Genomic DNA, 101,051 nt, shown 5'->3' on the forward strand with positions numbered 1-101,051 from the left:
AAGTATCATCAATCTTTAAAAAACGAAAAAGCTGCAGAACTCGAAATTTACTAAATGTAGATCCTGGCTTAATAACCAAATGAATATGCGTTTGAAGTCATACATCCTTCAGGTTTAGCTAAACCACCAATATACCAGTACACGAATTTGCTTTGTGAACGACTCTATAAACTTGTACTGCTTGTCATACACTGCAGTTCATATTTGCTTGATGCGACTTTTAAGGCAAGTAAGAACGTTTTTGCGATGGCAAAATGTATTATCAGGGCACGGTTTATTGCAAATCTTGCTCTTCAAATATCTTTTGACAGATTACGTTTACTTTTCGCAACTTTTATGATGTACTGCAGCGTCAGATTGTTTTTCAACACATAAAGAAATCACATAATATGCATCTCTTTGTTTGTTGTGCGTTCGCGAACTTCACATAACCTTTGCTTTGCTTGCAGATGCTACAGGCTCCATAGTAAATAGTAACAAGTAAATTCTGTTTTGACAAGTGGCAATGCCCGGTAAAGGTTTCACTAAGGAAGTTATCAGCAGCGGAACACTTGTAAACACAACCGCATCTCGTTCATTACGTGATACATGACGTCACAACAAGCTCTTGCGTCATCAACAACACTATCATCGAAATCATGGACAAAGTTAATTGTGCCCCGTGCGTTGTTTTGTGGCATTGTTTCCGGCCAAAAAAAGGCTGTGGAATTGTAATTGTCTCATATTGATTACAATAACTTTTGCCTTGCAGGACACTACATACAGTGTTTTTTTGCTTTAATGATAATCATGTTGTTTATACAGTGTTGTTTTTTTTGCTTTAATGGTAATCATGTTGTTTTATACCACATAGTGTCAAAGTCCCAGCGTCGGTGCCACCACGACAAACGAAATCGTCTGATTCCTTATCTGATATGGCGCCCATTCCCGAGTTAGACGATACTTCATCGAATCCTGATGAACTCAATCATTCCCTTCCGCTCACCGACCAAGCTTTCTCCAGTGCAGTAAGTGCCTTAAACACCTGACATGTGTGCTGTAACGCGTGTATTACAACTATGTGGATAGTACAATACCATGTGTACAAATAGCCTGCAAAGCTTGACCTAAATTTCTGTTTGACAACTCAAAGATTAACGGCAAAGCAGAGGGTTTTAACCTTTACCAACACTCTGTACCACTGCATTTTTTCGCCCAAACCCATAATTTGCTTTTTTCGACCCTTTTGTTACTTATTTTAAACTTAAGAAGTTATCTTAATACAGCGTTACGAACCCCGGCTTAAGAACCACTTTTCATCGGAAACTGAACATCAAGTGTTTAAATGCAGTATAGAAATCGGTTTGCAAACTTTTGTGGAAAAGACAAAATGTATGCAAAACGCACCTAAAGAGGCCTTTGTTGGTGCACAACGGGTGAAACCGCTTTATGCTTGTCTATCCATGCGTGTAATGAGCGCTAGCATCTGTAATGTATGTTATCTGGCTAGTTGCTGACTGCAATAGTTCCGAATTCTGATTTGTTCCAGCAGTGTAAAAAAACACATTTTGTTCCCATACAATACTAAGAGCTTTGTAAAGAAGGGCGCGTTTTTGTCCCGTCGTGTTAGATTATAAGATTTGCGGGCTGGTTGGGTAGCTTAAGTGACTGTAGAAAGTTCGCCGAATGTTACAAACGATTTTTGACCCTTCGTATGTCGCAACCGGGCATGCGAATTCAGTTGTTATTCGCGCGGCTAAAATGTTGTATTGTACCTCGTAAGGCGAATCAATGCATTTGCTGCAGTATTTGAATTCTATCAAGTGTTACGTAAAATGTAAAAAAAAATTGACAATTCATTTATACACCTTTTTTCATTTCACACTATGTTACACAATTTAACTTAACTGTTAAGTTGGCTAAACGTCCTAAACTGATATGTTGTAAATTCGGTTGTAATGGTGCATAATCGTATTCCATTACTAATGCCACAGAACATTACATGTCTTTGAAACGTGAATATAGTTAAGAATATAGTTAATCAATATTTGATTAATTTCCGTGTAAGGAACGCCGGTTTCAAATGTAATCTTCATCTACATGACTGGATGTTAAGTTAGAACAGAACATAATTATGTATTCTGTTGACTTAGCAAGAGAAAATATTTCACTAATGATGATTTCTGTTTGTCTGGAAACAGCGTGCTTTGAAATTATCCGCTCTCTGTTTACGTAATACAGAGAAACGTGAAAGTTTTGTTTGTCCACAAAATGCTTGCCTGGAGTTATCTGCACCTGACCTGAAAGATTTAAGCGTTTTTCGCAAACTCATGGTTATAAATTCGCATTTCATGCGCATTAGCAAAACTTGAGGCCAAGATTAAGTCATACTACCACATCATTTAACCATCATAATTAGGCTGTGAAATTTGCACGTGTATTAGTGTCGATTTTGTTTGATTGGCATTTCTCTTTTATGCATGAATTGCGCAGTCATTACATGTCAATTTGATGTTTTTCGTTTCGATTCCAATTTACTTGGAAATACGTTAGCTTTGGTTATTTGTCCTGCTTGCAGATTGATTTTTCACAAAAGTTTGTCTTTAATGAGAGCCAAAGACTTGTTGTAGGGCGCAAAAAATGCTTTTACATTTTATGTTTTTATCAGGATTTAAAATGTCTAATTCATGTAGTTTGACTTATTTTTTTCTGGGATTGCTGCACTTTTATTGTTTTGCCTTTAATATTTTATCAAAGTTTGGCTTTTGGTAATTTAATACTAAGCCACTAAATCGAAACACACGTGCCTTGCGGCATACGCTTTGCTCTTTTGCTGATCTATTTGTGTATTTCCTAATGTGGGCACAATGTCAAATAAAGTAAGCCCACGGCCGAACCGAACCAATTGGGAAGTTTTTTTATGTGATGATGCGTTTGTCTTCCCATAACTCGTAAATTGGTGGGGTTACTTATTTGGCTTCCGAAATCTATAAACCGATTTTGTGTTTTAGGTTTTGAAACGGACCAGTAACGTTTTAACTGATTGTTTTGTTAAATACGCGATGAAACTAAGCGTTATTCTAATTTATTTCCCACGTATCAACATTTGCGTTTTGTTTAAAAGCAGTTTGCTAACTTGTGAAGACTTTACTGCAAAACCGTAAATTGAACGCTGATAATGGAGGTTGCTAGCACTTAGTTAGTTGCAACACATAATCTCAATGTTGTGTTTTCATTCATAAGTTCTTGTATTTCCATATATTTCCATGTACATCGTACGATTGCACATCCACCGTCTGTTTAAAGTTGGGGTCCGCAAATACTTTTTGCTCCACACAAAAGTGTCCCAACGCCTCCCGACCTAACTAAACTATGACTTATGAAACCAACATTGGCAAAACATTGTGCAAAACAAAACTGCACTTGGTTTGTGTTTTTAAGTTCAAAAAGTTTTAAAAACTTGATTGTGTAATTTGGAATTTTCCACTATTTGGAATTTTCTTAATCATTTGGAATTTTCCCAATTTTCTACAGTCTACATTCTGGTTTAAGGGTTATATCTAACACTCGTGAAGACCTAAACAAAGCGCAAGACACTTTGATTCTAAACCAGTGGTTCCCAACCTTTCGTGGACCATGGCCCCCTTCAAGTTACCATGTAGGACCTGTGGCCCCCTTAAATTGTAGATAGCAATCTCACGTTGGAATGCGGTATTAATTTTGGCCTTAAACAGGTCTAATAGAGTAAATGAGAGGATAAACCTCACTATAAACAAAGAGTATGTGAAATAGTCGATTAAATTCGGGAATAAAGTTAAAGTGAAAAAGACTTTTAGTGGGTGTTTCTTGTGAATCTACGCCCGTGTCCCCCCCGAAACACAGCTCGTGGCCCCCCTGGGGGGCCATGGGCCCTGGTTGGGAACCACTGTTCTAAACAAACAGTTGTCACAGCACGTCTGATGATGTAAAAACTGTTTTGCAAGGGAACTATATATTGAACTTTGCCCGCTTTTTTTGCACTAACATGACAAACGTCGTACTAACTACTGTGCGAAATGCCAGTTGGTGACTTCAACGCAATAACATGATATGCTGCTAAAGGAATAATGTCACATAAATAGTAAATTTGGAAACAACGCGTGATTTAAGATTTACGGTCCATTGGTTGATGCTTGGGTGGAACGTTAATTGACCAACTCGATTTAGACAAAGTTTTTCATGAATTCTGTTCGGGTTGAACAATAGGGGTGTATAAATTGATGTTACATCGTTCCGAAACTTAGGGGATGCATTTTAATGTAGAAATGGCCGTTACTGCTGCAATTGGTTGCCTCAAAAATGTTGGTCGTGCTGATCTTTCACCAAGCATACGAATTAACTTGCGTGATTAGATTCGTGCCGGAATACACAATAAATAGATTGATGAAACGCGTGTTGCCATGTATCTTACGTCATGTCCCGTTATAGTTAAGTGAGATTACGACTGTTTGTGTTACTTGCCGGCTAATTCCCTCGTAAGCTTGAAATGTGATGAGAGTTGTAAACAACGTTACGCCTTACGGAGATATTTTGTTCTTTCTCTGCTTGCATTACTATCAATGTGATCTCGGTTTTTAAATACAAAGCCCAAAACATACAAAATGCAGTAATTTATAAAATACTGTGGTAAAATTGAGGTTGTTTGTTTTGTTTGGTATCTTGTTTCGTGATTTTTTTTATTATTCGCTTGTACTAAAAAAGCGTTTTAAAACTTAAAGTTTTTAAAATTATATTACCTTGATAGATTTACTTTTTAGTACGAAGTAACCTCCGCGTGTCTTAAACCAATGCTTTATTTCTAAAGTCACCTATGGAGCGCAACTCAAACCAATCAACGTTTATTGATTGAGTTTCTAGTAGTCGGCATTGGCCCACCCACAAGGCCTTGATAATGATTGCTTAGCGATTTTTGTCGACTAATTGTAATTCAATTCTCATTTATAGGTCAACAGTCCAACCTCTCCCGGACCTACCGTTCTATCAAACATTCCGTCAACACCTGATGGTGTGGACTCCTCTCAACAGCAGGTTGGACGCCGTAGAAGCATAATTAAGGTAAATTTGCCCTTTCAAAATCTGTATTTTCTTATGTATGTGAAAAGTATGGCTGACCGAGACATTTACACATGCACATTGAGGCTTTGGAATTTAAACACATACAAAAATTCTTCCGTTTGATGCAAAGTTTATGTTTGTGTCTTTTTGTGGGTAAAATTTGCGGTTATACCAACCAGCAATCGGAAATGTTCGAAAAAAGACGTACGAAATGTCCTTTTTGTTCAAATTCCCACTGTAGTGTTCAGGTAGATAAGAAAACAAATGACGGTGAACGTTGGTTGTATTGGACCAATACTTTCTCTTTTTTGATCCAACGGCTGTTGCTGTCGTCTTGTCCACTGCTGCAGACAACGAAATTTTCTTGTGTTTGTTCCATACGATGCCAAAAAAGGCTTTAGACTAACGCCTACCGTTAAACGAACCAAAAGATACAGAAACCAGTGCATTGTGTCACAAACAACGACATGTTTCCGTGTTCATTCACGATTCATCTCGACAAAAACTCTATCATGTGCATTTAGTTGCACCAACTTTGTACCGTTTTGTATTTACCGATGTTGAGCATCGTGAACTGCCACAACCAATTTCAAATGTCAAAACTATCCGGTGTTAACTTGCCTGTTCAGCTGATAAATGTCATTTTCCCCGCACTGATCAATCTCATGTCACATTTGCACGTGTGCTGATTGAAACTTCCACTTTGACTGACGGAAGAGTGTTCAACTACCTGATTATTGTTTGCTGCAGATACGTTTTGAAAACTTTGGTTCTGGTTGATCTTAGAAAGTGGTTTGATCGAACAAGTTACATTTGTTATTCCTGCCCGTTAGGTCTGCTTCAAAGCAATTGTAGCCAGAGATATTTTCCGGTTTACGGTATGTCTTTGGTTCGTTTTTGTACAGAAATAAGGCTTGTTTCCAAACATCACGAACAGCAAGATGTCTACATATGTAATGTGATTTCAATCCAAGATCCAACAATCATACAGATTTAATATGGTTTCAAAGAATTACATCACAAAGTAGATGCCAGATTTAGTTTAACGATGTGACTATTTTGGACAGTGATTCTCGGACTTATGTACTGCAAGAGATTTCCAAGTGTGTCGCGCTATATTCGTTTCATCTCGCATTTCATGTTTCAGAGCCTATTACAGAAGTGAAAATGTTGATGACAATGCTTAAATCTCATGGATTCTTAATGTATTTATGGTTATTATCAGAAACCCCAACAATGTAAGTCTTCATATGAGAGTAATGTGCCCCGCACTTTTACAACAATAAAAATTCTATTTGAATAAGTATTAGGTTTTCCACTAATGAAACCCATTCGAACAACAAGGTTACAAAACGGCTTAATACAAATGGGTTTCGATTCACTGTATTTTTAGCTTTCAATCAATAATTGAAGTCGTTTGAATTCAGCTTTTTGATTGATGTATAGTCTGTGACTTGCAGCTATTTCAATTCAAATTGCCTGTATGTGAGACTAAATAATTTTTATACTTCACTGTTATTATTCCGTACCGCTGTTTTGTTTAAAGCAAGTGGCTTGCAAGTACTTAAATTTGTCCGTTTTGGGGCGCTATCAGTTATATGTCGAAAATGTGCAAGCAACATGCCGAAAGGTACAGAGCGTTTGACCTGTATACGGTCATGACAAACATTATGGGGATTTGTGGTCTTTCTGGGTTCGAGCCTCGTGAAAAAAGAGTAAAAGTGAGGCAAGTGTATCTCAGCCAAGTTTTACTTAACTCTCCTCTTTTTGATATTCGCAAAACAAACGTAATTTGTGACTGATCAGTTGTATCAAGGCTCAATTTTTTGTTGCGGCGCCGCACCACCGTGCATGATCAATTAAAAATAAAATTACGAAAAACTAAACATTTCACTGCTTTGCCACAATGTTTATTATGGGTCCCCTTCCCTGAAGGGGACACATATTGTTTTTGTCCGTATTTTTTTTTCTTTTTTTCTTTTTTTCTTTTTTCTTTTTTTCTTTTTTCTTTTTTCTGTCTAACGCTGGTTTGTGAGACGCATTTGGTCAAGAAAGAGTGCTTCAAATTTATTCAAATTTGGACATATGTTAGATATTAATCCAAACTTGGTCCACCTGAAGTTTGACCCCAAATTACCCAGCGGTTCACCCACAGGCCCCCGAAACGTAAAATTTTTAACGCTGGTTTGTAACGCTTGTTTACTGAAGAAAGCGTGCTTCAAATTTATTGAAATTTGGACATATGTTAGATATTAATCCAAACTGGGTCCACCAGAAGTTTGATCCCAAATTACCCAGCGGTTCACCCACAGGCCCCCGAAACGTAAAATGTTTAATGCTAGTTTGTAACGCTCGTTTAGTAAAGAAAGAGTGCTTCAAATTTATTGAAATTTGGACATATGTTAGATATAAATCTGAACTTGGTCCACCTGAAGTTTGACCCCGAATGACCCAGCGACACACCCACAGGCCCCCGAAACGTAAATGTGTCTAACGCTCATTTGGTCAAGAAAGACACTGTAGGCAGAAGTCCCAAGAGAGTACGTTTACGAATAATAGGACAGAGCGGGAGGGCTCAGCTTGACGTTGGACAGACGTTTTACGAGACGTCGTTTCGGTGATTAGAAATCAGCTGTTTTGCACAGCAATGCTATGTCGTTTTATTAAGTTATCACTCACATTTTCAGTTTTGACAAAGGTTTCACACCTATGACGATTTAAACCTAATAAGCGTGCTTCGGTTTCGTATATGTCAAGCAAAACTTTCTTAAACAAACTAAATATGAAAAAATAAACTTGATTTTTTTGCAAGATAAAAGTTTTTTTAAAATGCTTAGTGTCAGGTTGGCCGCTGCATGACCACGGGTTACTTAAGGTCAATTAGTAGGTATTACTAACACAGTTCAGAACTTTCTTACGTCATAACGTAGCGTTTTTTTTTTTTTTTTTTGAATCAAATACTCAATGCATGTATATATTAGGTCAAACGGTGTTGTTGAACACCAAGGACGGCGTGTTATTGAAAACGGTGTCAAAAGGTCAAACAGTCGTTTGGTGTGTACACCCTAAAGGTTACTACAGGTCAATGGTACTCGTTTGCAAAGTTAAATGAAAAACTCGTTTTGCGAAACAAAGTTAAATGAAAAGTTATGTATACACTTGCAGCAAATCGCTTTTTAATTGTCTGTAACACAACTGTTACAGCTTTCTAGAAAAAAATTGTGTTTAAAACCCGACCTTGGACGACAATATCTGGGTCAAAGCAAGAGATTAAATTGAAAGTATTTGTTTCGTTCTTTTTTATTGTTGTTGTAATTATACGACAATAATAGTGCAAAAAAATACAAACAAAATTTTTTTATTGTTGGGTTAATGCTTTTTAAAAATTTGTCCTTAAGAATTAAAAAATCACCGCAACATTTGTTTACCATAAATCCGCAAAAACACGCATGTGGGGACCCATTAGTTTTTGTTTACAAAAACAATCATATGTGTAGATCAAATGATATGTATAGTAAATTGGTAAATATCGTATAGAATATATAAAATGGAAGTATATCAGAAAGCCACTCTTCTAGTTGATAAGTGAAGTGTTAAGAAGCCAAGTGCCATGTTGGTAGAGATTGTGACAGTGCCCGCGGTGTAAGATATGTTGAAAGTCCATGTTATGATGATCTATAAACATGCCTTCTGCCCCTATCCACATCGTCAACCACATCCAGACAGTAGGTTTATGTTGCATATGTTTAGGTGTTTTATTAGCTTTTCTCCTTTTCCCTTGAGTTCAAAGCATTGACTTTTACATTGTAGTAGCACTCCTCCTTTATTATCTAAACTCTTGCCGAATCCACTAAGTACTTTCTTAAACCATATCCTCAATGTTCTTGGAATGCTTCAATTCTTTGGTCGAAACGCTGATGCAGATTAATTGAACCCCAAGACCATAGGTTGGGAAGCACCAGTTTAGAAGTAAATTCGCCAAAATTTGCGTTAGAAAGCCCATGATAAAACACACAATTTATTTTTTTCCATGGATGCAACTTATGCATACATCAAAATATTTTTGACCTTTTTCGTATCGTTTGATTTTCATAACTTCATATTCTTCTTTGTTTGAACCGAGATCTTGAAGTTTTAAGCTTTTTTATCTGAAAACTTAAAAAATTGTACATGGAGGAGACATAAAAAAACACAAAAAAAACAGTAGAGGGTCACTTTTAAGCATTTGGTACTGCCCTATAAAGTCAGTGTTTTGTGTAGGCGGGTTTAGCTTTAATCGATATGCGCAATGTTTTATCTTGTCTCTTTTAGTCGTTGCCAGCAAGGCAGACGCCATTTGCAATTAATTGCATCGATTGCGTTTGCCAACCATCGCACTAACTGCATTAACATTGACTGGGTGGAAGTCACCTGGAATGCCTTAGAACGTGTATAGCTGACTTGTGTAACTGCTCTTCTTGCTTTATTAAAGTCATGGATCGCGTATGGGCCTGATTATGGATGCACGATGCTTAAAATAGTTGATAACTTGTGGTTTAAACCGATGGGTTTTGTGGTCCGTGGCAAGTAATAGATCTTATGATAGGTATTAATTAGTGGTGAAGTTAAATATAACGCGCTTTCGTATTAAAGCTCCCTAACTATGTTTAGTCTAGCTGTCTCTATATAATATATTACGTTCATTTTGACATACAAGTTTGGTTATATGATACACTATGTCAGCCAAATTTTACCCACAACTAGCAAACATTGAGCAATCCTTCTACACATGAAAGAACAACATCAATTTAGTCATCCTTTTGCCAAAACCTTCTTGCAGGGACCTATTTGTTTTTACATAGGGTCTCCACATTGCAGTTAATATTTGCATTCGTTTCCTGCTGACTGAAGAGGTTAGAATCGCTGATAAAACTGGTTTGCGAGATAAATTTAAAATAGCGTTTGCTGCAAAGTTACTGTGAATCCTAACGGATGTTACCAACAAGTTTCGTCGCTTTTATCAGCAACTTAGTTTAAATGAAACTTATGGGGTGTAATGCAACGTATGCTTTTTACCATTATACTATTGGGCTAATTAGTGTCTTTTGACCTGCTTCCATGTGTTGATAAGTTCTGTGTTTATATCTGTATAAAACGTAGTTCTTTTGTCCAGAACTTTTTATCCTTGCGGTTAAGGCTGTGTACTTCCCATTAGAAACCTCGAAGTTATCTTTACAACATCAAGTGGTCATCAACTAATCATCATACAATGCTTTTTGTTTTGTGGTGAACCTTATGCGTGTCTTTTGTACTTTGTTTCTTGGTAGGATGTCCAAGCACCACACTACGTAAATGACAAACGTATGTGTCTAAATAATGGTGTATAAAGTTGAAAGCAAAATCCACATCTGTTCAACGTATCGCAGTTGTCACTATGCGCTTTTCACTCCGCATAGATTTTTTCGGTAGGGAGCGCTACAGAGTCGGTACCATTTCGTACGTTTATGATATGGTCGCTCAAGCATCATCGCCAGTCTGTGGGCTGTCTTGCGCCGTTTACACAGCTTAGGACAAGTTGTTGTTATAATACTGGATTGTATACTCCAATCAGTCTTAGTATTAGATTGCTTGTTATTGTAATGAATGGTTCGAGAGTGTGTTAAGGCGTGAGAATCTGTTTCTTGATCAATAACGTTTTAGGTTTTTCGAAATTGCATTAGCATTACTTACAGCCAGTGTGTTAAATTTTAGTTTTGGCTTGAATTCGGATAATTGCTAGATATAAGTTCTGCACAAAAGTGGTAGTGGTATTTTAGTAAATAGGATATGTGAACGTCTTGACAATAGGGGATTTGAACGTATAATACAGTGGTTGTTTGCAGTACCCGCCGTGAGACGATTTCTAAAGTGTACTTTTTCAAAACGTAATTCTGTTTTTAGCTTATAGGACAGGTTTTCCGGGCAATGGTGGCAGTTCATGCTTTAGCATTAGCACCAATAAGATTTTGTTTATTGGTTAGTGCCAAAAAGGAAAGAAATAGTCTCGAAAGTGGTAAAAAGGTAAACATATTAAACAAAAAAGGACATATGTTTATTTATATCTCATTTTTTCAAACTTATATTTGGTGTTTTATGAGCAACTATTTCTGACAAATACCGTCAACTACTTGAAATTACATGTCTGTATGTTTCTGTGGCAAGTTTTATGTGGCTGCAACAGAAAAAAAACAAAGTAAAATGGTTTGCGGTGTTCCTTTCTCAACTGTTACAGCTTCCTGAACTTGCCGGTTGCAATATAATCACTTGTATAAACAGATTGGGATGGAGGCGTGCGACCAAAATTGTGCGTAATTTGATGCAAGAGCGTGCGTACAACGACAGGTCTGCATATCTTACATAACCACTTACGCCGTGGGCCTAACGTTGAACTTGTTAAAGGGGCTTGCGTACAGGAGGGCAATGCCAAGGCTACTTATTACCAATTTCATGGCTTCTACGACATCCGCGTGCTATTGTGGATTCTATTTCGAGTCGTAAAACCGCAGAGGTCGTATCTTTTGGCTTGTTTAGTTAAACACGCACGCCGTTGCATACAGCTGTGTTTGATGGCTGGTTTTGTATTATGTTGCGTTTTGCACATTTTTATCTGCATATGCTTGGAAAGTAGTGTTCAGTTTTTGATTGTCTATTGATTATGTTTACTGTATGTTGACATCGTTAACTTAAAAAAAACATTTTACCTTGAAGCGACGGAACCCGGTCTCATCAACAGAGTTCCAATCGCAACATTTTGTTACTTGTGATACTAAATAAATACGTTGTGCCAAGGTGTGAATAAGGAAACGCCGGTCGTATTTGTAGCCCATTAGCCGGTTTTGTTTATTGGTGCAGAGGCAAAACTGCCAGTAAACTCCAAAAGAGTAAATCCTTCCTTCCGTAGCCGTTTTGGCATTCATTGTTGTCGTTTTTAGTGTTATCATCTATTGTATTTTTTGTTTTCTATTCGTTTTTTAGGTTCGTGCAGTGCAAAAACACTTGCACGACCGGCATAGCTTTGTGAAGCAGGACTGCCAATCGCAAACTTTTTGCGTAGCCTCCCCTGCTGGCAGCCGCGACAAGCGTGATATGCGTCATTGCTCATACACACTGTGAGAAACGGCTGGGCAAATTGATGCGTGCGCGTATCCGGTCTCGAGCGTACTGAACTGCCACAAACTAGCTACACGAGTTGCTTTGTCGCACAAATGCTTGCCAAGGTAAGCGCCGACGTCGCCTGTACGTTCACCTATTTGACACAGGCGATAGATTTATGCCTAAGTGAATTTTTTTATCGATTCCACCAATGTTTGCGTTTAGCAAGACGCAGCGTCGGCGTTATAATGGAGATTAATTCGCATTGATTTCAACATTTTCAAGGCAGGGCTGTGCTATTTAAACAAACGGCTTATGTTTTTGTGGTGCTTTAATTCGTTTTATGGTCCTTGCTATTCGTAGTTTGTGCCTTGTGCCTTGTGTAATGTGATTGCTTTTTTAAATTTGATGACGTCCGTTTAGTTCTGTAACAAGGCAGAAGTGTAGTTGCGCCGGTGCTAATTGGTCGTGTTACGTAATGATAGGAGAAATACTCGCGTATTGCTGTTTAAGAAGTTGTTATTGTGTAAGGATTTGGTTTGCCTTTTCCTGTGTAAAGAATTGAAGGGTATGTTGCCAGTAGGAAGCGGATATGGTACAGCATTTCCATTGCGTCTAAAGTAAATACCGCTTCCTATTGCAATGCATTTTAACTAAGCTAGCGATTTTTCAGCAGGGTTGTAAAGTTATACCAGCACAGTAATTGAAAAAAAGTAAACACATACGTGACTTTGATTAGAGAACGCAATTCCAGCTTCGGATCATGCCCTAATTTCGTTTTTTCCGCACCTTGTTTTTACCTTGTGCAAACAAAATTCGTGGAGAAGAAAAAAAGGGGCTTTACTTATAGTGTGTGTGCAGCCACAATTTTGCCTAAGTGTTTAGTTTTGTACAGATGTTTGCCTATTGTCTGTTAATACCGGCTTTTACACGTTATGAGGTTAAGCCCAAGGTGGGTAAAAATGAAGTTTTTACCAGCGGTAAAGTTAAGTCCAAAGGTATACGGTGATTTCCGAAAAGACGGTATTTTCATTCAGAACAAATAGAAAACGGTTACGCGTGTATTGATCTTGCTGGTCGGAGACCTCGTTTCATGAATTGATTTGTTTTGCATTCATCTACTACTTTGTGCGGGCTTTTGGTGACGTAAATGTCTGGTCGCTTGTCGCGCGACAAATACTGTTCAATACACAAACTGCGCCAGCAAGCCGGGTGAACTCAATTACGTTACGTAACTGGCAATAAGTGGTAACAAGTATTCACTTTGGCAATCACTTTTAACTTCCCAAAAATATTTTTGATGATTTATTTCGCGTTTGACGGATTTTGATTGCAAAAAACGTTAGATCATAACTTTCTTATTAAGACCCTGTCTTTTGATTGATTCTTGTTGTTGAATTCTGTCCCAAAAGTGCTGTGACTGGTGGTTCGCGCGACGAAACTGCAAATTGTATTGTGATAACGGTGTAGCATTTCCAGTCCAGTGCTGCATTTCAAAATTCAAACGTTGGTTTAAATTAGAATGAAAAAGTGCTGGTTGTAAATTGGCACATGCCAATACCAATCCCAACACACTTTAATTAGTGTAATGATAAAGTTAGGGCTAAGTAAGGATAAAATTGATTTTTCCAAAATGAATAAAAAGTATGACCGGTTCGAAACAATAAGTGGCATCAGGGTGTTAAATGATAAAATACATATGTATATATATATATATATATCTTTGCCGTTTTCACACCAGTCTTGAATATGCTGCATCAACAAACAAAGAAAGAGCCTAAAATCAAAAGTGACAGAAAATCGACAAAAGGGCAAGATACTTTACAATTTGCGTTTTTTAGTTTCCTGTAATTGTTTGTTAAACTGTACATTTGACTCGCACGAACCTACAAAGAAATGACTTAAAATTTAAAACCAGTCTGTAATATGTGCAAATGTTGATTCATGGCCATCGCAGTTTCAAAGTATTTCAAGGCAAAACCATAGCGGTCAAAATGTATTTTTATCGGGTTAGACGCCCGATGTAGGTATAAATCACATGTTTGCGTTTCTTATTGTCAACATACGAACAAGAGCTTATTTTTACCCAAAGAAAAAAAATCACCTTGTTAACTTTCTGCACCATTGCTATTTATCTGGTAAGAAGCCTTTGGGTTGTGACTCGGTCTCAGTTTGCGTGAGCATCCAAAGAAAAAAAATCACCTTGTTAACTTTCTGCGTCATTGCTATTTATCTGGTAAGAAGCCATTGGGTTTGTTACTCTTTCTCAGTTTGCGTGAGCATTTGATTCGTGATAAAGCGGGTACGTTTGCTTCCTTCCGTTGATAGGCACGCACTGCTGTGCAAGTCACACAAATTGTTTGTTTATTAATTACCACTCTTGCAGGTCGAAGCGCTGCATGGGGGAACAGCCAGAACACGAGATTTTTTTAGTCAAGTGAATCATTTTTTTGTTTCGATGCAAGTATTGTTAATCGTATTTGACCTACTTTTAATGTCACTTATATTAAGAAATGTGTGATTTGCGTCAGGTTTTGCCGTTAAAAGCGCCTAGCTTCAGATTGTAGCGTTAAAAATCGGTGTTTTTGTAGATGTCTAACAACTGCATGGCCAGTTTTGGTTAAGTATTTACGTCTGTTTTGCCAAACGTTTTCATGTTAGCCTTTCAAAGCTGAAGAACTTTTTCTTTAAAAAACTTTACTTGACTTTAACTCGAACGAAGGCAAAACCGCCAGAGACCTGACATGTAGTGAATACATTTTATTGAAAAACAACGGCCGTTTTATCACAAAGGCAAGGTATTGAGTAAGCTTCAACGATGCGTTATAAAGGTACACCTGGATTTGGGTTTTCGTTGTAAATTTTTATTATGTATACATAGACTTGTAGGGTCTCCTTATACACCACATGTGGGCACACCCTAGATCAGTGATGCCCATGTTTGTTAGGTGCAGTGTGCTAGGGGAAGCTGCCTAGTGATTCATCGTTGTTATGTTTTGGCGCAGGCAGGCACCAGGAAGGGCCGTTTTGCGAAAAAGACAAACCTACTACAGTAGTTTGTATGTCAACCGTACAGGCGTAAAGTGAGTAGGCTTCATGTATTGCTTTAGCTTTTGCATTGCCTGAAGGTTAGACAGTGGCTTTCTAATAACTGTGTAACGTAAACAGATGAATATAAAGGTATAAACGAAGGGCCGTTAGTATTGTTGACGAGGCCGTCTCGGTCATATCAAAGCAACTGAATAGCAGTTACAGTAATATTATAATTTCTAGCCCAAACTATTGACTTTAAATTCTCAGCCGTATTTTATTGGTGTTGTACAATACCAGTAGCCATCGGCCAGTCAAATTTTTGGCTAGATTTTGAACAGTGAAATATAGCTTGTGCGTCTCTTTTAAGTATATGGCGACTGCTATTAACTTGCAATGCTATATTCATCTTTTTAAAGCATTTACAGTGAATTTGTGACAACAGTTTAACGATTTAATAGCCTCTACAAATGAAACGCTGATATCCCCTTACTGTTTAAAGCCTGTGGTACTGTTTATGATCTATAAATTGGCAAAAAGCCTGCTTTAATAGTGTTAAACTGCGTACAAGTGGTATAAAACGTGATACTCATGATGTGTATAACTGATTATGTTGCATTGCGCTTTACAAACCAATTATAATATCACTTCATATTACTACAGCCTGACGCAAATGCTTTAACTAGTTTGATACCAAAACTGTAAGTAAATTAACTTTTGTCCAACTTTCAGTAATTCCCGGTAGTGGTTTATGGACATTGCTTTCAGCACCCACGTTTAGTAACGTTCGTCCGCCGATGGTTTTTTAAAGCATTTTGGCCATTACTGTGGCACGACGACCAGCGAGCATAAGTATAGGCTGGGTTGGCAGTCATAAGACCATTGCTTTGCGTTTAATCAATTGCCCGTCGACGCATTGTATTTTGGGACAGACATGACCTTTGTGTTTTGGCTCGTCTTTTAATGTAGTGATGGATGGCTTTCGGCATGAATACGACGATAGTTTATTTAGTTGGGTGCTGTAACCCAGCTGTGCAGTTAACACTCGATAGCCTAATACATTTGTATCTATATCTTTCAGCAGTAAAGAAAGTACTTCTTGTAGATTATGCAATGAAAAACTGTCCACCAAGGTAGAATTTGCAGCAAGTTGGTTTAAGTTGGTATATCGCTTGGTGAAAGAAACATATGGATGCATTTGCCGCAGAGTACACAAAAGAATTATGAATGTCAGCCAGGTTCATTAGCCTATATTTTTAAACAGAAAACACATGAGGTGACATTTCTTATATGTATACAGGGTGCTAACACTTAGTGAATTTATGCAACAATGGTCAATATGAATGCAAAGTGAACAGCCTTGCATGAGTCACTTAAAAGATGACAAATATGCACAAACACTTTACCTCTATCTAATAGCGCGCAGTTTGTGGTAGCAACAATGCAAAGTAGCTTACACCATAAACAGGTGACACAGATACAATATCTCAATTGATTCGTTGCTGTTGCACTTACAAGACCCACATTTAAGCCACAGTGCTGAAAACTTGGTATTCAGGTCATTGGCACACAGTGAATCAGAAAGCTAAAACTAAACCTAGTTTTACATGCATTGCATTACTGCTGGTTTCCAGCATAGCTTAAGTCATAGAAAGACATTCAAAGCCGATTTCGCTGTTGCAGCTCTGGTGTTGCTATCTGGTTTAAAGGGTCAGTTGATAAGTATGAGCACCTAATGCGCGGGCTATCTCTTGGCTTTGCCGAATTGATTCTTAATTGCTTATGGCCTGTGGGGAGTAGAAGCCTTGACTGGAATCATTTGGCAAAACTAGGGAGAGATACGAGATAGAATGGATATGGTTACTGATTAGTTTGACAGCATTGAATCTTACCGTCTTATTAAATGAAGTATAGAGATAAAAGGTTCTGTACGTTTTAATATTACCACCAAAACAGCAAAAAGATCAAACGAGTGGTTTATTTAGTATTAAACATACAAAAACAGCCCCAGAAAATGTATTTATTAAGAGGTAAAAATTAAAAAAAACGTAGCAGTTGCAAATTCATTGTTACATTTTAATTACTTCAAATATTTCAAACAGCCACAATAGAAAATAAGGATTTATCAAACCAGAAAATTGTCAATTAGCGGGCTGGAATAGGCAGAGCACCGGGAAAATCGACTAATCGCTTTCAGTCAAAATGTACTATAGACTACTATCCATTTTATAGATGTAGGAAGAGCAACACGAAAGATTCCACGCTGTATGCAGTTAGTTGTTGACAGAGCGTAGTTGTCAGAACACAAAAAAAACATCACAGGATAACGGTATGAGCTTTAGTCTATATACCTTTAATCAATAAGCGCTTTTAATCACCCTTTTGGGCAAGATAGTATCAACCATAAAACAATGTATTTGGTGTCGAAATTTGCAGATTTTAGATGCCATAAACACAGTGTTTAAGTAATATTACTAAAGCAAGGTATGACTAAAGGCAAATACCTAATCTATTTAAATGATACAAGCCCTACTTTCAGTTATGTACGACCTTGTTTTACTACCACAGTTGTCTTGATCAATTTTAATGCGCGATCGATTGATTGACACCGAATTGTTTCTCTTGATCTGTACATGTTTTTACCATCATCGACAGTATGGTGTTCCTGCAGTCTTGAATGAGAAGCGCGAATTCGTTCAAACCATCGATCGGAAGCGCTGAGGAAAACTACTTAGATGCAGAATCAGTGTGACCGAGCAAAAATGAAGCTGTTCTCACGTTAAGGCTTTTAGTTTTGTAGCAGTAAAACAATATTGAAACTATCGCATCGATTTTTCATCGTGAAATGATTTCACAAAATTTACGTTTGGCGATAGTTGCCGAAACGATTTTACACTAAAGCGATGATGCGTGTTGATATATACTGCGAAAGCTATTTGATCAAATCGTTCATTGAGTTCAGTTTTCATGCGAGAAAGCCTAGTACGATGTGAGCTCTTGAATGTAACCGTCAGGTAAAACAGACTTTGCAACTATATTTAAAATTTAAACCAGTTTTCTATTTAATGCTGAATGGTGCTGTAACATGGTGCATTGCGCCTTCATAACGATGGCAACATAAAAGCTTAGTGTAGCCTACGGGTTTTTGCACAGACAAACTAGTGGTAGCCTATCTTACGTGTATGATTTCATTGCACTAAATAAAGCAGCCGTTTGAAGTAGGACTCCAAGGTGCTGTTGTTGCTCAAAAATCACTTGACAATCTTAAATTTGGCTTGCAATCAATGCAATTGCAATGTAAGTCTATCTCCTTTGTAGGCTTTGAAGTACCCGCGTATAGAGCCCTTTGTAAGCGATATCAAAGAGCTTTGGTAGTTGTAATTACCTTTTTTTCAAAGAATCTTATTACATTGCCTTGACAGATCGGTTGATATCAGTGCAATTTTCACTAAGGGCAACATCATTGCCAGAATCTATTCTTCGCCTTGTACTTTACATCACAAGGACTAATAAACCAATACAGTTTGCCCACAAACCCCAACTAAGATTTCCACCGTACTAATTGCTTGCCGACTAGTCTAAGAATCCTGCTGAGTGACATTTAATCCGCTCCGCAAAGCTCACCTGCTTGGATCCTGCGTTCTTTATTGATTCTTGCCGATCCATCGCTCTTAAATTATTTATGTCGGTTGTATAGCAGTAATTATGGACTAAGGTGCAAGCTTATCACAGGCGCTTCTGAACGCGAAATTGGTATCGTGACTTAACGTAAAAGCAGGTAAGATAAATGTAGGTTGTTAGTCAACTGTCCAGTCAGCGTGATAATCATATTGCTTTTTAATTGAAATTTTCAGAACATATTGGTTCGAAAGCCAAAGGTGTGCATTTAATGTTTTTCACATTACGAATTAAAAATTTATGGTTTTTAGAGATGACTAATAACCTAAGGTTTACTCTGCTGATGATATTTAGGTAGCCATCACTAATCTACAATATTCACGCACTCAGTTGCGAATAATTTGCAGAATGTAAAGGTTAAGCACATAGCTCTTTCCAACTGTGTTTTGCTGGAAGAGTAGGTTTGAATTTACGTTGTTGCCGTTTTTTCAAATGCTTGTTTAATAAAATCAGAATATTTGTTTTCTATGAACCTCTTTTCACTTAGCTTACTGTGAAATAAAATGATCTGTCGGATCCGTATGGATTACTCATCGGATCAAAGTGCAAGTTCGGATTAAGTTAAAGCCTATCAGCACTGTAAAAGATTTACACTGTGGTTTTCTTACTATACTATGGAGCTGGAGGAAATGCCTTCCCTAGAACGCCAACCATCCGAAGACTGTGAGAATGCTCTTGAAACGTTGGACTCGAATGCAATGGACAACAACTGTCGGTTAAACCGTAAACGTAAACCGCCCAATCTCAGCATACCCGCTTCGCAGGAGCAACATATCCAAAACGCCGAGGATATTAACATGAACGTTGAACATGCCGCGACAAATACTGAAACCCAACCGTTTGTTACTCTTAGAAAACAAGTCGTAAGCAGTCTGGGTGCTGGGGCTATGAATTCTCCTGTTGTAAGGAGGTCTTCCCGACTTGGACAAATATTGGAGATTCCGGATGTAGCAGCAGCTTTGGTCCACGACGAAGGGTATGAGATGCTGTTACAGACTCGAAGATGTAGCTTTGAACGTGCAGCATCACGTCGACAACAAACCCCAGCCGCTGTAGTTAACTCCCAAGGACAGTTTCTTTTTGACGAGTCAACGTCTCCAGATGCAGACTCCGAGTCTACTTCTGGAAGTGACACCTCTTCTTTACAATCCACTGTTGAAATCCAGTCCGACCAGTCTAAACGCCCCGACGCTACTAGACCTCGTTTGGAACCTAACAAAGTTGAACCAAGCAATGCCAAAGAAGTGTATGACCGTATAGCTGATAGTACTAGACCAGCAGAACTTTTTGGATCCCCTGTAGATAAAAAGCCACCATTACATGTGACTATACCCTCTTCGCCGCATCCTAAAAAACGAACGCCAACTGATTCGTTGGATGAGGACCCAACATCTGAAGAAGTAAACACGAGCGGCGGGAAAAGGACGCTGTTGTCCCGGCTGCGAAAATCAGGATTAAATCGAAGTCCAAGCAACGCTAGTTTACATGGGTGGGAGTCTTTAGCCCGCGCACTTGCTCGGGTTGGCGCAAACCCTGCAGCGTTTAGTGGCTTAGACATGGAGTCTTTTGACCTTAACCCTGATCTGACACCAATCTTAAAACGAAGATCGCATCACCAGTCAAATTGGAATTCCCTAGACAAGGTGATATTATGCCAAAGATTAAGTCAAAGTGCCTTCCGGTTTTCAATTCACAAAATTTGTATACATTCATTATTAACATTAACTATCTCCTTACTTTAGCATATGTCGCAGTTTTTGTCTAACATATTAGCAATATAGTTAGGTTGATTTATAACTTCTCATGTGGTTAAAATTCGGCCAGAAGTCAAAGCAATAAAATGTGACTGTGTTTTGATGCTTCTTTGGCACTAACATGACCCCAAGAAATGAAACTCCCTTGAGGTTGTAGTTCCAGAGATAAACAACTTCTCGTGTATCGGAAATTTCCCTTAACGACCTGTTTCTCAATTCACCCGGGAAAGTTTATCCAATAATTACATAACGCTTACGGCATTAACAATTCAATGGCCTTGACCTACTATTACAAGTGCTAATCCAGGAACTCAACGACAGTACAATTTTGTTCTATTTTCGGCACAGGTATACTTTGCTCTAAATTTTTGACAATTTTAAGATAATACTTCCAAGTTATGTATGTCTATATCTAGAAATAATAAATTAGGTTTTAGTTCAAGGTTCCCTCGCTCTTTTATTTTGTTGTTTCACCCATTTTCAATTTAGATCAATTTCTCTATTAAATTTAGCTCCATTTCACCCTCGTATTAAATCATCTGGTTTAAAGTCGTAGTAAACAAACAGTTCGTCCACAAGCAAATAAAAATACTTGTGTTTTGTCCGTATAAAAGCAGGCTTTCGGCTACACCAAAGTTAAAATGCTAATGTATCGTCTTGTTTGCAAATTCAATTTTATGCGTTGGGTTGTCTATAAGAAAACGCTGAGTTAATTATGATATGTTGTCTGGCATACATTATTCAGCAAGTCGTCTCCGGCGGTCACGCAGTTCACTAGCTAAAGTGATTTGCTGCGAATCAGATTTTAAACTTTTAAAGAAAAACTCCTGTCTGCGCATGGGATTGCATTCACGTTTGGCAAACATTTTTCTAACGACAATCTAAAAATATTGCAAACATTTGCCTATTCCTTAAAACTTTTAAAAATGTTTAATGTTTGTTCGATTTGATATCCCAAGTAGCCTAGACCAAAACTGCCTAAAATTGTTTATTTTCCTAAACTTATAAAGATTACTGAACAGTTTGTTCCGATGTCTTCAAGGTGAAACTGGGCAACGTTTTATCTGGAGTAATTTGACGGTTATTTTCATAACCCCATTCAGAAAGGACATTGTACACTTGCAGGAATACAAAATTGCTTGACCTCTAGCTGAATAAACGACATCACACGAAATTAAAATGCGTTGTATCACGCTAGCTCCGGTATCATAAACCCTTGGTGTTATTTTCATGAAGAGTAATGAGAGTTCATGCAAAATATATTGATCCGTTGAAGAAAATTCAGTGTGAAAAACCACTAAATCTGTCGCTATGTTTTATTTGTTTTATCAAAACAAATGCATTTCGCTATAAAAAGCATCATCAGTGTCTAAAAACAAAATAAAAAGCGGGATAAGAGCAAAAAATGCAAAAAACACACACCACCAGACCAACCGCAAAAAGCCTTTCCTCTGTCTTACAGGACTGCAAATGCAGACCGGCAGGTATGGCGTTGATAAAACACACGAAAAAAGGCGAGGAAAAGATAAGGGCGCAAAACGAAAAAACAAACACGATTGCAACAACAAAGCGATTGCAGTTTACGAACTACCGGAAGGACCATCGCTTGAACATTTATTGTGGCGCCGGTTAAAATTAGCCATTTGTTTTCACAAATATCAAGAGTTTTATCAACGCCATACCTGCCGGTCTGCATTTGCAGTCCTGTAAGACAGAGGAAAGGCTTTTTGCGGTTGGTCTGGTGGTGTGTGTTTTTTGCATTTTTTGCTCTTATCCCGCTTTTTATTTTGTTTTTAGACACTAATGATGCTTTTTATAGCGAAATGCATTTGTTTTGATAAAACAAATAAAACATAGCGACAGATTTAGTGGTTTTTCACACTGAATTTTCTTCATCTGATTTTAATGACCCTGAATCGTCGCGGTCGTTTTACTTGAAAGGAGATTTCAATAATAAGAAAAGAATTACTATATTGATCCGTTTGACAAATTTGTAGCAGCCAAGTGCCGTGCGCAAATGCTTCAATATGAAAGATTTGAGGTAGGCGTAGTGAACCGCAACAGAGTGTGCTTTTTTACCTCTATGACTTTTATGCTTCATATCACAAAATCAATACATTTATGTTTACAAGAAACATTAGCGTTTCACCCATATCAGGTGTCAGTAACACCATCTGTCATGAATCCTTTGATATTTCCGTCCAAAAAGACGTTTTTGTGACATTTCTTTGGGAAAAAACGCTTGAAGAAATTAAAGCTAGATTTTCTGGTAAAAATGTGTGTGATCCAAGTTCCAGCATTTCCAGCAAAAATAAAAATATTGTGTATAACTGTACACCAATTGGACGAAAACATTTGACATTTTTCTCAGCATTTACTTAAATCTTTTAGAACACCAGCTGTGTGAAATAAAGGTTTCGATTGTGGGAACATCTCTTGCACATAAACTCATCCCTCTCATAGCGACTTGATCGCACAGAATTTCCCAAGCATCAGGCCCAGCAGTAGTGGCCTCCAAGAAAGTTCCCTTGTATTTATAGCGAGGCCTCGTGCAGTGCTGAAGTCGATGGGTTCGTGACCCTGCGCCTGATTGTCGTATTTGCCACTGGGATCTCATTGCTTGCCACAAAACAGTCTTGACCCGGACGGTCCCAATTGCCGTCGTGGCGCGCGGGTCACAAACAGTCGGTGACATCAAACGCGTCATAGAGGCGCGCGAACTTGACGCCCCGTGGTTTCGCACAACCCGCTGTTGTCTAAATTAAAGCAAGTCTTGTGAACTTGCGTGGAGATGATAATGAACTTTTTGGGTCATTGTCAAAGTAGGCCTATATGTGTGTGGTAAAGAATGTGGAAGACACCGTAAATGTCCGTTTGGTAGTATTTTATTTGTGACTGCTTTACATGTCATTTAGTGGTGCTCGCCAGGGATACAAAAAACGCAAATGTTTGTTTGCTTCCGTTGTGCAAGTTGTGGGTTGAAACTATATTTATATTTATCGATATACGTTGAAATTTTCATTTCATAATTACACACTTGTCGCACAAAATTTTAAAGCCCTATTGGTTCATCCCTTCAGTGTGTTTATCTCCAGGAAAAACATGTTTTCTTTGCCTCATTACCTGGGAGTAGTTTTATATTCTTGTCAGATGTTTTGCAAAGAACTTTTCATTGCTTTCTCAGATATTAAAAAACAAGCATATGACTTTTTGATAACGATTTTATAACTCAACGGGGTTTCAGAAAGTAGTTTAAAACTTTCAACCATTTTTGCAGGAACCTGGAACCAAGCCGACCCTTCGCAAAAAAACTGTTTCCTTTAGTCGTCTTCCCAGCGAAGCATCTGTCAAAAACTCCGCTGATTGCATTACCCTCATGCAGACCGGACATCAGTTTGTAAAGATGAGATCAAATGCGAGGGTCTACAACCGTCTCTACTGGCTAGACGAAGTCAACAAGTAAGAATTTTTTTGTCAGTTTGATTTAACTTATATTCTCTACGTTTTTACTTTATGTGCGTTTAAAGTTTCTTCATTTACGATTGCTTCGCCCCATTGTACACACTTTTACGAGGTTTTTGCACCGTGTTTAACCTGTGTTTTTGCTTTGTTTAAGGCTAACTTAATTCAACCAAAAACACTTGTGTCTTTGAACTTGTGATTGTTTTTTTGCATATGTCTCTGAAATAGTTCCGTTTAAAGTTCCATATCGACGATATATTTAGTCAAAATGACTAGGATTTGAATCCTGACCGTCTCTCGGACTGTATTTTTCGATTTTTTTAACCGATTGGCAAAGTTCAAAGCTTTTAAACGTAATGTCATAAAGTAACTTCATTTGGGCAATCTAGAATGACCTAATGAACCCTTGCAGACGTTTTTATTTAGTTAAGCGTACGCAATGTGATTTGAAAACGCCTTCGTTAAACACCATAAAGTTACTTAAGAGTTTTGCACTCCAAGGTCGCAAATTGGGTTGTGATTTCAAAGCACGGTTACAACCCCAGCAATAGGTTTTGAAGTCATTTTAGGGCAGTGAAAAAACAAATGCCTTTGTGCAAATACATTTGAGCTGTTACAAATTTACTCGTTTCTTAAAATCCCTGATCAACAAAATCCATTGCATCTCATAAACTTTCAAGGAATGTACATTTCTTCAATACTTTTGCGACCAGTTACAACAAACGAACAGGATAACATAACTGCAGACGGTGCAGACTGTTTCAACCTTTATAAGGCCTCATCAGTGCAGCTGGTGACAATAAATAAGTCGTACAGGCTAGGCTTTGGTGCTTCAGTTTCTGAGCATATACAGGCTGGAAAGTCATGTCTTAAATTCACCTAACATATCAATATCAGGACAATGCTTTTGTAATATGATGTTCGATTTAAAAGCTGTAAAATTGAAAAGGCAAGACATTAGGTTGCTTTTTTATAAAACCATTACTCTCCATGTAGTTCAAATTTCAATTTAGTATCAGTACAACTTAAAAAAACAAAACACACAGTCGCGTTAAATCGTGGTGTCTTTCACCTCAATGCACAATTCAAATTCGAACGACTATTTTAAGACGTCCCACCGCAAATAGGGGACCGTATTGCTACAGCTGTGTATTGGCTGTATTGCATGACCAAATCGAGGTACTGCTGATTCATATACAAATTTGTTTTGTTTTTACTTTGTCGCGTCCAGTCTTGCTTTTGCCTTTCTTGAAAGTGTGTGTTTGAGACAAACACTAGGTATTTTCCTTTGCGCCTTTATTAGTTTACTTAACACATATTTATTTATTGGCTAAGAAATATCTTTAACAATATTGGCTAAGAATATCGTGATAAAAGTACAAAAAAAATGTGTTCATTTGTGGTACAACCTTGCCTCACAGGCTAACTGTGGCTTGCGTTGGGATAAACAAATACTATTCTGCCTGTTGTCGCCACGCTTGAAGTCCAACATTCATAACTCCATCTAAATGCCAATCAATGTTTTTATGTAATTTGTGAGTCAATTTTGTTTAATTCTTTTTTTCTGCCTACGATAGAGTTGAATCGGGCCCGAAAATGGGGCCGGAGTCCTGCATGAACCCGGCCCCAACATTTTTTTTGAAAAAGGCCCGAAATAGGCTGTAAAGTAAGTGAAGTTGGGCCACAAATAGGGCTGTGTGAAGTCAGACCCGCATGAAGCCAGTTGTTTAAAGCTTACATCCAAATCCGGCCAGGACACAAACTTGAACCCAAAGCCTGGGCCAGCTCACAACTGCGGCCTCCGCAATGCCACTAATTTTTTCTTCAAGTATCCTCGTACTAACCTTAGTTCTGTTAAATCTGGGTATCGTCCCGTCTGAAGAATGCCAAGCTGTAAATACAATGCTCGACAAAAAGCCTTCAAACTTTTGTTATATCAAATGAAGCATGAATAGCTACAAATTGAATGCACAAAAAAGCATTAAACTTATGTTTAGCTGCTTGAGATGGGAACCATCGAAAAAAGATTCCGGCAAGGCTCGTATAGATGTTTCAGCAATTCGCGAAGTTCGTCCTGGAAAGACTACTGAACTTTTCCTCTCATCCGACATTTCTACTCACTTCCCTGAAGAGTGTTCCTTCTCGATAATTTATGCTGATGGAAAAACCTTGGATCTAATTGCCAACTCGACTGACGAAGCTAGTGTCTGGGTCACAGGTAATATACGTTTTTTGTGGTAGATTTTTAAAATGTCTACATCAGCTTGGTAAAACAATCTGATATATTCTCCAGCGTAGCTTACGGTACACGGTTGTGAATTTTGAATTTGAAACAAAACTTTGATGCACTTAAAAGGGGATTAGAGACAATTGAATGTCAACAACTTCACAATACAAAGACCTAAAGTTTTAATTTTTAAACCCTCCATGTAGACCTAAAAAAATGTATTCAAAACTTAGGTTTTTACATAAATGGGTCACAATGCAGGGAGACGCGACCAGCAAACATGGCAAAAATGTCATTTTAAGCGTCTTAAGAATTACCACTTGACCAAACAAATTCAATGTTTTTATGGGCTTAATCACAGCGAATATCATTGTTTTCAAGTATGGACGGTTGTTATAAGCATTTGTAAATGGTTAAAATAAAGATGTCGCTTTTTACGACTATTTGCTGCTCAGACGACTTACGAACATATTCGGGTATAGTGCCCAAAATTCTGCTATTTAGTAACTGCCTATTGGAAGATCCCTGCTTTTGTTTGACGGATGATAGCGGTTTGATAAAGCACTTGAATGTATTGTCTTATCTGATTAAAATATAGTGGATAGGAAAGACCAAGGTTAAATTTAATCAATCTTTGGCGAAAAAGAATCGATATATTGTATTAACTGGTTAGGCCAAAGGCATATTATTTTTTGCATAATACATCTATGTGTGTTCTATTATTACAAATTAATTTGAAGGACATGTCGTCTCCGTCTTTTAGTTTTTGCGTCATGTACATGTTTTAATCACTTGGTTAGTTTATGTAGTTTACTATGCTAGTGAAAACTATTAGTGACATTGAGTCATTTTCGACCATGCAAAAAATAATGAGTTGAATACAGTTACCCCCTTAACCTATGAATGTATCACGTGACTGTGCATTACTTTTTTGGGGGGCATTGTTAATGATGAAAGTTTTTTTTAAACTTATTGCATACTGTATTATATTGCACATACTGTATTAGCTACTAATGCATTTAGTAAAACACGAGCTAATACAGTATGTGCAATATAATACAGTAATATAATAAATAAATTTAACGTCACATGAATAACCACAACAGTTTCGCCTTTCACCTATTACTTCTGCAAATAACTTTGCATTCTTTGTTTTGGCCATTCACAATGATCCTTTTTTAACCCTAAAATGCAAAAAATACCATTAATGTTGCGCCCTTAATCTTTTACTTTTGCAAGTAACTGTGCAGTACTTTTTGGCCAATGTTAATAATGAAAACTCTTTCAAATCCCAAAATATAGAATGCTTTGCACACATCGTATTTCCATGTGTCTCATACTGTATTCAACTTCACATGAACTAACATTACAACGGCCCAACTGAAACCATTTTGCATTAGGTCTTCGTTGTCTGATGTCCGGACAAGATATGGAGGGTCTTCGAATGCGAGGAGATGCCCGGGACACTTGGTTATGTGCAGTATTTGATCGTGCTGACATCAACAGTGATGGTTATCTCGACGAAGAAGAATCGCTAAAACTGTTAACGGTGTGTATAGAGATGTCAATGAGGATTTGATAAAGCGCACCGTTGCTGTAAAGTTGTTAATAAAAAAAAACTAATCCTAGTTTATTGGCTTCCAACGGTTTTCCACGGATTCTTTCTTAACAATTCGAAACCGACTGGATGGCCAATGTTTGGCCTTTTACTGACCCCGTCACGCAATTATCAGTTTTCCAATTTATTGTTGCAATTTACTTTCCTTCAATGCGTGGCAAATAAAGAATTGAATTGAAATTTAAATGGAAACATTTCCATTCCTCCCTCATAGACTACATACTAGATACTAAATCATGGAACAGTGGCTCCCAACCTTTTTCGACGAATTCCTCACTTAACAATTCAGAATATTTCCACCCCTTCCTAATATAGTGCATGCTAGAGTCATATAACCATATACAAAGATCATTTAAAATTGGGTATTTTAATAACTTCACAGGTCATTATTTCCAAAGCTTAAGTGTCTATTTACAAACCACAAAAAATTATTGTAAATTCCTCCCCGAGTGGAAACCACTGTTCTAACAACTATAGTTGTTGGTGTTGAAAAATATATTGAGTTTCGCCGAAAAGGCCCACATCTTGAATTAAATACGTTATTTCAACCTTTACCTAACCCTTACAAATCCGAAGTTTCATCGAAAACGCCACTACGCTCTACAACAGTGTTTCTTAACCTTTTTTGCGCTTGTACCCTTTGAGCTTTCATAAAATTTTCTCGTACCCCCTGTCTAAAATGGCCGACGAAAGTAAATAAAATTGTAGCAATAGTAATTAAACTCAGTGTATTATAACTTGGGTGTTGAATGCATGCATGAAAACAGTATTATTTTAAGTAGTACAAAAATAACCCGTTGTAGATACTGTATTTAACAAAGTAACTTGTTACGCATTCTTCACAAATATGCCTATATAGCATATAGTTTTACCCTGCATGTCGTACCCCCAGCTTTGATGCTTCGTACCCCCAAGGGGTACACGTACCCCTGGTTAAGAACCCCTGCTCTACAACTTCGTCTATTGTAGTGTTACTGCTTTATAAAGTACATGTATTTTTAACCTTTACTTAACCCTTAGACATACTTTCTCCAAACACAGTATCTGAAGTATAATGACTTTTGAGGTGGGCGGCAAACCGCTAAAACAGTTTCGTCAAACCGCAATAGCACAACTGCCTTGAATGGGATCAATACCATTGACATGAAAATACAAAACACTTGCCGCAAGTGATTCTCGCGGTGTTACACATGTGGTCGTTTTAAACACGCAATAGTAATACATTCAATTGTTTGCCGTCATTCAAAACTTTGTTTTTTGTCTCAAACTTTCACTGATCATCGCGAATTGAAAGTAACAAAATGGAAACAGCAAGTTAAGTCATCTTATGAACGTCGTGAGATGTTCACAAGCTCACGAAAATCCATCAGACCGCGGATTCATCATCATGATACAAATATTGTGAAAACAAGTCCTATTTTAGGTTGTGGTTTGAACTTAACTTTATGCAGACAGTTAAACGCGTACTTGAGTTCAGAAATCGTTCAAGGTTGAACCACGTATGTTCAGAATACAAATAACTCGTAAATCAGCTATTACAGTCACAAATAACTCGTAAATCAGCTAATACAGTCACAAATGACTCGTAAATCAGCTAATACAGTCACAAATAACTCGTAATTCAGCTAATACATTTTTAACACACTTGAATTAGTGTGTGTATTTTCTTGTTCAATGTATGAAGATATCGATTTCACCAACAAAAATGACATGTTCTGTCCTAATTCAATTTATCCAGGCAACTGTGAAATTGTTTTCGGTCTTCTGAATAATTGGCTGAAAGCAATGCCGCAGTTTCTGCACACATCTCTATTTTCAATACATATTGGATTTGTATGCAATAAACGTTTTTCAAGGAATAGAGTTACGGCGTATGTAAAAGCATTGTGTTGTTTAATTCAGAGTTTAAGTGATGGAATTCGCGAACTTCGCATCAAGCAAAAACTCCAAGAACACGTTCAAATGCGAGGGAGCACCGATCATTCCCGGCTCAGTAAAGACGAATTCGTCGAAATATTCAAGGTAAGCTACGGCCGCCAATCGAAGTAGAATGAAATACAATAGCTCCAGTATCAATTTTGCGGTTTTTAAGAGCATTGATCGCGTCCTTTTACCAACTTCACTGGTCCTTTTTGCTATTGAACTCATAAGCGTATGACTCCATTGTTCGCCTGTACGTTATTTCTCCGGATATTTCTTCCGAATAATTTCAATGCGGTTCAAAGGTCATAGCATTAATCAGGGTCTAATACCAGCAGTATCATATGCAAGACATGTCTTCTGACGCAAACGTACAAAAAGTGGATTGGGTTATCAAAACTGTTCTGACAATGGTCATGTATTGCTGAGTTTGTTCTAGCTTTTTTGAAGATCAGTTGAAAGAATGCTGCAAAGCAAAGGTCTATATAACCGGTTCTATTGGGCGAAATAGATATTGCTTTTGCAATCTACTGGTACTTTCAAACCAGTAATGTCCACGTTTAAATGTTAACATTTTACTGATTAATTTCAAAACAAACCAACAAACATACATTTCTTATTAGCTTATGAACTGCTGTCAATGGTATTTTCAACCATTACAGTGAATACTGAGCCATTCCTATACTTTATGCTGGTACTGTTTGGCGGCTGGGTTGTAGTGTGAAAGATGTTCCTGGAAATGCGATGCAACGCGTTGCACCAGGAAATGAACGTTGGCGCTGAACGACATGCGCTGTCGCTTGTATAGAACTCTGTGCTACATCAAACATCCGAATGCTCGCCTCCGCAAAAATGACCTCACATTTTCGCGCCCCCATCCCTCTGCAGAACAGTTGCCAGTCTAGCAAAATACAAGCCACAAACTTAAGTCACCCTAAGCCAATGTTTGTCAACCTTTGTGGGCTAAAGAGTGGTTCTAAATGGGCCACATTGTTTAGAGAAAGTCATATATAGAATCCGAATTTGTTGTTAACATTGTTTGATTTCGTGAGACACTGCTTGATTATGTTTTAAAGCATATTTCCCACTGAATGTTAAAATAAATCGCTACACTTTACAAAAATGCCTGTACGAGTCACAACAAGCTTAAGAAATAATGAAACTTTGCCATTTTGAAGAACAAAAAGTAAGCCATGAGAATCTAAAGCAACGTTTTTTATGCCGTGAAACAAAAAATGTTGAGAAACAGGGCGCTAAGCCAAGTGCTAACAGGAGGTTTTTCACTTAATTGTCAGCCGTTAAACCTTGAGCCTTTATCCAATTTCATTTTTCCATCAGGGAGGCTTTACCTAGATTAGGTACAATATTGCGTTGTATGACCCGAACTCAGCTCTCTATCTGCACTCTAGTATTGTTTTGATTCGCAAGACTGTCTGTTTAACAACAAGCCTTTGAAAAGTTTTGGGTGGGCTGACTTGGAACTGACAGTTTGTTCAAATCATTTTCCTGCTAATGTTAGTGGAGCGTTTACATGTTGCCAGTACAATCGTTTGGTCAAATTTACATTGTCGCAAATACTTGAAAAAACTGGAGCCCCCAAACTTTTTCGTTATTGTCGGTCGCAATATAGGGTTTTATTTTGCTAATGGACTTTAGCATAGAGCCCGAAAAGAAAGTCTAACGGCTGGCTTGAGACGATATAAAAACGATGTCAGTTTGAAAACGAGGTATCTTTTTAACTAAACCAAAGTCCCTTAGACCAGTTCAAGAATCCCTTTCAACGGGGTATCAGTGTACGGCCATCAGTGCATAGATTCTAACACACAAAGATAACATACTTGCGGAAATAGCAACGAAATTTAAACTACCAGGAACAAATCACCTTGTTTAATGCTTTGGCAAAAAAACTGCTTTTTTAAATTCTAAAAAAGGAGGGAGGTTGGCCCTTTGCCCGCTTGGCTATGCCAATAACCAGATTCATTATGTATCAAATTTCGTGGATATTATATTGTTTATTTTACCCTATGGGATTTTATGTTTACTTTCTGCGCAGGACGTCGCCACAAGACCCGAGATCTATTTCCTTCTAGCACGATTTGCGAGTCGGGACGATCGCCTTTCCGCCGACGACCTGCTGCAATTTCTTGAAGCTGAACAAGGTAAAGTTCGAGTTTTCCTAACCCAACCTTATTATGGTGGTTTGGTTTTTATACCGATTCTGGTCCACTTAAATTGTGGTAATGTTTTGCGTTGCTTTTTTTATTGACACCATTTGGGCAAAACATTTCTTCATTTGTTCTCCTTAGTATCTCTGTATTGGTAAATAAGGAGTTTTATGTAGGCTACCCTATAGATGTTTAGCGTAACTGTTGACCAAACATAGGACAAGTAAAAGTAAAAAAAACTGCAAAGTTTTTACGCTAATTTTCAGAGTTCTATTTTGTACAAAAGAATTCTTTAGACACCCACTATGACTATATAAAGAAACCTATTTCAGAGAAATCATAATACGCCAGGCCTATTGAATGCGTTATATTTCAGAAGAATGCATTAAAATTCAAACGCAAATCTGTAGGTATATTCTCATGTCAAATTTGAATCAATAATTTATTACTTCGTTAAACTAATGCACCCTTTGGATTCAACTTAAGCTCGTGTTCTCTAAATAGGATCTGTGCCATATAAGTGTCAAATTTGGCAAATTAAAACAAAAACTAAACCTGCATTTAATACTTCCCTTTGTTTAACATTAATTAGGTTCCTCCATTTGTAAAGCCAACCCGTAAAAACGTATTCCTACAACTAAAAAACTAACATACAGAACAAACAGGTGTGAATACGTTTAGATTGTAAAATCGGTTGAGACCAGAATTTTTAGTCTCGTGCATTTAAAAATATAAATAGGTATTACCGTTTAGGTACTTTTCTGACGGTTTTGGTTCGTGCGCATACGTATGTACGGGGATTAAATTATGTGATATCGGATACGATTTGGATAAAGATGGTTTGTCAGTTAAGAGCATTTCTGTTACGTGTGTTCGACTTGACCTTTCGAAAAGCAGGGATAGATAATGTCAAGGTTATCTAACTTACGTATGCAGTGTGTTTCCGATGCCGCTCGGCCACACGACATGTTTCTATTTTGGGCCTTCGCGCTAAAAAACTGTTGCCCGGCGACAGGTGGTGATCCTTAACCTGTGAGTAATTAAAAGGATTATTGGACATATTTTGGTACTTTTATTTTCATTTTTTAGTTTCATGACGTCATCTTTTTGTGACGTCAGTGTCGATCATTTTGGTTTTGGAAAATGTATGAATGAAATTGTTTCAGTACAGGATAGTGTTCTTTTAAAAGTGAATACAGCTGTTGTTAAGTTGTAACCACGTTTTTCTGCCGTTGGGAAATAGATTAGATGCAATACTGCGGTACATAACCCCAACTCTACTCTCTGTCTGTTTTTAACTTGTTTTAACGCGGGTTAGTGTTCTTTTCAGTGTGAATTCAGCTGTTGTTAAGTTGTAACCACATTTTTCTGGCTCCTGCCTTTGGAAACTACCCCTAATGTTTTTCTAAGCGGGGCTCTAACCACACAAGTCTATTGGCGGCGCAAATGCTTTTTCACGGTCTTTGCACCAAAGCTTAGCTATGGTTAAACTTTTCGACGAAATTTGACAACGGCTCTGCAGCAATTAACCGTTTTCCACCGTAAACTCCCCGCAGTTAGGCTGTAGTCTCCGGTAATGAACTGTGCCAGGCCCGCAGCTTTGGACTTAGTGCACTTAGTGTATTTTGTGTATACTTATAGTCAGGGTTGCCATACCGTCCTTATTTCTAAGATTTGTCCTTATTTTGAAGGGCTATGTCTTAGAAAAGTTCATTGTCCTTATTTCTAAGAAATGTCCTTATTTTTGACTGTAGTCCTTATTTTGTCTTATTTTGAACTTACCATACAAATCCCTGCTACAAGTAGAAGTGAACCTAGACCCGGCCTGTTGTGAGATGCACTTAGTATATTCGAAGAACTACGAGTTGCTGAAACAGATTGTTTACGGCCAAAATATTGCAAATATGATGTCATGGCTCGTATAAATGCACAGATTTGTTCAAAAACGTGTGTTTCGTTTCGCATTAAAATTTAATTTTTCGGTTGTCCTTATTTTTGGTTTCAAGTCGATGGCAACCCTGCTTATAGTTCTGGGAAAGCCAGTTTGCACGCAAATCCCTAAACTAGAATCACTTTGTTAAATGCTTCTTTGACAAAGGCCTCTTAAAATGTGGTCGTGTTTGTGTCAGTAGGAATACAGTTGGCAAACCCTGGTATAAAGTCTCAGTTTAAAAACCAAATACAAAATACTGTATCTTAATGTTGGGGTTATGACTAAACGTTGTCTAATATTTACAGTCTTCGTTAAAGGTGGTTTTGATACAGCATTCATCTATGGGTGTAGTTTTTTTTTGTCTTTTTAGCAATTATATGTTTTATGCTCGTTTGCAATCAGCACTTTTTGTTGCAAGTACTGGACCAAACTTTTGGTCGGGCTGTGTTCTGGCTTAGGTTTAAATAAAACGGGCTTGCTTTTGGGCAGTGTTTCTAAAACCTTACGGTCCCGCCAAAAACTCAAATAAAACGTTTTTTTCTGCACCTTTATCTCATACAAATTCTTTTATACAGGCATATCGGGTGTCACATACGAAACATGTGTGGAGTTGATCGAATCTTACGAACCTTCAGAATCGCTGAAAGGAGTTCCAGCACTGGGAATAGACGGTTTTACCAAATACCTCATGTCTGACGAATGTGGCCTTCTCGACCCCACGCATTTGCAGGTTGGTTAATTTTTGTCGGTTTACTTTTATGCGCGGCACATATAGGATGTTGTATGTGAGTAATATGTAAATTACGCCATTGTGTTTATGAAACAACAGGTACGGCTTGTGCTGATGTATATTGTATATTGTTGACTACATTTGGATATTTGTCTTAGTACTATCTTCAATGTAAATTTGCGTTTTCACGGGATTTTTTTAATTTAAAACTTTATTTTACAACAAGATTTAAAGAGTCGGATTTTGGAGCCTATTTTATGTTTTAAGTTTTTTTTTTTTATACCCAAGAAGTATTTTATTTACAAAACAATGCGGAAACTTTTGTCTCTAAAACAAGAATGGAAAAATATTTGAAATTTCGAAGACTTTAATGGCGAATATAACGGCCCAAATAGACGTAAAAAGCGACATGCGTTTTGTTTAATCGTTGCAACAGATGCTCATGCCATTATCAGTGATATGACCCTCGTATTGGGGGGTTTTGGCAGGGCACCCTATAAAGTTAAGTTCTACAAACTTGACAAAAATAGACAAACTGAAATAAAACCAATCAAATGTATAAGGGTGTAATGGGTAGCTCTTAAGATCCACCCGTCACGGCTAACACATTTCATATGAACCGTTCCACAGGTTTGTCAAGACATGACCCAACCCCTTTCTCATTATTTCATCGCCTCGTCGCATAACACTTACCTCATGGAAGATCAAGTCAGTGGGCCCAGCAGCGTCGGTGCCTACGTCAGAGCGTTGCTAAGGTACGGTACAAAAACAATAGACCTGAAGTTTTGCATTGAGTATGATTCAAATGAGATTTCACCACATTTACGACATGATGCTTGCATCATTTATTACACAATAAATTGACGTCAAATACGGTTCTGTGCATGAAAATTTGCATTGGAGTGCATGTAAATAGGCCTAGTGTCTCTTTATGTGTCTGTTCTTATGTTTTGCAGCATAAACAAAAATAGATTTCTCTGAGTCAGATTCAAAACAATCGATAGCGTATTTATTCAAATGTCACGTGGCGAAAATCTCTGCAAAATAAATAACTCGATGTTACCATAACGCGGAAAAATGTCTACAAATAAGTTTTGGTTTTGGAAAATAGGACCTGATACAATTTGCTTTGTTGACATAGCGAAAAGGGTGCTCTATTATAGGTCCTCATTTATGAAATGTAACGTGGACAAATCTATATCACAACGTGCGTGAAGGCACCCATTCGTTTCTGCTTGTCAAAACCATCACGTTTTTAAATGTCGTAAAATATATGCTCTTAATTATAAAATTAGACAAAAATGTACATATGTTGTAAGTATGACAAAATGCATATGTGAACAACCTTTCCACATTACATACAACTTGCGAATATTTATTGGAAACCACCTTCCTAGTTTTACGTTGTTTGGACAATGAATGACCTAAGATTCCTACAATCCTTCTTGGTTTTGTACGGTTTCTATGTCAAACCGCGTATACCTTGCTTCAAAACAGGAAAAAGTAATGAATCATTGTTTAATGTAGGTGCTGTCGTTGTGTGGAGTTGGATTGTTGGGACGGAGCTAATGGAGAACCGGTTGTGTCACACGGACATACTCCCACTAATAAGTAAGTCTGTTACATTCATATTCCGCTGCTCTGTAGTGGACTAACCAAGACATGGATGACAAAAGGCAAAAAGGGCAAATACCTCCCGTCTTCATGAAAAAAGACTCCCAAAAAATCATTTTTGTAAGCGGGACTATTCTGTTCGTTTTTAAACAAAATCTACAATTTCAAATACGAGAAACAATTGGGATTTGCACAGCAGTGGTTAACATCACTTTACAAGTAGTTGCGACGACTCTGAAAAACAGCCTTATGCTTATGTTGGATTTTTTTAAGGTTAACTGTACGATACTCGCCAGAAATCATGTTATAAATAACAAATCGAACGTTTAATAAAACCACTTAAAAACACTTAGGAACACTATACACGGACTTGAAAAGCAGTTCCCTGTTATCGTCTGTGACGTCACTTCACACATCTGGCTTTTCCCTTTTTCTCTTAGTGCTTTATATACCGTGTTCTACAGCTTCAGTGTTTTTTTTAAGGTGTTTTGGGGGACCGAAACGGTCCCCCAAATTTCTCCAGCGGTTTCCCAAAATTTGGACTTGCAACTACAACTACATTTTTTGGTATTTAAATGAAACAATTGCGGTCTCTTAAAACTACTTAGCGGTCACCCAAACCAAACCTTAAAAAAAAACCTGTACAGCTTGATTGAAAACATGCACTGATGATGACAACAGAGATTGTCGAAACGTCTGAACGATGTATTCTTTATACACCACCACCTTGGCAGTAATGTTTATGATTAAACCACTTAAAAACAGTTGTTGAAAAATGAAAATGTATTTTACCCAAAAATGTGTATTTTAATTTGGGAATATCTTTTGTGTAGAATCCCTTTCCGACAAGTCGTTGAAGCTATTAAGGACAGCGGTTTCCGAAACTCGGTCTACCCTGTAATACTCAGCTTGGAAAATCACTGCAGCGAGAAACAGCAAGTGTTAATGGCAAGTGACCTTACCACCATCCTCGGCGACCAGATCTACACTGAGGTATATATAAGTGTATGTAAAGATTGTGCTATTGTTCCTGCAGTTTTGCATCGCTTGCAATCTTGTGTCAAAAGTTCTTCCTTGTGTTGAAATCAGGTTGGCAAAATTTCCATGCACTTTGTTGTGTGTACGTGTTTTAGCCCGGCCAAATAGCTTGCCTTTACTTATGTGATGATTTTCAAGTTATTGCCGTCTTTGTTAGGCCATGCTAGAAGAGGAGATAAGTCATATAACATTAATGGACAATGTGTCGACCTGAAAACGCAGCAAAATATGGCTATCAAGACAAAAACGGCTGCCAATCCTTTATTCTAGAGCGCCAATAGACTAAAATAGCTCTAGTCGTCTATCGTGAACTAGTCGGTGCAGCCAGGAACAATTATTTAAATGCGTGAACTGCTTATACATGTTATAACCTATTGTGTTAACAAACCAGCTCCAAAAACTTTGAAATACTATTTTCTATTTTGACGTATCAGTTCCTTATTCAAATAGAACCGCTTATGTAATGATATTTTGATTTGTCTTAAATCGACTTCACTCAAACGTAATAGATTTGTAAGATCTTTCAGTTTGCATAATCTTTGCAGAAAAAGACGGAAGAGGCTTCGTTCCTTTCACATCTTCCATCACCGGAGGATCTGAAGAACCGGTTCCTCATCCGAAGTCGGAAGTTGCCTCCGGATTGTGACAAAGATGTCGGTTACGTCATTGAGGACGACGAAGGTCAAGAGGTCGAGGACAAGGTGCTATAGATTAACATTCTAATTTTTTGTTCTCAATTATATTGATTTCCTACGAAATGACCTGATTACTACAACAGCAAAATAGTGATAATAAAAAACTAATGCTTCTGACTCAAAATCAGTAAAGACGAAATTGTTAAAAATCGAGAAATATATTTCGCCTATACAAGCATCGTCAGTATATATAAAACTGCAAAAAACAGAGATTAAATAATGGATAACAGATGTAAAAGCAAAATAACTGCTTCTTTAATATCACTTACTAAAACAGTTTGACTCAGTGATCGTGGATATTAACATGCCTGCTATTATACAGACAGATCTTGTGCATACATTTATATGCACAACAAGATAGTGTGTCTATTTTTAATGGAAATGTACAAAGCAAAAAACAAAAAACAAACATATTTTTTGGTTTGTACTTAAGACTAGGTTGGTGGATTTATACCTTTAACCCTTCCCCATTTGTAATGTGTACTAAAAAAGACGATTTTGCATTAAAGACGCTCTTTTGAGGCTAATTTACAAATCAACTAGTAATATTCGACACCAACACAAAATCAGTTATACACGAACGGGTAGTACAAATTATATTTCACACGTCAAATGAAAACCCCATTTCCCTTGAGTCAGATAAGAACTGACTATATTATTGACCGGACAGTAATGCACATGGGATGATGGTCATCCTAGGTCCAGCTGTTTTTAATGGACAATATAATCGAATGGTCAATTGGATATATCCGTTCCGCATAATACTCGGTAAAACTGTTTTGGTGATGGATTGAATGCGCACGTACCTACTGCTGGCTTAGTGTGAGGGTTTGGTTTTGATTTTCCAAAACCAGTAACCATGTTTATCATGCAACACATAAAAAACAGTATGCTTCCAAACTATTATTTGTAAAACTTTGTGCCCCAGTTGTAAGTTGGCTCAGGCTTTTCCGAGTCCGATATGGGATGAAGCTTCAATAAAAAGGACTTGATTCGGGCCTGACTTTCAACTTAAACCTATTCTGTGCTGCCATTTTGCCATCTTTTGTGACTAATTTGGGCTTTGTTTGTAAAACAAAAGGTTCGGAACAGGTTGATGTCCAGGGTAAGTTATTACGTCAAACGTATGTGACGTAACAGTAAATATGAAATATTGTAAACCTCGGTTAAGCCGGATTCGATTAATCCAGGTCTTCGCCTAATTCGAAAAAAACCTTGAGGTCCAAATGATTTTTAATGCGGTAAGCCTTGAACTAATCGACATCATCGTTAATCTTCGCCTAATCGGAACATCTTTTTAGTCCAACGGTTCAGGATTAACCAAGGTTTACTGTAGTTCGCATTCTGAAGCAATCGGTTTATTGAACTTGCCGATTTTTCGCAGATACCGAGTTCGCCGTTGGCTCAAGCGAATGGCAGTGGAGGATCACCTGCGTCACTCGTCGCAGATCGAAAGGACAAGGGACTTCCCCTCGTACGTCAACTCTCCGACCTCGTGTCAATTTGTTCGTGTGTGAGCTTTCTAGAAAACTTCGACACGCATCAACGCGTTTACGGGTGAGTTGAATTTGAACAAAAACATACCACGACCGTTTCCTAAAATGTATCAACCGGACAAATGCCGTAGGTGCGTGCAAGTATTAAGGCCAACCTACAAACTGTGCTTTACAACTAAAAACTGTTACACGGAACTAACAGGGTTGTAACCTTTCGAAACCGTACAAATTTACAAATCGGATGAGACCAAAATTATTTTTATCATCTATAAAAAATAGACCTTAATACTACATAAGGTATAAGTGGTTTGTTACAACACTTGCATGTCTATATAGGTGAAGCTAGTTTGTCTTTTTTTGCAATTATATATGTTTTATGTTCGTTTAGAATCAGGTCTTTTTGTTGTGAGAAATGGTCTAGGCTCAATGCTTCCTTAACAGAAAACCAGAGTTTCAGTTTGGGCAGGGTTGGGCCTAAAAAACGAGCTTCATTCGGGCCCACTACACACTTCGCCACATTTTTGTATCATAATTTCAATATCTTTGAGTCCTACTTTGAGCTTTTTGAGGAAAACAAATGGGGTTTGGGCCGAATTCTAGGCTTGTACTTATAGCTTATTTTTTTATGCTGCATATATATAAAAAAACTTTCCTTTAGATTTGAACGGGCAAAATTAAATTATATTCTAGACACCCAATATGTAAGCTTACTATGAACTATAGGTATAAAATTAAGCCGTGATTAAAAAAAGGTCTTAACCATTTAAGACAAACCCTTATTTCTGGAGCATATCTTTACCAGTTAACGTCGTTATTGGTCCCTTTACATGCAAATAGCCTTATATCGAGTGATCACATACATTCAACTTTGAAAACCTCGCCAGCAATTTCATTAACTTTCAATCAGCCTGTACGCCGGGGAAATAAATTCCGCTGCCACGACAGGCGATAGGAGCGCTCACTAATTCTCCGTGCGTCAGTAGTGGTAGCGCTACAACAGCGGTTTATAGCTCTAATTGATTTTGTAGACAGGCACTGCTATTTCCATGTCTTGACTGTGGTGGCTTTTTCTTTACATGCCAATATATGGTAAAGGGATTTTACGTATGAGTTAACAGGCTTTTTAAACTGCAAAGTGAAAATTGGGATATAATCAAAGCATCTGAAGTTTTGTGCTTTGTTTATCATTACTAGAAATGTATTAGTTCCAATAAACAAGATATATATTGTGTTGCGTGCCATGTAAAGGAGCCGTATTGCTTTGTTTTTAAAGTTGGCTGTAGCCAAACTGCTACGAGGAACGGTAGTACACGGCACTTATGTTCAGGATAATAATAAAAACTGGGTTGTTTTTGAAAAACCGATTTACGTGTCAACGATATATGCTTGTAAACTATATTCCTATATTGTAATGCCGTTATAAAAAGCTTTACAGAAATGGATGATTGCAGATTGTATTGTAATTTGTGACTATCTTGCAGTTTATTGTTTTAATTGTTTCAAACTTGTGGCACACTGACAAACTGTGTCCTATCTCTACGCACTTTGCAGATACTAATCAAGTTGTTTAAAGAAACGTATTAAATTAAGTAATTTTGATTTTGGTGAAAAATAAGATAATTCGCTTAAATCGTTTAATTTTCTTTTTGTCATTGCGCATTATGGCACTACAAAAAAGTGTATTTCGCATCTTAAAATTATGAACCTAATAACATCTTTGGATCATCTAGTGACCAACTGTACAAGTCATTGTAGGGACGTATTCTGGCTTACTAAACATTACGCCGTCTTTGCACAGATGCTGTCATACGTGTTCGTTGAATGAACAAATCGCTGCACGAATGGTCGATCTTAATCCGGATCAGTTTGTGATGCACAACAAAAAGTGAGTTTACTTTGATGCCTAGTCTTTTGTTTCAATTGTTTGATTTCAGTAATAAAAGCTTTCCTAACAGTTTCGTGCCGTATAGTTGCACTACACACGTAATAGGCTTGTTTAAGTATAAAGTTACACTAATAGGTGTTGTAACGATGTAGCTCTTTGCATACCCTATATCTTAGTAAAATCGAGTAATTACTATGGAACAAATTCTGCATGTACGGTAAACCTCGGTTAATCCGGACCCGGCGAAGATCCAGAATAATCGAATCCGATTAACCGAGCTTTGCTGTACTTTGTTTGTTGAAATCATTTACTTAAACAATCTTAAAGTGTAAATTTACTTATTAGGGTTGTTAGAAAATGTCTAAACCCTTTTAATCCCTAGTCTTTTTTGCAAAAAAATCAAACAAAGAATGAAAGACAACTATTGACTGTTGTGTGTTTAACGTTAACCGAAGTTTTTACAGCTGTGTCAACACCCAAAACCCTTGTGTATTGTAGGTTCCTAACGCGAGTGTATCCAAGTGGTATGAGGTACGATTCCAGCAACTTTAATCCTCAAGATTACTGGAACTGCGGAGTGCAAATTGCAGCACTTAACTATCAGACTCCTGGTAAGCTGCCTTTTGCTAAAAAAACGCTTTGGTTTTCTTGGTTATTGGATTAACTCATGAGGTAGTGATTCCCAACCTGTGGATCGCGGACTTCTTTGTGCAGTAGCTCCAGGGGTCCGAGCAGACACAAAAAATAATCAGGTTTTAAAATAGCGATTTGAATAAATTTTACGTAGTTTTTATAATTTTACACAAGGGGCCCGGTGCTACAAAATTCCGTCCCGGTTGGGAACAACTGTCCTAGGGTGTAGGTGAGATAGCTGTAAGTGGTCCATAAAGACAGAACTTTAAGCAAGTTTCTAAACAGAGCTTGGGGTAAACTTTACGCAAGGGTCCGTAACCTAAAAAAATTCTGGTGCTACGATAAGTTGGGAGCCACTGATGTAAAAGAAAAATTTGGAAACTATACTGCTATTGCTGTATGTGCCTGTGGCCAACCCAATAGAATTACAGAGACTGGGCTGAAAACATACTTTGGTTGCACTGATATTCACTAAGAAAAGCATGTAGCTTGTTTGTAGGTCATTGAATAATTTAAATCAACCTGAGTTTAAACAAACCATGCAAAAGGTGCCAATTGGAACCAGGTTCGGTCTTGGAAGCATTTCTTCACTACAAAGTGTTAAATTGAAAAGTACAACGTCGGCCTTAACTAGTTTATGACTAATTTACTTGATGATATATTTGCATGTATGTAATAAAGAATGATTCCTTCTGAATGCCATAGTAGCCATATACTATGAGAATCTTACCGGCTGTCTATGCTTAATCACTTGGAACTATTAGTCTTTTTTAATGTAAGGTACCTGTGCGTATTAACGCCCACTTATAAGGTATTTCCTACAATTAAAAACTATGTGAATGAGCGAACAATATAATTTGAAATCGCATGAGACCAGAAACTATTTTCTCATACATAAGCAAATACAGTGGGACTTAAAACCTTTAGGTACCTTACATGAAAATGTATATGAAGTGAGACATACTGCCTTGAAGTCACATATGGTCTTTGCGTTTAGGTTTAATGATGGACATTAACGACGGGCGGTTTTCAATGAACGGAAGCTGTGGATATGTCTTGAAACCCAGCGTGATGCGTGAACCAGTAAGTGAAATATCACGAAAGTGAAAACTTATGTTAGTTCTTCAGCGAACCTTGTAAGTAACTTATCATTTGTGTCCTACTCTATATTATCAGTACTTCAATCTCGGTGAATTTAGATTTAATCACAGTAGCTCGACTACCACCACATGTTTCAAGAATTGCACTTTAATGAAAGTCTTGTTTTGGCAGATGGCATATTACAGTACTCAGCATAACGAAGCCATACCTGGTGTTGCATCGAAAACGCTGCATCTGCGAATTATCAGCGGACAAAACTTCCCAAAACCCCGCGGTGGAGGTAATTAAAACCTGGGTCAATTTTTGAGAATGGATAATAGTTTTACAAGAGACTGCATGTATGAAAATAATTGGGAAATGTATATTTTGCCTAAATGGCATCTCTAGTTACTGTAAAGGCACAGGGTGAAATTTCAATAAAGTAGGGGAAACACAAAAAAGCTGAAACAAGTGTTTTCTATATGTTTTCTTTTGCACTTCATAAAAAGTAATTTCCCAATAGCACAATGAAGACCTAAACACTAACCTTATGTTTGAAACGCAACGGTGGTTTAAATAAGAAAGCACATGCCCACCTCTTTGAAAGCCAGTTTTTAGTAACTGAAGTGACTTTCGATTTCTGCAGGCGCAAAAGGTCACGTGATCGACCCGTACGTGCTTATCGAGCTCTTCGGCGTTCCGACCGACTGCGCAGAGCACCGGACCAGAACGGCCCCGAACAACAGCGGAGAATCACCGGTTTTCGACGAGTCCTTCGAATTTCGTCTCACTTTGCCCTCGCTCGCCCTCGTGCGGTTTGTTGTTCTCGATGATGAATTTATCGGAGACGAATTCATCGGTAAGAGTAAAATCATGATGGCTACGATCTACACCGTTAATGATGTCTAGTTCAGAGCTGTGTGACTAACAAATAACCATTTCGTTACTTATAATAGAGATAAATTTTCTGGAAATCATAATATGTGGGAGACACCTAAAATACAAATTTGTTTCCTCTTTTTGATTTGTTTGAGTACAAAAAACTGCGATTGTTACCTGGTTTTACATGGATATGGTTCCTTATAAACAATCTCGTTGTACAGGTTTTCAAATCGCAAAATGAAGGCATCGCAGGAGCCCCTAATAAAACAATTTTAAAATACATCATAATGAGAAGAATAAAACTAAAGAAACGGCTGCTTTTTGAAACATACAAAAGCGCTGAAGCCAAAACTGACCACTATAAACATTCTCAAATATACTTAAACTATAACCATATTATAACGATGTTAAAATAACCAGGGACATTTTGACTGTTTAAACGTTTACTATTTTGTAAAGGTCAGTACACAATTCCATTCGATTGCATGCGACCCGGGTACCGCCATCTCCGACTTCGTTCAATATTCGACGAGCCCTTAGAAGACGCCACCTTATTTATCCACGTTGCAGTGACAGATTCCGAAGCCGTTGCCATTAGCAGCGGAGGCTCCGTTATGACGTCACAGACCAACGCGTCAGGGACGCTAAAGAAGCGAAGCAGTTATAAGAAACTCAAAAAGACGAGATCACGCAAGGACATAGATTACTTAACAATGCGAGACTGTGCTCTCCCGGTTTTAGACGAACTGTTTCGTAAGGCTGATGGCCCGCTTCGGCATGCCACTGCACTACGAGAATCCCAACGCTGGTCCTTATCGTATTTACGTGAAGCCTGTGGCGCGAGCCCAGTAGCATCGGTAAAGCAATGTATTCGCTGCCTTTCACATCGACTCAAGGCGGATTCAATGACTGCCGACGGCTCCAGCTCCCGACACAAGCGATCATGGTCGGCTTTGTCGGCCGATGTTGAGCCTCAAGCCCCCGGCGAGAGCGATGTAACCGACCCACGACGTCGCACTATATCGGGCGATGCCGCCGGTGCACGCTTGCGCCGTCAAGCGTCCGAAACCTCCCAGTCATCCAGCGATTCTTCGTTCGCTCATCCTCCTGTGGTATTATTACGCCAGGACCGTAGGTTGTTGCTTGAGCTTCATCCACCTTATAGCAATAGTGAATATTGGCGAAAAGCTAGTCTGGCTTTGGACGCATATGTCTCGGACACACTGGCTGTATTGGACAATGCGCCAGGGTGTTGCAAATCCTTGGATGGTTTCTGCCATTCGATGGAAGTCTTTTACGAGGTAAGAAACATACATTCGCAACTTTTTACAAATAATTAAAGATCAGGATAGCCACAAATGCTGCAAAATATTTATGTAGTGATTAGCAAATACATTGTTTTCGCTGACAATTGAAGTGTACCATGAAAAATTTGCTGGGACATTTTTAAAAGCTTCTAGACACTTTCGAATTTGATTTATATATATATAAGTTTCTTGTGATGCTTTCAAATTAGGCACAAGATATTTGATTTACTTTTAGGTGTCTTTTACTTAGTGACCCTATTAGGTTGTTGTAAACACACAAAGATTTTTTTAAAATAAACTACGTTTGACAAAGTGTTTTATCCTAATGTACAATTAAAATAAAATCTACCAGTTAAAATTGTAAACATTCTTCACTAGACCTATATTTATTTTACTCTTTTTCAATAGGACATTCCTAAGTTGCTGGGTGGTAATATTCCAAGTAATGACAGCGACCCTTCGAGTGGGGTAGTAAACGGCGGCAACGGTGCACCGGTGTCCAAAAAAACCGGAAAATCGGCAGCAAAAAAGAAGCTGTCCAATGTAGGCGATTCTGACCAAAAACGAACACAGGTTGTTGAGGAAAACCTGAGGTGGAACCACAGTGTTGTGAAAGGCCAAGCCGATCTTTTGCGCAGTTGTCAAGACGACGCTTCGCGTTCACTGAACGATATCTGGGAGGCGGGCATGCTCTGTTCCATGGCGTCTGAAAAACTTAAACCCTCACAAAGCGAGACCTCGAAGAACAGCAACGGCCTCGAAGTCGGCGAAGGGAATAATCGAAACGGAAACAACAACGCCACGAGCCCGGGAGCGCCGCAAGTGGCAAAGTACAACGGGGCGAAGAGCCTTTTCGGCGTTGCAAAGCACTCTATGCCTCCATTTGCACGCGTTCGATCTACATCGTCGCCAAAGTTCCGTAAACACGACCGCACACCCCCAGACGACGGCCCGTACCCCGTCACACCTTTGTGACGTCACTAAGCGGTCATGACGTCACCGGTTTGCGCAGGCGGTGCTTGTGGGGTTATGAGGGCATGTAGGTGCAATCACAGTTGGAACTTTCAGGGGCGCGACATAAGCTCAATGTGTGGTTCAATGCATTCAGATCGGCTGTGTCTTCGTGTTTTAACTGATAAAGCCATTGGATCTCAAGCCTAGGTGCATAAGAGTTTTAATTTTCAGACTTTGAAGTAATTGAATAGCGCTGGGTGTTTGGTTACGGTTTTTGTACTTCTTCTTCACTGATTAAAACTAATTCTAGAAAAGGCACGTAACTGTTTTGCAGACGAATAACAACATGATATTTCAATATCCAACCTAAAACGCACTTGTTAATATTGTTCTGTAATTTTTGTGCCAGTACGTCAGTCAGCAAGGTCTAATAATTTAATCATAAGCCATTAACACGAGCAGCATATAAAAATGTTTAATTGCACACCGTTCGTTTTTTTACGGTAAAACCTGACATATTCGCTCGATATTGTAAATATAATACCACCCATCCCTTTTGATGATTTTTTCCTGAATGTTCAACTCGAACTATTTATACGTGAATCAGCTTTTTTCATAAAAAAAATACTTAACAGCACTAGTTTAATTGCTTTGCGCTGGTTAAAAAGTGTTTCTTTATTGGCCAATTATGTTTTATTTCCCCTTATTTTTGCTTATGGGAACTTCAATGAGTTTTTTTACATTACATTATCGTTAACTGCCTGGTGGTTATTCGAAGGACCGACCGTGCGGCCAAATATCAAACATTTATGCGCACTTCGCAGTATACGATTGCTTTGCTTGTTTTTGTCGCCCTGTCGTCTGCACTTGTGTCAGTAAGTTACTGCTAAGGATGCGCTAGCCCGGTTTATACACGAAAAAGGCGCGTCTTAAGCATATTTTCGCTTTATTTACAGCTATACAGCGACCAAAAACCCATTAAAACTGATCAACTATTTCCTTTGACCTCGTTTTTGAGGTTTCTTTTGAATCGTTGTGTGCATTATCGTGATTGATCAGTAGTTTTTATTCTTGCGCTATTGTTGTTTTTCCCGATGCATTTTTTGTCACTTTTGCGCCGATATTTTCTTTTTCTTTCCATGTTCTCTCTATTTTTCGCAGTTCCTAATTAATCCAAGGTAAATATAAAACGAAGTCTATAGCGACTCCCAGTCGTTGCTTGTTGTGGTTGATTGTTTAATCGTCAGGCAAGTTGTGACGGATAGGCTAGTTCAGAGTTTGCTGCCAAATATATAGCTACCTATTTTACACTATTGTTGCCTTGGATGATTTGTTTAAGTCATTAGCCATGTTCGGGTGGAAGGCAATGCAACAAACGGAACGGCATTAAATCAGCATCTTTTAGACTAGACGGCATGTTTAGCTGGGAACAAATTGCTCATTAAGACAGCAACTTTCGTGCAAACAGCTGCCCTAACCGTTGTTTAAAGCCAGGTAATAAAGCAGTATTACAGAACAATTTACGACGATTAATGTACATTTAAACATAAAAACAAACAAAAACGGTTTGCTTGTGATGAAAACAAAGGTTTCGCAGATTAGGGAATTTTTATAAAAGCCCCAGTTTATGATTTCTATTGCCGCTGTAACGTGCGTTTTGTGCAAGAACAGTTGTAGCAAATAGGCTTTTTTTCGTGCTTTTAGCGCAATTGTACCACGAATTAATGTCGGCAGGTAACGAACTTCGGCGGCGCGTGTTGGCAGCTTTCAAAGATCTACACAAAGCTCGTCTTCAAGTCTTTCGTGGCGACGAACGAGCCCTCAAAGCCGGTCGAATTGAAATCAATCAGAACTTTCGTAAGAACAAACAAGTTACCGATCCAAAAGCTATCGAGGAACTTATCACCGTGGCTGTAGATTCGGCGTCAATTTTGCGTAAACACGTGATACAGTTAGAGGAAATCGGTGATAAAAAGTACAGGGCTAATATTACTAAAGACACATACAAGATAGACAACGTTCAATTTCAGGATGTCCCTGAGCCTGAGCTGTTAAAACACAAACGAAGAAAATCTAAAAGGTGCTCTGATTCTGACAGTGACAAAAAACCTTAAGAACTTACCAGGAATATTAACTGTCGTGTGATGAAGCAAAAAAGAAAATCTTTTAGTTCTGGACAAGGCCAACTTACTGGATTGCCAAGGCAACTGAAAGACAATGTTGCTGATGTGCATAATTTTGTGGCTAAATGGAACAAACTAAACTCAAAAGGCTTCACACAGTTAACCAATGTGTGTGACATAAAAATCTCACTGTTGTCAAACAATGAAACCAACAGCTTTGCTCCTCAGTATTCAAGCTCATTGGAAGAGGCTTGTGACCTTTTATGTGAAACTTACAAAGAATTGGAAAAAGTTTGCACCAAATTAACAAATGTATCTTTAAAGTTTGCCAAACTGACTAAACTTGATGGAGCTGAAAGACCATTTGTTTCTTGGGGTGCAACCGACTTTGCAAGTCGTTCTCAAGAAATTTGTGACATGCTGCAAAAGGAGCTTAAAGTCAAGAAATGCATTGTTGAAAATGTAGCACATGTTGACCACCATGTCAATGTTAAAGATGTGAATGAGTTTAACAAGCAATGCAGGGATTATTTAATGTTTTATTCTTCATGTTGGCTACATCAACCATATATCAATGAAGGCAAATTGGGCATGTTAATTCATGAAATGCTAATGGAATCTGGACATGCATAAATGAACAGTTTATTTCTGTATTGTGTTTCACTTCACCAAATATGTCTATTCACTTGAAATATTTGATTTTTGTATGTTTTAATTTGCAGATATATATAATGTTGTTAAGTCTTAATGTACAAACAGTCTGGTATGTGAAATGCCCGATTCCATTTAGTGCAATCGCATATGGGAAGTTGTTTAAGGAAAATGCTGAATCCGTTGTAACTGCAGGAGAGGATGGCATTGTTCGAATTTTCGCCGTACCAGAAAAGACATCACATTTAAAAACATTACAGGTAAGAGAAATAGTGCTTTGTTTTTTTTGAAGTTTTTTTAAGGTCTGGAACACTAATCACAGATCTGTTAAAAAAATGAATATAGTGGCCCAAATACATGTTGCAAGGGTTTCAGCAAATGCTAATGTCATCAGATTGTTATGTTTGTTTTATACTTTGAAGGGGTTATGCAGATAAATCTTGTTCAATTGAAACAAACATTTCATATTGGCTTTTTCCACTTACCTACATGGCAGATTGTAAACCCTAATCATATGTATTGTAACAAGACAAAAACTGGTTAATTGCATAAAAAAACTTTTAATGGTACTGTACTTTTAAAATCGAATTCTTTAACATCAAGACATAGGAATACAATGAATTTGCCATATTTATTTCTCTGTTTTTGCTAGCCCTAATGAGTTACTCTGAAAATGTAGTGCCTGTGGGTACAGAACAACTTACTGGGACTGTTGGACCAATATTGTACAGTATACATATACATATCCCAGTAGTATTAATAAAGTTACATGTATGTAAAGATGAAAAGATCTTTGGAAACAAAATGTGGCCCAGCACTTCATGTAGTTTTAAAAGATGTTACACGACTTTCCCCATGTGATATGCTTGTTGCTGACACAAGAGGCTCTGTTGTGCTTTTCTGTGATGGTCAAATTCTAAATCGTAAAGGGTCAGTCAGTGGAAAATCATCACAAATCACTGCAGTTGAAATTCAAGAAACATCAAGTAAGCTAGCCTACACTTTTAAGATTATACTTATATTTGGAAGAAGAACAAGGTCTTATTATATAGTATACACACATGCTGTGGTTAGATAGTATTTTGCTAAAAAATTAAAGGACACATTTTAATTGTAAGAAAATTTTAACCTCCCTATAACACAATGTGTGCCATATTTTATTTTTACTGTTTAACGTCAACAATGTTTGTGTTTATTTTAGTGGGACATGTAAATGTGATCATTGGTCGAGACGATGGTGAAATACTTTGCTTTAACACTTTTTCACAACTGTGGAGGATTCGACTTGATGACTGCATAAAAGAGGTGACATTTAGTGTTAGCTATGGTATCCTTAAATGGTGCAATATGTCCATTTACAATTTATTGCTTGGACCTATTGCCATTTTCTGGTTCTAGTCGTATTATTTCATTGGTGTTTTTGTTTTGACATGCTATACAGTACTTATCTCCAAACTGAAAAAAAACGGAAGCGCCCCATGTTTTTACCACTTTAAACACATTCAAAATAGCTTTTACCACTAAATTGACTAAAGTAGTTTTCTATTGTTTCTTTAGAAAGTACAAGGCTGTGTTTCTGTTACTTGTATTTTGACAACTTCAATCATCACACAGTCTTCATGTGGTGTAGGCAGTGACCATATCCTTGTGGCTGACACTCAAGGCTATGTTTATATCATTGTTGGCAACCAAGTAAAAAAAGTCCTTACTGCCCCTTCAGTTGTGAAAACAGTAAGTAGAAAATTGATACATCTTGACACAGTTTTACAGTTGTCATTTCTGATTTGTGTTTGGTAGATGGTTTCTGGACAGTTTCTTCAAACTGAAGACTCCTCGCCAAATCAACAGTCGTAAGTTTTATGTAAAAAATATGTTTTTTTTTATTGGTGTAAATATGCAACAATCACAAATGGAATAGTTAGTTTTCTTTAGTTGGCAAAATTTATGTGCTATCTGAGATTCTGATCACCCCAATAAACAAGTTTAGCCCACACTGAGCCAGTGCTAAGCCCAAGCAAAGTCTGTACCGAACCCGGGTAGCCTAAAGGAGATTAAATTTTAGTATTATTTTAAATACGAACCCTCACCCCAACCCCAATAGCCCTAATTGTGTGCATTTTTCAGTTCTTTTTTGGTATCAACAGTTGTTTGCAAATTGTTGCAATTATTTACTTTTTTCAAAGAAGTTTTGAAATACTACCTGGCAGCTGGGTATGCACTAATTTATGTGCATTGTGACTATGTAAAAAACATTGCATCCAAATAGACAAACCTGCTGCGTGAATGGAAAAAAAAAACTCTATTTTAAGGTTAACACAAATTGCTCTGGGCTGTGAAAATGGATCCATATGGTTGTGTGTGGATTTTTCAATTGACTTATCCTCGCCCTATGCTGAAATTGGTTACCCCATCAGTGAACTTCGTTCTGTACCAGCAAAGGGAAATTATACACAGGGCACAACATCTGCCGACTCAATTGTGGATTTGCTAATTTGTGCAGGACATTTTCCATCGTTACTTGTTTTACAGCATGGAAAGGTAAATTGATGTTTAATTGTCAGCAACACTTAAAACTGACAAAGCTATTGTTGGCTTGAACAAGTGCTAGCATTTAGGTATGCAATTTACAGTAAAAACCAGGCCAAGCTTCTATGCGAAGATTTTAATGTGAAAATGGTTTTAACCCAAACCTTAAAATGAATCCTTTTTAGATAATTGCACCTCAATTTGACCACCTGTATATGTTTCAAATTGATTTAATGTTGCCATAATTGTAAGCTAGCTTTTGCAAACTTTTTTGTCGCTGACTTGGTTTTGTCCTGGATAAGTATGTCAAGCAGTAGGGATGGGCTAAATCAGAACTCAAGTACAGTGCAGTGAAAGATGAAAAACCACCTACTTCTGGGGTCTGTACAGCTAAATACACTGCTGGTGACATAAGGGGGCTTCAAAAACTACAAAATTAGTGAGAAATTGGAAATGCTTGTGACGTCACAATGCAGCAAGCATCAACATGAGATGCTTGGTGCTCGACCAAACATAACCACTGCAGTTTTGGCCCATCCCTATTGACCAGAGTATAGTCATTTATGATGCAAGTAGCAAATTTATTATGTTTTTGTGACACCCAATATCCTTTATAAGCAAAAATCTCAGTCAAAAAATATTTGCCAGCTTGCTCAAGAGTAACTGTCACTTTTAGTTACATTGCTATTAATTTGATTTTTTACTCAGCACAAATTACATATTTTGCAGGTCATGCATACACACAACTTACCCAGTTGGCCAGTAACAATTTGTGGACTTGCAGATTACATGTCAAAGAAAGATGCTGTAAATAGTGATGCAAAAACGAAACTATTGGTTGGTTGTCGAGATTCATCACTGCATCTCATATCAATCACATGACAACACAATGCTGTACTGAAAGCTCTTTCATTATGTCACAGAACCATGGAAACAAAATCTGTGGTGCATCAGTTAGTATTGAAGACAATTGTCAAAGAACATCAAGGCAGTGGCCAATGGCCCTAAGCTTGTTTTAGGCCAGGGGTCACCAAACTTTTTTCACAGCGGGCAAGTTAAAATTATAAAAAACTGGCGAGGGCCCCATCGGTCACAAATCCTGACGAGCGCCGTTCCAAACGTTTTTGCAGGACCAACAAGAGCACAATCTGATTTAGTCGCATAGTGAAAATTATGGAATTACCTCTACTAGCAAAACTCTTATTTCATCACAATTAACAATTGAAAGGCGTTTGTTCACACACAATAACAAAGGCATCGACATTTATAGTACTATCTGTAGTGCAACAAACAGCCTTTGGATCATTTTATGCGACCTGTAAAACTAGTTAAATTAGTCCTACATGTTGTTGCATCAATACTTTTGCTGTAAATTATCTTTCAACAGTTAACTCAAGGTTTAGTTTTTCGCAGGATATGTATAAGATATATACTAAGACCAAATACTCTTGTGTGGGCCGGATGAAATGACGTCGAGGGCCGTAGTTTGGTAACCCCTGTTTTAGGCCATTAAAAACAGCAAACCTTACTTTTTTGAGTAGGTATATACAGGTTTTTTTTAAGGTTTGGTTGACCGCTAAGTAGTTTTAAGAGACCGCAAGTGTTTCATTTAAATACCAAAAAATAGCCATATTTGCTTATTTGGGAAACCGCTGGAGAAATTTGACGGTCCCCCAAAACACCTTAAAAAAACACTGGGTATATACATCAAGCATATGGACTTTAAGGAAGTGACATAAAAATTGATAGCTAACATTTTGATGTGATATATTTCTTTCATAATTTCCATTTTATCTACACATATATAATACAGCCTGTGGACTACCCAATGAGAACCACTGCATTAATTTTTTTGGTTATAGATGGGACAGTTTTAGCAATATCACAAAATTTGTAATCAACTTATCTAAAGTTATATAGAAGGCATATTTACCAGTAGCTTAGTTTCTTAGGATGTGGACATGTGTTGTGTTACTGCTGGGTTATATTTCAGCACATTAAATAATGCATGTGAGCCAATGTCCAGCTAAAGGATCAAGTTGTAATTTATCCAGTTACCGCTCTGCCTTTCTAAACCTCTTTTCCCAAAGTTGCACAATTAAACTGCTATAAAATTTTATAACAATGAAAATACGATCCAAAAGTGATGCTTTACTTTTAGGTTTAGCAGGTACATCATGCTGTAATCTTTGGTCTTTTGGGCGCTTATAGTAGAAAAGTTATCTTTGTCTCATTATGTGTCAGAATTGTTTTTCAAGATTGTGAGTAGACCTACATACGGTATTGCTGGACATGAAATTTATGTTCCTGACTAGTACTTACCAAAACTGGTACAGTGACATGTTCTATTATGTGAAAAAGAACCTGGAACGATTTACATTCATAACGAAACAGACACTACCTACAGATGAACGACATAGAAAAAACATCAGTTGCACCATATTTGAGCATTGCAACAAGCATAAAAGAATGGTTTTAGTCCGCAGTTAACAAGAAAAATAATACAGTTGTTCCTGCATTTAAAGTTTTGAAACACTTTTTTTACCTAAAATGATTTCAGTGTATAACAACAACAAAAAGCGTAAAACAAAAAACCCTGAAAATACCTAACTTGGTACAAAGGTAAGGAAGATATTTTGTTTTTGGTAAAACCTTATTTAAAGAACCATTGTGGATAAGCACAGAATAATGGTGTTCCATTTTTGTTGGGTATGGGGTATGCTTTGAAGTGCAGAGGCTTAGAGTGTAAATATTACTTTTTGACAAATGTTACATGCAGCAAAGTTGGAACGAACTTAAAAAATAAAAATATATGGCACACATGAAAGCATGCAAAACAAGATCATACTGCACATTTACGAACCTTGAGGTGGCCTTTAAAAAATATACAAGGCGCTGAAATGCTACTACAGTCTAGCTTCAAGAAATCTTGTAACTGATTTTGCAACTAGCAGCAAGTATGAAAAAGAAACAAAAGCACACATGTGGAAATAAAAATCAAGGCAAAATTGAATCTGTACATTATGTTTAAAGGCAAAAATAAACAACAAATGGAACATGCTTACACTTTACAGACTCAACATGGGCCACAATTATACATAACGGCAAGAAAAAATACAACAACAATTGAGGCATGTTTGGAAAAAGATAAAAAAAACTCCAATGTTGAATTCAGAAACAAAGATTTTTGATGCAGTAAAACGATGTGCAACATTTTTGAATGAATGAAGTTTTTTTACAAGGCAAATGCTGTAAAACAGGGGTGCACAACCTTTTTGCTAAGACGGCCGCATTGCGGATCCTTATTTCACCCACGGCCGCCAATTACCTGCTTGTTTTGTTTTTAAATTGAATATGTGAAAATAGGGCTTGTCCCACATACAAAAACCATCTAATGGCGTCCAAAAAGGCCGGATAATTTTTGAAACATGATCCACAGATTGAGCTAAACAGTCTGATGACCCGTCTGAGCTATTTATGACGTCACAATCTATATTGTGACACAAGAGGTGACTGTTTATTTGCATTGTTTGCACACAATAGGCGTATATAAAGTGTAATGTACAGGGTTACCACGCTGGTAATATTCTTTACAGTCTTACAAAATCTAATTAGAGCAGTTTCAAAGTCAAAATATTTAGCAAAAGAGTTGTTTTTACGTCACGGCCGCCAGTACATATATTTTAATAAACATGTTCACGGCCGCACAAAATCGTCAACTCGGCTGCATGCGGCCGTACGGCCGCAGGTTGTGCACCCCTGCTGTAAAACATGGAACAGAACTGTGTGAAATTTGAACTTCTGTACTATACAGCTTAAAAAATGAGGTATCATGTTTTTTGGATATACAATTTTGTAGGGATCGGGAATTAGAGCTAATATAGCAACCCATATGGCCCTGGAAACCACTAATCAAGTATGTAAAGGTTGAGCTAACCAGAAGTCAATAGTCAGTACCCAAGTAATTGCTACTGGACATAGCCGTTTTTTATACAACCATTAAACACATTATTCCTGTGTTTTGTTAAGATAATTCAAACTCTTTAAGACCAATGTAATTTACAGTCCCTACAAGCTTGTGAAACAAAGATTTTCAGGTATGTTGGAGGTATTACATCAAACAGTGTGTTACACTGACTGTTCATGTACAAACATAAAGCACTGGAAGGGTACAACAGAATATAAAAGTTATAAATCACAATTATTGAAATATACCTGCACACCAATTTAACAACATTTGTATGATGCCTTACCAACAACAATCAAACAAAACAAGATGAATTAAATTCAATAGAAAACTGTGGTCTTTGACAGGTAACAAGTATGGGAGCTCCTGAGACAACTTAATGAAAAGGGAAGGGATGATTGCCCTAATACCATTATCGGTTTGACAAGAATTAGCACACATGAATTAAGGCTTCTGCCCAACAAACCAATGCATACTTTGGTGAGTATGAACCAAGAAAAACAAAGAAGGAATCAGCCCCTTGACAACAAAATAAAAAAAGTATTTGTCAGTGACAGAAACCTAGGAACTTGTAACAAAAACAAAATGTTCACAACAATACATATGATGTAGTGAGCACCTGGAAGTAACAAAAATAAAGAAAAGTCTCATCATGTGTTTGCTGTAATAAATTGCAAAATCCCACTTTCCTGCAGTTGTCTGGTAACAACTTCTTCCCAACCGCTGTTTGCCTGAAAAATTAGAAATCGATAAAATAAAGTTAATTTCCCAATCTTGGTAGTTTGTGGACTACACTGGTTTATATTTCTCAAGGATTCTTTTGTAAAAATACAGTTTTGGAATAGTAGTAGTATAATGGCAGTATATTATAATTTCCAATGCTGTCTGAACAACATAGTGTTTACACAGGCTATATAAGAAATGACAAGTTGTTGAACAGTAACATTTTAAAACTGACAATGGGGCAACACCAATGTTACTTTTTATGCATTGCTTGATGACTGCTATTTGACATATTTTTGCATTTACCTGTGGTGAGGCTGGGGAGGGGTGTAATATTCTTTCTACCCTTATACTGGCAGAGGAGTCGTCACCTGATGATCGCAGCACATGCAACGCCCTGTAAGGATGAAAATCAGTTAAAACCACAAATATCCTTGCCATTTTACTCAAACGTTTGTAACATAAACACTCAATATAAAATCATAGCATTACCGTCAATAAATTTGTAATTTAAATTTTAAAAAGTGAACTGATAGACAACTGACCTTTCTGCAGCATACTTTCCTACAGCGACAATGATTTGCACACGTAGGACTCGTATGCATTCAAGCAATGCATTATCACACACTTCTTCTAATGCTCTTCTGTCGTACGCTGGAAGAGCTGCTGGAATCACATTTTTTCCTGTTCACAACATAGCTTTTAAACCTCTGTCCGATTTATTTAGCAAAGTATAACCAGGCTTACCTGTTTTGGTGATAAACACCAATGGACAGTAGTTGTGTACAAAACAGTTTTGGAAAAATTGCTCAGGTGTTCCACAAATTTTGGCCATAAACCCCCAAAATCTGGCACCACTGACTTCACTCCTAAAATTTCAAAACATTTTGCTACAAGTTTCGTGCAAAGGAACAACATGCCATTATTCAACAATTTGTGAAACAGAAACATGTTGATTTTTAGATCAATATGAGCCAGTATGAAAATCCTGTGTTTCATGCACAGTTTTACATGCAGAGCCAAGCCTGTGGGTAATGAGCAATGAGCATTGCTATGTTCAAAGCTTGCTTTGGGATTAGTTACCAGCTCAAGTATATATGTTTAGTTTTTAAATCATCCTGTGTGCTTAATACAAAAATGCACTTTTAGTACATCTCTAAAATTACAATTCTTACCTGGTGCATTCAAGTCCATGAATGGGTCGCTTTGGATGCTCATGCTCTGGAGAGTGTACTTGTCCACTAATTTTTAGCCATTCACGAACATAACGAGTGTCACCGAATGGAACCTGCATACCAAATTTATTGCACTGCAATGTATTGAACACTAACATAACTTTTTGTATCACTATCCTTACCCCATTTTGTGCCATTCCAAATGGTCCTGGGTTCATTCCAAGGAATAGTATAGTTTTAGTACCGCAGTATTTGCTAACATAATGTGCATGTGGATCTGAGGCATATTCCAGTGGATTGTAAACATATGAAACACGATCACAATATGTGAGCAACTGCAAAAAATAAGCAATTGTATGAGCAACAATGTCTTCACAATATTATCATGCAGCTTAAACCTTTAATTTAGCACACAGTTTTGCTTCAATCCATAGAAAAGCTAAAACAAGTTGGGAGTTGAAATTGGCTTCACTGTATTCTGCAGATGAAACTTGTTCTTGATGAGCATCTAGCTCTTGGTGTTGGTTGATAATTGCGGTCTCCTGACTGGAGTAAGATGACGCACTGTCGTTGCTTGGTATCATTTGGTCGAGTGGTTCACATTTAGTCTAAAAAATATTTTATGATTCGTTCAATATGCACATATTTAGTATTTTGATCAAAATTGATAATATTCTTTCTTTAAATTTTGGTGTATAATTTTGTTTGGCAATGTTTCTTGTTGCAGATATTTTTTGAGGCATTTTTTTATAATTTAAGTTGATTTGTAAATTCTCCTTGTTGAATACTTTAAAAAAGGCATTGACATTTTAATCTGTTTTTATTTTTGGCAATTTTTTTTCATTTTAAATTGTTTTGTAAATTTTCCTTGTTGAATACTTTAAAAAGGGCACTGAAATTTTAATCTGTCAGAAGTGTGCTGACGGGAAGGCCTGAAAAATCAATAGCTGGACAGCTCTGGACGCAGATGTGGACAAACCGAATTAAATATTCATGAAGATTTCTATGTCACACAGGAACCTACTGCCAAAGTGTCGTGTGTCAGTAATGCACCATGCTCTGCTCCTGACATATAAGATCTGACATTATTTTGTGCTGCGGCAAGCATGTCGAAATCAGCTTGGGAGGCTGTCAATTGTTGATGACCAACAGCAGCTTGTATGTTTTGATTCCCTGAATTGGTGTTGTTGTTGTACAAGATGTGTGACGATGCTCCAGGCATGATTACGCCACCATGTGACTAAAACAATAAAACACAGAAAATTTAAATAAGAAAATTTACAGACTAATTGATCTGACACTATAATTTGTTCAGCCACATACTAAATCATTTTGTTTACAGCTTCACATGACATGACATGAGCAGAAAATTTCCAATTTCAATGACAAATACAACTTGTACAAAAATTTAATTTTAATTCCAAGCAATAAAAACTTATTTAGTTACCGGAACAAAATATTTGCTACTTTGTCTGCAAATCACCAAACATTTGGTGCAACAATATTATAAATGGGTTGACTTGTATTAGTAATATCTAATTATATTAGTAATATCTAAAAATAGCAATTGGGTTTATTAGGATTTTCTATTTTCTAATTTTTTCCTAAAATATGGTGAGCATAATATTGAGTAATAAGGGATGTTGCTATTACAACAAAAAAATCCACAAATGCATGAGTGGTGTCTGAGGGTCATACTTTTTAATTCTTCATTAAAACAAATACAGTTGCAGCCATAGGCGCCGACTTTAAATTTTTCCCAGGTATGCCATATATATGACGTCGTCATGAAAACCAAATTCATTTCCTGTCGCCTAATATAATGAGACTACATTAAAGCTTGTATTATATAAGTGTACACACCATAGTTCCACTGCCAGGCCCTTCTGCTAGTGTTGCAATTCAACGCATGTTTGTGCGCGGTAGCATTACAAAAAAATGGGACCCACTTGCCAAAATTACGGGGAGGCGGAACAATAATGATAAAAAAGATTTTGATCAGACGTCACCTTACGTCGCCAATTACCATAGTGTATAACATTTATCTTCTCTGTAATAACTATTACAAAAATGCTTTGTTTTCATGCAACAAAGCCCACACACTTCATTACAAAAATCGTTTTATACGTTATAAAGTCGTTTGTTTCGTTTACAACATGTCGCCTATTTAACGCAGTGAAACATATGTGACACAATATTAACTTTAAAGTTTAGTGTACTTCAAACGATGTCCTAAACTGAAAGAAGCTTTTGACAAGCTAACACGTTAATTTTTGTAAGTACCAACTTTTGTGACGTAACAATAAGAGTTGTTGTTTTTTTGGTTAAAACAAGACAGTCGTTGTCCTTGCGTTAAAGGCAGAACAAAGGTTGGACTGTATTCTTAAAATTTAGTTCACAAACGCTAAACTTTGTTATCAAGTGGTTGTTAACATATAACCCAAGACAGCGGCATTCCCACTTCTCCTGTAAGCGAGCGCCAACACCTTCGTTTTATTTTTTTACCACCGTTTAATGTTCAAATTCCAATGCTTCTTGAAGACGTTACAATTGTAATGAATGTGAATAATTCATGGGTTGTGAAACAATAACCGCGATGGGAAATTAATTGTTTACGGTACTTATTGGTTCGTATCAGAATAATTTCCACAAAGCACATAACGCATGACTAACGTTAGTCCAATTCTCGGGTATGCGGCATACCCGAGGTTTTCGTCCGGGTATGCCTGGTGTACCCGTGTTCGGCGCCTATGGTTGCAGCCAACCTACAACATTTAGCAAAAGTTGTGTCATAATCTTTGCTTTTATTTAAATTATACATATATTTCCTAAATACTCGAAATAGAGTGGTATGCGATATATTTTTTTAACATAAGTGGAATGTGAACACAACAAAGCCTCAGTGAATGCATGGTGAATGGGGGAGTTGCAATTGACCAGAATCCGCCGTATTCAGTTTCATCCAAGCTATTGAAAAGGGATTTAAGGTACCACTAATTTTTACCTGTTTTTCTTTCCATTGCTGTGCATCAAAGTATTCCTGTGCAATTCCAGCTGCCAACACAGCTTGTTTACCAACTACTGCTGCAGCCGGAGCCACTCCACCAGCTGCTGCTGCTTGGGCTAAGTGTGAAAAAGATGTAAAATCAAAACCTCCAGTCCCAGCAATTGGAGATAAGCCTGTGTCTGTGTGTTGTAACTGTTGCTGTTGTTGTCTTTGTTTTAGCAGTGCTTCATGGAAGTAAGCATCCATGTTGGCAGCGCTATAGTTGATTCCCTATAATGGCTCAAAACTATTGACACCAATGGACACTGACAGATTGAAAGAAAATGTTTTTGTATTATCTTTGATGCATCTACAAAACAGAGAAAAATGTAAGTGGGATTGTTGGTGGTTTATGTTCTATTGGTATGCAAACTTATTTAAAAAAACACGAAATAGTCTATGAATAATGTTAAATTTGGAGGAGCTACATTGGTCAGTCATAATAACGCAGTTTTGGCAATATCTCAGACATTCAGGAATAAAAGGTCCCACATTCACGACCTTAAGTCCATGTGCCAGACCAATTTCAGCTGGTGCAAAGCATGTTAGAAAGTGCATAAGGCAGTATAATCAAATATCTTTGGTGCACAATCTCTGCAAGCAGCATGCAGCCAAAAAAATACGTACACATTTTGTCGAAAAAAATAGCTCAGTGGGCAGCTACCATAGCCTGCAGACTGTAGTACATTTGTAAACAACCGTAACTTTTGTATATAATAGACAATAGAAAACAATGTGTCACTTTGCATACTGCAGCATTGAAGCATGTTAACTTGTCTTAAATACAGTCATGTCAATGCAATTATTCGTTTTATCCGGTTTATTAGTTATAGACTAGATTTGTACATGCACATAATAAACATTATAATTTAAACACAGGCTGCTAGGCCTACATAATTCAGTAGACAACTAGACCCCATTGTTAGCAACGCCGCTAACGCGAGACCCAGGCGCTACTGCAAATAGTTCATACTTTTACGTGACCTATTGCAGCACATCTACTACTCTGGTTTTTTACCAGATAAACCAGACATTTCTAAGATCAAAGTCACAAATTGTGGTCATTGACACCTACAGTCGAAACAAATCGAAAAATGAAAAGAAAAGAAGATTCACATACGGAAAACTTTAGTCCTCAATCCTTAGTCCTTAGTCCGGGCACTAGTTTGTGTTTCCTCGATGACCCGATTGCGAGTGTAGTTCCACATTGAATTGTAATTTTAGTGGTATAGGTCTCAGTTTTTGCGTGTTGGGCCCGGTAAGGCCTAGATTGGACTCATTTACCATTTTAGGGCTTATATAGTCGCAAGCCCTGTACCATTCGACATACTGTGTAGTATCATGCGGTTACATACGATATTTAGTACCACCTCTTGAACACTAGTGTCTTAAAAATGCATTAATAAGTATAAAGTTATTTGCAGTACATCATAAAACTTAAACAATCATAATTTTGTGTTTTTAGGGGCAGATAAGTATTTTTCTGGGGTGCGGGCGGCTGAGGGAACTGAGCAGACCAAACGCAGAAGGTCCCAGCCAGACTCCCAGTCGACCAAATCCGCCCGTAGGTGTGTTCTGTGTTGAGGGTTTGCGCAATATCACTCGTTAATTTTTGAAATCGGTTGTTTTGTTTATCACCGTTACGTCTTGTCTTAAAATGCTCTATAAGTCAAAAAAAGAAAGAAAGTTATGTAGTATATAATCGTGCCCGTTTATGGGATAGTTAGGTAAGGTTTGTGTTTTTATGGTGTTTAGAATGTTTAGATTGTTTTCAAACTTTTTAGGATATCTCTATATTTTAATTTTTTATTACTTGCTTCTTGCAAATGTTTGGGTATGTGCAGGTTGTAGATTTATGTGAATTTCACTAGTTGTGACCCTTCCTTTCCAATGTTTGGGTAATGAGTCTCCGGACACCATTTTATGGAGGATTTCCGGGGCCACCTGCACAATCAGGTTCAACGTCAAATGACAGCCAAGTAAATATACTTTGCTAATATTCTTAATTCTGCTTTCTCATTTTATCATGACCCTTGTCTATAGAACACCTGAATTGCAAATCGATATGAAAGTCACCTTTCTAGTTTTCTCTTCAAGAACTTATCATTGCTATAGCTTATAAGTAACTTAAAAAGCCTCCATTTCTAGACAATAAACAAAACACATTAATGTCTTATTATTAAATGTTTCATGCAAATCCTATTTAAAAACTTTCCTTCAATTAAATTTGTTTGTTTAACCCTTAATACAACCAACAAATGTTGAAACAATAAGAAGACTGAAAAGTAGGAACTAAGAGAAGCATAAAAAAAGAAATTTTCTTTTTGTTAAGGGTCGAGGTTCAAGTTCATCAAGGCAAAGACAATACGATGTTCCGCAAGGTTCAAATTCAAATTATGTCGGGCATAGCATAGGCCCATCTTACCCTGGACAACATGCTCCAGGTTTTGCATCTAATCCCATGGGTTACCCATATAATGGGGGTCAATTCATGCCTAATTTGTATTACAACCCAGGCCAGGAATTTCATCCAAGACAAGAATATTTTACTCAAGGTATTATGCAATAATGAGTAATATCTGTAATGTTTGTAATCTTATGTTCGTTGTGGTGGAATTGTTTGTAGAACAACTTAACAAACATTTGTATTGGTTTTGCATGCATTCAATAATAAATAGGTTGATTGTTGCAGGTTGTAAAGAGCTCTGCTTCTAATAGTCAACTTACCACACTGGTGTGCATTTTATCAGAAACTTATGCACTGCTAAACATTGGTTAAAACCTAATAAAATCAATTGTGTTCGTATATTTTAGGCTATCCTGACCAGTTTCATCCAATGCATCACCAGCAGCATCCATTTTCTCCACCAGGCATCCCATTTTATCCAGATGCAATGTCCTCCTCTTTTCCAGATGATGGCAGAAGCCAAGAAGGCCTTGGGTATGTAAATATATTTGGTTAAAAAAGTTAAAAAGTGACTATTAGGGATAAACAAGTCATTTAAAAGCCATTGTTAAGATGACATAGAGTCAACTTTAAGCATTTTAAACCAGCTACCTTATCCATAGACTGCATTTGCATATGTTTTGGTGTACAGCATATATTTCTCTTCAAACTCTTCAAAATGTATATCACATGATAAATAATGTAAAATTGTTACTGCATAGACAGCCTAAACAGCTATTTGTGCGTTTTTGGCCCAAACAATAGACCTTTTTAAATTTTCACTGTAAAAAATGTCCAGTAACAAATTAGTATGAGAAAAATATATCAAGTGTTATGGTTGTGTAACTTTTGTGTTTTTTTTTATGTATAGAAAACCAAGAAGATTCAGCAAACAGAGAACAAACAAAGATTCCAATGCACCTGGATCGAGTGGCGAAATAACAAGCCATTCTCAAGATCGCCCAGATTCTAAAACAGTTTTGGTAAAAAAAGAGACACACCAGTGCTACAATAATGTGTTTTTGAACATTGAATCTTATTTTTTTTTCCTTTCTCTCCTTTAAAATCTCCAACTGTAATTTGCATTTCTTTTTTTACTTTTAATGGTGGTTTCTTGCACCCCTTGTTAATAAACCCAGTTTTATAGAACTTAAATATATCATTTCTTTAGTGCTACTGTGTTAGCTAATGCTGCATTTGTTTTGTAGGGAAAGACTGCAATTCGATTTAGTCACCAGAAAGAAGATACTAATTCCAATTCTAAAAAAGGTTGCTTTTTTGTAGATATTTTTCTGTATTTTTTGTGACAAATATATACATTTTTCATTGCTAAGATAACTTTGTGGTTAGTGAAAAACAACTTATTGTGGGTTTTTGATGCATGTTTTATCAAACTGGTGATTACTAATATGCGTTTAGAATCCAAAACAAAGGTAAAAATGCAAAGCCGCTTGTCTGAAGCTGAAAATTCGGAGGTAAAGACTAATTTCAATCTAAAACGTTGTGTGACACTTCAAATTAATGTTGTTAATGTTTGAACAGATACCTAATGGAACTCCTAAGGCAACCAATTCCAAGCAACCACCAGCTAAAGGTATAGGAAAAAATTTTCTTAACTGCTACTTGTGTCTTTGTATTCTACAATAAATGCTTTTCACCTTGATACATAGTAAATGCCCTTTGTTATGTTCTAACATAAACAGTCAGTCAACAAAGCCTGTACTTCATGATCATTTTAGTCAATGTAGCAGAAACATAAGGATCCTTTTGGTGTTAAGTTTCCTTTGTGACAAAACAAATACATAGTGACATCACAGTGGGGCAAACCTACTTTTAAATGCAGACATTTTTCTGCCTATTACTTTTAAGTTTAACATTTTCCACTAAATTTTATTGTTGCTACCAACATGTTAGATAAAAATGAAAGGATGCATCGCCAGAAGAAAAAGAAAACCCTAAATTTGGATGGAAATCAAGCAAGTATGTTGCATTTTTATGTTTAGCATTATAGTTTACTTGCTAACATATGGTTTACTATGTGGAAACTCTACTAACACAGAAACTCACAGACAGGTCTGCTATTTTTATAGTCAGCAATTATTGCCATAGTAAAAGCCCACGCTCCGTTGTGTCACCATTTGGAAATTAGCAGGCCTGTCTGTAAGTTCATGTGTGAGTAGCTCCACCTTAATATGTTTACCAAAAATTTCCACCTGCAGGTGTTTTGCTTGACCAGTTGTCAGCAGGAACATATGAATGCATGGTTTGTTGTGATCGAATAAAGCAATTCCATGCTGTATGGAGCTGCTCGAAGTGCTTTCATCTTTTCCATATGGTCTGCATTAAAAAGTGGGCAAGGTCACCTGTTGCAAAAGTTAATGGTAAGTGTGCTTTGTTTGGAATTTTGGTGGTTCCCAATCTAAGAATACTTTTCATTGTTGCGCCTGTGGTTGGTCATGCACCAATGGTTTTCAAAGTACTTTGGTGCCAAGGTCAAGTTCTTATCCTCAAGGCTGTGAAATTCCTTAAACAGTCATAAGAGCAAAAAGCAAAATGAAACACCATACTAAAATATGATTCTTGGTTTTGCTTTAATTTTATTGAACGGGCCAAAATTGTGGTGGCAAAAGTTACACTATGAAAATATGCAGAAGTTGTCCACTATTCAATATGACAGCATTGAAGAATGCTTAGATACATACATTTTTCCTTGATTATAAGCCACATGTTTTCATATTAACAGATAAAGGAATGTAATATGCACAGAAAAGATAATTAAACAAAAATGTGGTTGACAAAATATTGGCATGACCCTACATATGTGAGCTGCCCTCGATCTTAAGCAATGCAAACTTTGTATCTTGTAACTTTATCTTGTGACTTTGACCCACAATTAAATGAATATGGTAGTAAAAACACATAATGTGGCTGTACTTTTATACGATTGCAGCTCAAATCGAAATTAAGTTAAAACATACTTGTACTGTAGATTATTTTTTGGCTAAAAAAATTGTGCTTGCTTTAGTAACAGCACCAGCATTAAAAAAACATGTAGTTTTTGTGAGCCAGGAAACATACAAAATTTATGCATTTAGTTTTTATATTTTTACATTATTTTTTATGTTTGTAGAAACTGAGACTGGTTGGAGGTGTCCTGGTTGTCAAAATGTCACTAAGCAAGTCCCAAACACTTATTATTGCTTCTGTGGAAAAGTACGAGATCCTGAGTGGAAGAAAGGCGAAATACCTCACTCGTGTGGCGAGAATTGCAACAAACAGAGAAAGGATTATCCCGGCTGCACACATCCATGTAACATGTAAGCTTTCAAAATTTGTATTGAACATTCGTCTGTAGTGAAGTGTACATGACGATTAACAATGTTGGTTAATCGCAATATGGCAAACCTGTATATGGAATTAAATTGTTTTAGAGAAAAGAGATGCTTTTTATATATAACATGTCAGTGGAACTTTTTAAGGAAATTGAAATTTATTGTTTAATTGCGTTTTCTTGTGAACTCTTTAAAAACCCTAGTTTATGTTTTTTTGCTAAAAAATTGAAGGCAACTTGTCTTCAAAGAATTGTGTTGTTATGTTCAATCAAACATAAGCTTGACAAAAAGTACTGTGTAAAGGAAAATTTGAGCATTGCCATCGGTATATAGTTTATGGTTTAGTATTAAACTTCGTCACTTCATTTAATTTTTGTAAATTTATATTATATTTATATGATATCTGTTACCAATTCAATAGGCATTAATATATGTTTGTACTTTTTGTTTTTACAGATTGTGCCATCCAGGTCCATGTCCACAGTGTCCAGCTATGGTGAAGAGACAGTGCAAGTGTGGTAAAATAACAACTCAAGTCCGTTGCAGTCAGCAAAGCTCACTTCGATGTGAACTGGTGTGTGGAAAATTCCGAAACTGTGGTATCCATGACTGTCTGGAGATTTGCCACCCTGGAAAATGTGAAGATTGTGACAAAAAGGTTACTCAAGGTTAGTTATAAGTGACATGAACATATTACATTGGTGATGTTTGCCTTGAAATAACTGCTGTTTCTGATGCACTTTGTACCCAACAGAATTGCAGTGTTTAAAGTTGAAATACTTTACTAGACTCCAACAATTAGCATTTGTAAGAGACTTACATCTAGGATTCCCTGACCTCTCAGGTCATTGTACTGGTTTAAATGACAAAGGCTCACTTTTGACAAACTGGGGAAAGTTTAGTAAAATAAGCATGACAAAAATTGAAACTAAAAAAATGTTGTTATTTAGCTTTGAAGGCTACACATGTTGACCTTGAAAGCTACATGCAACCTTTAGGTGGCAAGTTACCTAACCCTTTCACAACATCTTAATGTACATGAAAATTGTAAAACAGAATTATACCTGCATTTAAAACAGTGGTTTACCTGTAAATGTATGTTCTGCTGGCCTAGTACATAGTAGTAAAAGCAAAACGCCGAAATTTACATACCAAATACAAACATATTGTTTCTGTATAGAATGCTTTTGTGGAAAGCATACTCAAGAAGTAATATGTGGCTCTGAGGAACACAAATCTTCCTTGGGATCGGAGGAAACTGGTTGTTACTCTTGTGAAGAAATTTGTAACAAGTAAGAAATACATTAACCGCAAATCTTTGTGTATGGATTTTGTTTGTTATTCCGACTATCTATTTCAGTTGTTTGAATGCTAGCCCTGGATAGACTTCTGTTGTGGGTACAAATCCCACCACAGACAAGACTTCCCAAACCTATGCCTTGTCACATGTAAATGCAACTTGATTTAGTATAGCCCCTGAAACTTCTTATGAGAGGTTTGGCCTACTGCTTTGTGTATTTTGGGTGTTGTATTTGTGAGGAAACACACCGCCTTAAATCTATCAGATGTCAAGTGTGCTGACAATATATAGCTCAGTTGTAAAAACTAGGGATGGACCAAGCCCAGCTAGAACCCGAATTCTTGGTACCGAGTATCGCTGTTTTTGATGCTCGGTGCTCGGCCGAGCAGTTGTACAAACCGACCAGAGTATAAATTTGCATATTCATGCCCTGCTGACTGCAAAAGTAGTGTTCAAAAAGATATTCACCAAAAAATCAGGGCTTTTTTAAATGCTTTAGGTAATTTAAAAAACTGGAGCCTGTACAGCTTAATAACAACCGCTTGTGACAGAGGTACATTGGAAATCTCCAAAACTAGAGTGGAACTGGGAATTAACGTGAGATGCTTGGTGTCCGACCAAACAGAACATTAGCAGTTTTGGCCCATCTCTTGTATTAACTACACAAAACACTTCCAACTTATTCTGTTCTCAATCAATACCAAACTTGCCATAGGTCATTGGAATGTGAAAATCACCATTGTGAAGCTTTATGTCATCCTGGAAAATGCAGCGACTGTGCACTTCTGCCATGCCTCGTCAAATTGTGTCCTTGTTCTCAAACCAAGTTGGAAGATATGAAGAATGAAGATGGATCTTCAGTGCAACGAAACAACTGCTTGGACCCTGTTCCAACTTGTGGCAAGGTAATGTAATAAATAGGTCCTGTTTTAAACTTTTACTGCATTGGCTTGTGTGATCACTAGGGTTGAATTATCCGAATAACAGATAACCGGTTAACCGATTAACCGAAGGTTTTTTTGCTATCCGATATCCGGATATTTTTGTGACGGTTAACCGGATAACAAAAGAATATAGCGCCGCGTAAGCGTTTTATGCATTTTAACACAATTTTACAAAACACGCAGTTAATGTGCAGTGATATGTGCAACAGAGTACTTTATGTTTATCTTAATTATACCGAATATTCACTTTGTTGTGCATATTCCCTACTGATGTCAAAATTCACGAGAGAATTGAAGTCACACCAATAAAATAGAAAAGGCATCCATTGTAAAATGATTCGCTCGGAAGGATAAATTGTGAGATTCGAAGAAAATGTATAGGCCTACCTCAATAACAATGTTTTGGGCCTATTTTCGCTCAGAATTGACTGTGGGGCAAAATATAAAACAACTAATGTATCGTTATTTTTCAGAACTACACTGCTTAAGCAGTAAAGGCGCAAACTTGACATATGTAGGACAATTATAAACACTAAAACAAAGTCTGTGCCACAATTGGATGATGTTGTAATAGACTTGTTATTATCCGGTTAACCGGATAGTCAAATTCAAAATATCCGTATATATCCGTTATCCGGATAATGGAAATTATTGATATCCGAACCAACCCTAGTGATCACACTAAAATACTCTTTACCACTGAAAAAATGACATGTGTAAAAAAATAAGTGTAAATGTCCTTTTTGATAAAATTTCTGTCTGGTGATGGTTGAGTAAAGTTCAGTTGAGTTATTATTTTTGGTAAAAGAAAAAGTAGCAATAAAATTGCACTAAAACCAAGCCAGAAATAGCTGCACATCTTTAAAACAGTATTGAGGGCAAAAAGATGAAGGGCACTATTTGTGGATAATGGCAAAATGTGCTGTGGCTATATCGAAAGTTGAAACAGGTTGTGGATTTTCTAAAATCTCCTAAAAACACACAGACAACCCTGGGAATTTATTTTAGCCCTTAATTTAGCAAATGTGAATCATTGAATATAAATACCAACCAGATTTTTCATTTAAACAAGCAAAATGCACTTTTTAATGTCCTTGTCAATTGCTTTCAGATATGCAACAAACCGCTAGAATGTGGTGGTGATGAAATTCACATTTGTACCTTGCCATGCCATGTAGGAAGTTGCCCACCATGTGCTGAAGGGGAAAGTACTATTAAGTGCAGGTAAAATACATATAAGTTTACTTAATTGCATAATCTGTTTATTTGCAAAAAGGTCATGAGACTCTTGCCTATCACTTGCGAAGAAAATTGTCTGCTGGTTGGCATAAATTTCTTAATCACATAAATGTTCAAATTGTAAAAAAATTACAAATGACTTTTGTAGAATGCATTAGCTGGCTTGAATAATGATATTTCTATTGAATAGAAAGAATCATGTCGTCTATTTCGATGACGGAAGCACTTTCAACAAAACATTAAAGCTTTTTGTAATCATTCGCAGATGTGGTAAATCTGAAAAGGATGTACCCTGTGTGGAATATGTTACTATGGATACATACATTTGTGATCGAAGATGCAACAAGAAGCGCAAATGTGGTCGTCACAAGTGTGGGCAGACCTGTTGCACGGTACACATTTTTGTTAAGCGTGTTCAATTATGCGTAAAATTCTGAGATCAAGAGGCGTTTCAGTTTTAGAAAAGAATAATTTGATTGCAAACAAACCAATGTTTTTTTTTTTCAACTGAAAAATATAATTGGACCTATCAGTGAAAAACAGCGAGAAACTATACCAAAGACAATTTAAACAAAAACGACCCATTAGTCAAAAAACACCGGGAAAATATACCAGATATCATAATAAATAAGTTCGACTCATTGTAAAGCACTGAGAACATTCACTAGAAAGTATAACAAATAAAAACGCTCCATCAGTAAAAAAACACTGGCTCGTATACTGGAATATATATATATTACATAAAAACGACCTTTTGGTTGATAACACTGATAACATTTAAAAGATAATGTGACAAAAACGACCCATCAGTAAAAAGCATCTAAAAAATACCAGAAAGTTTTTTCACTGTTCATGTTTAGGAGACGGAACACTCTTGCATGCAAATATGTGGACGTAAGTTAACTTGTGGTAATCACCGTTGCGATGAGCCATGCCACCGGGGTTCCTGCCATACATGTTACAATGTGAGTTTCGACGAGCTGCACTGCTACTGTGGAGACAAGGTCACGTATCCACCCATTCCATGTGGCACCAAAGCACCTGAATGCAACAACGAATGCACTCGCATGCACCCTTGCACCCATCCAAGTACGTATTTTTATGAGAATTTATTTGTGGAATTTTGTAACAGGGCGTTTAACGAACCCAGGTTGTAACCAACTTTTCAAATCAGTTGTTCGCCCTGGAAGCATTGTTGCCAAATCCAATTATCAAAAACCGCCACTCTGCTTATCAAAACACGATCAAAAACCGCAACCGCCAAGTAAATTAGAAACAAGCCTATGCATTAAGTCATTTAACTGCTTACAAAGACGCATGTACAGTATATAAAATAACAAAACAATGGTCTTTTTTGCAACCCGCACCAAAAAAAAGCAACCCGCAACTCTATGTCAAAAACCAGCCTAATTGGGCGTGAAAACCGCCACCCTGAGAACACTGCTCAAATACAGCCAGATGCGCCCTAAAATAACGGAAAACTTTTTGTACAACAAATAAGAACTGATATCCGTATAACCGTGCGCCCCAAAGTTTTGGCTATTTCGTAAGCGCATCCTGGGGTAAAAAAACTTGATAAAGTATAGGTTTAGTAACCCATTCTTGTTGTTATATTGCACAGTCCGACATACGTGCCATACTGAAGAGAACTGTCCCCCATGTGTGGAACTGGTGAAGAAAAAATGCAACTGTGGACGAGTAGTACGTGGTAACATCATGTGTCATGTTGACAACGTTTCGTGCGGAACACCATGTGAAAAGATTCTATCTTGTGGCCACAAGTGTTCGAGGCCTTGTCACAAGTAAGCATGCTACCGTGTATTATCCGTATAAAATGTTAAAAAATGAAGTAAGAATTACCCCACACGAAAATGCTCTTCAAAAACCTGATGAAAAGCTTTGGTATTTTTAGACCTACAAAAACTAATGAAATTATTTGCTTAATTACAAATAACTCGCACTTGGTGAACAGTACGCCTAACTAGGAAAATTTAACGAAACGTTTACAAACGGGACGCATTTGTAGTTTACACCATTGAATTGAATGGTGTGATAGAAATTAAGAGTAACACAATTGCCCGCACCCGTGATTACCAAACAGCATCGCATACAATAGTACGGCAAGTTTTCTGAATAGGCACCAATCAGCATGTGTTACTCTTAATTTCTCACAAATCAGCACCAACTTTGACTTGAAGTGAACGAAATCTTTGATGAAAGCCTCAACACATTTAGTTATGACCAAGCAAAATTAGGCTGATTTAGCGAAACGTTTAACAATGATCCATATTGCATTGATTTAGGGGTCAGTGTGGAGAGGAAGGCTCGGATTGTAAACAGCCATGCAGCATAATGAGAAGCGAATGCATTCACCCGTGTGCCACCCCTTGTCACCATGGTAACCCTTGTCCGGCTACAGCATGCAGAGCAATGGTAAGCAATTAATGGTCAAACAAAAATTAATTACGGATTCTGCACCGAGATTGATGGAAAGGTAAGTTTTGTTTAGCGTAAAAAATGAGCTTTTGTGCTAAACTACATTTTTTTAATTATCGAACGATAACGTATAGATCATGAAACGGTTAAGTGAAAAACCAGCAAGCTCTTTCTTATTGTATTTGACATTTTTTTCATGTAAACGGACTTTTTTAAAGATCGCGAACATTTAATTGAAAAAAAAACACTAAATGCTTTGAAAAAGCTATTTTTTTCTATTATTCACGTTTGTCATCATACGACCAGAGCTTTACCTATATGAGCTCAGTGTTCCACCACTGAAAACAGTTTTGCAACTTTTGCACATTCTTTTAGGCGGCCCACAACTTACATAAAAACCTTACATCGCTCCTGCGATTAGTGAAATTAGGGACTCTACTCTTGAAAGTAAACGTTAATTGTGACCTTAGGTAACCTTAAAGTGTCCTTGTGGGAGGCGCGAGGAGCAGGTGGAGTGCTCATCAGGAGGAGAAACCTACCAGGGGATGAGGAACGCTGCCATGGCTGGGGCAAAGTCAAGTGAGGGAATTGACATTGGAACTCTGCTGATGAGATCGGGTTCTGCCGCTTCAAGGTGAGAGGGAGTTTATGTTTTGTGTGCAAAAGATACATGCACGTGGGTGATGGTTATGGGTCCATTAACCTAGAGGGGCTCGCATTGTTTTTGTCGTTTTTTTTTCTGTCTTTTGCGAGTTGGACACTTTTGGTCAGGAAATAATGCTTCAAACTGATTAAAGTTTACACATATGACAAACAGTTTCCTGAAAAGTTGATCCCTGTAAATTTTAGTTCTGGCTGATCCAGCAGTTTACCCACAGTCCCACAAATGCGAAAAACGTTATGCAAATGTGTGGTGCTTTGAATAAAACTTTAATTTTGCGTAAAAAACACACACAAAAGAATGGTTAAATATCTTAAACGACTTGAAAAACATTTTAAATGCTAGCCAAGGTTTTGGACATTGTAAAATCCAAGATTACGTAAAACCTCTAGTAAACGTTGTAATGATATTATACTCGATAACAATTTATTTATTAAATCGCCTATGCCCTTAAAGTTTGGAAATGTTTGAATTCTGTTCAAAAATCTTGTGTGTTTATTTGTTTCTATAAATCTGCCTTTTAGAGTTCATTTTGTAAGTTTCGAACTATGTTCTGGTTATTAGTAATTCTGCTCATACATTGTACAGACGTCTTCAGTGTAACGAGGAATGTAGTATAGTGGAGAGAAATCGTCGTCTTGCTGCTGCACTGAATGTCAAGGATGCCGATTTAAGTTCCAAGACCAAACAGGAGTACTCGGATTTCCTTAAGTTTGCGGCTAAGTACGTATTTTCAGCCTTGAAAATAACAACAGCAAATATATTTTTGATTCTGTTTCTGAATATCTAAAACATGCACGATTTTGGCTACAACGCTTCACCCGAAAATGACCTATTTCAACAAGTTTCGGTTTTGGTTTTGAGATCAATTGTTATGACAAGTTGTCAGAAAAACTTAAAAAGTACCATCCATTAATTTTTGGTCCATTTTTTTTTGTTTCCACAAGTTTCGATGTGTGAAAAGAAATTTACTTACTATAGCAACGAAAGCTTTTCCCTCTACTATTGTTTTCATTTGTATCGATGTGTCAAAAAACGAGTTTACTTAATTTCGTAACACACGCTTGGTTTTTGAAGCATGCATTAGTACAATTTACTAATTTGGTTTGGTCAGATTGTGAAAACAGTTTTGACTGTGACATAATATTTATTTTGACCGATTTTCTTGCACCTTTGTAAGAAAGTATGTGTTGACCCGGACTGTAAAGGTATCAAAAAGCCACAACACCTTTTCGTAGAAAGTTTTCCTTTAGCCTGATGCAGGGGCCGAAATTTTTTGAATAAGCAGAAAGCAGATAGATTTTTGTACGTAGGTTACATTTTAGTGCTATTAAATTGTAACGAACTAAAAACGCGATGTTAACATTTAATCTGACCAATCTGTCGGTAAGTATGAATTCAAAATCACCTTGGTATGCGTTGCAAGGGTTGTCACCGATGGTCTGATATTTCAAACTTAGGCGGCTTTTGTTCTGATTTTCCTTACTTTTTGGCAGCTTAAATCTTTATGTTATGTGTTCGCTTTAGATCTTTTATTTTTTACTTTAAAATAAAACGTAGCACTTGTAAATAGGAGTGATGGGCCGTTTATACGAACTCTCGAGAAAGAGCTGTGCGATTTGATTGACAGCGTGGACTGGATGAGCTCGTCAAAGCAAGTTCATTCTTTTCCAAACATGAAACGTGATAAACGACAGGTAAATCCCTGCGAATGTATGTAAATGGTAAAGTGCGCAGAATTCCATGCGAACTATTACTGTGTATAGACGTAATGTACGTTAGCTTGTTTTATTACAATATTTCACATAAACTAACGTGTGCCAAGGCCATTGATTCGTTTGACGTCACCCTTTGAAATTATAAAACTGGCGTGAAAAATATTGTCTTGTTAAAATCATACAAAACATCATGGAACCACTGAACTTCAGCTTGGATCAGAGCCACAAATCCTTGTTTACAGCAGTGTTTCCCAAAACTTTTTTACTCGCGGACCACAGTAGGTCGCACAGTGGAGTGTGCCATCTACATGAAAAATTCTGTTCGTAAACTGTTTTTAAACCGAAAATACTATGACCACCACCAGTTCACTAAATGGTCTTTGCGTTTCACAGTTTGAATCACTGGGTTTTTACTTCCCGTATTGAATATAGAAGATAGAGACTTTTAAACGTCCTTTAATTTTTGTACCAGGCTGTTCATGAGCTAGCTGAGGCGTTCGTCTGCAAATCTGAGTCGCACGATGAAGAACCCAACCGTAATGTGGTGGTTACTGCAACAAAAGGCGTGAGCAGACGCCCAACACCGTTGCTAAGCGCCCTGGTATTGGAGCAGGCTGCTGCAGCTCCCAAAACTTTTCCTGCGACTAAAACCGCTTCGTCCAAAGGGTTCGTATGTCTACCAGTATTACTAAGAATGAGGCTATTCGCATTGCCATGGCATTGAATTAAGCAGCAAACACTCCAAATCATATGGTTGTTGGTTCTAGCCCTGGGATGGGCAACCTACGGCCCGCAGACCAAAATTATCCGGCCCACGGCTCTCTTAGAAAAGAAGCTATTTTGTAAACTTCCCAAAATTTGAGAGGTTTAACATGGTAAACAGTACAGACAACGGGTTTTTAAGTAAAAGTTTAGTATTGTCCGCTGCAATAGGGGCTGACCATGGTTCGTGCGAGCTACATCCAAAATGTTGCCGCCATTTTTTCTAGCCTTCCCTTTGTGGAGGGTGTTTAAAGTAATGAATCTCATTTCGAAACATTGTTACTTTATGAAGTTTTGCTCTCACAGTTTTCTAAAGTCGGTTGTTATACTTTAACAGGCGTCTTTTGAGCTCCATGAAATTTGTCTCCTACAAATCCGACAGCACTTCACGTGATCCGGGCCCTAAACGCGTTCAAACACAGATGCGAAAAGCTACTGAAGCCTCCAGCAGTATGGCATATAAACCGCCCTCAATGCGAGTTGCTTCTAACGCCCCACAGTTAAGCACACGTTTCGATGTCCTGTCGCTTTCCAGCCCAACAACACATTCCCAGCAATCCAGTTCTGCTTCTAAGCTCTCCCCTACAGCTAAAGCATTTGTCCGCACAGGCCAACATAGCTCTACTTCAACAGCAACTAACCAAAGCAGTGAAACTAAGGAAACTGGAATTGACTACTTTGACATGACTGATTGAAAAATGACTGGTTTAAGCCTATGGCCACAGTCTTTGGAATTAGTGCATAGTTGTATGTTTTCATGAAATATTATTTGTGTACAGAACCACAGTGTAATCCATTCCTGATTCGTGTGTTTTTGACTTAGTGATGAGTAGAGATGCCTTAATTTGGTTTTAAATCCTGTGTAATAACGGTCTTTATGTTTTGTGTTGGTCATGGTGAATAAAGGAAATGTAATCTCAATTGTTTCATTTGGAATTACGGAGATTTAGAGATTAAAGCACAGCAGGGTGAATTTTAAGGCAATTTTGTGATTTGTTAAGAAATATTTCTTCCTAAATTGTACCAACCCACTGTAAAAAAGCTGTCTGCATTTTTTACTAATATAAACTAAAAGTTAATGAATTGGCCGGCTAAGTTTTAATACAACTGTAATTATGTTTAACTTGTTACAATTAAAAAGAAACAATTTAAAATACGCACCGGTTTAAAACAATAAGTATTCCCAACAAAAAAGCGTTTAAATTTGATACCCAAGAAACAAAACCCCCAAGCCATTTTAGGCGATCCTGTGTACCGAAGGCTGAGGCTGCGCGTCAGACAGTCGATGCTTTTGACGTGTGTAGGTATGGAGAAATTGCCTAAGGCGTCTTTCCGCGGTGTTTCGTCGTGAGTTGTCGTCACTGCTACGTAACTTCTAACTTTTAAAACAATTTTTATCCGTTGTTCGTGCTATTATGACGTCAATTCCATGAAGGGCGAACAAGAAGATTATTTGTGTTAAATGTCAAAATTAAGGCTTTCTAAATAAAGTGAGTTTTCAAGCTAAATTGATTACCAACGAAAATTTTGTTGTTTTTGTGCTTCGGGTCTTACATCTTTGAAAGTACACAAACACCAACAAACAGTCTGTATTTTTGTTAAATTACGTTTTATTAAACAGCAATCTGCTTCAATATTGATTTTACTTGCAATTAGTGTCGAAATTAAGCCTAATTGAACGGATTTGTGGCCTAAAAACTATGTGCCAAAACCGCTGTTACATCATTCGCATTGTTCATTTACGTCAGCCATATTGCGTAATTTGGGTGTGTCTGCTTTGAGACTACAGACTGCTGGCGCATGAATATGTTAGTAACGATCCGCGGTGTTACACTTTTGAATTATTTTTATTTATACATGTTTAGTTTAAATCAGTTTTGTTTTTTGGTTAAAGAAAGAAAATGTTTGAGAAGATTTGTTCGAAAATTTAGCTTTAAAATGAGGTGGTGACGTCACACTATTGTGAATTTGCCTGCCGTGAAGACCCTTGACATCTTTCTTGTTTTTGTCCGTGGTGACGCGTTTTGTGTCATTTGACGTGTTGACTACGTAGCAGGAGAGTGTCCAGTCGCGAAGCTGCATTTTGATCACGACAAAACTACGTAAGTACAATAACAAAACACAAACCACGTTGCCTAGTTCGCGTGTGTTTTAACTACTTAGCGTTTGTAGGGCGGCAATTTATGAATTGTCTTTGGTAGTGACATATTAATAATGTGTTTTAGCATAAGGTTTTGTGTCGATAAGGCGGTTTTGTTGTGAAATTAAAGTTAATAATGGCGACCGTACAGCAGCGTAACAGATATGGTTGAAGTTGCGTTGCCCCCTAAAATATCGATGTCTTCGGACCATGTCATAATGATTTTTGGTAGGAAATGCTATTTTCTTGTTGTTGTTTACAATTAGTGATAATTTTAGGGTTTATTATTTAGAAAAACTTTTAAAAAGTGAGTGTAAACTTTTTGTTTGTTTATGATGCACTGAAGTGTCTTCCCTTTATGAGACTTGCAATGATGTTTATATTCCACATATAATTCAATGAATTTTACAGGTTACCTAATACCATGGATGGAATAGAGAATTCCACTTCAAACGAAGAGGGTTCAGCAACTGCAGGAGCAACACAAATACAAATTCAAGTGGTTAGTTGTTGTTTGTTTGTTTTTGTTACTTGTGTGTGTTGTTTTACGAAGGTCATGATGATATGTTTTACTGTAAAAAATGTTTTGAAGTTTTTTTGAATTTTCTTTTTTTTGGTGCTGAAAGTTGATTACTAGAGATTTAAAATTGTTTTGGCTATGGATACTTTTTTGACATCAAAAACATCAAGCAGTACATACTTTGAAATATGCAGTATTCTTTAAATATTCAAAAGAGATTTATATACCCATTACTTCGGCTTTATAGAAAAGTCATAATATGTACAAATTTGTTTGATTTTAGTGCTTTGCTTCAACCCAGTGTTTCAAAAATTACCCGTTTTATAAGTGTTAGTGGGTAAAGGTTTTGCTGTTTGGAAGTGGAGTTAAATTTGCTAAATGGTAACAGGCAAAATGACAAAATTCAAGAAACCCTTTCAGTCTGTCATATAGTTGTTTATCACTAATTCATTCGATATTTGAAAACTAAAATTTGTTTGTGTAATGCTTATTTGTTAAAACTTTCTGTCTTGCATAATTTGATAAAATGGACTTTTGAGAATGTTTTAATTTGTGTACATTGTAAAATGCATTTTTGCTTGGTTGTTTCGACAGAGAACTAACCAATGTCAAACCAACAACATAATTATGATTCAATGAAATGTGTTGCGTCATGATTATTACACATTTATAAGTTTAACAGCTTTTGAGCATACCGGTTTGCATGCATTAGTGTGCTACATATTACAAAATAACCACCAAGTATAAAATCATTTAGTAAAATAACGGGCCACAGCCATGTATAAATTTTAATCCCATTTGAATTTAGAATACAACAACAAAACAATAAGTCATGAATCAGACAATTGTTTTTTTAATTCCGCAGTAGAATCATCTTTTCTTTTAAACATATAGACACTGATTTGTTTGCAACCTTATACTTTGTTTACATTTAATCACCAACAATCGCTTCGCCCCACCAGTCCATGCATCCTGTCGTGGCCGTTAACCATTTTGGGCCTTCATTCAAATGGAGGCGCTCGACATGCATGCAGTGTATGTGTTATGCTGGGGGAAGTACTTCCTTCCTTCATCTTACTATGTAGCGCTGTAGACAACACCTGCCTCAAATCAATGTAGTGTATACACTGATAGTGGTGTAACAATATTTTTTCAACTCTTGCATGTAAGACATTATTTGAAGAGGTGTCTATTGTAGTGGTTACATAAACAAGGCATGTATTGATAGTTAGGCTCACTTCTAGTAGTAAGACAGCTGTTAAGTTTATCGTAGGATTTTCTTTTTGGATCTTGCTTCTGAAATACAGTGCATGGTTCATCAATATGGATATACATTCTTATTGTGAATTGGGATATTCATTGGACTTAAACATGTTTGCCACAGGTTTTTACAAGTCATAATGAAAGTTAGGTAGTGTTTGCTAGAACTTTGGCTTTGTAAGGGAAAAATTTTAGCCTTACAAATGATGAGCATGTTGCCCCATATTGAAGAATGGGTAGGTTATAAAATGCGTCCTTATCGTTTAGTGTAGTATTATTGTGTTGTAAAACTAATAATGATTTGTCTTTTATTGTTGCAGTCTGGCTCTGGTGGCGAGACTCAAATGGTTACACTACCATTGTCCATGGCCAGCGCAATCAGTTCTGCTCAAGGCCAGAGTGTTATCACAGCTAACCAGCAGTCTGTAATACAGCCACCCATTCTTCAGGTGGGAAAATACAATTAAAAACGATTAATTTAAAAAAATATTAGTTTGTGAAAAACAAAATGTAAAAGCCCCTATTTTATCTTCATTTTTGTTTTGATTAGGATTCAGCAAAAAGAAGAGAACTATTGTCAAGAAGACCTTCATACAGGTAACAGATCCTTCTATGTAGTTAATGCCAAGCCAGACACACCTTCATTATGTGTCAAACATTTTTAACACATTGTGAATGCAATGTTTGGGTTTTATATGTATTTTTCATTTTTTGGTTGAGCTGTCATTTCCTGTTCGATCACCCCTAAGAGACACTGCCTATGCTATGTCACACAGTCTCTTAATTACAGTATTTGTTTGTATGTGCTGTGTGCTGATCGTTATTTGTAATTAAATGGACACTTCAAGCTAGCATTAGATAATGTATGCTCACCCAGACTATTACACAGGCTATGACCAGAATTTGTCATATGACTGGTGTGTATTGCTTTCTTAGCATGATGATAATTACCCCTGTTGTCTGGAGTAATTACTTGCTCTTGTGACAAATGAGCTTCTTTCTACAGGAAAATACTCAATGAGCTTTCTGGACAGCCTGACGAGAATCAAAGGATAAAAGATGAGCCAGGTGGTGGGAGCAAGTCATCAGAAAGCTCAGAGTCAGACTCTGGAAGTCAAGTTATTACTTCTATGCAAGCCCCCACCATTGCTTACCAAACAGGAACAGGCACAGGTGTGTATTGTAAAAAAAATGTTCATTTTCTGAATATACTTTGGTATTATAAACCAGTGACATGTTGATGATAATGTGGATTGTGTACATGTTTTGTGCTTGATGGTTTTTTGGCCACTTTTGTGTCTTGTGCATCATTAGCTGTTTTTCTTGTTCGTCTGGGCTCATACAAAACTAATTAATCACATTTTGAAATGTTTCGTCCCGAAATTTGTGTAAAGTTTATGATGCCAATTCAGTAGCACATTAGGGTTTCTCTTAGGTTTTATTTTACTGGTATAAAGCTGAATTCTCTTGCGGCCATTGTCTAAAAGTGGAATATTCAGCAATAAAGTGACAAAAAGTACCAATAATAAGTTTTTTACACCAAATATTACTTCAAAACATTCATTCGGGGTGTGTTTGATTCTATGAGTGGGCTTACACTGTTGTGTTCTGTCTGTTTTTGTTTGTTTAAACCTTCCACAGTGCTGCCGGAAATTGGTTGCAGGCTCTAGCCTATCTGCTTCCTGTCCCTGCTCTCAAATGAAAACATGTCTCTTGTCGCATTAATCATCACAACTGCCTGGTGCCAGCCATTTGCAACCCATCATATATGCCCTGTTGATAAACCTGCCAAACAAAAACTTTTTATAAGCCACCTGACACTTTTATAATGACTTTAAAAGTAATATAAAACTCAGTATCACTTTTTTTATTACAAATGGTTGATGGGTTATATGATTTTTTACACAATTATGGTTTTAAGAGTTTTGTTAATAATAAACACTTGTCCAACACATTTTCCAATATATACATGTTCATTTAACAGCAAGAAAGCGCCCATACCATTTTTAGGTGTCTGGGTTACAAGATATTTTGCACTCATTTATGGTTTTAGGAGTTTTGTTAATAATAAACACTTGTGGAACACATACTTCAGTACTTCTTCATTTTACAGCAACCGTTTGATAAAACATACACTTGCAATCTGTGTAACATGATCCAGTTAAAAGCACTCTATAACAAGGCATCACACCACCCTTAGTAGACTAATGGCTAGTGAAATGTGCGTGTGATGGTTGTTTTTCAGTCACTGTGCATCAGCCCCCTCAGACCATTCAAATTGCTGCTTCAGGTTTAAATCATGCCGACCAAAACTCTGCAACGTCAGTGACCGGCCTTCAAACCTTTTCCATGGCCAACGCACTTGCACAAGGCCACACGATCGTCCAAGGTGACGGAGGTGGGAGTGGAAATATGTGGCTACCCGGAAACCATGTTGTAGTACAAGGTAACATATAATGTTGTATTTTTTACCTCTATATATGTGTTCAAAACTGTCCACTCTTCTAAATGGAATGTATCTAACTTATAGCAAAAAGTAAGGTTACAAATGTCATTGAAAATTTTGTAAAAAATGTATACACAGTTGAATGTAATAAACTGAAACTTGTAAACTTTATTTTCCTATAGCCAACTATTAACTTGACAAAACAGTAAATGTTTTCTAGATAAAAATAGTAAAAAATACTGGATAATTAATATCTGTAAAAAAAAATTAAAATCAGTGTAGTTATTTTTGTTTTGGTGTTAACATTTTTTTATCTACTTCAGCTGTAAAATAAATTTAAAAAACAGTATGGTTGTTGTTTTACTATGTTAACATTTTGTTACCAACTCCAGGTGACACCCAAATGTATCAAATCCGAACACCCACCTCAACGACGTCACTTCCAAGTGTTGTTATGAGTGGGACAACAATGCAATCTCCGCAACAAATGGCTGAGGAGGCATCCAGAAAAAGAGAACTCCGGCTCATGAAAAATAGGTCAGTATATTCCTCCTTAACTGCAAGCAATGACTTTTGCTACAATGCTTTATGGATTGTACCATCTGATTCATTGACATGCTATAGTTAGCAAACTGTGGCTGAATGCTACTTTGATTTCATAGTATAGAACAAACTCTTGGCCCATATACAGCCTATAGTTTATAATAAACTTAAATAGCCCTTGAATGCGTAAAGCTACGGTCAAATTTTACCCCTCAATTATGTGTGCAATCGTGGTGTTATGATGAGTTGAGCAGAACCAGATGCTATGTTAATTCCCGCGAATCAGTTCTTTGCATGGTGCATGTTACTTTTTATGTTTAACCCAGAAAAAGCCTAAGTTTTTATAAGTGTTTGCTAATGCTTGTTTTTTACTTTTTTTCTGGTTCTGCTCTTCTCATCTGCCACACACACAATTCCTTATTGCGATGACATTGGAACGCGCTGACCGACCACACTGAAACCCACGTTCACCCCTGCCTCATCAAACCTTGGACCCTTCAACTTTTATGTTTGGTGACTGTATCATCTTATGTTGTGTTTTCTGTTTGTATCTTGTATTGTATTCTTGGCATGATGTATGGTTTAAAATATAGGGAGGCGGCCCGCGATTGCCGACGCAAAAAGAAGGAATACATTAAATGTTTGGAACATAGGGTTCATGTATTGGAAAGCCAAAACAAGGCCTTAATTGATGAGCTTAAACAGCTCAAAGAAATGTATTGCAGAGACGAAATGCACTAGGTATAAATATGGCATGTTTGGATTCTAGCAAGTTTTTCTAATTTTGTGAATACAAACGTATTCACTTTGCATGTCAACTTCGATTTTTATTTCAATGGAACAAGTGGATTTATCAAATTTTCATTAAGTTTATCACAAAAGAGTTTACAAATTTGATACCAGTTGCTGTTGTTTGAATGTTGTTGTGTTTTAAACATTTCCAAATTAAATCTTAATTTACAATTTGGATAAACTTTTCATCTCAACACTAGCTTTTTATGTGTACTAAATCGAAGAAAATCAATATTCTATGGGCCTTTTGCCTGGGATTTAGAAACCTTTTAAGTAAGCTATCGGTATTACAACACAATGAATATTAAGTAAAGTTCCATTTTAAATCTTGTACAATTTTGACATTTGAATCCTCAACTGTTCAAAGAGGCCTTGAGCTTTAGAGCTATAAGAATTTGTGTCGGGTATTACTAACATGAAATTAATACTAAACATAAGTAACAACTAAACCTATTTTGTTTCTAACCACCAAACTATCTTCTTCTATCCAGGGAGGCGGCTAAAGAATGCAGACGACGAAAAAAGGAATACGTCAAGTGCCTAGAGACTCGGGTAGCAGTACTCGAAAACCAGAACAAGCAGCTCATTGACGAGCTTAAAACGTTAAAGGAGCTTTATGTGCACAAGCAAGTGGACTAAAACACAAACAATGCAATCCAACCATACTTCGTCGTGCAGTGCCTGGCCCTGAACGTGTCGTTTCCATTGGAATAGCTGCTCCTGCTGATCCGCTTAAGGACGTCGTGCACCATCTCCTGCAAGCGTCGCCATTACTATTATATATTTATTTGTTAACGCTGTTATGGCGCGCGTGCAAAATGGGCGGGCCGCGTTTTTTAAGAGACCTGCAACAGTTTCTCCTAAGCATGTCGTGCTTATAATCATAGCGGCAAGTTTGGTACACGCTAAGTGTACTTGCATGTCGCTATGAAAAAAAACGTCGCCGATTGGAGGACAATATCACTTTACGGTACGCGTAAGCGCACGCCTTCGGGCTTCTTCCTTTGCAGGTTTCAGATTATATAAGACAATCACTCGCAATGTCCCTTTGTTACCGCCTTACTAGGACTTTTATTTTTTTAAACGCGAGTATTTTAGTTCACATGACCTGTGGCCCTGACTAAAGAAACATTCCCATGGTTACCACATCCCGAAAGTCCGGAATCGCCGTCTCTTCTCGCCTTGCTCACTTTTGTTCCTTTTAACTCAGGGCTTGCCTAGTATGTACAGCGAAAACCCAACAGTAAAACTTTTTCGGCCTCGTGAGTCAACAACCCTCTACTAATGCAGTGTGCAATAAATTTTCGATGTGCTTTGGATAAGCTTTTTGTCAACTAGGTTTTAGGCAACGCTACACAATTGCTAAAATTTACCCCATTAACTGCATGTTAACAACTACAGCTAAGCTCTTTTTGCAACTTTTCTCCGTTTAGGAAACATTTCATACTTACCGCAGATTGCATTGTCAACAAATCTTTTTTAATCCGTTATTTGCATCGCCGTATGTTCCATAAGGGCTCACATAAGCTAATGGGGCGCAACGCAAAACATAAATATTACCACCAAGGCCCATAAGCTTGCACTGTCTCTTTGACAATGGGCCTGTAGCTTGTATATACGGTTATTGTTCGAGGAGTTCATATTTTACCGCGTTTACTGCCTTTTGTGTGGATAACTCGAAAAACGCTTTTTGAACAAAGTTATTATTATATTTACGTTGGTATTTTTTTCGACTTTCTATTTTTAAGGCTGCGACCGTCTTTGGGCGCGCTGCGTAAAAAAATTGTATTTTGTTGGTTTACGTTTTTACCAGTTTTTTTGGTTCGTTGCTTTACGAATGTTGAAATTCTACACAGAAATTGACAAAAAAATGCGTTTTAGTTTTTTCTGTGGGGAAACACTGCTGCAGCGCACACGAAAACCAACGCACCAATTTAGTGTAGCCGCCTCCTCATTTCTCCGGACGCAGGCGCCAACGAAAAAACTGTGTCCTGTCACGATTTCGTGCCTCGCTGATTTGAAATTCTGCTTCCGGAAGTTAAGGCCACAAGCGGTGCACAGAATCAAAACTGCGCAAGTGCTGGTTTTCAAAAGTTTTCAAAACGTCCCATCACGTTTGTAGCATCTACATTTCTACAATCAACAAAGAAGTATAGACCATACTTCGCAGAATCGCAGCCCTATTGTTGTGTAAAAAAGCCAGGATAAAAATGCAGCTATATCCGTGGGATGCCGAAAAACGTTTGCGAAGTTGGTTCATGGCTTGCCAGTTCTTAAACAAATTTGAAACTAACTCAGTTAAGCTTAGCGCGCTTTGTCCCTGTTCAAACAGCACGTAGGCTCACTGTTGCGACGATGCTATGCGACCGTAATCAATCACAACAAAACGTCCCCTTTACCGTTTGACAGCATACTGTATAGGCATGTTGGAAATGAAACAGACAATTTTGTTACCAGATCCGTTCTAAATTTGTGACAGCTACTGGCCCCCATAAAACAAGATTACAAATTCTTCAAAGTTTAACGAATCCCAGGATGGCATCCACCAAGTTTGAATATCTATACTTAGTTTTTGCCTCTAAAGTAGTGTTGGTTTTGGCAGCAACAGTTTTGTTGTCGCGTTGCAATATTACGCCAAAAATCAGCTTCTTAACCTCCTTGCAAGTTCCAACCAACTACTAGGCTTTGTGATAGCTTGCCCAGATAATATTTGGCCTTGAACGTTGTTTTCAAAACTAAAGAATGAGCTGCAGTTCTGAATAAACAACGATCTTTGCATTACTGTGACTTCGAAAAGGGTGCATCGTAAAGCAATGTGCCCCGACATTTTACAGTCTATTTATTGGTGCCCATTGTGTCAGATTGTACAATTCGGTAATGGAGGTGTACTTATTTTAAGTTAAGAGATTTGGTCTTCTTATTTAACCGACACCGAACGATTTGAACAGCTTTCTCGAATTTTTGTGGAAATGTATAGACCGCTTGGGAATTGTTTTCGCAGAAAAGTAGAGCCAGGTAGGCTATATAAAACAATTGTTTCAGATATTCCATGTCTGGTAAAAACGTGTCTTAGATGAGAAAAACTGTGTCATCAGATGAAGTGCATTATACCATGGATACCACAAAACATTACTTTATTATATCTATGATTATACACTTACCAGAAACTGAAAAAATATATACAAACAAAAGTTTTGTAGTGGTTACAGTCCTACCTTAACCCAACCAGCTGCGAATTTTAAAAAAGGAAAGATTTTGAGTAAAAGGCACTTAAGTTGAAAAACAATCGCCACTAGTAAAAAATATAATGAAAAAACAGATAAACATTAAATACAGTATTTATAAAATAATTCATACAGAAAACATACATTTCATAAGCAACAAAACTAGCAAATTTGTAAAAAATATAATGTTATATTGCCAAAAATTTGACCACATTTTTGTTGGCACTAGTAAAACAATTATTATCGATTTAAAATTATTTGATTATTTTTTGTGTGTAATTACGTCGCAGGAGCTCACCTTCGAACTGTTTCGGTCATTTGCAACAGTCACTTGTGCCAGACGGAGGTCAATCACAGTGCACCGATCAGCATTAGAGGTGAGTTCTTTCTGTTGTTTATTTGGTTTATGACTTATTGTGACTGCACTTTTGTAGTGTAATTCCTCTCGTATTGTTACATAAAAGTATAACTACTGTACCTAAGGTAACATTTTTATATCAATGTTAAATATTGTTGGGTTTAGAAATCTATTTTTGTGGTTGAAATTATTTATAACTTTAGCTGCGATATTTACAAAACGGGTTGTAAGTCTATAGGAAAGTATACAAGTCACGTTAGATCATTTATCTTATTTGACCACTTTTTCAAAACTCTTGGACATGTCTGGCAGTTTAACACAGCTAATCATGTCCATGCGCTTTACTTGCCGTTAAAACGGCGCTTTTTGCGAAAGGCGCTTCTCGCGTGCTTAAGGCAGATGCTTTCGATTTGTTTGGTCTGTTCCAACAGATTTTTGGTCCTAACAGTAACGTTACAACATGTTAACACCAACTTTGAAATGCATTATTTGCTGTTCCTTTTTTGAAAACATTAAAACTGGCACTTTTTACCACAATTAATATTTACAGTTTTATTTCAGGCATGACAAGTCAATTTTTCAACATCGGTCAACTTATACCGTCGTTCCTACGTCGTTGAAGTGGACCACCAACTTTACTTCTATTTTTCCGTTAGTATAACCCGAGTCTGTTGTGCGTCAACCAGGATTGCGGAATTGCTTAGGCCCTAACTTAGGTTAACTTGCGGCGCATAGGGTGAGTGACCTTCTTCTTGTCTATGGAAGACAAGGGGAGGCCCAAGTCTACAGGAGTGTCACTATTGCAGCTAGTTGGCGCTAGGGCTAGAAATACTGTGACACTCAATAAATAGGGTTTAGGATAGGTAACATAGGTGGGGTACGTTTGGGATTTGCGCGCCACGTAGGGTCCTCAGCTTAGATCGATTTCTAGCTAGGTGTGGCGCGTTGTTAAATGGCTTTAGCTAAAATAAGGTGCGCATAGAAACACGGCCTGGGCATGCCCTCCACCGCATTGCATTGGCCGCGGTGCAGGCGGGACCTAGTAGGGACACCGTTACTTTCAATGAAGGCCCAGGCTCTTGGGCCAGAGGAGGCCGACATAGCATTTTGCCCGAAGAGTTCCGCGATCCACCCTGGTAGGGCGCAAACTGTTGTTAAATTTTCCAGCCCTGCCCTTGCGTAATTCAGTTGGGTCCTTACGGGGGGACTCGGAGGGCAAGGGACAATGACTCGTTGTTGTTGAGTTATAACTTACGTTGTAAACGTCACTGTCCCTTTTTTGAACAAAAACGGTTGCGCCTGTATTAACTGTAACATTAGGGATGTTGTGGATTTCGGGCTTGACCAGATTTTATGTCCATTGTTTGTACATCCGGGTCTTTTCTTACTTCCATATGAAGCAGCTGAGACTCTGGGTGTCAAACAGTGTGATGCTAAATATTAGTTGTTCCTATTTGGGAATCAAAATTTGTCATAATATATAGTGCTATCAAACTAAAACGCCTTTTTTAATTTTTGCTGGTCATGCCCTTTTTTATTCTTTCGTGGATTTAGGCTAACTTATATTATTTATCAATTCCGCACTCTTCTGGTTGACTCGGCCGCCTTTCATTAACGGGCATAGTTTCATCACATTGCTCAAATATGTATGGCAGTTGAAAAACACGGCAGACTCACTTTCTACTTTTCTTAGGCTAAGATGCGACGGTTGTATGCAGGTTAGCAACAGGCAGAAATTTATTTATATTGTCGAGAAAAGATGTGTTTGTTGTATATTTTCGTCGGCGGCGGCGGCAGGGACGATGGCGATTCTACTTTATATTTTACAGAAAATTTAGTGGTGAACCTCGAAGCAGACGAACACAAAACAACCTCTTTATTTACTTTGCAATATTTTCTTACATAAAGCCAATTCTATAAATTTATAAAATAAGCAAAACGCTAACTGAAATGCAATAGTAATTCAAATTGTTATAACCGATTTTACTATGTTTTGTTATTCTGTCGTTTTCCCTTTTTTACCAACAGAATCGTCTTAACACTCTTTTCTGTCCTTTCAATTCCATATTAGTTAGACCAGTTCTTGGGGGGTGTTGTGCCTTTTTACATCAGTCGGTCAGGATGTTTTTTGTATGTGTTTTGTTTTATCACTTGTCGCTCGCTTAACCACGTGGATCGCCATCGTTAGTTTTTCGGTGCGAAAATGTAACTTGAGATGAGTTAGTTGTATAGTTATGTCAGGCTGGCAGCGTTCTCCCACTGGAATTGTGTATTATATACATATTAGGCTATTTGTAGAGTAATTTGTGTTTTGTGTCATAGCGATTGAAAATGTTGATTTATTTTACTAATAATTTTGTGTTTTGCAGGTTTCCTTCATGTGGTTTCTTTTATAAAAAAGCATTATATTCAAATCTATGCAAATGGAAACTTTCGAAACCGTGCATGGAAAAAATGTTGAGCGTTGAAAAAATTTTGTACTTGACCCCATATTTCATGCCAGGTATTTTGGAAACAATATTTTAAAAATATTTTTTTATATAATATGACAATCCAAATTATGTTGTTATTTGTATTCTCTACAGGTTACAATGATTTTTGTTTTCGCAGGTTGTAGATGTAGTCTTTTATTTGTATTTAATTCAATTTTTACGTTTCCACAGGCTGTAGGTGTTTGTTTCCACAGGTTTTAGGTAAACATTTTTTTCAGGTGTTAAATTTGTTTTTTATATTCAACAGGTGTTAAGTTGGTGTGTTTTGACTTTTACAGGAGTTTAGGGTGTTTTTTTTAAATTTCCACAGGTTATAGGATAAATTTCATGCTTTCTGTAGGATTTTTGGGCCATTTTTTGTTTTCACAGACCTTCTTTTACAGACCATTTTTTTCAATTTCTTGTTATTTCTCTTCATTTTTTTACAGGTGTTTAGGGTATTTTAAATATGTCTGCAGGATGTACGAAATTTTTGTAAATTTAAGGATGTTTTTTATGTTTTTACAGGATTTTCTTAAACTTTGTATTTTCTTAGGTTGTTTGAATTAATATGTTGTTGTTTTTTTCAGATTAGTAGGGTTTTATTACGTTTTTTACAGATTGTAGCGTTTGGTAACATTTTTAAGGTTTTTAAGTTTCCACATGTGGTAGCCCTAATATCTCTTTATTTTTATGTATTGTATGTTTTCATATACAGTAGTATAGTGAAGTTGTTGTTTTTTGCTGATGTCCAGTTTTGTGAGTTCATTAAGTTCTGCATCTATGGGGATGTTAACATTAAAACACTGGTGTTCATATTCGTTCTTTTTCGTAAAACTGGCGCTAAAATTATGGACGAAACACATAATACCTCAAAACCGTAGGTCTGTTCTCATGTCATAACCGAAAACCAGTTTAGTAACGCGATTAGTGTGGTAAATCCGCTAAAACTGTTAACCGTCTAAAGCTCGTTAGCAAACCGCAAATCCACAACAATATTTTTTTCCTTTGAGTTTTAAGTTGTGTTCGCTTGTTTTGTTTACCTTGTTGATATAATTCGTTTCAGATGTTTCATGGATTCGTCGTGATCTCGTTTTGTGCCACCATTAGCAACTATCTACAATCGGATGAAGGCCCGGCAAGCATCAGGTAGCTAACATATTTTTTCGCAAATCCACGATTTTCTTTTAAAATTACATTATTGCACTTTTCGTGTTCCCACACTGCTTAAATATGTACATTTCAAACCCAAAAGTTCAATTTAGTTTACCCTTAGATAGATACCCACTTTGTGGTTAGAATATAAAAAGCTACTGTTTGCACACGCAAATAAGCTTACAACAATCTTTTCTTATTGCAATAAGTTTATTTTTCTGTTTCCGTTGAATTCGTTTCAGATGTTACATGGAGTTACCGTGATGTAGTCTCGTGCAAACCGTCCACAATCAGCAGCTAACCTGGTGTGGATCCTGCAAGTTTCAGGTAGCTTACATTATAAAACACACAAATATATTCTTTTAAAAATTCCGCCATTACATTTTTCATGTTCTCACACTGCTTAAATCTGTAAATTTCAAACCCCAAAATCCAACACCGCTTTAACGCCTAATCGCATGTTCAATTATTTTTGAAGTGCCGTGAAACCAACAATGACGGATTGCTCCGTGTCCCGTGACTGTATACTACCAGCTGCCGCCCACGGTTATCGAAAGCCAAAAAACATAAAATCAACACATCCCTAAAGGTGAGAAAAACAATTTTAACTGTAAAACAGTAAACAACTAGATCTAGAAAACTAAATTTGCTTGTGGCCTTGTTTGAAAACAATTTATTAAATGTTTACGTATGCTTTACCTTATTTTTTCCAAGTTGGTTTAGTTTCCTTGAAAAAAAAACATGTCATAGTTGAACGGATTTTTTTCATCACCGGAACTTAATGCGTTTCGTGTATTTTAAACAGCAATATTTTGAATCCCTTTCTTACCACAATTCTTATTTATTTTCCTAAAAAATATTGCCTAATTAATAAACATTAAAGCTAAATACTTCTGCGATTCATGGACATTAAATGACGACTGCAATAAGTACTTGAACAAAACTTAAAATCTGATTGTAAATTAAATCATATTCCCCAAAAAATAAGTTATATAGGGTTGATAAAGGTGTTGGTATGAAAAGATTATCAACTGAAAACACAATGTTTACTTCCTGCGTTTAGAAAGTCGACTACATCTACCTGCAGCTTGTCTTTAAAAAAAATGATCTAAAGTTTATAACATCGTTTTATATGTTTGTTTTGAAGGTGGAAATCATTCACCAAAATTCGACCTCACTTCGAAACAATTCAGACTTCGATCACCTAAAAGCTACAGTCACAAAGCAGCATGAAACTATCTAGCCTAGTGTTATGGATTGAAACAACACGAATTTTTATATTCCTACGGTTCAACAAACAGTATGACCAAGCAAACGACTAGAGCAGCGGTTCTTAACCTTTTTTTGTCCACGCCCCCCTAAGGTGTTTGTCGGGCACTTTACGCCCCCCTGAAACAGGCAAAAAACGACAAATTTTTCGAACACTTGCAGCAATGGAACTACCAGAAGTTTCCCTTGCCTATGTTGTAAATCAGGTATCATTTAATTACAGGCCTGGGGCGTTAAAGATTGTGCAAACATGCAGAATACATTTTAGTAACAATTTTGCCTGGTCTAACAGGATTACAAGGCATAAGTATCATCCAAAAGCAATTTGTTACGTCACAGACAAAGCAAATAATAGTAATTGTGTGCGAACAATTGCCTTTTTAGTTCTTTGTGGTAGATAAATGTACATTAGTTGGTATGTGACACTTCTATATTTTTCATAATTTTACAATTAAACAGCGGCACAATCTGAATACAAATTAGATCGTGGGAAGACATGAACCCTTTGCGGTCTCGTCAAAGTTGCCTCGTGAGTTCCAGTTTGGGAAAGTCTGCGTCAGGGCTTTGTAACCCATGCGGCTTTTGAGCGTGATTAATAAAATTATCCGGTCCGCAGTTAAAAAACTTGGTGACCCCTGTTTTAAACTGACAAACTAAAAATTTTGTCACGTATGTCAATATTCAAAATTTGTCTTACGCCATTAGGTAATGCATTATAATATTCGTTTATTTTAAAAACGTATGTGCTCGTTTAGGGGGAGGTGAGTGTACAGTTAAATAATGTTTTTATTTAACTTTTGGCTCACGCCCCCCTTGGAAATGTCTGGCGCCCCCTAGGGGGGCGTGCCCCCCTGGTTAAGAACCACTGGACTAGAGAAAAGAGCATCAGGATAGCTGTACTGAAATACTTTTTCCATGCGAGACGCAAAATGCGTTTGGAGTGTAGCGTTATTCGGAGCAGAAATTGACAGTATAGCGGACTGAAAATTATCATTATTCGGTTTTATTGTGGGTAGTTATAACAGCGTAGTTATGTGAACATGACTCGATGCTATTATATAACCGCCTAGTTTTTGTAAACATGCGTGTAAAATTTTACTACCCAAATCATCCGTTACTTTATGTTGCACTAGACTTCAAGCAGTTTACAGCTACGACCAAACAACCGCATGTTTTTTTTATATTGAATTATTTTTTGCCGATGTGTACCACAGTTTCATTCGTTGATTTAACACAACCCACAGCGGAGCGTTTTGCAAATTAATGACAAGAGCGTATTCACTTGTTAGATAAGTGTTTGTAGGCAAATATGATAGAAGGCTCTTTTTGAAAACAATTCTATATATGTTTGGTGGGAATGTGTTTGACATACAATTGGTACATGTTGCTTTTGTGTGTTTATCATATGTTTGATTTGTTTTTATCATATGCTTGAATTGCAGCACCCTTAATAAAAACTAAGAACAAAGTGCTATACTCGACAATTTTTTTATCGTCGAAGAAAAACTAAGTACGTCTTTTCATAAATAATCATTCCAAACGACTGCAGTTTTTTCATTTTATAACACAGCGCAATGTCGAAAAATCGAACTAAACAACTTCAAATAACTTACAAGACTCAAAACGCTGCAGTGTTCCGTCGAATAAATGTAGGAAAACAATGAACGTCATTATATACCGTGGAAATATAGGAGTAGCAACAAAAGAGCAGAATAAGAGTTGTCGCAATTAGATAAGAGTTTAGCCTGATGTTTGCCGGATATTGATTGTCGGGCAACGGTTACCTAGGCTCCGCCAGGCAATTCTAGTAACGTAAAAACTCAAATCAGACGAAGTTTGCTGAATATACCGTTAGCTGCCGCAAAGAACAAAAGCTGGTTGTGTGAAAATGCTGGCGGCTATTAGGGTTGGGGATGTCGGTTTATGATAAGAATAATAACCAGAAAACTTAATAAATTCATAAACTTAGTTCCTGACGATCAATTCGGTTTCTTAGTCAATCCCAGTATCACTGCTGAGTGAAATAACTGTGCTCTTTACGACATTTATTGGTAATTGGCAAATTATGTCTGTTGAGAATTCTCATATCAGTAGCTCAACTGTTTCTGCCATCATTTCACACGAATGTAACGAGCACGTGACTGCTAACCATTAAACCATGTCATACCATGCAACTTCGCAATTGCAATGCTGTGTGGGTTCACCACAAACAATCAAAAATGAAATCCGGTTTGGCAATGCATCAACTTGCCGATTTATTGCGCTCGTCATGCCCGTGAATAGGCGCAAGAGTAGCAGAAGGTGCGACGTAGCAGGTCAAATCGAGCGACCAAGTTCCGTCCAGCAGTCTTGTGATGGGCGAGCTGCTTTTCGATTTTGGGTTTCCACATCGAGCAAGCACCAGACTCATCCTTTACCACACCTCTATGTCGCTCACGTGACTGCCAACTATTTTACCGTGACAAACGTTGTGACCACGTGATTGCATTGCAATGTACCCGCACACACGAAACCCACAAACGGAAGTTGGGTGCATCTATTGAAATAGCCCAAATTTTAGGGCTTAGGTGAAGCTCGTTCTGGTTGTTTCGGCAACTGGGAGGTCGGCTCGTCCCCAGCTCCGTCACAGCTCGGGAATCGGCTTCACCGCTGGTTTCCCGAGCAATGGTGGCGTTCTGTTTGGGCGGTAGCAACGGGGACAAGTCCCCAGCTCCGTCACAGGTGACGTCAGAGCTCGGGAATCGGCTTCACCGCCGGTTTACCGAGCAATAGCGGCATTCTGTTTGGGCGGCAGCAACGGGACAAGTCGAGTCGGCCTCTCGGCTTGCTCGAGAGAATCGGTGCTGGGCCTTGTGCTCGGCACCGATCCTCTCTTGTCGTAAGTCGAGGTGTTGGCGTTGCCCGTGATATACGAGCACTTTTTTTGCCCACTTGCTCTGCTGCTCTCGACGACGATCTGTGAAAAATAGTTGAAAGAATTTTTTTCGCAGCCAGCAGCGACGATAATAAATCAAAGAGAAAAGTGAAAAAGAGCTCAAGGCTCTTTTTTCCAAACCGAGCCCGCCCAAGGACACCCAATGCGGGATCAAAAGCATCCCGCAAGGCGGCGGCTTCTCAAGCAAGAGAGGGGAGCAACGCTGGAGCAAAAAGCATTGCGCCCTCTCTCGTCCAAGAGGAGCGGAGCCGGTCCTTAGCTTATCAGGAGGCGGTGGTACTTGCGCATCGAAAGCTCTACGTCACCGCTAAGCAAAGTGCAAAGCACCTGATCAGCAGTGACGCGTCGAGCCCGCCTGAAGCAGCAAGACTTCACCTCCAAAAGCTAACAGAAAAGGATAAATTGCCCCTTTTTAATCCATTTACCCAACTTCTGTTTGTGGTTTTTCAGAACCTACTGCAATTGGTCGTACATAAAACGTTTTATTCCGTCAGAAAATAAACGGAAACGAGACATGCTGCGACGTGGCATTTAGTGGTAGTGTAACGACGACGAGATGTCGCAATTGCGCAGGGGAGTGCTCTTGTACGCCCAACGCAAAACCGTCGCCACAACTAGACATGGTCCCCTTCACGACCGTTTAGCGGGCATTGGTCCTTTCGTTTGCGGCATCATCGGTCAAGACGACTTAGCACCGAAGCACAAGTCGCGACCAAGGACGTCCAACAAACGGGAGTTTCCTCGACGTCCGGCCTTGGTTTGGGCGCTGAACATCGGTGAAAACATCGGCTTGACGTCGAAGACCGGCTGCTAGCGCGACACTTTGTGTTTGTGGGCTCACCACAAACACTCAAAGATGCGATTTGGCCTGGCAAAGGTATCGACTTCCAGCAACCTCGCGCTCACCTTTCCCTAGGAGAGGAGTGGGAGGAGCAAGAGGAACGGCGTAACGGGTCGAATCGAGCGACTTTGTTCCGTCCGGCAGTCTTGTGATGCACGAACTGCTTATCGATTGTGGGTGTCCGCTTGGCAGCGTCCCACATCGAGGCAAGCACCAGTTCCATCCTTTGCCACACCTCTATATCGCTCACGTGACTGCCAACTATTCAACCATGGCAAACATTGTGACCACGTGATTGCATTGCAATGTACCCGCACACACGAAACCCACAAACGGAAGTTGGGTGCATCTATTGAAATAGCCCAAATTTTAGGGCTTGAGTGAAGCTCGTTCTGGGTGTTTCGACACACGGAACGTCGGCTCGTCCCCAGCTCCGTCACAGATGACGTCAGAGCTCGGGAATCGGCTTCACCGCCGGTTTCCCGAGCAATGGCTGCAATCTGTTTGGGCGGTAGCAACGGGGACAAGTCCCCAGCTCCGTCACAGGTGACGTCAGAGCTCGGGAATCGGCTTCACCGCCGGTTTACCGAGCAATAGCGGCATTCTTATTGGGCGGTAGCAACGGGACAAGTCGAGTCGGCTTCTGTTTGCAGCGTCGGCCTCTCGGCTTGCTCGAGAGAATCGGTGCTGGGCCTTGTGCTCGGCACCGATCCTCTCTTGTCGTAAGTCCAGGTGTTGGCGTTGCCCGTGCCCAGTTGGGCGTGGAGAGAAGGAGGATTACATATACGAGCACTTTTTTGCCCTGCTGCTCTCGACGACGATCTGTGAAAAATAGTTGAAAGATTTTTTTTCGCAGCCAGCAGCGACGATAATAAATCAAAGAGAAAAGTGAAAAAGAGCTCAAGGCTCTTTTTTCCAAACCGAGCCCGCCCAAGGACATCCAATGCGGGATCAAAAGCATCCCGCAAGGCGGCGGCTTCTCAAACAAGAGAGGGGAGCAACGCTGGAGCAAAAAGCCCCAGCATTGCGCCCTCTCTCGTCCAAGAGGAGCGGAGCCGGTCCTTAGCTTATCAGGAGGCGGTGGTACTTGCGCATCGAAAGCTCTACGTCACCGCTAAGCAAAGTGCAAAGCACCTGATCAGCAGTGACGCGTCGAGCCCGCCTGACGCAGCAAGACTTCACCTCCAAAAGCTAACAGAAAAGGATAAATTGCCCCTTTTTAATCCATTTACCCAACTTCTGTTTGTGGTTTTTCAGAACCTACTGCAATTGGTCGTACATAAAACGTTTTATTCCGTCAGAAAATAAACGGAAACGAGACATGCTGCGACGTGGCATTTAGTGGTAGTGTAACGACGACGAGATGTCGCAATTGCGCAGGGGAGTGCTCTTGTACGCCCAACGCAAAACCGTCGCCACAACTAGACATGGTCCCCTTCACGACCGTTTAGCGGGCATTGGTCCTTTCGTTTGCGGCGTCATCGGTCAAGACGACTTAGTACCGAAGCACAAGTCGCGACCAAGGACGCCCAACAAACGGGAGTTTCCTCGACGTCCGGCCTTGGTTTGAGCGCTGAACATCGGTGAAAACATCGGCTTGACGTCGAAGACCGGCTGCTAGCGCGACACTTTGTGTTTGTGGGCTCACCACAAACACTCAAAGATGCGATTTGGCCTGGCAAAGGTATCGACTTCCAGCAACCTCGCGCTCACCTTTCCCTAGGAGAGGAGTGGGAGGAGCAAGAGGAACGGCGTAACGGGTCGAATCGAGCGACTTTGTTCCGTCCGGCAGTCTTGTGATGCACGAACTGCTTATCGATTGTGGGTGTCCGCTTGGCAGCGTCCCACATCGAGGCAAGCACCAGTTCCATCCTTTGCCACACCTCTATATCGCTCACGTGACTGCCAACTATTCAACCATGGCAAACATTGTGACCACGTGATTGCATTGCAATGTACCCGCACACACGAAACCCACAAACGGAAGTTGGGTGCATCTATTGAAATAGCCCAAATTTTAGGGCTTGAGTGAAGCTCGTTCTGGGTGTTTCGACACACGGAACGTCGGCTCGTCCCCAGCTCCGTCACAGATGACGTCAGAGCTCGGGAATCGGCTTCACCGCCAGTTTCCCGAGCAATGGCTGCAATCTGTTTGGGCGGTAGCAACGGGGACAAGTCCCCAGCTCCGTCACAGGTGACGTCAGAGCTCGGGAATCGGCTTCACCGCCGGTTTACCGAGCAATAGCGGCATTCTGTTTGGGCGGTAGCAACGGGACAAGTCGAGTCGGCTTCTGTTTGCAGCGTCGGCCTCTCGGCTTGCTCGAGAGAATCGGTGCTGGGCCTTGTGCTCGGCACCGATCCTCTCTTGTCGTAAGTCCAGGTGTTGGCGTTGCCCGTGCCCAGTTGGGCGTGGAGAGAAGGAGGATTACATATACGAGCACTTTTTTGCCCTGCTGCTCTCGACGACGATCTGTGAAAAATAGTTGAAAGATTTTTTTTCGCAGCCAGCAGCGACGATAATAAATCAAAGAGAAAAGTGAAAAAGAGCTCAAGGCTCTTTTTTCCAAACCGAGCCCGCCCAAGGACATCCAATGCGGGATCAAAAGCATCCCGCAAGGCGGCGGCTTCTCAAACAAGAGAGGGGAGCAACGCTGGAGCAAAAAGCCCCAGCATTGCGCCCTCTCTCGTCCAAGAGGAGCGGAGCCGGTCCTTAGCTTATCAGGAGGCGGTGGTACTTGCGCATCGAAAGCTCTACGTCACCGCTAAGCAAAGTGCAAAGCACCTGATCAGCAGTGACGCGTCGAGCCCGCCTGAAGCAGCAAGACTTCACCTCCAAAAGCTAACAGAAAAGGATAAATTGCCCCTTTTTAATCCATTTACCCAACTTCTGTTTGTGGTTTTTCAGAACCTACTGCAATTGGTCGTACATAAAACGTTTTATTCCGTCAGAAAATAAACGGAAACGAGACATGCTGCGACGTGGCATTTAGTGGTAGTGTAACGACGACGAGATGTCGCAATTGCGCAGGGGAGTGCTCTTGTACGCCCAACGCAAAACCGTCGCCACAACTAGACATGGTCCCCTTCACGACCGTTTAGCGGGCATTGGTCCTTTCGTTTGCGGCATCATCGGTCAAGACGACTTAGCACCGAAGCACTAGTCGCGACCAAGGACGTCCAACAAACGGGAGTTTCCTCGACGTCCGGCCTTGGTTTGAGCGCTGAACATCGGTGAAAACATCGGCTTGACGTCGAAGACCAGCTGCTAGCGCGACACTTTGTGTTTGTGGGCTCACCACAAACACTCAAAGATGCGATTTGGCCTGGCAAAGGTATCGACTTCCAGCAACCTCGCGCTCACCTTTCCCTAGGAGAGGAGTGGGAGGAGCAAGAGGAACGGCGTAACGGGTCGAATCGAGCGACTTTGTTCCGTCCGGCAGTCTTGTGATGCACGAACTGCTTATCGATTGTGGGTGTCCGCTTGGCAGCGTCCCACATCGAGGCAAGCACCAGTTCCATCCTTTGCCACTCCTCCATATCGCTCACGTGACTGCCAACTATTCAACCATGGCAAACATTGTGACCACGTGATGGCATTGCAATGTACCCGCACACACGAAACCCACAAACGGAAGTTGGGTGCATCTATTGAAATAGCCCAAATTTTAGGGCTTGAGTGAAGCTCGTTCTGGGTGTTTCGACACACGGAACGTCGGCTCGTCCCCAGCTCCGTCACAGATGACGTCAAAGCTCGGGAATCGGCTTCACCGCCGGTTTCCCGAGCAATGGCTGCAATCTGTTTGGGCGGTAGCAACGGGGACAAGTCCCCAGCTCCGTCACAGGTGACGTCAGAGCTCGGGAATCGGCTTCACCGCCGGTTTACCGAGCAATAGCGGTATTCTGTTTGGGCGGTAGCAACGGGACAAGTCGAGTCGGCTTCTGTTTGCAGCGTCGGCCTCTCGGCTTGCTCGAGAGAATCGGTGCTGGGCCTTGTGCTCGGCACCGATCCTCTCTTGTCGTGAGTCGAGGTGTTGGCGTTGCCCGTGCCCAGTTGGGCGTGGAGAGAAGGAGGATTACATATACGAGAACTTTTTTGCCCACTTGCTGTTGCTCTGCTGCTCTCGACGACGATCTGTGAAAAATAGTTGAAAGATTTTTTTCGCAGCCAGCAGCGACGATAATAAATCAAAGAGAAAAGTGAAAAAGAGCTCAAGGCTCTTTTTTCCAAACCGAGCCCGCCCAAGGCCACCCAATGCGGGATCAAAAGCATCCCGCAAGGCGGCGGCTTCTCAAACAAGAGAGGGGAGCAACGCTGGAGCAAAAAGCCCCAGCATTGCGCCCTCTCTCGTCCAAGAGGAGCGGAGCCGGTCCTTAGCTTATCAGGAGGCGGTGGTACTTGCGCATCGAAAGCTCTACGTCACCGCTAAGCAAAGTGCAAAGCACCTGATCAGCAGTGACGCGTCGAGCCCGCCTGAAGCAGCAAGACTTCACCTCCAAAAGCTAACAGAAAAGGATAAATTGCCCCTTTTTAATCCATTTTCCCAACTTCTGTTTGTGGTTTTTCAGAACCTACTGCAATTGGTCGTACATAAAACGTTTTATTCCGTCAGAAAATAAACGGAAACGAGACATGCTGCGACGTGGCATTTAGTGGTAGTGTAACGACGACGAGATGTCGCAATTGCGCAGGGGAGTGCTCTTGTACGCCCAACGCAAAACCGTCGCCACAACTAGACATGGTCCCCTTCACGACCGTTTAGCGGGCATTGGTCCTTTCGTTTGCGGCGTCATCGGTCAAGACGACTTAGTACCGAAGCACAAGTCGCGACCAAGGACGCCCAACAAACGGGAGTTTCCTCGACGTCCGGCCTTGGTTTGAGCGCTGAACATCGGTGAAAACATCGGCTTGACGTCGAAGGCCAGCTGCTAGCGCGACACTTTGTGTTTGTGGGCTCACCACAAACACTCAAAGATGCGATTTGGCCTGGCAAAGGTATCGACTTCCAGCAACCTCGCGCTCACCTTTCCCTAGGAGAGGAGTGGGAGGAGCAAGAGGAACGGCGTAACGGGTCGAATCGAGCGACTTTGTTCCGTCCGGCAGTCTTGTGATGCGCGAACTGCTTATCGATTGTGGGTGTCCGCTTGGCAGCGTCCCACATCGAGGCAAGCACCAGTTCCATCCTTTGCCACACCTCTATATCGCTCACGTGACTGCCAACTATTCATCCATGGCAAACATTGTGACCACGTGATTGCATTGCAATGTACCCGCACACACGAAACCCACAAACGGAAGTTGGGTGCATCTATTGAAATAGCCCAAATTTTAGGGCTTGAGTGAAGCTCGTTCTGGGTGTTTCGACACTCGGAACGTCGGCTCGTCCCCAGCTCCGTCACAGGTGACGTCAGAGCTCAGGAATCGGCTTCATCGCCGGTTTCCCGGGCAATGGCGGCATTCTGTTTCGGTAGCCAAGGGGACGAGTCGAGTTGGCTTCTGTTTGCAGCGTCGGCCTCTCGGCTTGCTCGAGAGAAAAAGGATTACATATACGTGCGCTTGCCACTTGCTGCTGCTGCACTGCATCGACGACACGATCTGCAGAAAAAATTTTCGTAGCTAGCAGCGAATGATAAATGAAAGAGAAAAGTGAAAAAGAGCCCCAAAGCTCTTTTTTCCAAACCGAGCCCGCTCAAAGCCAGCCAATGCGGGAGCGAAAGCATCCCGCACACCGGCAGCTTCTCAAACAAAAGAGGGGCAGCAACTCCT

The 101,051-nt window shown here is 38.4% G+C and overlaps 7 protein-coding genes and 1 long non-coding RNA gene across 14 annotated transcripts; 7 read left to right on the top strand and 1 right to left on the bottom strand.

Annotated features, from left to right (window-relative positions):
- Positions 1-420: 420 nt before the first annotated feature.
- LOC145217425 (inactive phospholipase C-like protein 1) lies at positions 421-47,498 on the top strand. 2 transcript variants are annotated; one of them, XM_080084685.1, is made up of 21 exons: positions 421-661; positions 854-1,007; positions 4,963-5,073; positions 23,923-24,104; positions 26,105-26,325; positions 27,735-27,883; positions 29,855-29,974; positions 31,926-32,031; positions 34,546-34,700; positions 35,331-35,455; positions 36,228-36,311; positions 37,148-37,307; positions 37,898-38,053; positions 39,432-39,604; positions 41,342-41,428; positions 41,927-42,039; positions 43,059-43,144; positions 43,334-43,442; positions 43,788-44,000; positions 44,483-45,324; positions 45,739-47,498. In XM_080084685.1, exons 1-21 carry the CDS (start codon positions 639-641, stop codon positions 46,303-46,305), a joined length of 3,936 nt encoding a protein of 1,311 aa, XP_079940811.1. In that variant the 5' UTR covers positions 421-638; the 3' UTR covers positions 46,306-47,498. The 2 variants fall into 2 exon arrangements, with proteins under 2 accessions (XP_079940811.1, XP_079940810.1); XM_080084684.1 differs by lacking the exons at positions 421-661; positions 854-1,007; positions 4,963-5,073 and adding an exon at positions 19,369-20,534.
- Positions 47,499-47,801: 303 nt separating this feature from the next.
- Positions 47,802-48,398, top strand: LOC145217434 (complex III assembly factor LYRM7-like). Its single transcript, XM_080084697.1, has one exon. It carries the CDS (start codon positions 48,009-48,011, stop codon positions 48,396-48,398), a length of 390 nt encoding a protein of 129 aa, XP_079940823.1. The 5' UTR covers positions 47,802-48,008.
- A 30-nt stretch (positions 48,399-48,428) lies between these two features.
- On the top strand, positions 48,429-49,130 carry LOC145217433 (cyclin-dependent kinase 2-interacting protein-like). The gene has a single exon (XM_080084696.1). It carries the CDS (start codon positions 48,429-48,431, stop codon positions 49,038-49,040), a length of 612 nt encoding a protein of 203 aa, XP_079940822.1. The 3' UTR covers positions 49,041-49,130.
- LOC145217432 (uncharacterized) lies at positions 49,082-53,185 on the top strand. The gene is made up of 7 exons (XM_080084695.1): positions 49,082-49,318; positions 49,840-50,044; positions 50,260-50,363; positions 50,616-50,789; positions 50,856-50,908; positions 51,368-51,596; positions 52,314-53,185. Exons 1-7 carry the CDS (start codon positions 49,082-49,084, stop codon positions 52,464-52,466), a joined length of 1,155 nt encoding a protein of 384 aa, XP_079940821.1. The 3' UTR covers positions 52,467-53,185.
- A 730-nt stretch (positions 53,186-53,915) lies between these two features.
- Positions 53,916-60,841, bottom strand: LOC145217429 (single-strand selective monofunctional uracil DNA glycosylase-like). The gene is made up of 9 exons (XM_080084693.1): positions 60,454-60,841; positions 58,474-58,689; positions 57,848-58,057; positions 57,632-57,784; positions 57,450-57,562; positions 57,022-57,143; positions 56,820-56,958; positions 56,581-56,671; positions 53,916-56,282 (listed from the first exon to the last, which is right to left on the bottom strand). The coding sequence occupies exons 1-9, from the start codon at positions 60,700-60,702 to the stop codon at positions 56,202-56,204; spliced, it is 1,374 nt and encodes a 457-aa protein (XP_079940819.1). The 5' UTR covers positions 60,703-60,841; the 3' UTR covers positions 53,916-56,201.
- An 815-nt stretch (positions 60,842-61,656) lies between these two features.
- Positions 61,657-76,254, top strand: LOC145217427 (transcriptional repressor NF-X1-like). Of its 3 annotated transcripts, XM_080084690.1 has the most exons (25): positions 61,657-61,753; positions 61,961-62,063; positions 62,340-62,474; positions 62,828-63,050; positions 63,310-63,436; positions 63,813-63,924; positions 64,150-64,210; positions 64,361-64,416; positions 64,490-64,535; positions 64,856-64,921; positions 65,161-65,322; positions 66,072-66,258; positions 66,730-66,941; positions 67,454-67,565; positions 68,289-68,478; positions 69,629-69,741; positions 70,022-70,148; positions 70,617-70,845; positions 71,378-71,558; positions 72,060-72,189; positions 72,663-72,826; positions 73,442-73,576; positions 74,427-74,550; positions 75,044-75,237; positions 75,671-76,254. In XM_080084690.1, exons 3-25 carry the CDS (start codon positions 62,397-62,399, stop codon positions 76,026-76,028), a joined length of 3,387 nt encoding a protein of 1,128 aa, XP_079940816.1. In that variant the 5' UTR covers positions 61,657-61,753; positions 61,961-62,063; positions 62,340-62,396; the 3' UTR covers positions 76,029-76,254. The 3 variants fall into 3 exon arrangements, with proteins under 3 accessions (XP_079940816.1, XP_079940814.1, XP_079940815.1); XM_080084688.1 differs by lacking the exon at positions 61,657-61,753 and having other exon boundaries at positions 64,484-64,535; XM_080084689.1 differs by lacking the exon at positions 61,657-61,753 and having other exon boundaries at positions 61,961-62,059; positions 64,484-64,535.
- Positions 76,255-77,203: 949 nt separating this feature from the next.
- Positions 77,204-84,835, top strand: LOC145217961 (cyclic AMP-dependent transcription factor ATF-1-like). 4 transcript variants are annotated; one of them, XM_080085347.1, is made up of 9 exons: positions 77,205-77,435; positions 77,885-77,975; positions 79,574-79,702; positions 79,804-79,850; positions 80,260-80,426; positions 81,499-81,699; positions 82,092-82,236; positions 82,836-82,983; positions 83,526-83,612. In XM_080085347.1, the coding sequence occupies exons 2-8, from the start codon at positions 77,898-77,900 to the stop codon at positions 82,981-82,983; spliced, it is 915 nt and encodes a 304-aa protein (XP_079941473.1). In that variant the 5' UTR covers positions 77,205-77,435; positions 77,885-77,897; the 3' UTR covers positions 83,526-83,612. The 4 variants fall into 4 exon arrangements, with proteins under 4 accessions (XP_079941475.1, XP_079941473.1, XP_079941476.1 ...); XM_080085350.1 differs by having other exon boundaries at positions 81,544-81,699; XM_080085348.1 differs by lacking the exon at positions 77,205-77,435 and adding an exon at positions 77,551-77,701.
- Positions 84,836-89,673: 4,838 nt separating this feature from the next.
- Positions 89,674-92,978, top strand: LOC145217962 (uncharacterized). Its single transcript, XR_013857531.1, has 4 exons — positions 89,674-90,236; positions 90,485-90,569; positions 90,721-90,831; positions 91,390-92,978. It is a non-coding gene; the product is annotated as an uncharacterized LOC145217962 (long non-coding RNA).
- The last annotated feature ends 8,073 nt before the right edge of the window (positions 92,979-101,051 follow it).

This window comes from Phallusia mammillata, chromosome 3 (genome assembly GCF_965637545.1).
Source record: "Phallusia mammillata chromosome 3, kaPhaMamm4.hap1.1, whole genome shotgun sequence".
Classification (NCBI taxonomy): domain Eukaryota; kingdom Metazoa; phylum Chordata; class Ascidiacea; order Phlebobranchia; family Ascidiidae; genus Phallusia; species Phallusia mammillata.

What these genes read in the sequence shown, in the direction of transcription:
- LOC145217425 (XM_080084684.1), top strand. Translation starts at nt 19,506, where the DNA reads ATGGAGCTGGAGGAAATGCCTTCCCTAGAACGCCAACCATCCGAAGAC. An exon ending in TTTGTGATGCACAACAAAAA is followed by an intron (nt 41,429 to 41,926) that starts GTGAGTTTACTT and finishes TGTGTATTGTAG; the next exon opens with GTTCCTAACGCGAGTGTATC. An exon ending in CGATGGAAGTCTTTTACGAG is followed by an intron (nt 45,325 to 45,738) that starts GTAAGAAACATA and finishes CTTTTTCAATAG; the next exon opens with GACATTCCTAAGTTGCTGGG.
- LOC145217434 (XM_080084697.1), top strand. Translation starts at nt 48,009, where the DNA reads ATGTCGGCAGGTAACGAACTTCGGCGGCGCGTGTTGGCAGCTTTCAAA.
- LOC145217433 (XM_080084696.1), top strand. Translation starts at nt 48,429, where the DNA reads ATGAAGCAAAAAAGAAAATCTTTTAGTTCTGGACAAGGCCAACTTACT.
- LOC145217432 (XM_080084695.1), top strand. Translation starts at nt 49,082, where the DNA reads ATGTCTATTCACTTGAAATATTTGATTTTTGTATGTTTTAATTTGCAG. An exon ending in CCCCTTCAGTTGTGAAAACA is followed by an intron (nt 50,790 to 50,855) that starts GTAAGTAGAAAA and finishes TGTGTTTGGTAG; the next exon opens with ATGGTTTCTGGACAGTTTCT. An exon ending in TCCTCGCCAAATCAACAGTC is followed by an intron (nt 50,909 to 51,367) that starts GTAAGTTTTATG and finishes CTCTATTTTAAG; the next exon opens with GTTAACACAAATTGCTCTGG.
- LOC145217429 (XM_080084693.1), bottom strand. Translation starts at nt 60,702, where the DNA reads ATGGATGCTTACTTCCATGAAGCACTGCTAAAACAAAGACAACAACAG. An exon ending in TGACACACGACACTTTGGCA is followed by an intron (nt 58,058 to 58,473) that starts GTAGGTTCCTGT and finishes AATATTTTTTAG; the next exon opens with ACTAAATGTGAACCACTCGA. An exon ending in GGTGTTTATCACCAAAACAG is followed by an intron (nt 56,959 to 57,021) that starts GTAAGCCTGGTT and finishes TGTTGTGAACAG; the next exon opens with GAAAAAATGTGATTCCAGCA.
- LOC145217427 (XM_080084688.1), top strand. Translation starts at nt 62,397, where the DNA reads ATGAGTCTCCGGACACCATTTTATGGAGGATTTCCGGGGCCACCTGCA. An exon ending in CAGATTCTAAAACAGTTTTG is followed by an intron (nt 63,925 to 64,149) that starts GTAAAAAAAGAG and finishes TTTGTTTTGTAG; the next exon opens with GGAAAGACTGCAATTCGATT. An exon ending in TTCCTTAAGTTTGCGGCTAA is followed by an intron (nt 73,577 to 74,426) that starts GTACGTATTTTC and finishes ACTTGTAAATAG; the next exon opens with GAGTGATGGGCCGTTTATAC.
- LOC145217961 (XM_080085349.1), top strand. Translation starts at nt 77,898, where the DNA reads ATGGATGGAATAGAGAATTCCACTTCAAACGAAGAGGGTTCAGCAACT. An exon ending in AAACCATGTTGTAGTACAAG is followed by an intron (nt 81,700 to 82,091) that starts GTAACATATAAT and finishes TACCAACTCCAG; the next exon opens with GTGACACCCAAATGTATCAA. An exon ending in CTCCGGCTCATGAAAAATAG is followed by an intron (nt 82,237 to 83,525) that starts GTCAGTATATTC and finishes TCTTCTATCCAG; the next exon opens with GGAGGCGGCTAAAGAATGCA.